The sequence below is a fragment of the Diuraphis noxia genome, unplaced genomic scaffold (assembly GCF_037042655.1).
Source record: "Diuraphis noxia isolate RWA-SAM2 unplaced genomic scaffold, SU_Dnox_SAM2 contig0004, whole genome shotgun sequence".
Taxonomy (NCBI): domain Eukaryota; kingdom Metazoa; phylum Arthropoda; class Insecta; order Hemiptera; family Aphididae; genus Diuraphis; species Diuraphis noxia.
In genome coordinates this window covers 9,369,154-9,505,629 of record NW_028301714.1, presented here as the reverse complement: position 1 = coordinate 9,505,629, position 136,476 = coordinate 9,369,154, and the positions used below count along the sequence as shown (strand labels likewise).

The following is a 136,476-nucleotide window of genomic DNA, read 5'->3' as shown; positions in this document are numbered from 1 at the left end:
CATTTATTTTATATTCTGAGCGGAACGATGAATGTATTGATTTTACAAAGATGTGTGTGTCTGTGTACACAATAAGTTGTCAAAATAATGATTTGATTTTCATCTTCTGTAGCTTTTCCAGTTGGAAAGTCAATCTAGTTGGTGCATTAGAGAACTAAAATTTTTAAATTACCGTAAACACATGAATATATTTTATATCTGACTTGCACTTGCACATGTATATTATACTTATAGTACCTATATACTTCTATAGGTACGTTTTTGTTTATTTACTTGCTTAAAAGCAGTAGCCAGTAAGTACTATGTTATAATAACAAATTAATAATATAAAGTAAAGTAAAAAAGGTAATTATTACTTATATAAACGATTTAAAAAAATTAAAAGTAAATTTTCTAATTATATGGTATAAATGGCAAGCTCAAAAGCTACCTCTGCAGTTTCTTCAATGACTCCTGATGATTTAGACTTGAGATCGTCATAAATTTCACATATTTTGGGTCCTCTTTTACACCAAGATGGATAGTGCCCTACCGATGTACGCAACCTACTTAGTCGGTAGGCTCATACACCTCGTAACTCATAAGCTGTATTTTGATACCTACTCAATGATTTGTGGTTTATCCATTAAAATATTAATAAAGTTTTTTACAGAGAAAATCTCGGTATTTAATTGCTGGATCGCTGAAGTCTCGGCGTGCGATTCGTTGATACTTGAATACTTCCCAGATATTCATAAGTATCCCATGTAGGTAATCGAACAATTAATATTTCTTATTAAAAGTTTAGTATATCAAAAGCTTGATATTTCCCAGAAGATCATAAATTTCCTAAATAATCTTTGATATTTTCAATAAATTCATAACATTATTTAATAGAAAGGCATAAATGTACTTGTAAAATAATTGACATTGCCCATAAAAGACTAGCTTACAATGTTGACTGTGCCTACCGGCTACCTGGGACACTACAATAAAAAAAAAAACGCACCACGTGTAATACCTCATGCTCAGTGGCGTAATTACGGGGATGCACGACGGTGCACTTGCACCCCCCTGGTATTATGTAGCAGGTGAAAAGATATGCTTTTGCACCTGCAGATGCTGAACTTTATACCTATTGAAATACAATACCAACTAAATTTCATTGATTTTTTTATATTTTTAAACTTATTTAAAAATGTTATCACTTTGTTTAATTTCATATAAATATTATATTTTTATGTGTATAATGTATCATATAGTAGAGACACAGCGCATATATAGTATTTAAAATATAGGTACATACAGATTTTTGATATTTGTTTGTGTTATATTTTTATTAAATATAAAAAGATACCTATAGTACACGCGAGCAATGCAATTAGCTTTAAATATGAATAATATGACTTAATTTATCATTACGATTATTGGACCGGTAAAATTTTGCACCTGCTGAAATTTAATGGAATTACGCCAATGCTCATGCTTTTTAACAACATGAACAATTTAATATTATTGTCGTTGAGCTAAGGTGGTGAGGCAACTTACACAACATTGTCAACATGTATCGCGTGCTTTCACGTTAGCAAAAGTTGTAATAAATAATTATAGAGATTTATTACATATAAAAGTGACCTTAGTGTAAAATAATTTGGATTTCGAGATAATATGAGATTCCGGGTAGCAATAATTTAACTTGATATATGAAGCGTTAGGGAAAGAAAAAAAAAATGCTGCGGGATGATATTTCTAGACATAGCTAAATCATTTAATTCAATAAAACATTACCTAAAAAAATAAAATAAAATCAATAATAGGTGATAATACATTTTGGCAATGTTTAAAAAATAGGTTACTAATACAAAATATTTGGAATTAATGGTACGGTTCAGTTCGGTTCCGAATGTCGTAACTCGTAATGTGCGCACGTCTGTTCATTAGCAGTACCTACCTATGCTCGCAGCTGCTCTCTTATTTAATCGTAACCTTCCTTCACTGCTTTGTCTATAATAATAATCAAGTTATTATGTCACTTCAACCTAGCGTGGTTTCTTCCAAAAATACAAACAAAATAAATCTCTCTGCTGCTTCCCTCTCGCCAAAGGCAGAAGAAAAGAAAACCCAATTATTCACAAGTTCAAATCGGTTCTCCGTTCTATCTTAGTGCGACGACGTCGACGCGAACACATCTACAATCAACGTCCAAATCCGCAACAGCGATGACAAAATAAAGGTACCGCCTTTTTACATTAAAAATGTGTGTAACATATCCGCTTTCATCTCTAGTCTTTTGACCAAACTTGGCGCTACGGATTTTATCTGTAAATCCACGCTTTCCTATCTTATCGCCCGCACTCATTTTGTTGAACATTACAATCAGTTATTAACGCATTTATAGAGGAGAATGATTATATTATAGTTATCATTCATATCAGCCAGATTCTATACGCCCGTTACGCGTAGTTATACGAAATCTCCACACTGCACACAAAGACATCATCGCCGGCCTTTCAGATTTGGGCCACCACGTCACCAACATACACAACATATTAAGCGATTTTCGGACAAAACGCCCTTGCCACTTTTCTTTGTTGATATCCAAAAGCTACAAACAACTCGGATGTATCCAAGATTGAGTTACTTCTACAAAATAAAATCTTCTCTACTCAAAAATTATTGTTGAAAAACCACACCCACCAAAAAGCCCTCCACAGTGCTATACATGCCAGTCTTACTGTCATACTCGAAAATATTGTTATCAATTTATCACGATCCACGCTGTGTAAAATGCGGAGATGGAGAAAACCATATCTCAGGTTCCTGTATCAAGCCACGTGAATCTCCAGTCAGATGTGACCTATGCAATGGCAGCCTCACTGCAGCCAACTACAAAGATTACCCCGATTACAAAAAACTTAAACGTAATGCTCCTCCAATTAGGCGAGATCCTCCCATACCTAATACTCCTTTACCAAAAAACAATACTACCAAAACCTCTTTTGCTACCAATCATCATTCTTATGCTCAAGCCACGTCCTCTGGTCAAAACTATCCTAAGCTCCCTTTAAGTATTGAAACTTTATTATCCTCCTTCATATCCGAAATTTCTAATATCATAAAATCCATTCTCTCCCTCCTTATTTCACTTCTAAATAAGTCTCAATTATCAACAATTTAAATATATCAAATCGTGTTAGTCACGTTATACCTCTTTGCTTACTATCTGTTCATTACCTGTATTTTAAATATTAATTATCTTATACTCTGTGTCTGTACATTCATATCTTATATTTATATTTATATATAGACCTTAATGTCATTGTATGTTCAAACTATCAATTTATTGTATTTTCAACTATAATTTTATTTTATAGTCGTGACATTATTGCTATTGTTATATATTTGTTGAGCTTATTGTAATTGTCGAAACTAATAATGGTCTCACCAAGTTTCTTACTAAAAAAAAAAAAAAAAAAATGGTGCACAATAATCGTAGGAATAACTCACTATATATGTATCTTATAGTTAGCCATTAGGAAAAGAAAAGTAGGGTCGTAGGGACTAGGGAGTAAGCCTATATATTATGTAGAAGAGACTCAAATGGACTTTATTCAGACGTAAACTATTAAGAGCAGGTGGAAGTATCTACAATCTACATAAACGCCAGTAGACTCTTTAAATAATAATTTGGACTTATATCTTATTATTAAGATTGAACTTTGGTGCCACGGTATTTTAAATATAAAATCACTGAATTTAAATCAGTATTTTTTTTTTAATCAAAACTTAAAATTGTTTGTCATACATAAAATGTCAGTATAATTTATATCAATAAATGTATAAACATTTTAAAATATATTACCTTATTAGGTACTAGTGGTACTGCAATAATATAGGTTAGGATTATATAGGTCCTTAGCTGTATTTCGTTTCTTACAACAAAAATCAAAAAAAAAAAAATTAAGGCTGTAAAAATGTATATGGTTATTGTTTTGAAAAACTTGCATACTACGTTTGAATCACGTTGCTAGCTGTAAAAAAAAACCATCAGTACGATCGATCAGATGATGAATGTGGAAGAATAAGTTATACACATACTATTGGTGCCTATACAATTATAATATACCTACCTATATATAATACCTATAAATGACTAAGAAATAATAACAGTAATTGTGATTATAATATAATTTACAATTTACATCATGTTATGATTATGAACTGTTAGAAATTTTAATAAAATTTTAAATAAATTTAACTACAATTTAAAATTGTTTAGGTATATGTATATCTAACGCCTAAAGTATAGTATAATATATACTATATATATATATATTATACCGGATATATGTACAATGCTGTGTATGATGGAAATTGAGGGGACCTACGCTAAATTTAATGTTCATAACTCGCTTAAACTTTCCTTTAATTTACGCGAGCAAGAATACATTATTATTATTTAATCATTTATAAATTATAAGATAAAAAAATACATAATTTATATATTTGTATGTTATAGATTAGTGTTTAATCATGTAAGATTTTTTTTTCATAGATTTCTTATAGATTATATTTATGTTTAGAGATTAAAGTTTAAAATCGAATTAAATATGATACGTAAAAATTAAAATTCTATACATAACACATTTTTTTCAAAACTAAATCAACATCTGTCAATATGAAATCCACAGATTTATTTTATTATAAAAACATTAAAGAGAAGAGTACCCATGTCAAAAAATAAAAGACTGATTTTTCAGACACTAAATATTTTAGGTCATCGTCCATAAATATTTGGACAATTTTCAGAAGTGTGATTATTTCCATCATCTTTTCGTTGACTTTCGATACTGAATGTTGTATAATATATGTCATCTCTCCGCACCCACCCACCCATAATATTCTGTGTAACTATTGTTATTTTCTGATATTTACATTTTACTATAACAATAATTGTCTTTATTAATTGTATAATAGAAATACTGGATAAAACTACATAATATTTTATTTCTTGACAATTGAAGGGCTATTATTGCTGCAACATTGCAACACTCAAATATAAGAACACTTTTCAAAAAATTATATTATTCTAATCAAATTACACTGTAGAAAATACCAGTCAGGACAATAACTAATAAATAAAACACCTGGCCGTCGAGTATAGGTATTATATAATATGGTTCATAAGCATAATTAATAAGTTAATATATACATATAAAGTGTATACATGATGCGTATATTATGAATTTATTTAGTTTCGTATTTAGGTGTACCTATAGGCTATAGGTACTCGTCCGTTTTAAAATATAATATCATTAATATCGGATTTTCATAGTTAGTAAACAAAAAAACGATACTGAATTCAGGATACTAACTTATATACACGACGTTTCGTTGAGTGTTACAACTTACTGTTAGGTACTCTATATATAATATTTTATAGACTCATCATCTGACATCTTAAATCCTTATATTCATACGTATACAGCAAAACGGTCTACGAGTCAATAAAGAGGGTTAGGGTATGATATATTTAATACCTAAGAGGATTGGCACTTTGAACTTTATATACATAATATCAAGTAAGAAACGATGTCGGTAAACACGCGGCGTCAACTGCATCACTGCCATCATCCGTTTCAAAGTTTCAACTCGTCGCGCGCGTGATGAAATCTTTAAAGCTGTTCGACGGCATAATAATATTTCTGTATCGCAATCGTGTCCGCAAGAGTAATAAAAGACGCCTCCTAAGTGACACATTTTTCAGATTTGCCACGCTATCAGAATCGACAAGACGACAAGTCATCGAAGATAAGACGGCGATAAAAATAACGCATTGTATTTCAGTTTAAAAAAAAAGACCGTCATCACGAGGACCATATTATTGTCTTTGTAATAATAATATGTCGTATCGCACTTGTTTATATACCTATTAACATTGTAAAATATATACATGTTATATTGTAGGAATACTGACCAACGATATGCGTTTTAAAATTATGTAGTGTTTTATTTCGTAATTATTTATACTGCATTATAAGTATACCTCGAAGAAGAGTTATAATAATAAAAATACATTATAATATTGTACGGATATCGATTTAAAACGTATGAAGCACGGATTTTATATTTTTATATATTACGTGTGACTACCTAATAGCTACTGTATATACGGTCATCTATTTCTATATAATATGCTTATATTGTATTATTGTATAACTATGTGTACCTACCTTGTTTTCAATCGTATTACGGTGTGCGCGTGCGTGTAATTTTCAACTCCTTTCGCACGCGTGCACACACTCAACACTTTTGGAGCTGTGTAGGTTGTATATATTCTCAATGTGTGTGTATGTGTGTCTGTGTGTATTTGTGTAAGGCGACTTGACAAGCTGTGATTTATAGTACAAACTCTCTGGAGAGCTCTCTCTCACTCCGTTCTTATATTATATACATGTGTGTGTGTGTGTGTGTGTGTGTGTGTGTGTGTGTGAGTGTACGTAGGTATTCGAAAACCTTTGTGGAGTGGTGATAATGGGGAGGGGGGAGGAAATAAATAAAAAATTACCACTATGTGTAGGTATTCTCGCACTAATGGCTATCCACGGTAACGTATATATGTTCAAATATGATATTCTAATAACCGTCCGACCGCTCAAGAGCAAACATGATATTTTCCGAGAGTAAAATGCACACTATCAATGCTCTGCAATATAATACCTATATTCAAAACTAATTGGATCGTTACCTTAAATTACACATGTTTAATATATACTTAAACTATATATAGTACAATTACGTATTATTATGTTGTACACACATTATATTATATGATAATATTATATTTAATAAAGTCGTGTGTATTAATATCTTATTTGGTGCGTTCAATGATTCAGCGTATATAATATGTTGGTGATATGCACGTAATAAGCAGTATTTAAATAATTTGGAAGACAAACAAAACTAATTATACATGATATATGAATAATACATAATAAATTATACGTATTATAATATTGCGTTATATATAAGTCTAGATGCATATTTATCATTGTATTATAAACAACGCGCGTGGTATTTTTATTTTAAAAATTGATTAAATTTGTTACATACATGATAATATTATAATGCTGGTGAATTTAAGTTAATTGCAACATTAAAAGGATTTGATTCCGACTGTTTTTCCCACTAAAATAAATTTATTTCATACAAATTTTGTAAGTAGTATACTAATCTTCTATGTTATACATTTTATGGGGGGGGGGAATAATTTTCTATAATGTGATTAATTTAGCAATAAATATTAAGAATATGATAAAAATACCCAAAGGTTTATTTTTTAATAACTATATCTATAATTGTTATGACATTATTCATTATTTCATTTTTAATGAAAAAATTATGATAACACGGCGTCTTGAATAGGCAATTTAGCTACATAATTATGGAATGCTCGTTTTTTACGTCACAATACATTGTTACCCTCAATTACATTATGTTTCGAGAGTGGACAATTTTAATCCAAATAAGTAATAATAACTTATATTATTTCCATACATCTGAATTGAAGTATGCCTAAATTAAAGAACAATGAAGCTACCTAGTATATATTATACGTCATTTTTTTAAATTAATATTTATTAAACTTAAATGTGTCAACATAAAATTATGACATGCATGTTACTACAAGTTTAATTATTTAATGAATACATATTACATGAAACAATTGGAAACTATAGCACATTCAGAATTTTTTCAAAGGGAGGGGAGTCTATATTCAGTGGTGGACTATGAAAAACAATTTAGCTCGATAATATTTTAGGGTATCAATGAATGTTTACTTTGAAGTTTTATGGAACATGTTGCTTTCAAATAAGCGAGTAATCACCACTCAATACAAATAAAATACAATATATAAAATTGACACGAACAATTTTATCTACTAAACCACATTTATTTCTAATGTTGTTAATAATATTACCTTCAATATAAATATTATTCAATATATTTTCCTCTATACCCATAAACAAGAACGCCTCTAATAATAATTATTGTAAATGAACAGGTTTGTGTCCATTACCAGCTGTCGGTTGTGGCCCAACGGAAAAAGTCTCTGCTATCCCGCCGGCATACGAGTAGTCCGTCACTGTATAGACTTTGTTTAATGTGCTGACCGTTGCTAAATGTAAATTTTCTATTTAAGAATTAGGTATAGTTGCGTTATAACTGTTGTTACAATATTATGATAAAATTGCGATTAGTTGATATTTTAGTAAATTAAAAATTTAAATTTAAAATATAATTTCGCAATTTTAAGTACATTTAATGTACTTGATAAATTGTTTTATTAGATGGATGGGGAGTCCAGATAAATTAAAATTAAAATATATTTCTCTTTGTGTTGTTAATGTGACTATTTTAGATTTACATATTAATATTTAAAATTTTAAAAGATTTAATAATAACTCACTAGGAATAATAATAATAGTTAATAAGTTAAAAAACTTGAAAAGTTGAATTACTTAAAATTATTATACGCTAAACGGCTAAACTATAGTTATTGGTTTTTGTGTGACTAAAAGAACGTCTACACTTTATAGTAATTCCATAGATATTAATGCATATAATAGTAATTAACTAACTTTTATTTTAATTTTGTTATCGTATTATTAGGCTATTCTGTGTACGATGTGAAAGTACTTTTTACTTTTAATATTTAGTTATATTCTTAATCAGTTAACAAATTATTGAAGTTTAACAATGAAACTTTATGAAATAATATTCTTCATCGTAAATTTATACATAGTTTAAATTTTAAATCAAATAAAAGTTTAAAATAAACAAATTGGATTAACTCGATTCAATATTTTTATACACTTATTTTATCGCAGGATACTAAGAACAACAAGAATGTTATATTATATCAATACATATTTGTGTGTTGTATATTATTATAACATTCAGAAATTATGGCTATATACCTATTTACATTAAAACAATTAATAAATTATTAAAAATTCAAAAACATACTATAATATTTATATCAAGTTTTTAAAGATACTGCTGAATACAGTAAATTATAGTTTACTATCTAGTATATCGATTTATGTTTTTACTATAATTATATCAATATAATTTATATATTTTTTTTCAATCGTCACTATACTTTTTATTAGGTACTGATGAATGTATTTTTTGTAGAGCAAATACATATCTATTATTATTTAATCTAGTAGTGGACTAGTGTATAACAGCGTTTCCCAAACCAAGGGTCGCGACTCACGGTTACGATTACAGTTATTTTAGTCGTAAATTGATAAATAGTATAAATAACTAGTAATGTAGAATAAATGACGTAAATTTATTACAATTATGGAATTTTTTTTATCTTATCGGTAAATGTGCTAATGACTAGTGACTAGTCGATGCGATCGGTCTCGGTCGTTTGTCCATAATCCATAATATGCAGTTGAGCAACGAGCGGTACAAAACGCGGTAAGTATTTTGTAAAAAAACTCAATGGATTATAGTAAAAATCTTATTTAATTACGGCATGCTTTTTTTAGGGGGGGGGGGGGGGGTTGCGTACGTAATAAAGATTAAATTTATGGGTCGCCATTGCAAAAAGGTTGGGAAACGCTGGTGTATACTGTATATAGAAGGCTTGATGAAGTTGAACTACACTTTTATTTCCAAACGGTAGATAGCGTACCATGTACTTCAGAAACAAATAATTTAATCCCATTTTCTACATTCTATAATCTATATTATAAAGCCTACCTATACCGTATTTAGAGTGTGACATTTTTAGAACCAAAATTTTCTTTATTGCAATATAACATTCATTTAAGTAAAAAAACACATTTTTATAAATTTTTAAATAGATAAAATATGCTTAAAATCGTATATGACTCGAATAGACGTTTCTATTTGTCTAATCAAGACTATAATAATTATTATATTTATGCATTGAAATTTTAAATCAATACTAATTGTTAGTTTATTTCACGACTATTATAGATACAATATAATAATAAGAATAATAACTCAAGCTCAGGAAGATTTGATTCCAATCTTGAATCGGTATATGATAGACATTCAGTCATAATGTGTTTAACTGATAGGTACGTGCAAGTTGTGCATATCGGGAGATCTTTTTTACTCATTAAATAACTATGAGTGATCTGGGTGTGGCCGATCCGTAGTCATCTTGTTAGTATAACTTCAAATTTTCTTGGAAGGTGTGTGGGATGAGGCCATGAGAAAACATCTTGTTTAATTTCGTGTAGTTTAGTGCGCACGGATTTCCAAATTTTACCTACTACTTTTATTGATAATGTAATTTTTTATTAATGTTTTGGAAACTTAATCTATTTAATATTTTTTTTTGTAATAGCCTGTTATACTCATTTTCTCTACTAATACTTATTGTTAAAGGATATTCTGTCCATTGAATTTATACTAAATAAATAAATAATTATACGATGACGCTATATTAATAGCCGCCTGCTCTTGCATTTTTGTATTTTAGCATTTTCGCACGCATTAGTTAGTCATTTTACTTATCATCAACGTGTTTTCTTTAATATAAATATTTTATTTTAATATATAATATTATAGTAGTTAATATAGGTGAACAAACGTAAAAATTGTTTTAAATGAATATTTTCTATTCATATCGATACTTGGTGGAGAATAAACACACAATTTAATTTGATCTTTAAAATATTATATAGGTAGTTAATTACTAAATACTAATTATTAGTCATTACTTTATTGATTATACATACTGAAATACTTGTATTCAATTACTTAAGGGGTTTGGCTTCAAGTTCTTAAAAGTAATTGTGGCTTAAAAAATATATAATCCAGAATTAAAGCTAGTACTTAAAGAAAATCACATTCTTTCACTATTTTTACTATTTGTAACATGTTTTTCTGTAGATATACACAACAATATTATAATAGGTATTTCATATATTAACACGTTGACCGCCATGAGCTCTTGTATGAGATCTCACCAGTTTACTCCCTGCCGCCAAGGGGGTTTTACTTGGCAACAGTTTTGACGATTTAAACAAATATTGATAAAAAAAAAACTAAAAATGATATCTGCAAGCTTATTACACCATCTGAAAGTGGCAACACTGTACTTTTCAAATCCGACAAAAAAGTACCGAATATTGAGACTCTGTATGAGATCTCACCAAAAATCGATTTTGGTGAGATCTCATATGGAGTCTCGATATTCAGTACTAGTAATTGTTTTGAGATCTCAAATAAAATCTCATGGCGGTTATGAGTTACAAGAAAAAAAAAACCATGGCGGTCAACGTGTTAAGTAAAACCAATATAACGCAATACATTTGATATAGCTTTAATTTTGTAGTTATTTATAATATATGATAATATAAATTATATTATATTATCATTAAAACATATTGTACCACTACATGTAATAACTATCTTGTATTTTTAATTTACCAATTTCTTAAATGGTTTCCGAGAAACCGTAATGAAAGAACAATATGAATGTTCATGTTTCAAAATTTAAAAAAAAAAATAAGTATTTTATGTCCAAGTATAGTTTTAAATGGTACATACCTAATTATCTAAATAAATAAATTCATTTTACAATTTTATGCATAATTGATCGTGTTTATGTCCATCTCGTACGTTTTATTAATAAATATTATTTGCAGAATAATAAAGTATAATATGATATAAGACAACTTATATATTAACAAGATGCGTAGTGTTCTATTAATTACAGTATTTCAATTAAGAAACTTGCACATATATGATTAAGTTCTAATCCTTAGAGACATTGTCGTGCCTATTAACATACGACTATGAAAGTTGGCGGACTTTAAAATAATTTCATAATGTTATACGAAAGCATTATTCGCATCAAAAATGATAAATTTGAATTTCTCTATGAAAACTGCAGAACACAGTGTAAACATTGTATTATATTATATACAATTTATTATCAAATATTATTATATTTTGTAGCTGGTAGCAGGCTATAATATTTGTAAAGTGTTATTCCTTTTTTTTTGTTAATGTTTGTATACTTATCAAAAACTAAAACAAATAATGTTCATATTTATTTTTACTATATATATATATATATATATAAATATCATATTATTAATTATATATTATATTATTAATATACTATATTATATTATTATTAGGTATATATTATAATATTATCACTAAAGTACCATTGATAACAAGCTATATTAAAAGCCAAAGACTAATGTGGTTTGAACACGCGATGCGAAAAGCTGAAAACATAAAGGTAAGAGCAGCAATTGAATGGAAACCGAGCGGGAAAAGACCCAGAGGGAGACCGAGAAAGAGATGGATAGACCGAATGAAGAAGGATTTAGAAATACTAGATGTGACGGATTGGGAAGATAGAATCCAGAATCGGGAAGATTGGAGATCAGTGACGCTGGTGGCAAAAATTCTTAAATAATTGTAAAGCACTAAAGCCAAAGAAGAAGTAGAAGAATATATATATAAAAAAAAGCTTTAGACACTAAAAAAGGTGAGAAGGAGTTTGAAGTTGTATTTATCTATCTTGAAATAATAATCATGATTTAAGTTATTTATTTCATAATAAAAATAATGTTTCTTACTATGTATATTATATTAAAATTATTAACTAAAATTTTATTTGTATAAAAAAAAAAAAATATTACATCGTATATAATTCAGAATATTTCAACTATGTAATTCGAAGAAAAAAAGTGAAACATGAAAGAAAAGTTTCTACTAAATACAAAAGTTTTTATTAGTGTTTAGGTACATATTTAAACGAGGCATTTTAATTATGTACTTCTTTTAATTTTTACAATATATTAACTAGATTTTCTGGAAAATATTTAGATAATTTTTTTTTTTTATTATTAATTTATTATCCCGCGGCAACTTAGGCCATTGGGAAGGGGGGTGGTACTGTAGGTTTATGGAACGGTATAGGTGTGTTACACATGGGTGAGTTTTGGCAGAATTTTTATTGAGGCACCCGTAGGTTTCTGCCATGCCCCGATTTAGATAATGTTAGTATTGAAGAATGTGGTGATCAATAGGCTAAGAATTATAAGATAATTTAAAAAGATTTACATTAAGTATGTAATGGAAATATTATAATATATTTTATTTATTTTGTCGATGAGAACGTTGACAACATTAATATTATTTTAAAACATTTTCATGATATTTATCCAAAATAATATAAACATCTATAATTAACTTTGAATTTATTTACCATTGATTGTATTCAGACCAATTCACCGTAGTTATAGAGAATTGGCCAAATTCAAAACCGTATTTATGGTTAAAAAATATAATCGATTTTTGACGAAAAACAATATCAAAATTGGTTCTTCTAGGTGTGAGAATTTTTCCTACAAAAAAATGTTTTTGAACATAAAAATAAGTCACGTGCAAAAGATATGCCTAATTTAGCACTCATATAATATTTATTTTTAATATTCGCATACAATATAATTTACTTACGTACACATATGAAAAGTTTGATATTTTATATTTTATCAGACATATTATGAGTTCTGAATAGAAGTCAACCTGACGGATAATTATTAGTTATTACAATGCAGTACATCAATTTCATACTTTAAATTAAAAACAAATTAGAGTGCGTTTATCGTAAAAAACCGACTACAGCGTGTTCCTAGTTCATGTAGTTTTACATCAGTGTCAATATTTCGACGAACTCTTCGTAACATATATCAAACTATCTGAAATAGTTAAAATAGAAAGATTTACATATATAACTACCATAATCTATAATATTACAAAAATACAAAATACCATGTAGGTATATCTTATGACTCTTAAGTAATATTCAATTTTAGAAAATATTATATCATGTTATAAAGGCTGTAACATATTATATTGTGTGTAATAAATATATGTTTTTCCAAAGTCGGTAGACAAGTAAATATGAAGAATGTTGTTGCAAATATTATTTTAAACAACATTTTTATGTTTCAATCAAAATGAAGATACACCGTGCAGAATATATAAAACGACAAAAGTGTAAAGAATAAATCATAAATCATTCCACAGTAAGTTAAAACTTATAAGACCGTGTTTTAACCCACGCTTTAAAAATATAAACTTGAAATGTATATAAAAAATAAACGTGAGGCAACACAATTTTGAGTTTCAATGAAGCCTGGTTAAAAAAGCGCTAGAGGTCAAAAAGGTTGAAATCCGCAGATATATTTTATGTAAACATTTACTGTTAAGGCTACAAAAAATCTACTCACTTTTAGTAGAGAAAATAATACATTCTATAATTTACTCTACCTCATCTATTGACTATTTCACATCACTGCAGCACATGACACATAATAATATAATATAAATTGTTATTACCACTTATTGAATGGTAAGAATGTACATTATTTCGAGTTTTATTTGTCCCTCGTTCAAATATTTCGTGATTGTGACATACCTCAATGCAATCGTGATTGGTATAATACTATAAATGTGAAAAAAAAAACAATATTTATGTGATATTCTATTGACATCGTCGAAATGAAAGTATTGAAAAATATTACATTGAGTACGTGAATAAGTTAAGTTATTTTATATATATATATACTATATAGCCATTAATATGGTTTAAAATAATAAAAAGTAAATGCGTATGCAAAGTACGAGTATATCATCAATAATAATTTGATTATACCGTGTGTCCTAAAAAAACAGAGGCCACTTTACCACTCATTACCATGAAAATATTTTTCAATTCTGTTTGCAGGACATTAAACTAGACTAATGGATCATAAATTTCTATGACTTACAATTTTTTTAACTCATGTATCTTGCGCATGCGCAATAAAACTTACATTTTTTTTAATGGCAACCTGTAATTTGAATATCATATTCGGGTTTATCGATTTTTTTCAAGCCATTTTGATGTATCAACTTGTGTCCTAAACCCAAAATTGACTAAACTAGAGCTATGGAGAATTAAAAAAATTAAAAAATTAAATTTATAATAAGTTCCACATTTTAATAGGTATAGGTAGGTAAATAACAAAAATAGAAATACCAATGCTCATTATTATTTTAATAGATACTTAATTATAGGTAATTCTGATGGAACAAAAATACACTTCTTCTTCTTTTTTGGTCTCAGCCAATTAAGACCGTATGCAATTTCATAATGTGTAATAATAAAATAAGATAATAATTCATAAATAGTAAATAGTTAATTAATTTAATAATAATAATTTTGATTGTTTGTTGCATGGTGTTTAAAAAAAAAAAATAAGTACGTACTACAGTTACAAAAAAAAAATTAAATACATTTAATTTTTTAATTTTTTTAATTCTCCATAGCTCTAGTTTAGTCAATTTTCGGTTTAGGACACAAGTTGATACATCAAAATGGCTTGAAAAAAACCGATAAACCCGAATATGATATTCAAATTACAGGTTGCCATTAAAAAAAATGTAAGTTTTATTGCGCATGCGCAAGATACATGAGTTAAAAAAATTGTAAGTCGTAGAAATTTATGATCCATTAGTCTAGTTTAATGTCCCGCAAACAGAATTGAAAAATATTTATTACTATTAATTTTTTTTAAATTCATGTTTAAGCATAAACAACTATGGTTATTAGCTTGCATAGATAAAATATTAGTTAAATGACAATAAATACACTAGATTGAGTTATACATGTCAATATGTCTGAGAAATGAGATAATTTTATGGCTGATGTCCTCAATAGACAATAGGGTACATGGCTTCGAAGAGGCTGTCTGGGATTCCAAAGCTACTTCTGGTTTCCACGTAGTTTCTACAGTGTACAATGAGGTGTATAATAATTGTAAGCGGTTCTTCATAGGTTTGGCATAGTGTAAGTTTTTCTCTTCGCATGAGATGTACATGAGATATCTTAGCGTGATCTATCCGTAGTCTGTTTAAAATTACATCATCTTTACGATTGAATAAATTGGGTTTAGGACAGTATGTGGTAGTATTTTTTATTTCTCTTGGTTTATTATTATTTAATGTCTACCACCATTGGGATTTCCACAAATTGGTACAGTAGGTATTAACATTCCTTTGGATGTCAATACATGAGGAATAGGCACGTATTTCCATTCTAGAGTTATTTACTGATTCACGGGCTTCTTTGTCAGCTTTCTCATTGTCATATTATATTCCACAATGGACTGGTGTCCATATAAATCGTATGCTCTTGTTAGCTTTTGCAATGGAGTTACTTATTTTGATAGCTAGGGTGGTCAAGTGTGAGTTGAACTTAAAATTGTTTAGGACGCTGAGTGAACCTGAACAAATGTTGAAAGTAGGGTCAGGCAGTTGAACGGCTAGGTGGAATTCTTCAAAAAATGCAATATATTCCGTTGTATAGATACTATTTTGGTCTGATAGTTTGTATAATATGGATAAGTTGTCGTATATGATGGCAATTGCCACACCTGGATTGGTTTTAGAAGCGTCTGTATGGATTAGAGATTATATTTATTATTTGATTATTTTTTTTAATTAACTTCACTTGGATTTGATTTAATGTAAACTGTTATATTTATTAAAATTATATCAATAAAAATCAATTAAGTTAAAATTAATTTTACTTTGACTTTTTAATTTGTTTATGTCCTGCAGGCTTGGGATTTAGTATAAAATATAAAATTAAGTACTATACTTATAAGTACTATATTCACCAATGACCGTCTTGGTTAAAATTATTTGGAATAATAGGTAAGTACTGTAATCAACGACTGATAGGTATGTCAAAATAGGTGTCAAACGCTTTAAAAAAAAAAAAAAAACATGACCGCAGACTCAACCCCTACTTCATAATACACGCAGTCGTCCACCTTTGATGTTACCGTGTATACCAAAAACCGGCAAATAGAAAAATCTATTTATTCTCTTTCTTCATACCCACCACCACCTCACCTATCATATACACCGATGGCGAATTATCAAACTTTCCACTTATCTTCACCCCCTAGTCATGGGTTCGACAAACAATCGATATCCATTCAACCAGCCCGAGCCCGCCTCTCCTACCACTCGCCACCCATGGTAGTCTTCCGCCACCACACCGGAAACATAATCCACGTGCTTCATTGCTCCTTTGATGGGCCCACCCTTCCGTCCGCCGTTCATCCACCCACAGCACTAACCCCATCGACCCTCACCGAGTAACTAGACTCCACGGACACAATAATTTATATCATTTCGCTCGGTACGACTTCTACCCTAACTGCAGTATGCAAACACCGACCTGCCCGGAATAATGTCACGTACGGGTCGTAGGATATAAATAAGGATGAAAATTGTATGTTTATTTTTTTGTATACTTCTTAGTCTAACCGAACGTTTTTTTTCGGTTTATAAGAGAGGGTTGACTATAAATATTCGGTAGCGTGTGTACTCTGTTATATATACGCTTCGCCACCCTCCGTTATGATATAATAATGTGCATAGCGTGAGAAGTTTTAATAAATATAATTGAATCGGTAAACAATCGAACTTTCCAAAACAATATCATCAAAACTCCAGTGTTTTCGATTTAATTTTGAAGTATTATATCTATCCATTATAACGATATAATTTAGACTGACTATAAAACTGTCCGCAGGCTGACGTAATTTTTTTCATACATCGAATGCTATAATATTTAAATTATTATTTATTCATGTTTATAATCATGATAATATGTAGGTACCTATACCTTGTGCAGAGTCGCGTGCCTACATTTTAGAGAGATATTTCCTATACGACTTACTGTTCAATTCGATTATGAAAAATAAATAAAGTACCCATTTATATGTTATATCTAATATCTACCTATATGTAGTCTAAATGGATAGAACGGTTTAAATATGTGAAGATACATTAATACGCCGATTATAGTTTTTAGTCAAATCCATGTTAAATTCAATCTAGTGAACTTAACTACAAAAATCAAACATAGATAGGTAATATTGTATTATAATTCCAACCGGTAATCTAATTACACGGCGTAAATATGCATGTGTGGTAGGATTATTCGGTAGTATTGTTTACTATATAATTTGTATTGTTTACCGACCCCGTACGTCTATATATGTACCATATATTTTGTAAACTGACTGTATATTTGTACATATAGTTTACCAATAATATAATTTAAAATCGATGATGTGGACTATAAGAAATAAAAAAAAACAATGAGCATTCAATTATTACGCTTGCACACGCATGCGTTCAGGTATCAACTGCAGCTGACTTAATTGGATCATCGATGATCATGCAGATATGAATCGACGGTGAATTTTTAAAACACTATACTTCTATACATAAACCATTTTTGGGAAGCGATTAAAAATGTAAGAAAAAATCAATTTTTAATTTGCAATTATTGTTTTCATTGCGTTTTAAATTTGAGAGTTGAGACATTTGGAAATTTTAAGTCATTTATTTCATTGGAAATCAAAAGATGTAATCGAATCCCCTTAATATTCAGTTTTAAAAAATATTACGGTTGCATAGGATTAACCAATTGTTATTAACGTTGGTATTTAAGCATTATCGTTAATAATTGTTGGTTGTTTTATTTCTAAAAAAAATTTTAAACAACCTGAAATCTCTATTGTCTATGTATTTGATTGGCCTATAACATTTTTAAAACCTGAACATTTTTTCACAGTTTATACATCATACATTTTTATTTTATCCCATTTATTACTGAAAACTTTGTTGTTAAAAACTCAGATTTTTTCGAATTTTGACAGTATATAATATTATAATAAAAACACTGTTGATATGTACGAATTAATATAGTGCCTGTAAATACCTGTTTACCACTTACCACTTGTGTATATTATACAGACATATTATAGGAACGTATACAGATTAAATATTTTATCCTCCATACGACCACGGATTAAACGTAATTAAATATTCAACCTACGCCCAACGGTATGACCATTGGCCACAGCCAACCGCGGTTTAGAATTATTTTGGTTGCACCTTGTCGTGTTCGCTAAGACTTGCGTATAATGTAGGTGGTATACCGATTTTCTTAGGTCAGCGGTCGGATATAATATTATTACATTAGAATTATGATTATCGTATTATATTAATTTATAATACATATATTGTATGTGATGAGCAATGACTGCAGATGATTGAAATTTGAAGTCAAATCAAACTTGGCGAAGTTTCAAACGAACAGTTTCATTTATATACATTACGCGAAATTGCTTCGTTTTTTCTCGGAAGCATACATTGTATAGAATTGCATTATGGCACTAACAAATTAAAATGTGGTAATAACAGTTACTATTAAGTATAATTATGGTTTTTATCAAAAGGTTTTCACGTTTTAAATAACGCGAATACAACGCATTGTGGATATTATAATGAATATTATAATTATAAAGAATATAAAGAATGCTCAGAGAATTAGGAAAGGTAATAATTTTATTGCACCTTAATATTATGTACCTATGATGTATATTTAATAAGATTCATCTAAAGAAACAAAATAAATGAGTATCGAGATCGAGATGTATGTAGTTTCCGTGTACCTATAAATTTCGATATTTTACAAGACATATAGATAGATACCTACATATTAGTATAGGCTGATTATCTAAGACGCTATATTTTATTATTATTTTAAAAGCCACTATAGTATACAATTAAGATTAACACAACTACAGTAAATTAATGTAACGAATTTAAAATATAATAAATAACAGTATATTATATAAATAATAATGCAAGCTTTCAATATAAAAGTGATTACAATTGAAATATAGCTGCAAATACATATTTAGTATTTAAAATGAAGTGCAGATTGAAAGAAATATTAAGAGTTTTAAGAGAGTAATTATAATTAGTCGTTTATTCTGTAAAGCAAGACAATTTAACAGAATATGGAGATCACAGGTACAATAATTTTAATGAAGTTTTATATATATGAGTAGGTACATGCCATAATCGAAGCATATTATTAAATAATTATTCGGGGTAAAATTTAAAATTATTGTAAAGGCTTCAATGACGGCAAATCACTTGGCTGGAAGAAGAAGAAGGGGGTTTTTAGTAATAGAAACATATAGCTCTAGAATATATTATAATAAATATCCAACAGATAAGAGAGATCTATCTGCATAAATAACAACGAATTTAGTAAATGGCTTTAAATGTGGAGTTAGACATTACTTTAAGATCATTAGAAAACAGATCTGAAAGTTAATATCCAGATGAACACGAAGAGAATAAAGAAGTGAATCATAATATGATAGGTCGAAAAATGTGAGTTTAACTAAATAACTGGTGATTGGTAGAATACTATCTAAAATCTATGTTCATAAAATATGATGAGGATAACTGCAGTTATCTGCTGTCTTCGAGTATATTATGAGATATTTATATAAATGTGTACCATATTATGATATATATTATTATTAACTATAGTAATTGTAGTAAACTGCTATTATGACTTATAATTAATTAATAATTAATAAATAGTACTACATCATACATTTTAAAAATAATTATTTTGATTTTAAAATTGCTTTTATGCATAAACAAAACGTATTTTGATTCTCATCAGTTTTAAAAATTATTTAAAGATTAACAAGATAAAAAAAACTAGGATTTTATATTTAACGCAAGTCCCCACATCAGTACGTTATACCAGTTACCACATATCTCTTTCTGTACAATCATCGTTTATTTCGGTTTTATGAGAATGGAGACAACAATAACCTTCAGAGCTAATACGTTACACATGAGTAGAGGGATCAATTTCAAACTCGGAGAGCATAAAAATTGGCTTTAAAGCTTGGCAACAGAAATAAATAAATAAAAAAGGACACATTTATAGTCGAACTACCAATGTAGGTCAAAATGAACATGGCATGCCAATGTATATAGAAAACGTTATTTTTATGTTCCCATAAAATACTGGAACAATTAGGTTTACTCGTATTGGCATTAAAAAATCCATGTTGTTATTAGCAATATAATTTAATGAATATAGATGAGTGACTTAGGTACAGACATTTTTTAGATTCTTACGACTTATTCTATTGTTTGCACGATTGTGTGTTTTTAGTAGAAGAAAATAATTTTTGGGTTATAAAAGTTTCGTCTACAAGACTTTCGTTAAAATTAAAATCTGGTGTGTATATATGCACTGCAGATTCTATTGAAAAGTTAATTTTTTTTATTCCATTATTAATATCTAATATCATAACAACTAAGAATACCTATAAGAAAAAATCTATCCGAAAATCGTTAATATATTTCTAAGATATACACATTACACATATAATATCACGTATGTTGCAGCTCACATTCGTTTTTCTAATACGATACAAATTGCTTAAGAATACATTTATATCATATTATGTATATATTTCAAATCACAACGCGTCTTCACAATAAAACGAGTGGTCTAACCAGCCTGACCCGCTTTTTTAGTATCATATCAATGGTTTACGGTCATCTAACGTGTTACCAAACGGTACCTATATAAAAACACATTGAATTTATTTTGCCATTAATGTACAACATACCCGTGTATAAGGATCATTTCATCACTGCAGGGATACGTGTCCAATCACTCGGATTTCCGGTTAACTGCCTGCTTTGTCCTGGAAAACATTTTCACCAATCACGTTGAAGGATGCTCTTATATACGTAGGTCTCCCGAAAATACTACACAAATATTAAGGTACAAATCCTAAAATAATAAAAAATAAATAAATACAATATAAGAACAAATAAATAATGTAGAAAACAAAATACCTCATTACCCAAAAAAATTATTGGAAAATTATTCCATCCCATGATGTATCTTTATAATAAAAATGTTATTTGTAACACCACCTAAAAATATGATATTATAAATACGAGTATTGAATGACCTCACTACGACTATTAAGGAGCTAAATTTAAGCAATTTTTAATCAGGCTTTAGCCGTCCGGGATCCATGCATTAGTTGTAAATTATTATTAGTGTGAGTGAAATTCAATGCATTTAACACTCATAATATGCGCACACATAATATGTGATATGTCAATAATCGATAACAATGTAAAATTTACTGAACGAATTTTTTGACAACTTTCTTAATGTTTTGACAAAAATAGTTAGCTAACATTAACCGATTTCGACTCTGAAAAAAATTTTAATCCAGTAGAAAAATTCAAAAATTTCAGTAGATGGCATGAAACATTTCCGTTTTCATTATAATTATTACGGTATGAACAGATTCATAATATTGTTAATGTTCCATATGTTCTACGGAAAATTTTCTGTCGAGTTCAAATTTTTGTTCAAAATAAAAATCAGACAACATAAACTGACTTTAAATTTGTCTAACTAAAGGTTTTTTGAGCTAAAATTGACGGTAGTAGCGGGTCCCACTAATGAGCTATACAAATATTACGGTTTATGACAGATTGAATAGTCATTTAGGAGTTGTGCACATAAGGTTTTTGGACAAAATTTCAAAAATTGCGATTTTGTATGAATAATTTTATGCATTTTAACTCGTATTTTAAGCAGATAATACCTTATTTATTGTAACTGATAAGTGTGCGATTTTATGAAATTGATATATTTCTTTTTCGAGAGTAGAAAATATTAGATTTAATTGACGGCAAAATAAAACAATCACTCAATAATTGCAATTTTAATTTATTTTTAAAATATACAATTCGAATCAAAATCAACGAGTTTACGTATTTAAAATGATTCATTAATTTTACGTTATCAAACATTAATTGACAATTTACAAGGGTCATATAAAAAAAAAATACAGTAATATAATATAAGAAATATTTTTGAATTTAAAATTGTATATGATTACTGATTACTTCATACTTATAAAAATGTCGTCTGTCGATGTCAAAATATCCTAAGAAACCTATTTAAAGGTCTGTTATAATAATTATTAATCGTTAATAGTTTAACATAAAATTCTTTATCGTTTAAATAATCCGTGAGGAAAATATTGATATTTACCTTGTAATTTAAAGTAAACTTTTAAAATACGTGGAAAAGGCTGCTGTTCCTATTACCATAACGTCATGGATAGTCGCGCAAAAATACGCGATATTCTCTGTTTTTTTTTTTACAGTCATGGTTAATCAGTAAATTTTCGCATTTTGAATCCGATTTGATGGCCTTAATTTTAAAGCCCTTTCATTTTAAACAACATAATAAGAACGAACTAAAAATAAAATACACTGCAAAAATGTCCGATAATTATCGTGAATTTTTCATGGTGTACACAGAGACAAAGGAGTTTAATGATTTTTATAGGAACTGCGCATAGCTTGCCGGTTCGTCATTATAATATAATATAATACGAAAAGGTATTCCGCGTATTCGGTTTAAATTATAATAAAATTAGGTAGTAGTTAGTTAGTTGAAACCAAATTTGATGATGAATTATATTGGACATATTTTGCAATGTTAGGTTAATTATTATTAACATCTATATATTTTACTATAATATGACGTTATAATACCGAGTGCTTGTAGTCTCAAATGCCACTTGCTCTGTTTGAAACTATGCACTACCCTTAGACTTTAAATTGTCAACTATCAAAAACTGTATAAAGGAACTATCAGCAATCTTCTTCAACCAATTACAAAAAGCAAGTGACCCACAACATTTTAATCTGTATGATCGTCCGGCCGTCCAAATAGTTGCAGATTTCAATTTGGTCGTCTCCGCGACGTCTTAAATTACTAATTAACTTTCTATCATGTAGATAATATTTATTTTGTATAATATTGTTAAATGTTTTGTGATGTAAAAGATTGTTAATCTATTGTACATTTTAAATCCTGTTTCTTATTTAATTATCATAATATTGTGATCTTATGTACAAAAATGTCAACAAGTTTAAATGATAAACACCAGTAAAACTTTAAAAAACAAAAAATAAAATACCGAGTGCATGCAATATAAAAATATAGGTAATAATGTTTTGCTTTTTTTATCATCGTTTTTGTTAACATCGACGACAATGGCGTTTTGCTTTTTATTGCCGTCAATACTGATGGTGCGAATAATATAAGGTGACTGTTATTAAAATAATTATTATTTTATCAAAGTCTCGAGGTGTGCAGTACTGCAGTCGTACTACCTGTATTTTTATATATTTACGCAGCTATATAGCTACTTACTGCAGATAGCAGGTCCCGAGACTCGACAATGGTTATTTCCAACAGCTGATCAAGTAAAACCTTCTGGACGCGATACAGTCGTATACACTCACATGCGTACATATATATAACACAATATAGTTTACCGTTTATCGCCCGAGTCACGTAATCGTTTCCGCCGTCGACTGCAATTATTATTTCCGCCGCACGTTTTACCTGTATAGTTTATACCCCTCGTACAGCTTATACCAAAATTATACGTACAGCGACGAAGTGCCATAATACAATATTACACGATACAATAAAATAATATATACAATTATAATAATAAAATAATAATGTCCGCCAAGTTAGAGGGTATCCACACTGGTGGACCTCCCTCCTCACGCCATTCATATTATACCTACCTTTTCTTTGTTATCATATTTACTTATTGTATGTATATAAATTACAGATTGTAAATATTCTACTTTATCTAATAAAAAAAAAAAATAATAATAATAATGTGACTATGATGGGTGGACGGTGGTTGGAAAAAAAACGACAACAACAATAAATTCGCTAAACTAGTTTTGGCATGACACGGGGATGATGTACAAGTGTATGACATAATACACTACATTAATTTATATACCTATATGTGAGTGTACGTGGGAACGAAGAAAAATAAATGAAAGAATAAAAACCGCCTTGCGCTCAGACGACAGACACATGCGGCTGCGACGTGTGTAAATTATATTATTAATATGCATTTTATGATAATATGGACGTTTTATATAATATACAGGGTGATTTCACGTTCACCCCTTTGACCTATATTAATAATGCATGTCTTATTAGAATTCTAAGATACTCAAAGATAATATTATTATGATATCAGGTTAATGTGATTGTTATACCGTTTGTAAGAGCAAGGTGTCTTGTGTGTATATCGATATCATCAAAACCACGCTTACAATCTAAAAACACATTTAAAAAAAGCGAGTAAGTCGTGGATTACAAGTGGGTTACATGTAATGGATGGAATTAAATTTGAATCCAATGATATTATATCATTGTATACAAAAAACGATTATGAGCAGAGACGGTTTATCTGTCTAGGGACTAGGATATTATATTATAGATGATTAAAAAATTTTCAAATCTTAGATTGGAAAAAAATTTTTTTTTATAAATTTCTAGCTTAAAATAATTTGCGAATTGTTGTGATTTTTACGTATCTTGTCAAAATTCAAACTTTGAATGCTTATAAAAAATTGTGACAGTGAACTTCTTTTATTTTTCAACTGCTATTGTAGCAATATGTCAGGAGTCTTATATTAAATTTTCACGCTTTTCTACCCAACAAATAAATTTTTATCGATATTAATTTTAAAAAAAACTAATAATGATCAAAAATTGCTTATGCCTATAAATAGTTCAATTTAAGTCGAATTTTTTTGAAAATTGCATGTATCTATGGTCATTTGTTTTAAAGTGACATCAAAAACCAAAATTGATTTTGTCGAAAACTGATTGTGCGTAAAAATTCCCATTTTTTCCTTAATTTTTAGTTTGTGTATTCCGATTATTTAGATATTGAGAATTTTTTACTTTTGACCCCCCAAAGTACTAATTAGATTCACTTTCTGATCTAACAAGGTGGTACTGAAGTCGAAAATCGAATCATTTTTACTGCTCCAAAACGTGATATACAGACACAAAGAATAAATAAAAATAAAACACACATCATGGTAAAATCAATACATTCCTCGCTCCGCTCAGAATCTAAAACACAGTTTCTATTCACTCCCATTCCTTAAAACAAAGGCTGTACATTTCAATATGATATATACTTAGATAATTTATTTTGTATTTCGTTTTCGTATACCTATACGCGTTGGCCACGTATTATACAATCGAAGTATTTTCAAATGACAAATATAATAATTATATACAAAATAGTAAATCAGAACACAAAAGAACGGAGCAGAATAGCTTTTTGAAACCAGTTCACGGGTAATACAGCACAGTTATTTATAATTCCATAACTAATCTCCTTTTCTGCAATAGTTCACTAAGAATGGATTTAAACTTGCGGAGAGAGGTATAAATTTTATTAAGGTTATAAATCACAACAATTTTATGAATTTTCAACTTCATAATCCCATGCAAATTTTCGTGATTTTGACGAATTTCGTAAACATTTGAACTTAAAATGCTTATAAACAAAAATTGTGACTAACGATTTTTTTTTTTTTTACTACGATAAGTACACCTTAAAATAAAAATTTTACTCCAAAACATGATGACAGGCACAAAAATAAAAATAATCATACATCATTGTAAAATCAATACATTCCTCTGCACTGCGTTCAGAATCTAAAATAACGAATATTATACGAAACTCATCAGAAAATAATATAACTAAATTCTTTATAACATCAGATATTGTCTAAAAGCAAAAAAAACAACGTAAAACTGTAAATGCCATAAGAGTGAAAATTAACGACATTATAAATATACATATATGTATAGCCATATAAATAGGAATACGTGAAACCATAAATATTTATTAATTAACCGTTAAATATTTTAGAAGGTCAATATACCTACTGCAATCTACCCTTCATAGTAGTTTATACTTAAATGCTGTAGTGTTAAACCACATTAAACCACGTTAAATATTTGTATTTTAATATTATCTATGATATTTATTATGCACATACACAATGATCAAAACAAGCACGCTCACTCCCATTTATAATTTAATAATACATTTATCGCAATTCTGATTTTTGGAATTTTTAATTCCACTCAATGAATAGGTAATGACTATATTTCCAGATGATTAGGTACTTAAATTGTGTATTCTATTTGATCAGTGTCCCATGGCGATGCAAATTTTTTTTAAATAAAAATACCACCCTTTTTTAAATTGTCAAGCACATGATTTTTTTTTAACGTATTTACGTATTGACGCATCTAAATCGAAATTTTAACAAGTAGTTTCTGAGTTATTAAACTTTACGTGTCTGCTGATGATAATAATCTTTGATAATAGTCAAATACACAAAATAGATGTAATATTTAGAGATAATTTTCACAAACATAAAATGCAAATAAATTAATAATTAATGATTGAAAAAAAAGTTATTCAATAAAAAAATTTATGTGAAACGCAAATGTTCTTGTTCTAAAATTGATTACCCTAGAACAAGGCCTTTAGATATTATATTAATTTCATATTTCCAACTAATTTTTTTCAAGTATCAGGTTAAACTTCACTGGATAAAGTGCGTCCCTTTATACTATAGTCTAATGGTTTCTCCTCCGAGTGTTATGTTGAGCTTTATATATTTTATATGCTAGCTTAAACGAAGTTTATTAATTTCGTATATTAGTTATGATTTTATAATTATATTTTTTTAGGCAAGTGCCCTACTTGTTTAAAGTTTATACAGTTAAATATTTTTTGGGTAAGTTTTATTGGGTTTTTTTAAAATTAACTTTATAAATCAATTTTTTAGTAGGTATATATTATCATCTTCGTATATATATATATATATACACGAATAGATATATATATAAGTAAAATAATAATGTTTTCGGTGAAATGTATGTACGCCAATTGTCTTTATTATGTACTCGTGAGAAATACGGGCTGGGAAATTACCAAGAATAATCTTCAAAGAGCTATATAAACGGATGTTAAATAGAACTTCGAAAACTTTCTGGAAAAATTTTCTGCAGGACTTATACGACGTATTTTACAACTCAAAATGTTTTTTACATTAATTTTCTTATTTGACGTGACTTGTTGTTCAAACACAGATAACTTTGATTTTCTATTCGGCGCAGCTTTGAAACTATTCATTCTTATTTAATTACCACTTAGAATCTATATTTTTTTTTCTAGTTAATTATAATAATATATTATAGTTTTATTGTTTAATGAATCTAAAAAATAAAAATTATATGCTGCCTAAAAATCGGATAATTGTTTGTTTTCCGAAGTCTATTTAAATTCATCAATATTTTAATAATATAGTTGATATTAGTTTTGATTATTTAAATAATAACTTATAGTATCTGTTATACATGGAAGTATTTGAATTAATAATAATGATAAGTCATATGTACAGGAATTTAGAAACGAAAAGTGTATGATAATTTAAATACGAATCTGTTTGAAGAGTCTATTGTATTTAAATCCGTCGTATTGGGTAAGAAATTATAGTTAAGTACGCTATTCAAATGGTATAGATTATAATATATACCTACAATATTGATCCAGTGTCATTTGTATTCGAGTTGAACAATTTAATAATAATAAAAAAAAACTTTCAAGAAAATAAATGTTTCATTAAAACCGCATGTTGTTATGCGCTACGTACCTATACTATATAATTGAACAGTTTATACGAATACATATTTTAAACAGTAATTATACTATCAATTGTAGGTACTACGATTCGGGCGATTATTATAACGATTATACTTCCGCTCTCTATTTTCATAATTTAGTCGAAACAGAGAAATGCTCAAAGATATAAAATATAATTCAATCACGAGCGACATATTTTATACAATCATATCGTTTCCAGCGTAAAGCGTGAGAGTCAAATCGAAAATCGTAAAATAATAATAATAATAATTTAATAATTTTTCGATTATTGGAAAACCCGTTTCGAGGGGCTTTTCGTAGTCCGCGTAGTTAAGTTTCGTTTGTCAGACACACACGCATAGTGCATATACATATATATATATATATATATATATATTATAGTGTCAGCGTCATGGTCTATAGTCGATAAGTGTATGGCTGGGCGATGATCGTCGTTGCCGTCGTCGGAGGGGTGATGTCCTGTTGTAGCACTCGCACATATTCGCGGCATGACCCTCGGGCTGACGACTACGATGACGACTCCGATAACACACCACGCGTGCATGTATATATATATATATATATATTATAGTTTCGTTGTTCCGACGACAAAATCCCTTATTTTTACCGTTTGTCCTTTTTTCTTCTCCCTCATCGTCCCCTTTTAGCACATTATATTATACACGATATAATATAATATAATAATATGGTGTGTGTGTGTGTGTGTATATTATAGACTATAGTTGTAGAGGGGGTATAGAGTTGTGCACGGAGAGCAGTGTTGCACGCGCGTGGTCTTTCTTGTGATGTTCCGACCGGCTTAAATGGGCTTTTTCTCTTTCTCGCACACTATGCGGAAGCCTTTCGCCGCCGAACAACAATGGGTTTAACATATATATATATATATAATGCTACAAAGAGACCGCGGGGAGTGGTTCCTTGTTAAAACTCATATTATGTACGTGCGCATGCAAACGCCAAACGTGTATATATACGCATATACATACAAATGTTCTTCATTAACTTTTCCCTATATAAGCCTTCTTTTGTGTGATATGTATGTGTGTGTGTATGTGTATGTGTATGTATATGTGTATGTGTATGTGTATGTGTATGTGTATGTGTATGTGTATGTGTATGTGTATGTGTATGTGTATGTGTATGTGTATGTGTATGTGTATGTGTATGTGTATGTGTATGTGTATGTGTATGTGTATGTGTATGTGTATGTGTATGTGTATGTATATGTGTATGTGTGCCCACACCAAACTATTATTGCTGCATAATTATTATTGTGTGCAGTGCTCTCCTCGCCATCACTGACGAAAGGGTTATTACTTGTATAATAATAATAATAATAATAGTACGATGGCCATCACGGAAAAAGTGTTATACGCGGCGACGGTGGCTTTGAGACTAAAAGGGACTATACGGATACGTGACCGAGGGAGGGATGAATTAATGAAAACGATTTTATTCGTGCTTGACCCGATGTGCTTGCGGTAGATGTGTGTCATTGTATTATAATAGTCATCAAGGCCACCGCTTCAGAGGATTTCGTACACAATTAATATATGATTCTCTCATTCAAAACGAAAAAGTTAAAACTGATCTTTTTTAAGTCTCTAAACTATGATTAGGTATTTATGAAACTAATATTGTTTAATTGATTTTGTGGACGGTTACTATACTATTACAGATTAAACGAAATTTAAGGATTTTAAGGATAAATTAAACATACCCAGGAAGGGGAGGTTAAGGCCCATTTACTATCATTAACCATCTTATTTGTTTTTTTGATACTATACCTCCACTATACCTCCACTATTAATTCAATGTATTATTAATTATAACATCCACCTCACCTATTGGAATTTACTGGGCGGAATTCCACTGTTACAGACAAATGTTAAAAAGGTTTATCTCACATTATTATGTTATTCGTATATATTCATATTATAAAATGTAGGATGAATCGTTGATACTTGTAGAATTGAAACCAATTTGCAAATATATTTTTCACTTTTTAATCGTTTCCAAGACGAGATCTGTATTTACTATGAAACGAGATATAATATAATATAAGGAATTTAAATAATTTAATAATAATGTATTTAGTATTATTTCAACTCAATTGCAGCATTGTTTATTATTAATACTAAAATATAAAAAAAAAATTGTATTTAGATCGAAGTAAAGACGAATTATTGAGAAAAAAGAAAATAACTGTAAAATATTAAAATGAACTAAATGCAATGAAAGTCAAAACATTTTTTTTTCTCAGAATTGCATTAATATTTTAGTTTGGAGGGAGGACCTTTGAAGGAAAATAAAATATATCAACTCGTGAATTCACATTGTGTATTAATTTGTTTATAAAATTCATGAATTTGATTTTGTTATACATATACGCAAGAGATAAAATATTTGGGGAACAATAAACTGCAACTTGAACATTTTGAAAAATTTTTTATCTTTGATATAGGAGATACCTTATATAATATACCTCATACATAACGTAATATATGTATTATTATTGATCTGAAAGTGGATCTTTTTCGCAACCCTATTATGATTTTATGTTTGTACAACGAGGATCAAAATATTGACAAATATATCGTTTTTATGTAATCCTGTGAAGATATTTAATATGACTGTAAGGTTTTAAATATTTAATTAATCTATTTCAAAAAGTAACACTTTTATCATATTATTGATTTTTTAATCCATATATATGTAAAAGAACAGGCTTTTTTTATGTTCCCATTTTGTGACAACGCTATTTAACTTTTTTACAATTTATTTTCATAGAGTTTTCCAAGTACGTTCCCGAGTGTCACCACATCGCCCAATTTTTCATTTTTTGTCTAAGTAGAGGGAGATAGGAATTGTATTTGTATTAGTTGCGCCATCTTTCGACCAAAAATATACTAAACCTACACTATTATTATAAAGAGGTCAAGTTTGTGAGGTTGTAAAAGGTAATCTCTGAATCTACTCAACCGATTTTTAAAATTATTTTATTAACAGAAAGTCACATTATTTGTGAGTGTTACAGTGGTTAAAAGGGATAAAAGGGTTAAAAGGGGTGAATATGAAAAAACCGCCTAGCTGGAACCACTGAAGTTATGAGTCAGAAATTTGGTCAGTAAGTTTAATTTATAATGCTGAAAACTCCTAAGAAAATATCTTATATATATATATACAAATATAGTATATTTAACTGTTATTTATCTATATATATATATATATATATATATAAAAATATACTGCTAGCATAACCATAGGTAACCAATTCAACACACAGTTTGACTAGTTTGAGACATAATATAAGGGGTAGGATTTTTAACGGGCTATGAAGTACACGGGTTCAACTTTCAACTAGTAGCAATGTATAATAATATCCTAGGTATAAGCTATAAATACATATAACTATCCTACTAACGAAACGGAGTTATTATCTCATATTTCTATTTTGAAGCTATAACAAACATTGACAATATATATAACCATATAAATTGTACAGCATATATAATACGAGTTGTAAACAAGTTGTATATTATTATTACACACATTTATAATAAATGCGACTAAACTAATATTTATATGTACACAATGTACAACAGATAAGTATTCAACATTGTTATTTATTAGAAGTAATAATAATATATGGGGTGATATTGATTACTAATTCTACACTTTATCATCTTTTTTTTTTACGGAGTAGAGTTTATTGATTATTTACAATCTATACATTACATACAATAATAGCTAGTGTATCTGATGAAAGAATATTATAATACATTCTGTGAATGACTTGAAGGAAAACTTGTAGTCGAGTCTACTTTTACGGCTTTTAGAATGAATTTATAATATAGTGTATATAACTATATACAGGGTGATTTTTTTATCGAAGAACACTCATTATTTAAAAAAGTATGAGTGTATGAGTATGAGTGTTCTTCGATAAAAAAATCACCCTGTATAATGTATATTGATGTCTTATAAGCTAAGTATATCTCTGCACCTTTTTCGTTTTAAACGTTCTTAGGGTTGTCGAGAAGTGTCTTCTAGGCCCTTTACTATCTTATAAAAATATATATAATTTAACATAAAATTATATCAAATTCAAAAAACAAACAAAATAAAACTAATACCAATATATTAAATAGATATGATACGGTATTAGTATTTTAAGTAGTTCAGAAATAAATGAAGTGTTTTGATTGTAAATGGGTACATGAACTGTCTTTGAAATTTTTATATGAGAGTATAAGTGAAATAACATAATACCGAACAACTTAACAAAAAAAAAAAAACTTCCAATTGGTGACATTCCCTATTTATTTATTATTTCTTAGTTTTGATTGATATTAGCTTAATAATGTTTTTTTTTTCGTTAGTATCGAGAACCGGAGGAGGAACCATGATGCCAGTACTTCTCCTTCGGCCCCCATCGTTTATTGATAATAATTAATTAAATAATAACCAATTACACATTTACGTAGCGACGGGCCAACCTCCCGATAGCTATATAACAATAGGTAGTTACGTACAATAATACCCGAGAGTTTGCCTTCGGCTACATTTTTAAGAATCTTAACTACCCAATCATTAGTTCGATGAATCCGGAGGTCTTTCTGCGGCCTGACGACGTCGTTCTCATCCTCCTTTGCATTACCTTAATAATGTATAAAAATTAAAACAGCAATATTTTGGTACCTATCTTATCTGCAGACTCAGCTTTTTATAATTGAATGACGACCAAATATTCTATATATAACTTGAATAATTAAAACTTAACTGTGGTTAATAAAATATATTACTGTGTTGATAATTACACAAAGGAACTAAAATACAGTACCTAAAGTTTATTTCAATAAAACTAACCTATGATAAATGTAAACATACAATGATTTATGCAAATTATTATTGGCCCCAAAGATTATATTTAAATAAACGAATTTTAATTGTTTAAACATTTTATAAATGCAATTCTATTATTTTTAAATGGTGTGATTAAAATATAATGTTCGTATTCTAATCATTTAACCGTCTTAATTTCTTAGATTTCAATAATGTCTGCTCTAACTTAGATAGTTTTAGAGTATTTAAGTACTCACTTATTTGATTTGCTTTGTGATTTATAAACCTATAGTTAAACTTCAGGGGTTTAACTCTTAGTAAAAAATAATAAATTTATGTATGACAAGTATCAAAGTAACTATATATTCCAAGTTTTTCAATACTAAATCAATGAATTAGTCAAACATAATATTATAAGTAAGTAGTATAGGTACACTTGACACGCATTATAGTTAAAAATGTATAATTAACGATTGTCGATTAAGTACCTATATATATTTTTAATGCATAATTTAAACTCAAATGATTTATTTGCCTATTTATGTTTTAAATACATTTAAGTTCAACGACCTCAAACTATTACTTATATTAGGTATATTAGACTGTTAACTATTTACGTTTTACATATGTCTTTATTTATTATAGAGTTATACTACCTATTCAAAACAATACATTTTATGTTTATTAATCTCTTATAATTCAAATAATCATTTGAAATAAAAGCAATTTAATATTAACTATTATTAACAAGTATTGCGTACAATTTACATAGTGGCCGATTTTATAGCTTTTTGGTTTTCGTATATAAGGCGACTAATTATGATGATGCGTTGACACGTTTTCATAACTTGCTCTGGCGTAAAAAAAAAAATTAAATCAAGTAGACACACAGACAACAATAAAATTAACATAGTACTATAAGTTCCGTTGACTGCTGCAGTCGTGCTTAATTGGTCAGTTTTACTCTTAGCTTATATCTACTCGATCGCGGTATTATCTGCAGCAAGTACCAAAGTCTATCATCGTGTAAAAAACAGAATGCCCAATCAGCTGATCTATATGCGATGGTTTCGGTCTAGATAAATATATTATATTTTTCGATTTTCTAAGATTCCGGTCAACTGTTTTTTTATTTTCGTTTCTCTCCAATAATATCTGCGCGTGTGTTGCAAATTATAAGGTATTTTTTCCCCACGGCCGTAAACTACTACGTGTATGGAATGCGAATCGTCCGTGAAGTTTTCAACGATCGTCTCGCTTTTCAAGAATTCGGTCAAAGATAAGCGCTTATTATTTTTACGTTATCCGCATTTATATGCAGGTACAATCAATATTGTATTAGATTGTTCTTAAACATAGCGGGCGACGAATGATGGTTCATCAGCAGTGGTTACGTGCGAAAGTGTTGGTGATTCTTTTGTTGCGTGTGATGATGCGTACGGTTGTTGTATAGAACCCGTTAGTCTCAATAACCTATATACATAGAACGCATATTATTAAATTGTATTATTTTCAAAGCTTGTCCGGACGACGAACATAATATATATTGTAATAATATCATAGGTATCGAAGTATACACTATCAGCTGTATGTCAGTATAGGTAGCGTGTATTCAAATAAACCAAAACTATAAATACTTGGAGTTTTCACCAAATGTTTATGTCAGTTTTTTATGCATGCATAAGATAAAAATAATAAAAATGTTTACAAACTTTTTGAGCTGCCTATTTATAGGCATTAAATTTGACATTTTCGATTATTTTGGTTTTATTTTCTTTGAATGTAGATAAGATATTGAATGACAAATGAGATCTTCATACTAATTTAAAAAAAAAAAATAATATTAACCTTTAAAATTTTACCTGCACAACTCATATTATAATATACAGTCACGACTCACGATTTTCACAATCCGCGTAAATTGATTCCCCACTAGCCTGTGGAAGTTTAGGGGGTTTCACCGCCAACCTATAATAATATCAAATAAAAACCAAAGGTAATATTCCAAAATTTTAATTTATTTACATCATGATAGTAAGAATTGTAGTGTATAACGATCTTAATATAGGTAATTTAGGTATAACTATTTTTTCAACAATCGTTCAAATGACTGCATTCGTCCCGAATTGGTATTTGATTGAGCAGAGTCTATTTTTTGATTGATACCTATAACAAGCACAACAAAATGATAAACGTCAGACGTATTGCTTCGTCCGTTCCCAAATTAAATGGCACTAATATTGGGTTTAACCATGGTGATTGGCGGTTATCTGGGGGGGAGGGGACTGTCCGTCATATTGCACCGATGGATTACGGGCTCCTGTAGCTAACTCGCGTGCATCACTGTCTGCACGTGAGGTTTAGTTCAGATGTTTCTATCGAAACTCACGTCGAGTACGCGTACTCGATATCGGCCGGATGTAAACTGCACTGCGACCTTCCGTATCGAACTAAAACGACAGATCTGGACATGCAGCGGTGATGAGACGGGTGGCGTCTCGATCTTACTTCGGTGATGGCAACGGGTGTCATTATTGCCGGATGTTAACCAACGGAATTTTGGACTGGCATTTCGTTCTGGCTATATATTTTGATGGCTAGACCGAAACCGTTAGCACCTATTCTCAGTCAGACGGTGAATCGATCAATGTCGTGGTCCTGTGTCGAAGTGGAAGATGGAAACCCCATTTTGGATGCATCATCCGCAAAAGCCCGTCTGCACCGCGAGATTTGGCATTGAACTGTATCACTTGAAATCACCGCGGCGACTGATCAATAAAATTTCGTGGTTGGATCCATTTTTAAGCTCGTTGAAATAATATTTTACTGTAACAAATTAACGATTGATAGGTAGGTATATGTAATAACTCTAACACAATATTATATCTGCTCATAGAAATAAGATTTAAAAAAAACTTTTGTCTCGGAAATGAATATAATATTATAGTAAATTAATTAACAATAATAATAATTCAATTTTAAATTTAAAACAAAAATGTGCAAAGGAATCAAACAAGTTTACGGTAACGTAGTATTTTAATTTTTAATACAACCAATGAACTTTTAATTCCAATTATATATTATTTACATTACAAAAAGAGTTTTGAACCATCATATTTTTCTGCCTATTTGTTTAGTATTGGTTAGTATGAATATTAATCGGATGGTCTGTAAGTGGATCCGATAAGACGTATCAACTATCAACTGTGGAAAACACTGGAATAATGAATTGTTGTTAAAGCTTTAGAAAATAATTTTTTGAATCAAAATTTACCGAATACTTCAATATAAATTTAAATAAAATTTTTTTGAGAGGATAAGTATAATATTGGAGTGGCTAAGCCTCCTCTCAGATTCGGCCTATTGTAAGTATTATAATAGTATTTAGCTCTTGAAGATCGTAAAGTTAGAGATTCGTATTTAGTATCATAATTTATAATTCACAAATATTAAATAATTTTAAGGTATGTAGTTCATATTTTTATCCTTATTAAACATCTTTGTATATAGCATAAAATATAAAACATAATATAATTTTATATTTAATATATATATATATATATATATATATATATATATATAATATTCACAAAATGTGTAAAAAAAATGATAACCATTCTACAATAGTATTATATTTTATTAAAAATTATTCGTGTTATTTAAATTATTTTGTGGAGAAATATAATATATATTGATAATATTTACATATAGCAAATAGATACACGACCACAAACAGTGAATTAAGTAAGTTTCATTTGGCAATACGACTAATAATTGTCGGAATTTTATCACATCCATAAAACACGAGTAATAGATAATATTTTCAGAAAAAGGAGACACATTGAAAAGTAAAGACAAAATAATATTTTTCATTATAGGTATGTCAATTTAATTTGTGTATACTGTATACACGATGCCGATAAAAATTATTATGAAGTTGTTGGGTCATATTCTTCTAACCTAAATTTTCATATTAAACCAATAAAACCTGATATAGAACCAATTAAGTTCCTGGTTGTTTCAACTTTTAATTACTTTTAAACAATATTAGTTGAGTTCAAAATAAATTATTATACTTACTTACCTACTTATCGAGTCCATGATTTTACACTAACTGAGTCCTGTAAAACTTTGAAAATAAAACATTCTTCTTCTTACTTATATAATATACAGACTTATAAGAAATAATTCTATTGCAATTAATGATAAAATGTGTTTTGTTTTTATGTTTAATTTGAACGATTTGATAATTATTATTGATAAATGGCCATAGTATGAATAATTGGTGTATTATAATTAATAAAGTGAATGTAATGTACACATATCGCATTGTCATTATTGTTGCATGGCATGAATAATAAAAAAAATATTTAAATTCAATTAATGCACGTTAATTTTACTCTCACATTTTAAAAGTGGTATTAAATTATGTTTTATTCATGCGATTAGCGTTTATGACATTGATGTATTTAAAATAAAATAAAAATTAACCAATAACTTTTTCAGTACAAACAATAATATTATTGTACGTACACATAACACAATATATTTATAATTGTAGTTAATACCATTCCCTATTAACATAAGTTGCTTTAACGATCAATAAAATATTATTGTTAGGTATCAGACATTGTTCCTCATTATTTGACAAATTAAATTTATTTATTAAAATATTTCTCTTATTTTATAAACCTAATAATAAAATTATTATAATCATAATTATTATTTAAGCTTGATAAATTAATTATATTGTGTTTTACATTTTCACCTTGGAGTAAAAAGCGTAGAATAAATAAGTAAATAAGTAAAGCTTGCGATAGGGCGAGGGTGGAGGGAAACCAAATATGTGAAAAAGCTGCACACAATGGACCCTTTTCCTTGGTATTTTACTCTGCTACGGAGATCCGGTATTGTGTCAGGAAGTTAAATTTTGGGATTTCAAAACACACTTATTCTACATGTTTAAGCTTTATATAACCCTATATAAGTTTCAATCCTTTGTTCGAGTTAATTTTCCAGAAATTTCACTGAAACAATTTACAAACCAAAGTAATTAAATAGGATAAGGGATCAATCAATGACTACTGTAAAATTATATATCAAAAGTTCACAATAAACAATAAAAAAATACCATCAAACAATGTTTCGTGTAAATTTATACTTACTTTAAATTATTATGTTATGACTTATTAGGTTTTCTGTTTTATAAAAAACGGAAAAACAGAAAAACTCGTAAACGTCAATATAGATATAATGCAACTCATTCGAAAATATACAGTTGTTTAAAAAAAAAATCTTTTATGCATTTAATGTTTATTAGATACGACAATTATGATAAAAACATTATTCTATACTGACGATAGTGAATACTTAAAATAATTTCCTCGTCAACTGTCACCTGTTTCATCACTATCTTCAGTTAAAAATATCACGTACCTACATCAACCAGATCAAAGAATTTAATACGTTTGTCCAAATTTTTTACCACTCATAAGTGTTTTAAAAAACACCATTCGTATTTCACATGATATCAATAAAGCAGGAAATCAAAAATATCACTTACCATTGAATGTCAAAATTCAACATACCTAATATGAATAGTTCAACAAAAAAAAGTATCCAAAAATCGTAGAAAATATTATAATTTAGGTATAATAATATACCTTCAACTCTTACTAACTCAGCAGCTAGTATTACCTACCTGTAACTACATTTTTACACGTACATATAGTCTGCTGTAGATAATATTTTAATATAGTTCGTGCCTTCGTGGATAGAAACTCGTATAAAGAGAGGCCTTCACACGCGATTATGGCCGGTGATGGGTAATCCGGGTGAGCTCGTTTGTCGGGTGAGCAGACAGAGAATATCATCAGATTATATTTTACTCAATTACAATGAATTGTTATTTATTATTCAGTAAGTCAGCAAGTTGATATTACGGAGTAGCGCGTGGTAGTCGTATCATGGTGCCCTGGTGCCGATTGATTGTTCGTCGCGTCAAAACCGCATCGAAATTAATTCAATACCATTTTTCGATTGTTTTCACGTGGCATATTATCGAATGCATATACGAAGAATATTGCCAACAAAAGTCAAATTTAAAATATTTTTCTATAAGTATAAATGTGATATGAAAAGATGAAAAACATATCGTTCGCAACGTTTTCCGTCATAATACATTAATACGAATTCTATATGTCTACCATATTATTAAGTAAATTCATATTACAAAACGATATTAAACATGATAAATTGATAATACTCGACTCTGGACAAATTTACATCGCTATTATCATTATAATTATAAAAATATATCACGCCGACGACGACGTCAGTGTACGAAAATCTCCGCCATTCTCATTCATTGTTATTTTTTCATCGGATTTTCGGCTTCTCATTCGAATCATTATCCGGCTTAGCCGTCACCGTGCATAAAGCAATATGCGGTCCTGGTACCGGACTATCGACAAGTATTGCATTTGACCTCCGCGCGATAACTACTGCGACAATCGATTGATCGATACACATTAACGATGACGTCACGTTCTACAATCGCGCGATGTTGGTGTTTTTTTATTGTGTTTTCCACTCGCAAGTTTACCTCCCCCCCTTACAATAAAAGTATACAATCGTGTATTCGTGTGACTTGAGAATGAAAAGGGTCTGTTTTCCGATTTTCCATGACTTTTACTGTTACTGTCGTAACCCCGCTACAAATATGAAAGCGTATGATGGTTAGTATGGTTCTACGTGTTACTTTCTGTTATACGCATAATGACAATAATTTAAGCTTCTATATTTCAATGAATATAATATTGTTATGATACTTAAGCCAACTTATGAAAACCTAAACGATAATAATATGAAAATATTATTGTTATATTGTATAGTGAATAGTGATGATGATAAATTCTTCATTTGTATATTAAATGGTATTCTAACGTAAATACCTGATTATTATTATTTTTTTTTTATATAAACTATGAATACAGTTGAAAAATGCAGTGTTATTTGTTAACTTTAAAAAGGTTTTATATCAAATCATTCAATTTAAAAACTTTTGAACCTTTAAAGTTTCATCTCACTTTAAAAGTATTCTATATGTTTTTAATAAATTATTCTATAAACTAAAAAAATAAACAATTGTTGAAAATTGGCTTGTAAATAATTATTGATTTCTTGCATCAAAACATAATAATAATTTATTACTTGTTTTAATTTAATTATTTTATTTTACCATAAATCAAAGAAGTAGCGATACATTATGTAAAAAATTAAGAATTTTTCAAATTTAAATGCGTTTCCTGAATAATTTAAAAACCGATATATACGAGAATATATCGTAGAAACTCATTATTCTCAGGTCAACTAAAATGTTTAAATGTCACAAGTATCCACGCTCTCTCTCTCATAGCACACAAAATGGTGAGACAATTTGATCGATTTTTATTTAATATAAAACGCTCACGACCATTATAAAGCAAATCTAAAGAAAAGTGCAATGTCAATTGTTGTCAAATAATTTTATCTATCCGATCCATGGGGTATGACCTATGTAGTCAAAGGTTGTCAAATTACTGAAAAATATTAAGTTAATTAGTTATTAGTTAATGAGCAATTACGATATATTTGATTTAAAACGTTAAATTTCAATATTGAAAAATATTAATTTAACTTACATAAATAATTAATTAAAAGTAATTTAACAATTTTTTTTTTTTTAATACCGACAAGTCACAGAATTGCTGTGCAAGTGTGCAGTTTTAAATTTTTTTTAAATAATAACTAATAATATTTTGTAATAAAGCATCTTAGTATGCATTTTAATTGCACTCAAGTTCTAGTGGTAAGGGCTATTTCACGTTATTGGTGTGAATTAGATTATTTAACTAAGAAATATTTATTTATTGATCTGTATAAATATTATATATTTGTAAATAATTTTTTTTTTTTTTTTTTTATTGAACTAAAAAAACATCAACAACAAAGGTTATTAGTTTTTGTTAAGATACAATGTTAAGGGTATTACAATATTTATATGATGCTAACTACATATGATTACTATTTAAGTTAATGTTACATTTTTTTATTTTTTTTTTTTATCAATACGTTTAAATTTTGTTGTATAAATCCGATCCTTTGAGAAAGGCTATCATGTTCGATGTGGTCTCGTTGCTCGGTCCCAGAGCTCCATACAAGTTGGGTGGAATGTTGTATTTCTCCATAACTTCTAAATATTGATAACACTCTGTTATTATATGTTTCACAGTCAGTGTAACCCCGCAGGCTGCACATTGAGGGGGTTCTTCTTTGGCCATGAGGTGTTTATGTGTCATCCTTGTGTGGCCTATTCGGAGACGATTTATAATAATTTTTTCTCTTCTACTGAGATATTGATTTTTCCAACTTAGGATTGTGTTTTTTATTTCATTGAGTTTGGTCCGTTGTTTTGACCAGTGCGTTTGCCATTTTATTAGTGTATTGTTTTTAATTTGGGTTTTGATGTCGTCATTTGTAAATAATTGTATACAATGTAGTAAACAAAAAATAATAGTTTATTTGTTATAAAAAACAATTATAGATATTATAAACTAGATTTTAATTTATGTATTATTTGTTAAATTAACTGGAAAAAGCTAATTTATTACAAAGGATAATTTATTATTATATAACTGATTATAAGTGTTATAAGTTGCTTAGGAAATAACTATGCACTTAAAACTGGTCAAGTTAAAATTTAAAAAAAATTAACTGTTTAACTAATAGCTTTAATTGTTTAACTATTTAAGTCCACGTTTGCCTATAGTGTATACCTACCTACTTACCTAGTACCTATAATAGAAAATATGTTACACAGTTTATATAGGTGCCGTTACCGATTGATTTTGTCTAGTTAGTAGTTACATTAGCACGTTTCAAACATATATTATTATTCAATATTAATATTCTTTTTCCGGTTATCATACGTTTCCGGTTCATATCGTTTTAGTGGTCAGTATATTAACCACACGCAACCATTAAAACTCACCAACAGAAAAATATTATATTAACAAATTTTATAAGAGCAACTAATTATAATAAAACAGAACACTGTGAGAAACGCATATAATACGGTTAACCTTTTAAAATGTTTTTCAATTCTATTCAAACAATGTAATCGACCGTCATTATATCAAACTGCAGCCATTGTACTGAGATATATGACTAGCTATTATTGATAATAAATATTTATAGTCAATGAATTACGAAAGTAAGTGGTATTAAAATTTTTTTTTTTACAGTCCAATTTAGTCGGACCTGTCCGTTTATCGAACTCGTTGAATAAGCTAACACTCCATTTACGTCCGATTATTGTTTAATCCATTTGCCAAAGTTTAATTATTTCGTTAATCCCAACGTAATTATTTATTTCAGCATTTCCCGCAAGAACACTATATGTTCCATTATATAGAAATATCTAGTTTTAACTTTTAAAGTTAATTAAGTTAGGCTTGTGCATTATTTATACTTTAATAATAATATATTATCAAACTAATGTTGATGATTTTATTATTTGTGAATATAAATTAATAAAATAGCATTAGAATATATTAAAATATTATATAATTAAATATATTATCAACGATCATAAAAAATAATAAATTAGTGTTATTTATTAAATAAATGTAATGTTAATTGTTATAAACGATTGAATAAACATTAAGCTCCAAATACTAGGATAATGTAGGATTTGGTGAACCGACCTATATACAATTATGTGTATTGATTAAAATATTTTGGCGTTTATATAAGCTGGTGAAAGCTAACATCTTAGTGTTACTTGTAACTTTATAAATTATAACATGTATGTAGTGTAGAGTTATCAGTCTGCATAATGTAGTGTAATAAATAATGTTTGTAATTTGGATGTTTTGTATTGTATTTTAATTTTTTTTTTTTAGCTTAAGTACTATTTTATTTTGGCAAATGACTCGTCGTAGGTCGTAAACCAATATCTCGCATAAGCCAAAACCTCAAAAACGTGGGGTGAATACAGCAGTTCGATCATGATTGATTGCTGAATACTCATTCTGAAATTTCCTCATAGCATCCGGTCAACTAGCCTTCCATCCAAGGACTATCGATCTGCACTGGTCCGAAAATACTAGTAATAATATTGTTTTCTCAAACCAAACGACTATCAAAAAACTATTTTTTATGTACATAAAACGTGAGAGAGAAAACCGTATGTAATATCTTCTACCCATTTTGGATCATAATATAATACATGTATGATGGTTATACCTAATATATATATATATACTCGTATATAATAAATAATGTTTGTAAAACTATAACTGTAAAAAAAGAACTTAAAAGACACATTTGATTCTGAATTGAAACGCAATATTTTTAAAACGATTTTTTTGTAACTAGAAGAAAGTTATAGTTTTCAACATAATCACGATAGACATATATGAAGTTATAATATTATTAAGTAGTAACTGGTAGGCAAATGGTATTAAACCCAGAATCACAGTAAATAATTATAATGTATTTATAATATATATATTATGTATACAATTATTTGTGTACAATGTACTGCATATTAAAATATGTAAAATTGAACTCAAACGTAATATTTGTTTGAAAAAACAATTATGACATTTTTTGTTGCAATGAAATGTTTCAAATATCAACGATTTCCATGCGCGCATAAACATTAAAATCGATATACCAACTTTGTAGTCGGTCTTTAACAAATCGTGATATTTTATATTATCTTTTTTTTTTTTGTGATATGAGTTTGCGTATACTAGAAACCAGGAAGTTTTTAGATTTTTTAAAATACAAATAGGTAGATCTGTTCAAATTATAAGACAATATTCGTCAGTCGTTGTCGATCATCGTGTTCAATGATATTATATCATAAGCATACACATTTATGTGTCTTTATCAAAAGAAAATTATGTTCTGCAAAGATTTTTCGATTATGATAGTGATGATATGAGGTTTTAAAGTTACGCTCAGCGTTTGCTATCGAGGTTATACACAATACAATACAAGTAACACTTTATAATAGTACGACCAACGCCTAGCGTTTCACCCAAATGGTCGCTTACTTATACTTTTATTTCTATACAATGTAAAAAGTTTACGAATATCCTTCCGCACGCTAATTTCAAATTTATCCATTAAACATATTAACCCATGGGGTGCGTCGCTCGTTTATACAAATGTACATGTTATACTATATATATAATAATTCTCCGTAACTTTTGTGTACTTCAAAGTATAATTTAATGTTATGCATACACGAGGTAACGTTAAATTTATGATGGGCATCCAAAAACTATGGTAGAGACAAGTACAGCAGTGTGCATATAGTATGCATGTTCAAATTAAAAACGATTTTTTTTCAAAAAAAAAAACTTTTATGTGATTTATCATCAAACGAGGCTTATTATAATATTGATTACGAATCCTCTTTGTGCAAATATAATTAAACACCTTGTTTTTAAATAAAAACACTGTTTATTAAAAAAAAAAAAAATATTTCAGAATCGAGAATCTACTACTCTAAGATATAATTGCCATTATAACTAATACGATAGAAAATATTTAGGTTTGTACCTAATCAATTATATATGTTAAATACATTTCGATTCTTTTTCTTATTTTTTTTTTTTTTAATTATAAGACTTTATTTTACATTATTATATACCAGAAACTTGTTTATGGAGGTCTAGGTCTTCACAAACTAATCAATATACCTAATGTCTTATGTAATATAATATATTTTAATTTACACTATAGCCTATTAAACTATATAACTATTAATATCACTTACATTTTCAGTTCTTCAAGTTAATCTAATATTTTTTATTCTACATAATATTTTATGCAATAGCAATATTGTATTTGGACTTCAAAAATCAAAATCGGAGTTTAATAATCGAACGATATTAAATACTTGATATTAATCGTTCCTAGTCTAATCGTTTATGTTTTGTTATTTTGAACATTTGTTTTAATTATTTTTTTTCTTACTTGAACACAGCAGTATAAATTTAAATAAAGAGGACTGCTCGAGATTTCAAGTTCTCGTTACCTTCATAAATTTAGTCATAATATAATGCCAAAAGATAAAATAATGGACTCAACCGGAGCAATGATAAATGTCTAAATACTTAAAGGGGAATGCTGTATAACTATTTACATATTCTTTAAAACAAAAATAAAAACATTTTTTTTTTTTTTGTAATTATATAAATTTAAAAACAACCTAAAATGTTTATTTTAACAAAATAATAAAATTGTATATCGCCAATACCGCGTAAGTTTATTAGTAATTTCATAAGTAATATCAAAACTCATTATATCGGAGAAACATAATATAGAATTATTAGGATTATATTAATAATATCATAATGAACGGATATATTATTATGATATATTATGAAGTTTATAAAATATGATATTTTTAAAGAAAAAATTTTATGAGAGTGATGCACGCACGAGTAAAATAAATAATAATAACATGTAACTATTTAAATTTATATGTGCCGTTAAACGAATGCACTCATAAACTTTGTTGCTTATATTATTTATTTACAGTCTGTTTTGCTTTTTCCGAAATTTCCCGGAAACTAGTAGGTAGTTTGGTAAAGAAACTTCTACTAAGTAAAATTTGTATTCAATTTTCAATCTGCAGTGGTGTTGCGGAAAACTTATTAAACTTTTTTGGCAAAACGTATTTTTTCTGTCACTTATATGTTATATTATTATTTACGTTTTACATTTTTATAACGATCTGATATATTGGCTACATTACATTTTTCTTTTAAAACATGAAAATCAATTTTTAAAAATTAAGTTTTTAAAACTGTTTAGAAATATAAGAGAACATTTATTTGACTTACAGTTTTGTTTTCTTTTAATATCCAGTAGATCTTTGAGTGGCAGAACATTGAATCATGCATATACCTACTTATTATATTAATTGTTATTTATTTTTATACGCCAATCAACAATCTTAGACTTACTGTTTATGTTTAAGTTTACAAGTACCCATAATAGTTATTTATAATACACTGTAAGTGGCTTGGTGAAGCGCGGTCGTACGCTCCATCTGCGGAAACGCATTGAGCGTACGTACCGGCCGCAGTGGCAAGCTCCAGGATGGGTGACCACCCGGGATTTTTAGCAACATATCCTTGCCACACATACACAAACACGTGTTACAACCCTACTCGCTTAAAAACCTACAAACATATATACAAAAATAATCCCTACCTTACCACCCCACACCCAATGGCCTATGTTGCCGCGGGTTCCTCTAAAAAAAATACACTGTAACATAGAAGATATAGAACAAAAAGCAATGACAATTCATTTTAAATACAAAATAAATAGTAATATATAGATACGTATTATATAATATATATTATATAATATTATATAATACGTACTACACTATATTCTACATAAAACCTAAAACCACCAAATGTATTTACATATTCAAATCAGGATTAAAATTATTAAATTTCGAAGCATTCTATGTAAGAGGGGTGATTATATGCATAAGATTTATAATGGGTTGGTTCTTAGAAGAGAAAATGATTTCTGGAGAAGAAAAGGCGCGAGAGCATGGTGCCTTCTAGAAGTTAGTGAGAAAGTGCTCGTCAGCATCTTATCGACGAAATGTTATAGCAGTGGTATTTCTAATATAAAACTGAAATAATCGTGCATTTGTGCACTATATTGATAATATGAGCTACGTAAAAAAAATAACCTATTTTGGACACGTTCGGGACAATCTTTAGTCAAGTAAATATGCCAAAACTACCACTCTATAACATTATAATATTACGTGTATATGTCCTAATTCGAAATATAATATCCGGAGGCAATGATGGCAAGAGAAACTGTACATTTAATTAATCATTACAATATTGTTACTGAAATAAATTCGAATAAGTTTTTTATCGGTTGTATAATAAAACTATAATAATGATAACAAATAACAATAATATATGACGTGTAACCACAGGCCAAAATCCACGTACACACACAAAAGTCGGGACCATAACGGCAGCTGTTCAGCATCGGTCACGATTACGACGCGTAATAATGACGTAGATACCTCCTATATAGTTACTAAACCGTGACCGTGTGTGATGCCGTTACATCGAGCTTTAGGGTGAAACAAATATTATTAGCTGTAGGTATATTAAACAAACGACAATAATCAAGTAACTATACCAACAGGTAGAATAATAATAATAATAAAATATTAATATCATGACACATGACGAGTATGAATATGTTTTATATAAACCATCATAACCATAAACTACAATTAATAGATATATGTCATAATAAAGACTTTTATACTAAGAGGAGATATAAAATCGATAAATTTAGCCATTTATGTGTAATATAGCTGTCATATAAATTATTGCGTTTTAATTTTAATTTTTAAATGTAACATTTTATTGAAATCAAACAGTCGTGTTTCGTCATTACAGTGTTATACAATGATTTAAACAAAATATTAATCATAATACTTAGTTAATTTTCCAATTAGGGAGTACTTATGTATATTAAATTAAATAGGTAGGCGTTGAAAAAAAATGTAGTTTGTCTAATAAAGTTTTTTTTTGAAAAATATTTTGGATAGATTATGCATGATATTAATACGTTATTTTAATTTAAGTTTATATGGTTTTTTTTCATGTGTTCCTCTATATCCTTATCGATTGAATAAACCAGAACACTGTTAATATAAGTTCACTGAAGGTTAATAGGGACTAATTTTATACTTACAAACGTTATAAGATCGGCATATACCTTATTAATTTTGATGTAAATTTATGGGTGAAATTATTACAAAGGTATATAATTAATAAAAATATAGTATGTATTTAATTTTACATTTTTTAATTATTATATGTATTTTGAAAATATACGTACTAAAATGAAAATAATATTGGTCGATAACTTATACTTAACGACTAATAAATATTGTTCTGGTCACGCACCTTGTCTATAGCAATTATATATTATATATAATAATACTTACAATCTACATATTTAATTCTTAACGTGATCTTATTAAAAGTATTGTTATATTTTTCATTTTTTATTCTCCGATTTCATTGTTAGTGAACATTAACAGACAGAAGTATCGGAGACCAGACTATCAAACATATTTTCAACACGAAAAATATTATGAACTCTGTTAAATTTGAACAAAACATTATTAATATAATATGTATGTTATAAAGAACTATCAAAATTTAATATTTAAAAATAATCGTAAAATGTTTTAGCTTAAATTCGTTTTGTTCCCCAGATAAAGCTCTTCGTTAACTTTGAATACATTAAAATAAATATGATAATCTTAATTATATCAAATCGGCGAAAAAAAAATGGAGCTTTATTAACCACAGTATAGTCATAAGGAAATAATTAATATTATCGTTTAATACTTAAGTAATATCTTAAGTTTATTACTTATTAGAAATATATAGTAGCGTTTTTATCATAAAATATTTTAGCAACTTTTGAAGCCGCTTAATCTATTTATAACAAATGTTATAATCAGATATTAAATTTACATTTTATATGATTCAATAATTTTTAAATTTTTATTTAAATATTTATATAATTATAACTACCCAATGCTTTGAGATATAATGTATTGATTTATGTAGGTACTAACTACTTGCTAGGTATCTATCGTTTAAAATAGTTAATAAGCTAAACAATTATATTATTAGCAATGCAGTAAATGCATACGTAACTAATAAGTTCTTACAGAGGGCCATTGATTTTGAAATCGTCTAAAATCGATCAGTCGACCGCTATCGACCGTTTGGCTGGTCCTACTGTATATATATAGGCTGTCTAGATGTATGTAATATAATATACAGTACTCGTTCGAACTAAGTTTTTTTTTTCTAGTCGTAAGCTCGTTTAAAATAATATTTCTCATCGGTTCGATAATGATCTGCTCACGCGGGATCGTCCGAATAAACGGCAGACGCACGTGGTGTTTATTTATTTTCAACACACCCGTATTGTTGTTATTATTATTATTATTATTATTACGAAATGTGGGGTGGCTTGCCGTAATCCCTCGGCGAGAGAGGGTCGTTGCGCGGACGCCCGTCAAAAGGGAATTCGATGTGTTCAAACAGAAGTTTATCGATGTTCATTTTGGCCGTGTATGATAAAAATACATATTGGTGACTCGAATGATGTAATATTGAACGTGTGTGTTCAAATCGTATAGAATATTTTAAACACCGTTTTCATGTGAACGGTGTCAGTGGCACCGCGAGCTTCGATAAATCATGATTTTAAACGCGATAAATTTTTTTTTACTCCGCCCATAATCTATAAACTATAAAAACTAATTACTAATCTTCTGCACAAAAGTTATATTTAATTATTATTGGTATCTAATTTATCGGTTTGGCTACTGTATTAATATTGTTGTTAAGCAAAAGCAAACCATTATAATAATACCTATTATTCTTGGGTGCAACCCTATTATTTTTTATAATACTAATCAAGACTAATCAAAATGTGTGTATACGTCTAATATGTATTTAACGTATTCATTTTTATTTACGAGTGTTTTATGCCGTTTTTTATATTATAGACAATAGACATCTTAAAAAATATTACCAAAATTATGTAATACGAATGTAATAAACGAAATATTTACTTTTTTTACTATACCACAATTTTATATTTATATTTATCGATGGGTTTCATTATCATCCCATTGACTAAAATTTGTCGCAAGTGGTCTACATAATGGTTAGTTTGATTTTATGTTTTTTTTTGTATTAGAACGGTATTGATAAAACACAATAAGCTATATCAGTTTAAGTACTTAAATAATGTTTAATAATAAATTATATTAAAGTGTTTCAGATGAAATTAAATCTTCATAATAAAACTACGACAGTTAGATTAACACTATATTAGTATAATAAGTACAATAGTGGCAATGCGGCATACAGTAACAGAATATATAATTTATAGCTAATATAGCTGTATGTATTATTCATATTATATTTTATAACAGTATAAAATACGTTATATATAGTTAGAAACTTTACATGCGTATTTAATATTCATACGTACCTATATGTACAACTTGGAGTGTGTAAGTCTAATAATGTATTTCTGGGTAATATATAATTAATGTACATTATTTTATTATTAGATGTCTATAATACCTACATCGTTTATGCATTCTTTAGACATTATAGACTCAATGAATATTGGTTTTAATGTTTATGTGTAGGTATATATTATATATAGGTTAAAAGTACATAAATATTTTATTATAATTATATAATTTTATTTTAATCATTATTACACTTTAAATATACTTTAACACAATATTTATTTATTTATTAAAATAGTTCAGATGAAAAATGTATTAATATGTAAAATTGCAATGAAAAAAAAAAACAAAATACAAAAATATTATTAAGTGGCCTATCTATATAAGTTACAAGCAACTCAACTAATGATTAAACTAATGATTATACTTATAATTATGTGAAAAATATGATTTTTTTATAACAAAGCAAAAATGTTAAATGTTCAAACCACTTGACCTTCATCTAGTAACAAAGCATCACTACTACTATTCTAGGTTCAAACATAGAAATATCTACGAATTTATCATATTACTTAGTTTCATTATGATATTGTGTCATCTAGTCCTAAAAGTGCATGTTAATTGCATTTTATCTTATTCATCATCGTGGATATCAAGACAATGATGTAAGTCCAGTCTACCACAATATTTTATTATATTGTGTAGCAAAAGAAGTGCACAATAAATTATTTTTACCATTTATCTACATTAAATAGGTAACAAACTTTGCTGAGCGCATTATAATAGAATATCCTGTTTTCTAGTTCGGTATTATATCTAGGTAGGTACCTACTAGGTACTAGAAATTTCACGGTTATTAGGAACCAAATAAGTCATCTAGGTAAGCTTGAAAAAACGACTGTGTGGGTTCCTTATGCTTTCGAAACTAACACCTATTTATAACAATATTCAATATTGATCAGTGTGATGAAGTTGCTTCCTTTCTAGGTCTTGAACCATTGAAACCAATATAATACGTCTAGTTTTTGACTTTTAGTTGGTGATTTTTTTATTTTAACTTTTCGAGAATTTGGTAGATTTAAACTAAAATTAAATAAAAAAGTGTAATTTTTATAATCCCCTTCTCATGTCATACTGCATCCCTCTAGTAAATAACTAGATAACTGATGATACCTATGCTATCTGAGTAGCTCGCGGGCAATCCTCTTATGTCCGGGGAATAATATTCAAGGGATTTTGATTATAATATTTGAGATACAACTTAAATGAACAAGTTATGGTATTTTTTTTTTTTAATGTTTGTATTTAATTTGGAATCTATTTTGTATATATGTTAATTCTATATACTTACTCTTACCCTTTAGAGTATAACTTCATTAGAAAAAAAAGTAAAACAAAAATAAAACGTTATTATAATACACTATATACGCAGACGAAATGAAATACTATAATAGCATTATAATATAATATACCTAAGCATATAGCTACAGCAGTGTGTCTGCTGCGCCAAACCACACATTATTAATTTGATAATAATATGCACTCGCGTTCGTTTGTTGTGTATGTATTTCTATATACGTGTTCAATATAATTTGTTATATTAAAATAATATAGCCGACACGAGCGTGTAAATGGGCTTGTGCATTGCACCGAGGATGCACCCAGAGCGCCGCCGCGGTCTTTGCTCTCTGTAGGCACATCCGGTTCGGCCGGAACGTCAACGGCGGCGTGGACGCAGTGGCGTCGGCCGGATGAACGGAGGGCGAGAGTCACAGCCGTATAAAATCGGTCGATTGCGGTCGTGGGCGGGCGGGATATATTTGCATCCGCCGTTATTTGATGTCGTATAACATTTTTCCCCGCTTCTTTGATACGCCCGTTTCCTCCCCTGCCTGCACAGCCACCAAAAAATAAACATATGTATACGCGTGAGGTGGCGGTTGTGGTTATATATACGCGATACGCCTTTTATATACTTTGTATAATATATATATATATATACGAGTATTATCCTGAGTTTTTTTCAAACTCTTTTTCACTCCCTCTTTCTCTCTTCATTTTTTCCACATATTTCTATTCCAACACTTAAAAGTAAAGTAAACAAAGGACGGAGGGGAATATTGTGATGTGTATGTGTGAGAGAGAAAAATACAGCCAGAGCGAGAGAGTTAAATAGTGAGATACAGCGTTTGTGTGTGTGTGTGTGTGCGTGCATGCAAGAGATAGGTAGAGAGAAAGAAATACGCAGAGCGTCAGGGATAGAGGAGTACAGAGAAAATGTGACTCTTTGTGTATCTTTTCACGAACCTTACGACCACTCGAATGCAAAACGAGTTTTTCTCTTATATTCGTTACAGGCTTGAACGCTGTTGCAGCCTGGTCCACCGCTGAGAAGTAAGATTTGTTTAAGTTTTTTTTTATGTTTGTTTATTTGTCGGGATGGATTATTTAATGAAAGCAACAACAACAAAAAGAAATAATAAAAAAAAAATACACGCTTAAGTGACTGCATTACAAAATTACTATCGTTATTAAGCAAACATTATTTTTTTAACCGGATATGTATAAATATAAATTATATTTATACAATCTTTAGAGATGCTTTTTTGTTAATATCACGTCAAAACTTCAATCATTCGTAATAGTACTAATAGTTCTACAAGTTAATCTATACGTGTAATATTACGAGTATGTAATAGAAAAATACAGGTAAAATAGTATTTTAATTTAAACATTTTTGGAGAGAAAATAGATAACCTACATTAAAAAAATAAAATATTAATAGGTAAAATATGCATAAAATATTTATTTGGGTTCTATATTACGATAATTAGGTTTAAGGACTACAGTACTATAATAATATAATTTACTGATTTTTTCAAATAAATCAATTAATATTAAATAAAAAGTTCATGATAAAATAAAATATTTTATTAGTATTATTATTATTCTAAACGATCGGACAAAAGCTAAAATACTATGTTAATCTAGTGTATACAATCTGTAAACAATACAAAAATGGAAATACAAAAATTAATTTAGATTAAAGGCATATGAGTGTTGGTGTGTGATGCTTGAGTGATCGATGAGTATATAGGTATACTGTATATCAAATAAATTTCTATAGGCACTTATTTTTATCAAAAAATATTCAAAAAAAGTTTTGAATATAAAACATCTACATATCATATTAATAACATGTTAACATAGTAGTCATGCATAAAAAAAAATTGTAACTCAATGACCTATCTCACGGAGGATAAATTTGTGTTAATAATATTAAGAAAAAAAAGTAAAATCTGGCTTATATATTATGTAATGTGTAATATATGTGCGTATAAAATAAATTTATATATTTTTAATTTTTAAAAATATTCAAATATTATGTTACAACTACTGTTAACTGCTTAAATACAAATATTAAACAGTAAAAATAATATTATGCAAGTCACGAAAGTAATTAGTAAACCTATACGTCAACTATAATCAATATTATGAAATGCGTAATAAATTTAAACCCATACTTTGGTACTAAATAGGACATTATATTATTATTATTATTTAGTAAAACCGTTATTAGTATCAATAGCACATGAAGACAAAAAGGACTTTTTAATATTTTATTAATGAACTTGAGCCGTAACTATTATTTATTATTGTAGTAATTAGTTAATACATATTTACATTATTATATTACCTTATTTTTTAATTTTTTTATTACATTTACTGATTCATTTGACGATAACGATTAATAACAATAAATAACTCCATTACTGGCGATGAATAATATTTTTGTTCACTTATATTGCTCATATTTTGTTTTCTTTGAAAGAGTTGAAAAGTTTTTCCATATTAAACCACCCAACGAGTTGATTTTGTCACAAAACTATTTTTTTCCTTTTGTATAATATTTAAAAATCGAAACACAACACTCTGCTACAATTATTATTATCCTTGTTTGGGGTTACACGGATATACATAATATTAAATATTAATATAACATTATTATACTTATTTTGCTTATAACAATAATAAAGATAATGATAAAGATATTATACGTATACCTTTCTTAGATTGTGTCCGATACACATTTATGTTACTCGTTACTCTGTACGGCGATGCTTCGTAACTACGTTTTTTTTCTTTGTAATATATATATGTATATAAATAATAAAACATGTGGATTTTGTCGGATGAATGAACAATGAAAACTGTGGACGAGTCGTCGTAAAGATAGGTTCGTTGCCCTCTCCACCCGTTGTCCCGGTATTGTATTCACCGCACAGTGTAGTGTTTTTAATACACAACACTCTTTCACATCTTTCTCTCTCTCGCGAACACACACACACACACACACACACACATACATCACTCTTTCTGTGTTCACTCTGATCATCGATATGTGGGTGATTCGATTCAGAAGTGTAAAAACTAAGAACAACGGATAGTCAATAATCTGACTTTTAAATAGTTTATTTCATTATCTTCATCACGTCAACGCCGTGACCGTAGTGTTACTCTAAAATCTACCGTTTGCTAATATTGTTTTTAGGATGATGATTACGATAATAACAATAATAATAATTGTTAATGTTATGTTTGAAATTGTCTCTATAAACATAGGCATACTCGTTGTCCGGATCAATTTTAATATTATTATTATTATTATTATTATTTAACCGATTTGAGTTTATTAAACAAAAAAAAACTTGTTGAACGCTTGTACGTTTATTGAGATCGTATCTTCGTGGTAGGAAGTACCGTGAAATATTGTATATTAAGATTTCGATATCGTTTAACAGTAATATAATTAACACGTAATAAATCATCGAATGTTGATCATACTACGGCGTTTTACGGCGATTGTAAAAAACGCGTCTCGATGAAGTGAAATGTGATCATATACAATGTACTATTACAACTGCAATGGCGTAATAGTAAACGAACGAATATTGTGTAAAAGTATTGTGTATACACTCGTTCATATTTGTTTCAATGTACTGTAAGCTAATAAACACAAAATGTTGAAGCCTTCATCTTATACTGAATAGAATAATATATATATTGTAATAATTATTAATAATTGTCTATAATCATTGACATTGTAATAGATTTTATTGAATTATTATTATTATAATTTTTTGTAATTTAATTCTTTTGTGTTTTCTTGCAAGGTATTATACGACATATAAATATATAATGTTAAACAATATTGTTGTTTTATTGTTCTTCGAAAAAAATATTGATTGGAGTTTTATGTAATATTTAATTAATCTATAGAACCGTAACAAAATAAGAGAGGAAAAAACACTTGCTCGTTTCAATTAAAATGTTATATAACAAAAAAATAAATATTATTTTTAATGTGGCGTTATAAAATCGTGAATTTCATACTTCTAATATTATTATTATGTTATATACTTCTGCAGCAATCGGTAAACAGTATAAGTAGGTACTTACCGTTACCATTATACCGTTTCCAAATGTTGAGGTACACAACTATATAAAAAAGAGTCGTAAACGTATGTAAGCTTATTATAATATTATTTTATTAAATACGCAAATTATTATGTACAATATGTTTTATCGTACATAGAACCTACCCGTACTCTGTATACAAAACCGACGATTCTTACAGCCACAAATATCTACGCAAAACACCGTCATTCCCGTTTCGCGTTGAACTCATTCATAACAACGACGATGACGACGAAAGACGGCTCTTCAACCTATTGTATTTTGTTCAAAAACTCATACTTTTACTAAACAGCTGCTGTTGTTGTGTTCACGTTTACAGTTACATATTATTGTTATTATTACTAAACTGCTGCAAGTGACATCATAAGATTTAAATTTTTTCAGAAAAATATACATTCAACACGCGTACATAATATAGAAATAGTCGTACACTCGTACAGTACATAATATCATAAAATAACATAAATCGTACATTGTATTATGTTAAAATTAAAAATAATAATTTTTTTATAAAAGCCCCGTGTCTTAACGATTTTAATAAAGACTATTACATTATTAAAACAAATTGATATGTATAATCCAATTTAAGACCTATTGTATAACCATATTGGCATATTTTACGATATACTAAATACTAATTTTGTTACAAGCTAATAACCTTAGCAGTTGAAGCTGTACCATGAATAAAAATATAATAATAATAAAGACTAGACGGGACGACGAATATTATTGTATATAATATAATACGCAACAACGATCGAAACTATGCGTCTGAAGACAATACGGACGCAATCAATGTATTCTTCCATAGTATAAAAATAAGTCATAAATTATATGTAAATACTTGTAATAATATTATAATGTTCACTTATTTATATTAATTTAATGCAGGCTATAAATTTATAAAAAGAAAAAAAAATGAATTAGGGCAATTTTATTATTTTCAACATTAATGTGTAATAATATTACATAATGTTAATCCTTAAAAAATGAAAAATTCAACTCCAGTATGTTTAAAGAAGTGTATGAATATTTGGTTATAGATAAAATACTTATTTACTCTAGTCATCGATGAATCGTAAAATTGGTCCGCCCAAAACTAATGCAATAGTCAATTGATACCTGTTATAGTGTTATACCTATAAAATGAATAAATACAATTTTAATAGGACACTACTCACCGTTATGTTGCACATTTACATATGAATATCTACACAGCTACACTTGCACACTCGTACTTCATTATACTTAACTACATAAAATAATTATACTATATTATATTTTTGGATAGTGTAAAACACATTTTTATTAGCCATTAATCAATTAATTGTGCATTTTTGTCGAATTCGACATTTATAATTTATGTTTATAGTTGCATAAAAAAAAATCATGTAGATATATTATAAAATGAAATTTAATTATAGTGTCCCTAATAAAAACAATTGCTCGTAATCCCAATAATATTGATGTATACACATTTAGATTTGTTATGATAATTGAATTAAAATCGTTACTTTTTTTCTATCAAACTTTGTCCATACAATGTTGCCATCCAACGTTTTCTGTATACGTATACCTACTGCAGCAGTGGCACAAAAACCTATACCCAGGTGGCCAAGCTTTACATCATAATTAAGGCGGGTGCAGTGTGGGTAGATTATTGTGAATAAATTAACTAGCTGCAGTTGATATTCAAGTATAGAATAATAATTTATGTATATTTATGTAACAGCGTACAACATAATATTATTAATGAGCAACACATTATTGGGCAGGTATTACTAATTACCTATTGCTTAAAAGTTTTGGAATGACGTTTATGTTATTAGGATGAGATTAATTGAATAGTATGTAAAAATTAATAATCTAATGAAAAATGTATTATGCACATTAATATGACGAACCGGCGTGCAGTGTGATCCGTGATTTATATATACTTACAAACTAGAACTTGTCAACCTGCAATATTATTAAAAAGTAATCAAAATTTAATAGAACATTTAGTGTTATGTGAAACATTTTAATGCACTGTGAGTAGGAAAAAAATATTAACAATATTGTTATAAAAATTATGATTTTATATTATTGGTAGGTACTTACATATACCTATCAGAAGGATTATTAAAAACGCAACATCTTACCTATATCTCAATAGAAAATATATTATTATTCCCAACTAGCCTACTTGTAGCAAGTCATATGTGCAAATACGGAGAGGGTATAGAGGCTAAACTACTCAATAAACGATCAGATAAAAGCAACACCATACTTCTTAGTTTTTGTCAAAATAACAGACCACTTCTCACCCCTACCCCTCCCCCCCAAAAAAAAAATAAATATATTTTTACATAGTATGTCAGTGCCGATTCGCGCATCAAGCAGGATACGCGTGGTGTGGTTTGTATCGCATTTGCCGTAGGTCAGGTAATCGCATCATTGAAGATATGCGTAAATACACATCGTATATACAGATTGTGTGCGTACAATGTTGATATACAACTACCCGCAGCGTGTACAAAAACATTGTACTTACGGCATAATATTATTGTTATTGTTTTTTTCCCCTCCACCACATAGAGGGGTAGGGGTGCGGTATGCGACGTGTTAAAACAATACAAACACGTCGTCCTATATATATAATTCGTATATAATGCGGACAGAACGGTATCGGATGTACATATAAATATATAATAATATACATTGTATAGTCTGTCGTCGTATGCCGGTGGAAATTGGTTTTTTTTCTTTCAGCCTATTCCTCTGCTGCAAGTGGTGCGCACCACAGCCCGTCCTTTAGCGCGTTATTGTATCGATCCTCTCTGCCGCGTGTGCCGCTAGCGGAGACTAAATGTATACGTAGGTGTGTATATATATATATATATATATAATATGTATACAGGAGGAATCTCTTCGCGTCTCCGTATAGTCTCTTTCCACGCTTTTCTCCACCCTTGACACCGCCCCTCATCTAACCAAGTATAGTCGGCCCTCTCTCACTAACTCGCTTTTTCCTGCCACTACTACGTATATTATATTAATATATCTCTCTCCATCCATTCCTCGTCCCACCTCTTTCAATTTGTCGTGTGTGTGTGTGTGTGTGTGTGTGTGTACACTGTGTACCTTCAGCCCGATTTGAGATCGAGACGTGTTCCTGTTCGGTAAAAAATTAATAATATTATATGCATATAAATCTTTCGGACGATAAGAAAAAGTCACATTAACCGAGACTAAACCGGATAACCATAATATTATTATTATTATTAGGTAGGTAATATACCTGGATAATGTTATTAAGTACACCTTTAGCGCCGCCGCTGCTGTGTGCATTATCGTGACGAGCGTTTATTAAATGGTAAAAATCCAAGTGGCTGATTCTTTCAACATTAATATTTATTGTTATGTTGAATATTATATAGATTTTATATTCAATAATCACCTTGAAACGCATAATATTAAATTTAAATTTAAAAAAACATAAATTTTTTTTGTTATTTTAATAATTTTGTGCATTTTATATTTCAAATATACTCTTTTAAACTATAACAATAACATTGTGCACTTATAATTTCTAGGTGTATCATATTAGCACCACAACTTACGCTATTTTCTTCGAAATTCGTTCTATACTTTAGTAATCATTCATTACCGATGTGAAAATTTAAAAAATAAATCCTTCAAAAAACTAGATATTGAAACAAATTATAAGATCTTATCTTTATCTATAATAATTTTTACCACATAAATAAATAAATAGTATTGGTATCAATATCAATAGCTAAGGACTTAAAAGATTAATACTTGTAAAATGTTAATATTTTACGCATAGAATTTTTTTCCTCTTTCGTTAATTTAAAATTTAAATATTTAAAAAAAATGGATTTATCTTTTAAGCTTTTTAATTATTTTTAATAAGTATTTTAAAGTTCAATTTGTTTATTGAATATAACATTAAAAAATAATTTATTAGTTAAACAATATATTTTGTATTTATTATTTTATATTAATATTTTTTATTTTTTTATGTGAATTAAAAACAAATATGAATAAAAAATAAAATAGGTATTCCTCTTATTTTAATACTTAACAACATTTCTTAAAATATTTTTGCCATGTGTTCAGTAAACAAATTGAAATTAACAAATAAAGCTAAAAAAAATAATAAAAAAAATTTGTTATAATATGTTCGTATTAAAATAAATTCTCATAATACTTTTGATCAAGGATATTATGCTTGTTTAGAAAAAAAATATATTCAAATAGTAGGTATACCTAATAAGGATTACGATGATCTACTTAAGATTATTTTAATGTGCGGCGGGTACCAGTATAACATTACGCCAGCACCCACTTGGTGAAAACGGTTTTGCTGGTACTTGGTTTCGGTTACGAATGGTTACTAAAATCGGTTACTAAATTATGGAACTAATTTCGAAGAAAACAGCTTAGGTTTATGGTGCTAGTGTAATGAATAATTTCTTATTCTGCACGATAATATAATATCTTGACAGATACATAATAATTTTGATTTATGTAAGCTTATTACAATATTATTTATATGCATGCAGCAAATTAGTGATAATAATATGCTTTTAAATAGTTTCGATGAGCGGAGTGGAGTTTACCGCTGCAGCAGTATGTGGTATAGGTACCTAGGTATATGCGTGCGTTTAACGACTTTGTATATTTTTGTTTAGCTCGTTGGATAAAAATTATGCCTTTTAACCGTTTCCAAAGCTGTTGCTGCAACATAAACGAAATGCTCAAAAACCAACAACCCTCGCTCGTTGTGGGTTTATGCGCGTTAAAATGTGTGTTATATATAGTGGGTATAACGACTTATAGGATACGTTTAAACAAACACTGCTGAAAGTGCGTGTTATAATACCATATTATATTATATACCTACTATATTATATTTTAGTGGCTAGTACTATTATTATACTTTATTTATTATATATATTATTATAATAGTTCAAATAATAGGGTTTGTTTGCACATGAATTTTGGTAATAATGTTACATCCGCATGTGCATTTCTGGAGAAATGTCCTGAATTCATGACATAGTCAGTTCGACTGCTGTATAATAAAATATGAAATGATAATCGTCATCACCCGTTTTATCAAAGATAAAATCGGTGTATTTTACAGTTGTTGTATTATGCCTCCCAATAATATTATATGAGACAACTACGGCTTAGACATATACTCATTTGTTTCTCGTACCTTTTAATAATTCAATAATTTAAAATTTAATAATTCATCTATTATACCAATAATTTATAAATAATTACATTTATTTAACACACTTACCGAGTTAACAATTCCTACAATCACTATTATAGTATATGTACTATATAATACTCACCACCACGCAATTTTTTTAAATCCATTTTCTTATAATAAAAATTTATATAATATATCACGTATATGACAAGACGTGCCTATAGGTTTACGATCATTGTATTACAAGTCGTAGGTATGTTATCATATTATGTCAGTAATACATTATTTTTTATTACATTTTATAACACAATAAAATAATTAATTATAAAATTATTATGACTATTAAGTTCGTATCTTACAAAATATGCATCGCACCATTAGTTAAAATAATATTTAATCATATTTCAATAATTCTAATCTGGTTTTGTCAACAGAATACTGCTGCTTGGTATTTGTTGATTATGAAAAACATGTAATTTTATATAACAATAATAAACTTTCATTTTGTTCCTATTATTCCATTACTATAATTAAACACTGTTAGTAAGTTATTAAACGAGTAAGAGAAATATACTGTGTTGTTTGACAATTAGTTAATTTAGTTTGGCCAAATTTGTTTTACATTCCATTTGACAAATACGAAATGGATACTTAACACGCGTTTTGATTAAGAATCCCGTTGGTTGGAAGTTTTATTTAGAGGGAAATAAAATACTAAAACGTGCCGCTTGACTGTATACCATACCCTCGCGAAAACCCGCTCTGAATCCCTTAACGACCCTATAATAAAAATTCAATAGGAATGATTACATTCTATGCATATTACCGTTCTTTTTTTTATTCCTCCAATGAACTCGACATTGGTCTGAATATAAATATAAATACAAAGTACACTGCGGCACCAATTTTAAAATATATAGAGAAGACAAATGTCTACCCGAAAATGTTTGATCAGTTTCCTAAAATTATAGTTGGAGAGTTATTTTAAACACAGACACGCACTCAATTTTGGCATTTGTCTAATGTTTTTATTAATCACCTATATATTTCACCTCATAAAAGCGTATAAGTAGTTTATCAACACGAACCTTGATAATAAATAATCAAACATAAATCGTAGTATGATATTATTTACAGCGGTTTTCGATTGACGCACTACGTGCCCTAAGAAATCAATATATTATTCTGAAATCTAATGAAAATATGTTTTACATTTAGATTCTTATCAATTTATCTGATTTTTCCGATATTTTACAGGTTAGCCTAACGTAACGTAACCTACTGATTGAAAATATTGACGTCATGATCTACCTATATATAATAATAATTAAATGTTCTCAGTTATAATAATGGCACATTGTGCTTACGCGGATCCCTTACCTTCCTGTCAACGCATCCGCAAAATTGATCCTCAAAATATTATTATAATATACAGTATGATTCATCAACTATTTACGTTTGATTATTCCAATTTTTCCATTAATAGTTAATACTTACTGAATTCATTCAAATTATATAGTTAGAGTTTTGGAGTTTTTATGTACACTTAAGTTTTAAAGAACATACTCATTCCTTGTCATTAAGACCATTGTACTTTGAACCATATTTTTAAATACTTGGATATTCAAGAAAGAGATTTTTTAAAGAGTGTAGGACAATAACAATACAAGCTTTAATTTTTTTTTATATCGAGATTATATTTCATAAGATATATTTATATTTTAGTTAAGGATATGGTTTTTTTAAATGTTGATCTGAATGAAAATCCAAATGAATAGTTTCTGAGTTATTAATATGCATATCCTGGAGCTAATACCTAGTTATTAAGGGGTCTGCTCGTGTGTTTTTTTTATTAAGGAGCAATATTTAGACAATATATAATTTCTTAGTCACTAACCGTGGCATTTGTATTAGTCCTCAATAATGATAAGTGCAGGGACCCAGCGTATTTACGCACGCGCTGCATGTGTTTACATTTAAATGGCACCACTGACCAAAAATTAAAGGCATACATTTTTACTCAAAACACGCTTTACAAGAAAAATTATTACACATTATTGATTAGTCGAATTTAACAAATTTATTTTCATTTTTTTTGTCGAAAAGAGAATAATTTTCTACAGAGGCATTGCACTTCGATCTTTATTTCGTAGCTCAAAACAGACATAATAAAAACATGTAAAAGTTTGCCAAGTTCAAAATCATATTAAATGGCTTAGAAATATAATTTAAGAAAAAATCAAACTAAAATCTAAGTAAAAAAGTAGTTGGTGCAGGATAATCTTAAAAAGGTATAAAAAATCATAATATTTTATGAATATCGAGTGATTTAATGTTGTTAGTATACGTCTTTACGATTTTCAGTCTTAAATTGTTGTTATTTAAATACCTTATTAATTCAGTTAAAAGAAATGATTGATTTTAGAATATGATCCTTAAGAATTATTTAAAAATTTCAAAACCCTAATTCTAATTAATTCTTTATTAAATATAGGGAGATGGGATTGAGTAAGTATAATATGCTAGATTTACAGAATGATTCATCTTGTATTATTGTTAAATTTGTAGAGAAGTTTGTTTGATTAAAAACAGGTATATCATAAATTATTATACACTTTTAAAAAACAATCCCTCTGCTTAGAATATTCTTATATGTATACTGTAATCATATAACTTACTGACCATAATATCATATTATTTCATGTCTTGATAAATATTAAATTTATTTATTTCCTTTCAAGTACTTAGTTTGAAACTTTTAGAAGTGGCTGGTTGTAATCCATGTCATTAAACAAACACTAACGTGTGTAACATTTCGCCTGAAAGTACTTGACAAAATCAATTTTTTTCAATAAGATTAGTGTTCGTGAATTACTTATCTGATATTTTACATTATTTAATTTAGTTTATATGAGAAGCTTTTAAGAAATGTATAAATATTTGCTCATTAATTTATGCTAATATATTTTACTGTTAAGTACGACACTGTTTTAAAAGTAATTTCAAGAAATATAAACGAGTCATTTTATTATAATTCATAATGCAGGGCAATTAATAGAACTTATGTGATTAAGATGTCACGAATTTTTTTAAATCCATTAATAACTAAGAACATGTTATTTTTTATAAGTTTAAAAGTTCAAAATTTTTCTAATAACCAATACGTATACTACCCGCTTACCTACTAAACACCCAATTAATAATATGTTTGACCACTTTTACGTTAAATTCAAAATATCGTCAATAGTATATTGACCCGTATTTTGAAATATAATATTGTAGTGATAATAAGTATAATATAGAAAAAAAAGCCCTTCATACAATTATCTATAAAAATGGATTTTAATCATTTCTATTCGTTTTATTATAACACACAGTTTACAGGACGTTATTTTAATAATAATCGACGACGACGTGCGTTTTCACGGATGACAATATAGATAAACAAAACCAGATAGTACATAGTTTAGGTATATTATATTATAATAATAATTGCATAATACAATTTTTTTTGTGAACTCATCACTTTTTATAGTATCTATACGACTATACTTAATTAATAGTCATAGCATCAGCCATAGGTTAATTTAGAATCTTTTGTGTTAGGTTTCAAACCTGGGTGCGAAAACACAATATTATATCAACCGCGGTGTAACACGTAGATTCACTGACCTAGAAAAGGTATAGTTGCTGATGCTGTTTAATAATACACTCGTAGAGCTCGAATGATGATGTAAGTGTACAACATTTTTATGCGACGCACGTCGAAGTTTTTGTTTCGGTTGTTTTACATAAACTTGGAAAGTAAGCACGTCTGTCGAAAAAAAAAACACTCCCCTTAAATTAAACGTAAAGGATTTAAAACTAGAATACGTGATTTGGAGTCATTGTAGAATCATACCATACGCGCGATACCTACTCGCGTATATTTTATTATTATAATATTGTATGAACGCAAGTTCCTATAATAGTACTTGATTCGTGAAAAAAAAAACTGTTTTAATATACCTAGGTAATTGAATATAACTTAGATATTTGTATTCAATTATTATTTCTGATGAATAAAACTGTTATTGCGTTAGTGTTTTCGCACGGGAAACCGAGTTAATTACTCGATTATTCATCATGGCAATCGAACAATGTGAGTTCGATGTTCGATTCGTATTTCAATTTTAAAACACATCTGCGACTGTATTATATAGATTTATATACATATACCTAACTATATAAAATACAAACACTGGCGCATTGACTATGAAATCGTCATAAATTATTTACAATTTACAATTTATTATCAATTCAATATAAAAAAGAATTATTTCATCTCAAAGGTTTCATTTCATTTTCAAAATTCGATTTTGGTATAAATGATAGAATATGTTTAGAATAATTATAATTACATAATTGAAAAAAATGTTAATAGAGCATACAGGTATCTAAGTATATTTTTACCAAGTTATCCATATATTTTAACGTGGCAATCAAAAACTATTATTGAAAATGTTGTTTTTTATTATTATAATATTTAAGTCTTAAGTTGTTTAGTTGTTTAAAAAACAACATTCTTCTAAAATATTGTTTTTTTGATTATTTTTATCTTTAACACTTTTCAAATTATTTTCTGATTATATGGGTTTTTAATTCCTTATTCTAATTAGAACTTTTTGGAGTAATTTCATTCATAACATTCGAATTTCGAATGAATAGTTCATAACTTGTGTATATTTTAGTTTTAGCCTGATAAGCAGAGTTGAGTGGTATCAAACCATATTATGTTAAACTACTTCACTCATCTCAACTTCAATTAATACCTATACTTAGTTACAACTTATAAACTGTTTGTTTGAGATTTGATTTGTTTAAATCAAAAAACTGAAAAAAAATATGAATAATATTCTATTTAAGATTTAAGAATATAAATAGAAAATGTATGTTGTTATTCAAATGAGTAAAAAACTTTTTGAATAAAAGATAAGAATAAAAAATTGTAAAAATATCAGTTTTTCTTTTTATTGCACTTATAATTATGCAAAAGGAAATATTAAAAAATCTTAGTGTTTTCAGAAATAATAAGTGTCTATCGTTAAATGGATCACTCTGTATAATTATAAAGGTATAATTATACATCTCAGTCTTAACGGTACATACTACACTTCATCCCATTCAGCGCAGTCTCTATTAATTACCTGCGATTATATTATTACATTGAATTTTAATGTTGGGCTGATCGCATGAGTCAATAACAATAATTAATCACCCTTATTGGTATTCCATGCTTTCGTGACAATATTAACGACTTTTTTTTTTTATCGACGTAATTGCTGTTCTTTCATGAGACTCCAATTTTCTTCGTGTTTCTCATGACTTTCCATTGTATACAATTCAAAGAATAACTAAAACCTGTATATTTTTGAATTTAGATATACATTTAATATATTTAATCAATTAAAATAATAACATTATAATAATTGTAAATGGAAAAAATAAAAATAGCTGTGTCAGTGTTACTTTATAAATATTATGAATGTCACACCTTATTACATTCGATCTAATTAAGACAATATACCGACGGAAATAGCTAGAGCTAGATGGTATATAGATGAAATATGATTCTTCCCCATAAAGAATTTAAATAAGTCACTTTTTGATAGATATAATATCATATATGACATATTATATTTAAATACGGTATAATTTATTTTCGGTAAAAACGAATGCTCATACCACATTATAGCACACAATAAATAAGTGATCGCAGAATATGTGAGCCATGGATTGCATGAGCTTATATATACTACAACATATTTCGATTAGATTCAAAGAGTTAACTGAAATATTGCAGTAGATGATTCAAAAAACTTACTCATCATCACCTTTTATCCTTCAAAATTACACTATTCATTCTTAACACGGATTATTTTCTCAACTCATAAAAATGTTGTAAACTAATATTATACACATTACTTTACAATATTATTGTCAAACCATTGTGTCCTCGCCTTCCCCCCCCCCTCCCACATATATTAAGTATATTTATCATCTAAATCATTATTACAGACTACTAACATATTTTGAAAAAATCAGAAATTTTATGAATTCATTACAAAAAGAAAGACGGGGAACCATTCAGTACCTAGGTAAACGTATACGTATATAGCATATTACACGACATGCGTCTAAAGTAACAGTACGATTTTTAGTTTTAATTTCTTACAATTTTTGGGTATTAAATTATTTTTAAATTTAAAAACACATTTCAAACGCTAATTCGTTGTATGCGTACTTTTACAGTATATGCTTATTATTATGCGCATGACAGGTTTAACTACACAATTCGAAGCGTATAGTTTTGCGCGTCGACGACCTCTATATACATATATATATATATATACATACCAACCTGCAACGGTATATTGTTTACCTATTATTTACATATAATAATAACACGTTACATTTGTAATACAGTCAATACAGCGTACTATGTGATGATAGTGTTTTCAAAATAATATGGCGCTGAAAATTAATTTTTGAATTTTTTAAAAATGCAACTGTTACGAAAAAAACAAACTAGTATCATTATCTTTATGATGACGCTATTTACTTATTTATTGCCCACCATTTGAACGTACAAAAGTTGCGGTAGTACACTCTGCTCTAGCCAGTCAAATGAATTATATCAACTCCCGACTTTTTTGTTTTACATATGCCTTTAATAATAATAGTATTATTATCGTATTATGGTAGATCGTACGGTGATCCTGCAGACATCGCGAGCGTACGCTATATATACAATATAAGATGGGACAGATTAAAAAGTACCTTCAAAATTACACTGTCTATAGAATTTTTCATACGTTTGAAACGTTTAGCCTTAACTATCAAAGTATTATACTATTAACATAGTAACATACTATTAAATAATTTAGTATTTTTTCCAGTACTTTATTTAACGCAACAATCTCATTAAATGTGGTCCGTAAACAAATGGGATCAGTCAAATAAATTTATTTTTCTTGAAATAATTATCAATTTTTTGATAAAATTTTTACAGTCGAAAATTACTCGATCGGTAATGGAATATTTAATTCTATTTTGAGAAAAGCATAATATATCGAAAAAGTTAGACAAGCGGAGTAGTGGACAAACATTTTGCGGGGTAACCCCGTACCACTCCACTCTGCCAATCTAAACTTTAAATACTTATAACTTACTCATAAACTACTCGTCCTAAATTCGATTTTTATGAATCAAAACACTTTAAAAAAATATTCTGCTTTGGAATATGAAATTAAAACTCTATGTTGTCATTCAAAAAAGTAAAAACTTAAAAAATATTAAAAAATATAATTTTTTAATAAAAATGTTGGTTTTTTAATAACTTGAAACTATGTAAAAAAATATTTTGAAAAAGTCAATACTTTTTTAAATAATGAGAGTTGTTTGATAAATCAATCACCCTGTATATTGAATCAACTATTTTGAAAGAAAGTTAACAATTCAGTAAATATCTTTGACGTCTATTCGTGATTGCTTTGAAAATAGGCCAACAAGGTGATTCTTTAAAAAAGTACCTATACACTCATTTCCTTGAAAAGTTTTTAGAAATATTATTTTTTAGATAATTTAAGATCGTTCAAAACAAGATTTTTAAAGAAAAACATAATGATTATTTCTTATGATTATTATTTTTAAATTATATGGAAAACGTTTTTAACTTCAAATTCTATAAATATATAAAACAACACATTTCTTTGAAAATTGCTGTGCATTCAAAATATTCAAATCAATTCTGAAATTAGTAGTGTATTAATTATAAGTACTTAAGATTTAATTTAAGCTTCTTCGCTATAATACTAATAGTTAATAGTGCTATAGTTAAAACTATAATCGATTGCTCGTTTGAAATTCGATATTTTTGCATTGAAACTCAGAAAAATATTCTACTTAGGAATATGAAATTGAAATTTCACGATTTTATTCATTTAAAAAGATTAACACTTTAAAAAATCGTTGTATTACTACAATGAATTTAAGCTGTGTAAAAAAATAATATTTTCAAAATCATTAAAACTCCGATAAAAGAATAAAACAGTGTGTTTACGATTAAAAGAATCCTCCAGTGTAGATACATAATTATATATATATATATATATATATATATATTATATATAGCTATGGGCTGCGAGAGTTAATATTATTATTATTTACAATGAAACGCGTTTGAGTCTGAAACCGTGAAGTCTCTATTTTACCATATACGCGCGTTTTGTTTAAATTTATGTATATTATATTTTTTTCTCAAAATCCTTCGTACACGACGAAACAACGAAGACAAACGACAGTAACAATAATGGTAAAAAAAATATTGGCGTGTCAATATTATAATATTATGGTAACTAAAGTCTATTGTGTGTGCCACCTATCCGTATATTATTATAATAACATGACGCGACCTCTGGTAAATACACTCGTGTATGGGCGTGTGTGTGTGTATGTGCGTGAATTAATATGATATTATGAAGTCCCACAAGAAAGACCGGAAGTGTAACCGAGTTGCGTTATAACCGGTAGTGGTTGTGCAGTTCGCGTGTAGGTATATAATATTATTTATTAAATATAGGTAGGTACCGGACAGCGTATTATTTGTGATGATAAAAATAATAATAATAATATTATGTGTATAAAAAAAAGTACAGCGACGCTCAACAGTAAAAAAAAAAAAAATATCACACCGAGATAATATTTGTCAGATGATGTTATTATTATATTATTGTAATCTCGTGGGTACTTATATTGGGTTTTCGGACGATTTAATGAGTTCCATACGTGACTGGCTGCTTCTGCGTATCTTTATACCGTGTAACGCTGGTGTAGGTGGTATAACTGATTATGTCACTCGATTACCAACTACGTGTACGCATCATTTATACCTATAAGATGTTTTCGCAATCGAATGACGATCGGAAATGTTTTTCTGCAGGTCTCAGTGGGGCTTATAACAATATTACTATGACGGTTATGTACAAAATAATAATTAAATTATGCGCGTGGTCGATTTCACTGCGGTACACCGTTCGTTATCGTTGGAAAATTTCTCTGTCGAGTGCGCTTGTGGATCCTGCAGGAAACTTACACCAGTTTTGGTATTGCGATAGGTGGGAATGGACATTGATTGATTTTTAATTTGTCGCTCTATCGAATTTAGTCATAATTTTCATTTATTACACGAGTATTATAGTTCTATACCTAATCAAAGAAACTTGTGCAGTTGTACGTAATACAGCATACAAGATGCCATAGGCTCAAATAGGAATGAATTCAGGGGCTAAGCTCCCTAAACATAATATTCTAAATTTTCAATATTATTATTTAGTAGAGCTTTAGCTTCTCCTCACAAATCTAAACCGCTTTTTCTGCGTAGATAAATGTATCGAACTATTAATAATATTTAAAATCGTCCCAATGGATTCTTGAAAACTATATGATTGAAGAACATTCGGAAATAAATATTATATTTTATAATTAACTGTTAATAAAGATTTCACCATTTCAATTTTGCTAAAATTCAAGATGGCGGAGAATCAATTATTATCACGTAAATTCTCAGACACACTTCAACAATCTTAGTACAAAAATGTTTAAATGTTTAATAAAATTACTAAAAATCATTTCAAACCAATGATAACAAACACCTAAATATTGAAACTGAAAATTTTAAATTATATATTATTTAATGAAATTATAATTCATGTATAGTTCCCCTGCATAATTATGAAAGTTCGAATTTTATGACAGCTTTATTATTGTATTAATTTATTGACAGCGTCCTTCTATCGTTATTTTGAGGAAAAAATTGTCCATAAAACTCCCATTTCGACATGTCGTACGGTTTTTGAGATTTCTTGACACATGGTATATATCGTGTATTACTTCTTATATTTCGATTTTAATGAGTTATGTGGGCCGTGACGCTTGATGATCACTCGACACTTTATTTAAATACGTCACAGTATTATATTTATAGTAAACAAAAAAACGTATTTGTTCTAAAAAAAAGTCAAAATAGAATTGTAAGCTGCTTATAAGCGACGCCGAGGTATAGTCTTATAACAGCGTGTTTGTTATTTTCAACATATCATAGACATCATTCAAGCTCACTTAATTCAGCTGTTCGACGGCACCATAGAATATATGTACATATCCGTTCTAAATCATGCACACATATTATTTCGTAAAACGTGTACGAAAGTATTATATCGTAAGGATGACGTACAGTTCAATTCTTTATAACTCTCCCCGCGAGTACGTCGTGTTATTATGTATAATACAGTTTCGGAATGTCTGTCCCTATATATAATGTATATTATATACGTATATATTATATATGTATCATGTATATATGCGACGTACAACCACACTGAGTTCGAAGGGCATTAGAGAAACTTTGAGTGTCACTGTTAAATTGAAAAATCGTAAACAGTCAATAATATGATCTTGTGATTCGCTGACGCGATAAACAACGCTCTCGTATCCGATTTTATATGATATTAAATTTTCGCAGTAGTATTATTATTTATTAAAACAGAGAAGAATAAAATAGAGAGAAAAAGTTAATAAAATAATAATTCTATATAACCTACATGCAGATAGATGATGTACTAGGTAGGTACAAATTGTATGTATTACTTAACTTACACTTGCATAATATAACGATAGTGTTTAGAAAAAGTGACGTTTAATGTACAATGGGCGGTTTTAAATGACAAAAAAAAATAATCATTATACTATTGTTGTTTTTGTACTTTTTATCGGGTGAAAGCGGACTGTTTGAGAGCGCGCAGACAATATTATACAAACATTTTCGTCGAGCGAGCGGCGAATAAAGGGCATACGGCATATGTATTCATTACGCACAGTATATTATACTGCATAATATAATATCGTTATTATAACATAATATATACTTTTATTATAATATAGAAACGTAGTGGATACACATCAAAAAAAAATAAAACACCGACACGCGAGGTATAATACATTATCACGACACGATGAGATATTTTTTAGTGTTATGAAGTTTTTTTAATCGAAGAACTGTACATTATGTTTTTCTTTTATTGTCTACTGTTACAGTTGTATTATACACATTGACATTAGTTGAAATTGGAGGATGAAAATAATTCTTATTATTGAAAAGAATTAGCGTACCTTTCATTGAAATGATCAAAATCAACCTAAATTTTTGGGAGTGAAGCAAAGCCTCCCACTCACGCACAACAATTATAATAATATACGAGTGTACTAGTATGGACTACATTATTATACATAGGTGTGATAAAATTAAATTTTTTTTAAGCTACAGTCGCTTCATAGTATATTCACATAAAAGCAATCCCCCCACTCAAAATCCAAGCATTGGCGGTTGTTATACGCTTGTACCAGCGACAACAACAAGAAGTTATAGTTAAACGGTGGACAATGGACAATTAATATAATAATATGGTTGTGGTTCGTTTCCGAATGATTTAAAAACGTCAATGCGTTATTCGTCGGTAATATCCGCCGCGGCGTCGTCGACTTTACCGGAAGGATCAGTGACCTTTCGACAATTTACCACCCTATATGTTCGCGAGGGGAATTCCGCCATTCATGTATGCACACGTGTACATTATCATAATTGTATACGTTACACACACAACTGTATATAGGTTCATAATCATAATATTATATACCCTTTCGAATGGCTATCACGGTTGACGGACGACGCGTTGTACGAGCCACATACTGCAGTTGCAGGTGAACGGCATCAGTCTATAACGACAATGCATACAAATGTATTATATTATATCTGTATACATACAAAACGTATAAAACATTTTTATACATCATAAAATATCATAGATACAAGCAAAGTGTATAAAAATGTATACATGCCGTCGAGCCCAATTCACTAAACGTGTTTTGGTGATTCATCTGAAAGCATTCTCTGCGATCCCGCATTTTTTTCCTTGAATAAAATCTTGCTCTCTCGTCGTCCTTCGGTCATATTTTTGTTGGATGACATGTGGACACACACTCCAGCACTAGAACCACCAACAGATGCTTCATATTATCCACAAGTGGGAGTGTCAGCAACAGTTTCGGAGGAAGAGCTCTATATCGAGCTTACGACTGTGGAGATTAGTTAATTTTGTGTTTGAATTTATGTGAATAAAATATTCTATTTTATTTTTAAGTAAAGCGTTTAACTTGCTTCATACCTATCTCTATCAAAACAATCTCAAGAATGCGACGAATATGGTACATCGTTTAATTAACAATTGTGGTACCGATTGTGATGTTCTTCACAGCGGCCACAACACAACTGCAAGTAAATTGAGCATTTACATCCGTTTCGTTCCTTCGTCATGCGTTCGAGTATAAGCCAGATATTGAATATTTCGCTCATCCAAAATTGATGAAATATTCCTATTGTCATGCGTTCAAATTCAACCATGAGTCAGCTGACATGTGTTGTGGATCAGGAAAAGTGCAACTATACTAGGGATTGAGATACCACCAGAACTACTGAAAGGCTTGCTTATCAGTACGGATCCATGTTCAAACTTGTTCCTGAAGTAGTCCATCCTTTATGCTTTCAAATGACATTGTTCAGAAATATAGATACAATTCTGTAATACTGCAGCAAATGGTCAACAATTCAATTTAACGTCCAAAATCAAAGGCCAAGTGTTCTACAAAGTGGGCTCACTGCTATCAATTCCACACGAACCAAGCATATGATTAAGTTATATGGTTGAACAACGTTAGCCGGGTCAGGTACAATTGAATATAAATATAGTTAATTGTTATAAATTTGAAAAAAAAAATCATAAAAATCTAATGCTATAATAACGTGTTTATGATAACACACGGTCGACTACAACCGCTGCATATTTACAGTTCAACGCATTCACCCGGAATACCAGATTTATGCATTTTGTAAATCGAATAACTGTCATGACGATCATCAGTTGATCAGTTGAGCTAGTATAGATTAAAATCAATTGGATCAACACTAGTTAAAATGGAGACTGTTTAAAAAAAACTGCATTCTTATATATTGATTTTCGAACACGTGGAGATACGCACGACACTTAATCTAAAACTGATTTAAACAATATTTCCACACTGCACATATTATTATAATATTATATTTTACGTAGACTACACTGTTTGGTTTATTTGTTTTTTTAATTTTTTTATTAGTATTCGTATATCTACAACAGCCGGCAAAACGCGTTAATCTCTCGACAGAGTGTCGACAGTGAAATATTTTATTCAATATACATAATATGTATAGTCATATAACATATTACTAAATATGTGTAGCCCTACATGTAACACGTATGGAAGACAAATTATTGGTCTACATAATCTATTATTATTATTAAAACTTGTTTTTTAGTCGACGTCCATTCTCCTTTGATCCTTTGGCTGGCAGGTCAAGTTATTTAGAAACCGTGTAATAGTTGTTCTTCAGATCATGATAAATGTTCTTTATTACGTCTTATATAGTTATATGACATTTTATTATATTTTAATCTACATATTAATAACTAATGGGTATATCAGATAACAGCTTTACACCGCATAGATGTAATATAATCGGGACTGCAATACTATAACACTTTTTGCTGCACAGTCGTCAGGTCCTAAACATTTTTCACATTTTTCCAGTATTAAGTGATACGGTGCAAGTAATCGTTCAGCTGGTCTATAGATAAAATTATTCACTTAGATATTCATTTAAATAGGTAGGTAAAATATATTATATGTTTCTGGATGTATTTTTAATAATAAGTAATTATAGTATATATTGAAGTACTGGCGATCGCGCCGTCTCGGTAAACAAATCAAAAAAATTTTTTAAGATTCTTGCAGTTTATTTCCTTTTTTTCTTTGTCAGAAACTGCAGTGTAAAGTTTCAAGTGCGTAGCGATCGGATTTGTTGATGTCGATTATTTCTGACCTTTTGGTTATTTGAAAGCTTTCTGACATCATTTTTTTTTTTTTATAGTTAAAATTGAATGAAACTAATACATGCGTACACCTAAGCTGGGTACGAGAAAATATACGAACAATGAAAATGTTATTTCAACGATTTGTCACACAAATTAAAATAGAGAGTACCTATATAAGTAATTTTACCAGTATAAACAGGAAACATTTATAAATGCCATTAACACAATTCCAGACCTTCATTCGATGTCCATTATTAAATGTTTTTATGGTTTTCTGAATTGTGCATAGTTGAGTAGTTGACCTACATCCCGGACAGGTCATCAATAGTATAATATTAAAGGATAATACAAGTTACAAGTAACAGCTACTATATAATATTATTAAATATAACAATTATTGATGAATGATGATGCACACGGAATCAAAAAAAATCGAGGAATGTTTAAAATCTAAGCTTTAGATTAAGTCTAATTAATAAAAATTAGATTAAACTAGTTATTTTAGAGTGGTTAATCTATTATTAATAATATTAAAATCATAAACACATAATATTGGTTTATTGCTGCATGTAATTGGTTATATACGAGAAACAAAAGTTATCTGTAAAAAATTACAATAAAAACAATAATATGACTATCTTATGCCTATATCTTATGTGTTATACATATTTTTTGATTATAGTAAGATTCATGATACAGTTATTTATTAATAGGTTTAAGAGTAATAGTTAGTTATTTTTATCATATTAAGTTGGGTATAAAGTTTTGTGGCGTAATAATGTGAATATCATTATACAATACATAACGAAAGTTGTAGCAAGCGAAATAAAAATAAAATTGGTTATTCGCTCATCTAGAGCTTCTTAACTTGTACACATTATATCCACCATGTATATCACATATACTATTCACCACTCGTTCAAAATAAAATCGGCCATCGATTATTACACATTATTTTATCCACGTATATTTCGTTCTTATAACGTACTTTATGATATTGTGTGTTAGTTAACAACTAACTAGGTCGTTAAGATCTCTCAAATGATTGATTGTTCACGACGGACGGTTGATGATTCCTCACCATGGTGTGTTTTCAAACTATAGCTGACGGTAAAATAATAATACAACCTATAATAGGTATTGTTCTAAAACGCACATACAGCGTGAGTCTCCGGGGGAGATTTTTCATTTTCCAATAAGGTATATAATACAGAAAAACGATAAAACAGTTTTGTCCTCCCTGTATAGTGTATATGCGTAAATTGTGTACACGCAGATGGGTGTATATATAATATAGGCAAGAGTAAAAGTTTTGATCAGCCGATCTAATTACTGCAAAACCAATTAAAAGCATTGTTGAACAAGACGAACATTTTAACTTTCATTTCATACCTATCTAATAACATAATAATATTATAATTAATGGTATTTAAAAGTTAACCAGATGGAATCTCACAATTAACAATAATGTTGTCGGGATGGATAATAATGAAGAGAAAAACGGGCGCTGTTGGCTGTTGCTGATGATAATAATATATTGTGTTTGTTGAAAACCGGTTATAATTATACATTGGTACTTAATAACATGTGTAGGTATAAATCTCCGATGCAATGTGCAGTGTGCACTGACTGTTAGTTGCACTAATGGTTGTGTAAACAACGATGTGCTGCAGTATACCACACCTATACACCAATGAATGCATAAGTATCTTAAGTTAATTAATTAACAATATTATACCGTCAACAAGTATTCAAATATTCCCTTGAAACCCAACCCATTTTTTTTTCATTTTATAGCAGAAAAATCAATTTAATATTTAAAGATGCACACCATAATAATTCTAATCCTAAAATATAATGCTGAAAAAATGATGTATTTTGATTGTTTTTCACCTCATCTTTTGGTACTTTCTGTTTATTACTTGTTTTAAACATAATGTAAATTAATTGTTTTTTATTTGAGTTCCGTGAAGCACCACGACAGCTATTAATCGCTCTGTGCAGTTAATAGCCATACAAAAGGACTAAGAACGTTAAATGAATAATGAATTTAATGACTCATGATTATCGGTACAGAAAAAATATCTATCTAAAGCCTATCAAAATTTTACGAAAGTAAAATGTCTTGAAAATAATTTATAAATACTCATTTCTCACTGAAAACTTGTAAAATATATAAATGAAATAATTAATGTCTAAATAACATCCACTTGAAATTAAAGAAAACATTTTAAAAGGCAAAATAAAAATTTTACCTTTGAAGTATGTTTTATGTAAAACGTACTCGAAATGCATTGTTTTATAGCGCTCCCTCATCAGCCTCAAAATGCACTTTACGTTGAAATCAATGTCTTATTAATAAACACCAAACACGGTAATATGGTATTTATATCATTCTGGTAAGTGGAAACGTTGTGAGTTCAAAACAATAAATTGACGAGATAAAACTTACAAGCTGTGACTGAGTCAGATATCGAGATATCTAACTATATAATATAAAAGACAAAAGTACATTAAACTGACAAAATTATCATTACTGGTGTTTTGAACTTTACGTTTAAATATATGTACGGTTATATAATATTGTATGTTTTTGTTCCATTCGTCAAATATAACGAAATATAAATTGTAATATTCTACTCTGATGTTTAATATCTGAGAACGATTTTAATTTACTTGCAAGATACTAAAACATTGATATGTAAATGTAATATGCAAAACGTATACCTAAATATATGAATGACTGCTTAGCGTTCACACGAAAGATGCAAACGTACTTCAGCTGCGATGCACATACTACAAAGTCGATATTTGGAATGGCATTTCAAATATGTTGTGACTTGTGAAAACTTACGGCGAGAATATTTATCAATGTGCAAGTAAACTCTACCATACATACTCACAATTTTTCTTAAAAAAAAATTAATTAATTTTGGATACAGCCTATTCATTACAAATCAAAACAAGGTAAATTTTTCAAACAGCCCATTTGTGCTAAATTTACCTGCGTAAACATTTTACAATAACAAATTTTTATAATGAATGTTATCATTAAAGCCATTAAATTTGCAACATACAAGTTGAAGTCATTAAGATTTTAATCTAAATTAACACCCATTCCACTATTGTTGATAACCAGAATCAACGGAAACCATACACACTGCAAGAAAAATACATAACGTCCATTTTAGAGCCCTCAATATTATTTTGTAAACACATATCATATATATGTGAATACCGGGCCAATGCATCATTGAAGACAAATGAACAGGCTAACAGAGCCACGAAACTTTCCCACTTATCCAACAACTTTCTTACTCTCCAAACCGTCTTTTAACAGAATTTTAAAACAATTATTACCAATGAAAATCGTGATATGTGGAAGACCAATGTCTAAAAATTGAGAATGAAATCGCACGAGGTCAAAAAAATCAACTACCTTTATCATTTCCCAAAAAATATCCCCCGAAAACAGGATATCGACTTAGGATAGGTCACATAAACATAACTTACGAAGAGAAAAAAAATACCAATTTGCACGGAAAGTCAATGATTTTAAAAGAAAATTAAAGAATATTATCTTTCAGAAATCTTAAATTCCATACGTTATAAACACTGAAATTTTCACTCAACTCAAAACTGCTCAACGAAATCTAAAAAGTTTTTAATGCTATATTTAATTCTAATTAATAATATATTTTATACCAATTATTTATGAATAATGTACAACTCATGTAAATAATATTCTTTGTGATTACTAAAACTTAAAGTATGTTTAATTGATGTCACGGTCATTTTTTTAATAAATAAATTTAAAAAAAAAAATAATTTTTTGTACTATACCTAATGTTATAATGATGATACTTGTATATTCATATCTGATTCTGAAATAAAATCAATTACTTATCCCGATTTTTTAATACATTATTTTTATGTGATCTCAGTTTTGATTATATCAATTTGGCTAGAAAAATGAATGATTTTTAATAATTGGTTACGACTCACGGGTGTCAAAATAAATAAACATATAAACATTAGGTGATAATTCAAATTCCCCACCATGGCTTATGCAAATTATATTAAAATCGACCATCGAAGTTTCTAGATTAAATTGCTTCTTTTCTTTTTTAATTTTTTTCACTTCCGATATTTTTAGTATTATACATATTTATGTGTGAAAAACATTTAATGAGAAGTAGAGCTCATTGAAAAATGTATTATGTAATAATTTTAGATTATAGTTTTTCAGTCAGTTAAAAAAAAATAAAAAATAAATATTGAGAATTCTGTTCTTGTGTATTGACAAAATAACATCCGTGTCCAATTTCCGATCGATCGAATATCCCACGCGGAACGTTTGAAGTACTTTCACAGATAAAAAAAAAAAAAAAAAAAAAAAAAAAAAAAAGAGGAAGAAAAACTCATCATTTTAAAACCAATATAGTTTCTTCTGTTCACACAGAACCTAAATATGTGAAAGAGTCAACGCGAAAAAGTTTTATCTAACTACGTGTGGATTTGAGTGAATCCACGACGGATGATCGAAAGAATGTCCTTTTCAATTTTTTTTTCATCCAAATTATATGAGATTCAATTTTTGACGGGAAAATATATATTTTTCGAATTTTCCGTGTGCTCCAACCACACACATATTACATACATTAAACGAATTTAATATCTTCGGCGCTGTTTTCAATAACATCGTATCTGTTTGTACGAACTTAGTTTATCAGGTATAGTATATTTGTATACAATAAAAACGCATGAATTGGTTGCTTGACGCGTACTTTGTCATTTTAATCATATAATATAAGAAACTGCGTGATGTGTTTCTACCATTCCAATGCGATATGATCGAAATGTAATAAAAAAACGACTCTTACAAAATTTCCCATGGAATCCCGTACGCAACAAATGCTCATAATCACCACACCTATCCTATAACGTACTTATATCACGTATTAGATGTGGTTGATGGGTAATTTATCTCTATAAACAATTGTTATCGATCAGATAAAGATTGCGCATATCACTGATACTGTTATAGCTGGCAGATGTTACGCAATAATATTGCATGTTGGTAAACATGATCGACGTCACATATTGTATCTAATAATCTTAAGTACGCATGTTAATTCTAAACAGTATATTTAAATACATTTACTCAAATGTAATACAATACTGCATGTAGCCATATAGGTATGAAATAAATACTAATAATACATGCAAAAAAGAGTACTCGGTAACGATGATAGCTTAAAAATTTACATTTAATTAACATTTTATAAATTTTCGAAAGTGTTTGCGAAGGGTTTACAGCAGTCACCAAACGAATTGGTGATGGTATTTAAATTTAAGATATCATCCCCGTCTGATAAAACTGTAAGCCGTAAGGATTTGGTACGACAGATTTTAAATTAAAAATTGAATTTTGATTCACTGGCAAGCTTACGATACTAATATTATGTTTTAATCAGATTAAGTGGTTTTTATAATATTATTTTTTTTCAACCGATTGATCAAATTATTGATGATTGAAAAATGTTATTTCTACAATTCATTTGTTGATTAAATATAATAATATGATATTACGGTATTTAATGATATATAATTTAAGTTAACAATTTTAGGAACATTATTTGCTTCGATTAAAACATAGTAAACTTGTTTTCTAAATTGAAATCTATCCAATCTAAGTTCAATTCAAACAAACACAGCAAGTCAGGTGACATTGTCTTTTATATTGTTTTAACATGGCTTGAAAACAGCAATCAGAATATTAGGTAATAGGATGGGCCTGCGCGCACGGAAGTTCACCAATTAAAAACAAACCACGAAAAAACATTCGTACAGACAATACAATTTTTAAATTACTCACAATAATATACTAATCTCAATTCAGTCGTCACACACTAGTAAGTACCTAGTTATCACAATACCAATTATTGTCGACCTACATATTTTTCTCCATAAAACACGGATGACGAATGTTATCTTAATCATAATTAATAAAATAAAATGTCAAATTAGATTATTATAGTATCCTGCTGATAACATATTTTATTTGATAAGAAAATTTCATCTCTGATGATATGATTTATATGATTATATTAGTATTTTAGTAGGCAAGAGATTGGTCTTACGATAGTTTTATAAATACCACTTTTAACCCTCACCATTATTGAATATAGAGTGATTATTTTAATGGTAAATATATTTTCTCAAAGTCTTAAAGTTATTAAAAATATTATTATTTATATATTAGATTAAGTGGTTACCAATCAATACATTTTAAAAATAAAAAGACTTAATTTTTTATCATCATTGTTTTTTATTGTTTTGAAGAACGGCATTGATATCATATATTTTATTCACTTCATATGCCAAAGAAAAATATTTTTGTTTTAATTATATACAAATTTAAATTTTAAACGATTAGGGAGTTAATCAGTTATAATTTAAGTCTTAGCTAAATGGAATAAAATAAGAGTAATTGGAAGGTAACGCTTATGTTGTTTACCCCATATCAACAATACAGCCAAAGAATACCTCTTCTAATGTTACTCCACTAAAATACCTCATCCAAGCTTTAAATACTTATAAGTTATAAGTTGTAATTAATTTATTATTTGTTTAAAATTCTCAGAAAAATAGTCGGCTTCAAAATATAAAATTTAGAAACACTAGAAATATCTTTTGTTTCAAAACAAAAACATAATTATTGGTTATGCGGAAAAATGTTTCTAAAAATGTTATAACTTTCAAGAAAATGAGTGTTTACTATTATAGTCTCGTATATAAAATGCATTAACGTTAGTTGGAATAGTAAGCATTTTTTAAAATAATTTTCGATACCTATAAACGTATTATCAAACTTTATGGCATAATTTATTGCGATACCTATTTATAATAAATAATATAATAGATATAATTTTTTTAATATTTCAACTGTTTTTTACTATTATATTGGAAATAAAAATATTATTCTACCCAAATTCAGCACATACCTATAGATCAAGTTATACACAATGTACAACATGCTATCATCAGTATCATCTTTAATTTTAGGTGATTTATTTTTGTTTTAACAATAGCTCAATTTATGAAGTAAACGGAGACGACAATAATGCCAATAAATAATACAATAATACATAATATTCTGTGTGGTATCTTATTAATATAATAATAACAATAATCAGTGATAAATGATAATTATAAGCTAATGAGGACTAATGACTTTAAATTGCCTATACGAGGCGCCGTGTTACATTTTTTATCAATTGATTCGGACTCAACTCTCAAGCATTTACTTTGAGCGTCAAATATAATTATTACACAACGCATATACAATAGTAAAATTGTTTAACACCTGTAATATATATTAAATACTCATAAGAAATTATATAAGCATGATTGGAGATTTAAAATGATGCCAATTCTGGAAACATAAGTGCGGAGCGAAATAAAAATATTGAATACGAGTGGGTCGGTATATAGCAACACATAGATAGCTAAGTCTTATATATATTTGTATTAAACCAAAATTTAAATTTGTTAATTTTTCATTAAACACAATTATTTCGTTTCACTTAAACATTTCCGGGTGCATTTTGCAATACCATAGACGACGGCCTGACGTTTGGCTAATGCATCGCATAATTTTGTATTGTTTGGAGACAATCACCTTCCGGCATCTTCCCATGGCCTGTAATGAAAACCATTGATCACCTTTTAACACTTGTTAGTCTTAAGTTATAATGGTTTATACCAGACTATCCTCCAACGTCGTGCCGGTGGAATTCTTCCGAGCGCCACTTCCGTCTGCCTGGTCGACGACGATTCGTTAGAAATATACGCAAATACAATAATAATAATAATACTCATATAATATTAATATACTCTACCTCAAATCACGTTGCATCCGTGATATAATATTTGGCCAAATGTGATTTGTCCAAAGATAATAATACAATATTGTTATACCATTTGATTTTAAGAAAAAAATAATTATGCGAATAATATGATAATTTTATAATATTATATCTGCGGTATTTCTAATTTTATTCGGTTTTTGCTCACGTGCCTCACAAACTATAATATTTTACTTAAGTAGAATAGATTAACGTTTGCAACTGCTTTTGGTATCTGAAATATAAATATACCACGACATTTGAAGAGAAAAAAACAACATAAATTATTAATAATGTATATTTAATTTTGTATACTAACTTACTTTTTTAATATTTACGTGAAACATCTTGCTTTTTATTTATGGCCCCGTCGAGACTTCAAAGAAGAGAGCGAGGAGCGCAACAGCAATATACCTTTAGTTCTGCAGGTCACTATAAACATATATATTATATAACACTATACGCACAGACGCAGATGTCGGACCACTGTATCATCCCTCTCAATAGAAAATAATATTTCCACAGAGTCTCGCTGTAACATTTAATTTTTTTTATATATTTTTATAACTATTATCAATAAAGTGATTGTTTGACGTTGACGATGAATAGGCAATGGCACACAATATTATAGAACATTGGATAACCAAAAATAATAAATATAATTTATATATGTAATTCCCTTTATTATTAAAATTGATAGCTGATGGAGTGGCAATTTATTTACGGCGATAGAACTGTTTCAAAAATCAATTTATTGTTTATTTATTGAGCAGTAAATTGGTATAAGTTACCTGCAAGGGTGGGTGTTTTAATAGTTATTACATTGATTACAAACATTGAGCCATGTCTAGCAAATCAGTATAACCTGGATCAAAATTTCACAGACAGTCTATGCACACTTGAGGTTCTCGAATTTTATTCGAAAACTAATTGTAAATTTTCCAAATGAAACCACTTATTATCTTGAAATACCATATCACATCATTTAAAAGTAATAACAGGATTTATCGTATGAATAGTATTTAAAATTACATTATAGCTACATAAATGCGACACCTATTGCAATTTATTTTTCATGCATCAAATTTGGACGATAAAATGACTGTATAGTATGTACCTATATAATAGTACATATACTGGTGTGTAATAGAATACAAAATTATTGAACGTCTAAGCGCTTATTGTTCACAAAGAGTGCAGCTGCGTAGGGTTGTTCTGTCTATAAATTTTTAGTAATTATAAAATAGAATGTGTTAACATGATATTATTATGCAACATACATAGTATAGGTATAGTGTATAAATTTCATTAACGCCCACCGTCGTATAACGCGTGATACTACTGATACCATTATTACACACGCGTTCTGTAGATATTACCGTGCAGTCCCTAGGTTCATTTTAATAAATTTAATAACAATATTTAATAGGCGATCCCGCTTATATAACACGTTCTTATACCGCGTGAAATTCGTGTTTTGTTTAACAATATATAATAATATATTATAATAACAATACTTGCAAAAACATAGCAGATCTTAACAGAAAAGAAGAGGTATTATTAACACGTCTAAGAATAGGACATACTCGCTTCACACACGGTTACCTAATGAGCAAAGAAGAACAACCCAGGTGCACAACATGCGGAGTTCACTTGACTATAAAACATATAATCGTCGAATGCAGACAAACAGAAGATGCAAGAACCAAACACAAAATCCCAGAATTTCTATACCAAGCATTAGGTCCAAACGTATCAGCCATCAAACAGACACTAAACTTCATAAAAAAAACTGAAATTGAAAATTTATTGTAAACAAATAGTATAAAATAATATGTAAAAAGTAAACTACCTATATAAAAAATTATATAAAATCAATGTCAGCCAATGACCACCGCTGCCGAGGCTTATTCTAATAAAAAAAACAAAACAATACTTACAATATGCAGGCACCTGAGAGGAGGAAGCTTTTTTAATTTTTTTTTTTTAATGAAATATATAGTATATTATGATAAATTGAAAATGGGTATGCAAATAGAACGGTCGTCACAAGTGGAATGTCACAGTGATATTATATAATAATGTATCACTATTCAAGTTGTTGGACCTAAAATACCAATATCAAAACACTGCTATAAAAGCCAATATAATATATCACACTATAATGGCTATTATAAAGAGCCGTTAGCATAACATAAAATCCAGTACAAACAAGAGCGTTGCTTTAAAATATTTTATATTATAATTAATTAATTAATTGACTGATGATTGAAAGAACGATAAGTTCTCAATCGAACTATTAACCAACGTTAAGTTGCCTTTAATATAAGCACTCTTTATAATAACGTTTACCGTACTACTATATTTTCACTAAGAAAGCAACTAAGTTACTATATATCATTTTATTACTACCTAATAAATCAATTGTTATTATGTGTGTATGTGTTTTACCAGTTAGATGACTCTTGATAGATCGTTGACCCACAAGATGGATGATGGTAGCTAAAAATACATAGCACATTTCATTCATAAAAAACTCACGACCCTTAAAATAATAACCGTAATAATGTATTTCTGTTTGTTTATTCATCCTCTATGGTCTACACTAAAAAGTCTGTTGACTAAGACTACTGAACCGTTTTCAATGAATGTTATACACTTATATCAATAGATTCCTTAGAACACGAGAAGGGTTTGTAACTTTGTTTTTCAGCCCATATGTATAGGTTGCTATAAGGTGGCTAATTTTTTATTTTAGATTTATAGATTTTAATTTATAAGTCGTATGAACTATTGATTATATATATGAAATATAACATTTCCAAAAGATGGAAGGAGAGCTAAAATCCCTAACAGCATCTGAATCTATGCTTGACAAAGTGGCAACAGAAATTTAGTTTTAGCTCACGAATATCGAATAATGTTAAAAGTTCATATAATATAGATTTTCCATTGATACAAAAATAAAATTTAACATAATAAAATTGAATGTATTAGTTGGTATGAAATTTTTATTTTTATTGTTTTGAATAAAATAAAATAATGATAAATTAATTGATTGTCATTCAAATGTACAGCAAAACGTGTCTGTTTATATCATATACTATTCAACCGATTTTAACAAATATTTCTTTCGTAATCTATAAAGAGTAGTTTGAATTACGTACGAATATGTATCAAGTGCAAAATTCAATACACCACACTACTGAGGCGTCAGTCGAATTAGTTCACAAAATAAGGTACACTGATGACAATTTTCTTGAGAACTTGAGCGAATTATACTCTTCAAACAAGATATACGCAAATATAAGTAGAACTGAATTGTATGTTTGTTCATATCTTCCCTAGAAAGGTCGGTTTATAACGGTCCACATAGCTAAGGTTTGTCAAATTATAAGATAAAATACATAGCTAGCTTTATAAAACTATAATACAGGTAGGTATTGTGTTCTCGAACCGAGGTTGAAATTAAGGTCAAGTTCTCACTTTGTAACAGTATATTCACGTAGATATACTTACCCACTATGTATACATTTATAGTGTATATACAAGGTGTAACAGAAAGAACTGACTTTTGGAATAACTTTTGTTCTAATTAATATTTTTAACTTTTTTTTTATTCATCATTAAAAGACTCTAGGGCTATATGTAAAATGTATTTATTTTTATGTTAATTTTTTAGTATTGAAAAATTTGATTTAAATTTTTTTAGATAAATTCAAAATAGCTAGTTTGTGAATCTGATTATAAAAATAATTTTGATGGTAAAACGATTTATCTAAGTCAAGTAGTTTATTTTTTAGAATTTTTTAGAATATCAATATTTTTTTAATAAAATTAATTTGGTACCTAATTACTTTTTAAAAAATATGATTTTTTGGAATTTGTTGAAATGAGAATATTTCTTAAATTATTTAATCATTATATAATATTAACAATTTTTGTCATAGGTTTAATTAGTATATTTTTTATTTTATTTTTAGTCAGTTCTTTCTGTTACACCCTGTATATATATATATATATATTTATGTATGTATGTATATATGTATGTATGTATGTATGCATGTATGTATGTATGTATGTATGTATGTATGTAAGTATGTATGTATGTTATTTATTACCGAGCCCAATCTCGCTAACGACTCCACTGCTTTTGTTGTCACTGAACTCCAAGCACCACAAACTAGGTACTCTTGTAGGAGTAGATCTGTGACCGTCTTAATTATTGATGACCGATATTTTTATTTCGTTAGACATTTTTTCGTCAGAATCGTCGCCAATCACTTTCTTTAAACTAAAATATAAACAAACAAAGTTCGTATATTTATATACCGACTAAGTAACTTTGTGTAATAATTCGTAATCTTTTTTTTTTATATATATTAACATACCTAGCTTCAACGTTATAACAATATAGGAATATCGATAATAATTACTATAATCAGATAATACATTTCTTAATAATACATTCATTCATCGTTAAACATAAAAAAAAAATTTGGGGTTATTAAACATACCAATTAATATTATTACGTTATTATTGACGTTTAATTATCTTAATTAAGAAATATGTAGGTTGGATAGTAATATTGACTTACAACTATTTGTCTTGGACCTTCTGTTCCATATAGAATAACATGTTTCTGATTAAATCGCTGTCAGAGGTTTGAGAAACGCTGTAGCACTTAAACGCACATATATACTATAAAATATAATATTAAACGCGGTGATCGATTTAACGCAGGCACTCATAAAACATGACACTGAAATAAAGAGTGTCTTACGTTTAAATAATAGATGATTAACCTCGTAATGCAATTATATCGGGTGAAAACTGTATCGTAATAATTTATAGAATTAAAATGTACATAATACAATATTGTTATACTATGTAAGCGATTCATAGTATATACACACACACATACATTATAATAGTATGTAACTACCTATAATATTATACAATAATTATTTTAAAAAAAAAAAATAAGAAGAAGAAAAACGAAAAGTCATTGGTTGTTATTCCGTACGGTAAATATTTGATCTCAACTAACCGCGTAACAGAAATATAATAATATTGTGTGGAACGACGACTACGACGGCAGGAAACGCTATTGATTTGTGTGCCATAATGTACTTAGGTATATATAATATATACACTTATATATATATAATATAAGTGCACAAATCAATGACGTATTCGTTATATATATTTACTAGGAAACACTCGTATGTATGCAAATTGCATATATTAAACACACACACACACACTAATATATATATAGAGCATGTTCACGCCCTACAATTTTCCATTTAACAATGAAATTAATCAGATTAAAATTTTTGAAATTTTTAAATATACTTACAGACCATATTATTATGATATTTTGTGTACTTCATAATATATAGTGTCTTGTGTCAATAAACTTCTGTTTTCAAACTATAACTCCTCCCCTTCCATCACTCACCAATTTTTTTTTGTAAATTATGTAGGGGATGATTATTTTTAACATTTTAATGACATATAGGTATAATTCGAATGTATGGTTTCTTTGTAATAATTAAAATGTTGTAATAAAAAAAAATTCCTTAAAATTAATGGTCTTAGGAAAAATAAAAAAAATAAATGTAGATTATAATGCCAAAGTAAATCACCACCATTGCGAGCCATCTTCACGCTTTTATTTCATCATTTATTATTATTTTATCGTTTAAGCTTATGTTCAAATTTGTATCAGCGATAATCGAACAAAGAATTTCGTTAAAAAATAAATATGGAATAAATTGGATCTAAATTTAAAAGTAAAGTAAGTATAGTAGTACTTACTATACTTTTTACAAATTATAAATGTTGTAGGTTTAATATGACTTACTAAAATTTTCAAATCACCATAGCCCCCGTTTCTGTTATATAAATATAATATAAATTTCCCTGAATTGTTTGTCCTCTGAATAAATTATCATATCTTTATGTCAAACTGTTATGGTTTTATTATTGTATGCTCTTGTAATTGTGCTTCTAAAATCTAAATAATAAAAAAAAAAAAGGAATAATAAACATATGATATTATTTATTGTAATATATTCATATGTAAATTTGAAATTACTCAATTTTTATTATCTTATGCCTAATTTTTTAGATTGGGTTTTTGTCTAATGTGTACGGTAATATTTTGGTATGTTTCTCCTTTTGGTATCTGTGATTAGGGTTACAGATCATAAGTCGTTTAACAGATGCCTAAACAGATTTTATATTTCTTTAGGAATTAATATTTTAAGACCGAATTAATAAGCTTCATAAAAAAAGTTTTAATAAAACAGCTCAGTATTATATGCGTGGGCATATACAATGGAACAACCACAATTATATTATTATTATTATTAGTATTGTTTATTCAAACAAAATATTGGTGTTGTATGCATAGTAAATCTTTAAAGTGCTTAAATTAAATAATTGTAATTAATTAAGTGTCTATTGCCCACTGATTTCATTTCACTCTAAGGAGTCTAATGCGATTGAAACGTTCATTTGATTTTTTTTTATTGTTTACGATTTGTATTCATAATGTTTAATAACTTGCAGCTACAATAATGGTAAAGCGGGTGCCTAATATAATATAGATGAAGAAGTTTTTTTTTACCATAACCCAAGATTAACGTACCTACTATATTTTTACATTATAAAAAACTATAAATACACGGTATTTTTTTAGATGAGTCATCGGTACCACAAGATGTTATGACATATATTCTTCATTGGTATTACTGTATGCTTATTTTTCACATATTTCTATAAAATCTCATTTTAATTTTAAAACAATTTCACGCACGATTTTAAGTTAAATATGTCGCCGCCGCCACACGGTATTAACGGTGATAACGATCAACAATATAATAAAAAAATGTATAATACTACTAATTATATTCGGTCGTACATATTATATAGATACAAAATAACATATTTTGAAAGCAGTAATATTCTTTTTAATAGGTCTTTGCAGATAATTTTTTTCGTTCGAGACAACAGAAATATCTCGACGGTAAATATGTTTTAGATTCGGATAACATTTCTCGGTATCGCGAACGGGATAGTATTTTTTTTATCATGGCACATATATAATATTTATAACGTACTGAGGTAAAAACAAAATCCCATAATATAATATACATATTATATGAATATGGAATATATTAAGTGTAGGTAATAAAATAGTTAACTATAAACAACTGGCGTAGCGCCCTAAATCGTTTTTGAACCGGGCGGTCAATAATTGATTAAAGGTTCGGTCTTCAACCGTTTTTGAATAATATATTGTACGTACAATATAAAGGTTGGATATTTGTGTTGAGGTTTTAAATACTGTAACGTCTGTAACCATTATTGCGGAACCATTATTCACTGTGGTTTTTTTTTTGAATTATCATCCAATTAGGAATCTCAAAATCTCATGCGTTTTAAATGGCAAACAAATACAATCTTGCACTGTCGTACTGCTTTACATAATACTTGAAATACATCCCAAATATACTGCTTATATTAATTTATAATGGATATTGATAAGTATATAAAACGTTTCACTAAAACTTTGCAATGGATTTGCGACGATTTAAAACTTCGATTGAAATTTTATTACACTATTATAGTGGTGACGTTTTTTTTTTTTTTTTTTGTTTTGTTACCTTATTTTGATAGCGTTATTCTCTTATTCTGTTGATTGACATAACTGACTTAGTATAAAAATTGTGTATGAAATTGTAATGTATTAACTGGTCAAAAATATTATTATCCTACTATAATTGTAGTGTTTTTCATTTATTCATTTTTACACTCATCGACGTTTCAGGAAACAATAACAGAATATAGTCATAGTCCCTATCCATTTTAATATTGAAAAAAAAAATATAAAAAAAATTATACAGCTGACGTATTTTTCTATTGGGTGTAGGTAGGTGCTATATTACAAACAATTTTGATAAGTTTGCAAAACGCGTTTAAATAATCTGCACATTTCTTTATACCCGTACTGCACGTTAGCATTTTTTTTTAGTGGTAAAACACAAAAAAAGGGGCTGTTAAGTCAAACCGTATTATAATTTATAATTAAGCTCGACTTTCAGTCTCCGTTTACGAGGGTTCGTAAAACACAGAACGACGATTTATATACTATATTTCATTCTTGTGCACTCGAAACAATATAAAATCTCATACAATCGATCGCAAGGGTTCTTCGAATATAAAAATTTTTAAAATCGAAATCGATATTGTATTATGCGAGTACGAAGCTTTCAAGTTTTTTGGTATCAGAGAAAACAGACTGTAATCGTCGTACCCGGTATAGTATATTATCATAATACTATATATTGTGCCTTCACATTTGAAATATTAATGCAAACGCCGTGCGTTGGCAAATAAATAATAATACTATCATCCGTGCAAATATGATAAATCGTAATTGACATTTTAATTAAATATTCATTATAAAAATACTTTTAATTCTATGGAAAAAATATTCATATCTTTGAAGTGACGGCCACTAAACTATTATTATTTTTTTGCGTTCATTATATTATAATAATAACATAATAAATAAGTGTTTTGTTCCGCGCAAACTCATCTTAATAGTTTTTATGAGTCGTAAACAAATATATTTTATATTATTCTAAAAGAGATTAACAGTTACCGAACACGTAATATTAATGCTATTGTGCATATTATAATATTATATCAGACGCTTAGTTCTGGTAGAGGACAGCATATTTTGGGTGCTAAATTTCCCCACTCGGATGTCAGCTATATACTAAAAATAAGGCGAATATTCAAAAGTTAAACTTATTTTATCATTTATTATAGCCGTTCTAGTTCAAAATAATCCTGCCTACGCGCCTGATATAATATTATATTATATACACGATAACTGCTCGAAAATACATCGATGTTTATTGTTTACACAAGGTTTGTCTATATATATATCATTCAATCGTCGAGTCGGATAAAACCGTAAATATTGACGGTGTACCTACATAATATCATACGCGTTATACGTATATAATATGATTGAAAAATGCTGTCTTATCGAGATTCCTGATGATTTACGGATTTTCGCTTGTAAATATTAATACGATACGTTTAAATTTTAATTTTACACAAACAAAACTTTGCCAACAGCTTGGATGAGGTAAATATAAGCTGTGTGGTATACTCGCTTTCGCAAGGATAGTGTGGCCTCGATGGGTGCCAGGATAGCAGGATACTATAATATTGTAATGGATGATTGTGTTTCATATGCGCATGATAATTTTGTAAAATATGGAGAGAAACAGAATAATATATAAACAGTACTAAACACAGACACGGGAAATCTAACGCGTGAAAAATTATCGCAATAGACATAATATTCTCCTCACTTGTATTCAATAAATATTAATTATCTAAAGGAATGGCTGTTTAATTATTCAATTCCCCCTAAATATTTATATCCGTGCTTTCTATAAATAATATATCTCTTAAAATATTTTTAATATTTGTAAGTTTTACTTATAGATTCTAGTTGATTTCCAGTTGAAAAATAAAAAAAATTCATTGTCACAATTTTTTGTAAGCATTCAAAGTTTGAATTTTAACAAAATACTTAAAAATAACAAAAATTCGCAAATTATTTAAAGCTAGAAATGTATAAAAAAATTATCTTTAAATCTAAGATTTGAAAATTTAATACAAGATTCCTTACAAGTTTTTCAATCTTCATCACTAAATAAATTTCCACGAGAAATTCAAATTAAATTTTTATGAGCGTTTGAAATATTTAATTCTTACAACATTAGATTTCCACTAGATTTCTTATTTTGGTGTAACTCTAAAACAAATGACCGCAGATATTTGAAATTTTCACTAAATGTTTGTATAGGCATTTTCTATAATATGTATTTGATAACATTTTCAATATATTTTGATTTGTTTTGAGCTATTTACTGACATTTTAATTTTTCAACTTGTTTAATTTTTTTTTTTTATAAATATTGATAAAATTTTAATGGTTGTGTAAAAAAGCTTCAAAATTTAATACAAGGCTTACAATATATTGTTTCAATAGCAGTTGAAAAATATTAAAAATACATTGTTACAATTTTTTTTTATAAGCATTCAAAGTTCAAATTTTGACTAAAGCAATGTTCAAATTATCTTAGATAGTAATTCATAAAATTTTTCTTTTTAAATCTAAGATTGGAAAATTTAATTCAAGATTCCTTATAATTTTGTCTACCTTTATCAAAAAAAAAAAAAATATCCACAAGAAAGTAAGTCAAATATTTTAATAAGTATTAATAATAAGTAATAATAATCTATAATATATCCTAGACAGATAAACCGTTTCCACTCAGAATCGTTTTCCGTATACAATGATATAATATCATTGGATTCAAATTTAATTCCATCCATTACAATCACCCACTTGTAACTAACTGTAGTTACAGTACAGCAGAGTGATATACACTTTCCCGCTTTTTTTTTTTATAGTTTTCTGTCAAATTTTATAATTTTATTTCTCGGTCAATAAACTAAACATTTTTATGAAAAGTTCCTCGTAAGTTTTTCTTACAGAAATTCAAAAATATCTAAGATTTATACAATATTTATTTATTTATTTGCGATTAGAAGTTAATTTGGGCCGAATTTTATATTTAAACGAATAATAATAATTTATTTCTCTAAAAATGTTCGAAATACTGTTGTACCTAATTCAGAAAATATTAATCGTAAGTTGATGAAAACAATTCTTCGAGTATTGTATTGACTCAAAAGTTTAAACTACTAAAGGTATACTTTTTTTTAAATAAGAGTTTCTTCTGCAGGCGTCATTTATAGGTGTGAGCTGAGTACTTCGCGCTTTTTGAATCGTCACATTATTATTCGATCAATCACCTATAGCTTGCTAATATTAAAGCAGAGAAGTAATTTTTTAGGTTCGGTAAATTTTTTAAACTAAATTTACGTCGGAAACTGATTTAATCAATGTATTGGTTTGAGCCAGAATATTATACACTATGATATTTTAAGCTTTTTAATTCATTTATCCATACCTTGTACCCGTTGAACCCGTTCTACGATACACGTTGGTAGGTAGAACTTGCTAATTAATTACAATAACGAACATAATATTAATAAATCAGTTCGGCGATAACGTTCACCATGAACACACGCTTTTATGTTCGCTTCGTTATCTGTATTTTAATTATGTAAATTACGTTTTCGTTTTGAACGAACCTATATCTTATTATGATTCGCTCCGGTAATAGTCCGCCTCGTACGCCTACGTCATCAAAAAGAATATTATCTAGTTCTTCTCCAAGTTCTCCTCTTCATGAGGGGAAAAAGACCAAAACTTTCGCCTCACCAAACCGTTTCGCTGTTCTCGCCTCAATTGACTCTAACGATGACTCTGTGTTTGATGCGGCGCCACCTTCCCGTGAAGTCACTGTTGTACCTTCATCTCTTCCTTCTGACCAGGCTGAGCCCCCGGTTCCACCTTTTTACGTCAGGAACATCCATAACTTTTCCGCATTCAAGGATGTATTAATAAAGACCGTCGGCCCCAAGGGGTCTACATGTAAGTCCACTCCTTTATACCTTATCGTCCATCCCAATGGTCGCGAAAATTTCAATGTATTGGCAAATCATTTGATGGGAACTAACGCCAGTTTCCATTCTTTTCGTCCTCGCTCTCGACGTCCTTTTAGGATCGTTATCAGAAACCTCCATCATTCTACCCTCAGTGCTGACATTTCGTCCGCATTGTCGGAAAATGGGCACATAGTGAGGCAAGTCCGCAATATTTCGAAAAATAAACGTCCTCTCCCTATCTTTTTTGTCGACATAGAACCCAATGTTAACAATAAACATATCTACAACATCACTTCATTACTTAACACGAAAGTAGTGATTGAAAACCCGAACAAAACGACACACGGTCCACCGCAATGTTTCAATTGTCAAGACTATGGTCACACGCAAAATTACTAACGCGTTGCGTTAAATGCGGCAAGGCTCATGAATCAGAAAGCTGCACCAAGGATCACTCCAGCCCAGCTAAATGCGTCCACTGTTCCGAAAATCATACGGCCAGCTTCAAGGGGTGCCAGTTCTATCAAACCATTCTAAATCGCTACAAATTAAAGTCTTCAAATTCCAAAAAAAATATCACATTTACAAAAAACATGTCCTCCAAGTCCCTTCCCATTGACCCCTCTCAATCCATCCCATCATATGCGGCAACTACTTCGGGTTCAAAACCGAACATTAATCCGCAAAACTCTAATTTAAAATTAGCTCTATCAAAATTCCTATCCGATTTAACCTCCATAATTAATTATTTTCATTCCGCTATAATAACTACCAATTAATTATGTTTATGATATTAAATATTTAATATTTAATATTATTTCTGTTACTATATACACTAATATTTCGTTTCTGTATACTCTTATCTGACATCATTATCTTATTTATCATTATATCATATGCTCATTATTATTAATTACCAATTATTATTTATTGTATATTGTATCACTGTATCTATCAATATTGTAATTGTTGAACTATAATAGTTCTTAATAAAAAAAAAATAAAAAAATATTAATAAATATTTACCACCTAATATATTACTATAATAAGTAATACTATTTTAGTATATAAAATCAATGTTTTGGGGGAAAAAAATTAGTTCATCCTACCATTATTATAATATACGATTAGGTATATAGTATAAATACAAATATACATTAAGATTTAAGATATTCCTTGAGAAGATGGCCTCAGAACCGTGTTTTTTACCTGAACATTCATCATTAAATTCACAAGTAATATCCATATTAGAATTAAAATCCTACCGTAGTTGTTCCGTGTGCCAATTTGCCCAAAAAGTGTATTTAATTATTTCCTATCAAATATAATGCTTTATTTAAACTTCTATAGAAGCTACAATTAGCCTTTTAAGGAGTATGTTATGGGATAATATAATTCATAAATTATATATATAAATATATAATATATATTACAACGTATCAATACATTATATAAGGATACAATCGAAAATAATTTAAACATTTTACATGTGTAAAATATTATTATATTTAATTTAAATACCTTATAAGTTCTCACTCTTCAAAAAATACATCTTAACAAGACTAATCTGAAAAAATACCTGTTATATGCTTGTAAATATATAATTATATAAGTGTTAATAGGAGCTAATTTAATTTAGGTAGTGGTTTTTTTAAGAATTTTTTAGTCATAATTATTAAGTAGGTAGTTTTATAAAACTTAATTACTATTTTTTTTAAGCAGGTGTAAATGAATATAAAATATTCAGCTATATAATATGTGTATTTACAAGATTTAGCGTAGCGGGTAGTATATATAAATTATAAGGTTTAATTAATTTTTAACGGCATGAAAAAAACTATGGTAAACCGTACGCGAAATGAGTACGGCGGGGAACGCTTTAGTTATAAAAAAACCATTCCCAATTTTTTCACATCTAATTTCATCATTAAAATATTGCATTTGCATTATGCGTATCAAGTTCGCAATACCTGCTATACATTTACAGTGTCCGTATATTTGACCAATTTTTTTCTGTGGAAATATTATTTTTAATGTACCTATACACATATTATTGCAAGAATCTATACATGCCTGTAAGACCATATTTTGTTAATTTTGTTAATTTTGTTTTGTTTCATTGATTAACTTATACTAAATTAATACGTTTTCTGTACATATTGTGTAGTTAAAAATTAATAATTACAATAATAATTTCAAAAATCCAATAAAATAAGTATTAAAATAATTATAATTTGACATCATAGTTGAGCGAATCTAGAAAGCCGCATATTTTGTTATAAATAATAATGTTAATAATAGATACAAAATTGAAGAATTTTACTGTGTGCGTAAGAACAGTCTATAATATGATATTATCATACCTTTTCACGTCTACAAAGTTTATCTTCAACGAGCTTACAATTTGATAAAACTATAACTGCATTTGAAATATATATATATATATATATATATATATTTTATATGTACACACATATAAGTACTATACTTTTCCCAATACCCACCTATAATATTAATCATTCTTTCCTACACGACTATATGAATAATTAATGGGAATTAATATTTCAGCTGATACAATTTTATTAAAAATAATAATAATAATAATAATAATAATGTATCACTTGGATAATGGATTAATATTTTTTTTTCAAATCAAGTCCTCATCAAGTTAACAAAATATAGCAGCCAATAATAATTATAAATACTGTATTTAAAATAATTTTTTCGTGAACTCAAGTTATATTAAGTTGTGTAACACGAATGATTGTTATTGTAGATGTTATTTACTCTATGATAAAGAGCATGGTTCACAGATTACAATGAATTATATAATAATAATTTTTGTATTTTCCATCGTAAATATGTTAAGTGTTGTTATACTCAAATAAAAATGTTCATATTTTATATTTATATTGAGTTAGGTAGGTATATGTCTAATAAAAAAATACCATAATAAAGTTAATGTTTTGATTTCCATAAATATGTTAAAAGGGGTTGGTATAGTCTTTAAGTTTCCTATAAAAAATATACTGAGCATATTATATTCTATTATTACACATTACACAGTTTTCGTATTGTTTTTTAATATATCATAATATATAGGCAACAATAAAGCAAATGATAAAAAGTGCCTGGGCCGCCACGTAAAGAGTTCTCACACACACACATATAATATATTAACGACCCAAAAATCGGCATGGTTAAAAATACACCCTCTGTTGGTCGTGAACACATTGACGAAATAGAAAGGCAGAGAGAGAGAGAAAGAGAAATCCTTCGTATCGTATCGGTTATTCACATCATGTTTTTTTGGAATGGAAAAAATGCATGCACGGAGGCCAACGGTATTTTATAACGTAGGGTAAAAAATATATGTAGTTTCTGTACTCGGGTTGCTGGCGGGGGTGGATCAGGGCGAGACGTATAATAGAGGCGTCGGGGATGGGTCTGTCGGTGAAGGAAGAGAAAAAAAAAATGTATAAAGAAGGGAAGAAGAAAAAAACGCCGCGAAATCTCCCTTTTTTTCTTTAGAAGTGCATAAAAGCCTGAGAAACCTTTTGTGCTATATAGACGGGCCATTTTGTCGGGAAAAACGACGGACGAGATGTGAAAAATACAAGCAAAATACGAAAACAAATCGGTCCGCGCATATTATTGAACGTTCACCGCAGATTACCACGCATATAAAAATAAGATAATACTGAAATGTTATTCCTTAAATCTATATATTATACTTATAAATCGTTATTATATTATTTTCTCCCGTTTTCGATTTATTCATCGAGTGATTCCGTTAACCGTTATTGTCATTATAACACCTGTACAGGCGTTAGTGTTTTTTCCTTAATAGTATATTATATTATTATATTATTATTTTATTGTTTTAAAAGTTTTTAAATCTGCAGTTAACTTAACTGCAATATTTATACAATACTACATTTTAAAAGTAAAAAGTACACCAAGTGTTGCCTTATATAAAAGTCTGTAATCGTTAGTTGTAAACATTCTATGAATGTGTAAATATTAAATATATCACAATTCTTTTTTTTTTTTTTTTTTTGAGTGTTTATTACGCTTACTTATCTTTGATGTCATTTAATTTTGCGCCTGCGCATAGAAACTTTTTTTTAATAGCAACACCGCTCTTTATTGGAGAATTATTTTTAGTCTTATTTTTTCAAGAATTTAAATAGTTAAACCAATTTCCTATGTTGAAAAATAGCCGAGATATTTATATTTAAAGATTTAAGATAAATGTAATTTGAATTAAATTAAAAAAACAATTTTTTTCTTTTTTTTTATCACATGAGAAGACAAATTATGAAAAAAAGTAAGTTTCGATTGGTGAGGAGGATTTTTACTTCCATAAAGGAATTACTATAAATAATACTAGAAGATATCATGCGGAGTGTAAAATGGAATAATATTTAAGTCATCGAATTGATGAATAATTCAAAAATGTTTAAGAAAAATAATAGCAAACATTTAATACACATAATTCGGTTATTTTTTTAACATAAGATGTTGTTTTGGTCATTCATTGAAAAAATCAGACTAAAAATAATTCACCAAAAAGAATGGTGTTGCCATTTTAATAAAAAAGTTGTTTTGAGCATGCGTGAAATTAAATGACATAAAATAGTTTAGTAAATTAGTGTAACAACTAATGAGTGTAAAACAAAGTTCGAACCAAAGAGTAGTAATGTCAATTTTGTTTCTATTTCTGTTTTTTTTCTTTTTCAAGAAACAGTTTAATTAAGCTAGTTGAAAATTATATTATTAGAATCATACCGGTCTGCTATACAATGAGTTCGTCGGTTTTTCGTTTGTGTTAAATTTCTTATCGTTCACGGTCGAATTGGAAATGATTTATTTCAGTATATGACGTGATGGTCATTCGTATGGCAGTCGGTACTATATAGCGTAACATAATTATTATAATATTATTCATGGCAAGCCGCAAGTTGGTGTGACTTTGACAACCAGTGTGTTTTCGCGAGTAGTTCTCTGCGCAAATGAAACTGTGACAGACCAGAATGGCAGGATTTCTGAATGAACATCAAAAAAAAAATTAAAAAAATGTTTATTAAAAAGAAAATTGGCATTCGTTTGAGCATGATCTATATAACGATAGAACACGGACACTAACCTATTGAACGGATTTATGTTTACACAATGATTTAATATTATACGTAGTTACAGTATACCTATACATATATAATATCAATTTATCGGTTAGATAGAATTAAACGGATTTATACACTATACCTATGTCTGTGCCCGCCTAAGACATACGAGTGAAATTTCTTTCCATTTAGTATAATAATATAGTTTGATCGGATGTGATCTATAAAAAGTGATTATTGATTAGGTACCGATGAAACAATAATATAGATAATGTAATTACCGTACTATTTCGGAAAAAATATCATATTATTGTCCCGAGTATTGTATAGGTACTACGTTTTACGAACGGTTCTGGCCGTTTAACCAATGTTGTGAACGTATGAGGGGAAGGAGGCAGGGGTGAAAATGTTTCGCAGGTACGCAACTTCAGATCATGACCACTTTGAATAAGACTTTCAGTGTGACAATACATGACTTCAGTTTCCATTCCGCGAAAACACAATAATATATTATGTTTGTTTTGGTTCCTATAGTACTTATATGAGAGTTCCTGTTCTAATGATTTCAAAGATTCCGGTTTCGGGATCGTTTCATTTTGGTACGGTTCCAGTCGCTCGTTCATACATATCGCTGTATTACACATCGTTTTTTTTTCTAATAAAAAACCCCACTCAACACTCGCTCAAGGTAAACGATTTAATATAGTTAGAATAGTGATGTTATATAAAACCGATGGCACACAACGCTTATATCAATTTGACGGACAACAACAAAGAATTTATCGATGTTTTGGTTTTCATATATTATAATATGGTTTACATTTATTTCAACATTAATTGTTTAATTTAGCGTATGGCAAAACCAATCAATATTTTCCAAATGTATTTTTAATTAATTTTTTACATTTGTGATTTGTCCTTTTTATATTATGAACCATAAAACACGAGGTGGTAGATATGTTAATTTTTTTAATATGAATAAATATTCCCCCTGTTTACCTCAATGACAAAATAATCCCTATGGACACTTCAGTCAAGTACCTCGGTCTCCATCTAGATAAAAGACTGACCTGGGCAACGCATATAAAATTAAAACGAAAATCCTTAAATCTCCATCTGCACAAGCTAAGGCAACTACTCCGCTCTAAAATTTCACTTGAAAACATAATGTTAATTTATAAACAATTGATACGCCCGGCAATGACGTATGGCATCCAATTATGGGGCTCTACAAAAATGTCTAACCTGAAAATATTCCAAGCTTTCCAATCCATAAACCTTCGTCTCCTCACAAACGCCCCATGGTATGTAAGTAACAAATCCCTACACCATGATCTCAACGTTCCAACGATATCTGCACTAGCTTTGTACAACTACAATAACTTCCACAAAAATGTCCTAAATCATCCTAATCCTCTAGTCGCCAAGCTAGCATCTAAAACCCTACCTGACAACCCTCCCCGTCGTCTAAAACGAAAATGGCCACGTGATCTTCTAACTAAATAAATCAAAATTATATTATAAATACACTTATTATGTACAATAAAAATTTAATTTAACCAAAGTTCACATTGGAAGTAGTGTCAATGGACTCTCCCTTTCCTCAAGCCGTCTAGACTGGTAAAAATGTTATCTAAATTACTTATTGTATTATGTTACGCAGATTGTATATTTTTTTCTACTTTAATAAAAAAAAAAAATATGAATAAATATATATTTTTTTCTACGAGTATGTTGTAGTACATAAATACAACAAAACATTAATTAGGAACTCTCTTTATACTCGTGTATCGATTTCAGTGTACCTACTTTTAATAGGTGGGATATAGCAACTCTTATAGATGATAAATCCTGATATGATTATTTTCTTTAAAATTTCCATAACTTTTTTGTATAATATCTACTTTAACCATTAATCGTTCAGTAATTTATTTGGCCTAAATGTGTGAACTATAGAAAATGTAGATTTGTTTGTAAAAATTTAAATGAATTTTAATATGCACATCATTGCATACTTCGTAAATTACAAAATGCATATTTCACTAAAATTACTTGGACACCATTTTATTGGTCCTAGTGAAGTTTAGACGAAAATTTGTTTCGATCTAAGATGCTGAAAGCCTAAAAGCATATTTTATATTAAATTACTTACACAAAATAATGGGAAATATATAGTGTAAGCTGTGTGTTTGTTCGCTGTTATTCCGATCTCTCGTCAAAATATAATAATTTTGAAAATCGTAACAGTAAACAATATTAGACTATAGTTAGAAAAATATTAACGAATAATGTTTGTGGAGAAGATGGGAAGATAATTTGACCGGAGGAGGGGCGGCTGACTTCGTGGAAATATACAGTTAAACGGGGTGGGAGTGGCGTATTTATAACTTGTATAACGAGGTACGATCGATACAACTACAGTACATTTCAAGCCGAAATTCCAAAACAACGGTGCCATGAAAATGGACCTATAAAACCAACTAAGTATTTATAAGGAATATAACTTTGTTAAAAAATAATTATGAGTTATAGTATTTACAACGATTTGTATGAAAAAAAAAAATTGTAATAAAACTGTTTTATTATGTTATAACTGCGTGATAATTGTTTTAGTGTAGCTAAACATAGTTTGATAATTGACATTAATTACTTCGTTTTCACTGTCAAAATATGTTTTATTTATTATCATAATATTAAAATATTATAACGATCGTGTAAATGCGTAACTAGCAGCTGTTTATCAGCTTTAGTTTAAGATAAAAATATAATACTTGGAAACTTATGATTAAAAAAAAAAAAAAAACTACATATACATCGCTCGCTAATTTGTTCAGAATCTTAAAAATTAAATAATTATAATTATTTTATACGAAAATAAGTTTCGTAAGTCTTGACGAAATCGAATATCACCACAACATTTTCATTTTTACTATAAAAATTTACTATTATAGTATTATGTACAGTAATATACGTATTTGCTGATGGTTTCAGATCTCTCCCCATTCGTTCAATTACACGTCCACCACCGGTAATGATAAATGGTCTGAGCGAAACGTTTGTTTTGGACGTTGCCGGTTCATTCTCATCCTGTATAGACTATGTATTATATATTATACAACAACAAATATATGCATCTTACTATCGACCAGACTGGCAGACATGAAAATGTCCCATACAAAACGTAATCCCCGCTAATGATACAACTAGGCGAACTCTATAATATTAATAATTACTGAGAGAAATAAACAAGTGGTTTGTCGTTAATTTGTATATACTTATTACCACAACGAGAATTATTAAAAACCTAAGCTATAATAATAATTATTATTTTGTACACACAGACGAAAGGTAAAGATTATTTAAAAATAATAATATTGTAAAAACCATGACTAAATTAAAATAGGTTTCCTTACCTACACTCAAACATTTAAAAAAAAAAATAATGAAAAATAGTAATATAGCTATAATAAACATATTATTTTAGATAATGTGTGATTAACTCAAAATAGATCTCATAAAAATTTTTAAAACCTATATATACTTGCACAGAAGACAGAGCGATGCATCTCATATGCTTTACACTGTAAATGTGTTTGTGGCATTTTTTATTTTTGGTACATTCCGTAAAATTTTAGATTCTGAGCAGAGCAATGAAAGTATTGATTTTACAATGCTGTGTGTCTGTATACACGATAAGTTGTCGAAATAACGCTTCGATTTTCAACTTCAATAGCTTTTCCGGTTAGAATACGAATCTATTAGGTTCATTGGGAAGTCAAATTTTGAAATTCCCTGTAGTATACAAAAGCACCGGGAAAAAACAAAAAAAAATTAAGGAAAAACGAGAATTCTTACACAAAATCAATTTTTGAGAAAATCGAATTTAGATATTGGTATAACTCTAAAACAAATTACCAAAAACACTTGCAATTTTCACAGGATGTTTATACTGACATTTTGTAAACTTGATTACATTTTCAAAATGTATCAACAATTTTAAAGTTATTTATAGACATTTTATAAATTTTCCATTTTTTTAAGTTTTTGTTCTCTAAATCTAGATAAAATTGAATTAAAATATAAAACAAACATAAAACTTGAAAATTTAATACAAGGTGCCCTATAAGTTTATATAATATCAGTTGAAAAATATTAAAAGTACATAGGTATGTATTTTTTTATAACCATTTAAAGACTAAACTTTGACAAAATAATTATAATATACAATAACAATTAATATAATTGAAAATTTACAAATTCTTTGGTTGTTAAAAATGTATAAAATATTAAACTTTTATAGATAATGATTAAAAATTAAAAACAAAGTTCCACGTAAGTAGTTAATTCTGTGGCGAAAAAATTTTAAAATCTATATAAACAGAGTCTTTTTTTATAGTTATTGTGAGTTAAAATTTGGATGAAATTAAATATTTAAATAATCAAGAACAACAATCTTAGTTATAATGTTGTAATTTAAAAATATTATTGTGAGTAAGTACTTTAAATTTCTAGAGTATACTTTATATTCATATTGTAATAGTTAATGTCGTTAATAACTTACATTAATACTTTTTAATAAATTGTTGATACACTATGAATGACTGAGTAAATCGGATACATAATTAATCTGATTTGATTAATTTGGAATTTAATAATACATTTATTATTAATAAAGTATACAACTATGAGATATTAGATATTATAGACTGACAAACTGTCTCCGCTCAGAATTGTTTTTCGTATACAATGATTACTTACATCATAAAATTCAAATTTAATGCCATCCATTACAGTAACCTACTTGTAAACTACTGTACAGTAGAGCGACAGCTACCTACCAGCTTTTTTATAATTAAATCTTTTAACCGTTTGAAAAACATATTATCATAACAGTTTTTATACAAGTAAAATGTGATTACAAAATAGTAAGTTATATTGAGTGAATGATATAAAAAAAAAATTGTACCATTTCAATGTATTTCGAGGACTATAATAATAATTTTACCATTTTTTCAGCGCAGCAGTAAATTCCGCTCGATACTCATAATAATGGTATTTCAACAGACTTGTCTGTTTTTCTCGGCTAGTCGGTTCTTTCTATTCCTATCTCAAGCTCATAGTCAGAAAAACAATGTTGTAGGGGTAAGTGGTTTACAACGTTAAAGTAAATTTATGGTTTTTTGACTAACTCATTTTAATTTGTAATTATATTTTAAGAAAATATTTCGGGGGATTGTCTAAACCCCAAAATTTATCTAATTAGGATTTTGTACTGTACCCAACATTATACTCTAACATTTATCCGACCTAATATCTACCCGATTGACAGACACTCAAATATCCCGTAAAATAAGCGTCCCTGATTTAAACTAACAATATATTATATCATAATAATAGTGATAACAGAGAGAAATTATAAGTTCAAACTAACAGTCTGTCGTTCATTTCACATTTGTAGGTATGCCATGATGAGAGTTGTTTGAAACCATAGCTATAATAATTATTATTATTATTATTATTATTAACACGCGTATTTACACTGCAAAATCCAATCAATATTTGTGAAGTCATTCGAAAGGTTATTGGGATAATGAAATATTATAAATATTCAAGTACCCGTAAAATGCATAATATATCTGATGAAATTAATTTATCGAAAGTGTATGTTATTATTTAATATTTATAGCTATGTACCTTCTACCTATACATGATAATATTAAAATAAAAAAATGAGAGGAAATGTTTAAGACCATTTTGTTTATGTTTTATATTTAAACAAACATTATTTTTTTTATAATAATATGTTCCAACGAGTAATATACTTTTTTTTGAAATATAACTAAAATGTGTTTTCTATTCAAAACACTCAGAATCTCATTTTACTATAAACTGCGTGCGGATCTTCCGTAGTTGTTGGTATATATTTTACATAAGAGGATTTAATGTTAAACCATATTTTTTTCTAAATGTGCAAAATGTGCTGGTATTTGTCAATCTGCTAACCTGTCATACTTTTTTATTCGACGAAGGTGAGAGAAGTATTTTATTTCTACCCTCCCAATAGCAGATTTGGTCTTTATACTGACTGAAGTTCAAGTCACGGCCTTTTTCCGACATAAAGGTCTTAAACTTTTCAATAACTTTAATATCGACACGTATTTTTTTGAGGCAGCTTAAAAAATTCTCTGAAGTATAATATCAGGTATTTACTGCCTGAAAAATAAATATACGTTCTTTCAACGTTTTAAATGATATAATATGATAGTATGTATACACAGTTTTACAAAAAAAAAAAAAAAATAGTAAATAAATAATTTTTATCAATCCTATTACATTACATTATATAAAAACTTTCGAACTAGTCAAATCTATTTTAGATTCTGAGCGGTTCGATGAATATATTGATTTTACAATGATTTGTTTTTTTTATTATTATTATTATTGTGTTTTTGTACACGATACGCAGTCAAAATAATGCTTTGATTTTCGAAAAGTGAATCGGCCGAAAAGGGAAGGGTACGTTTTTGGTCGAAAACGGCTATGCTCGATTTCCAACCTCAGTATCTTTTCGATGGGATGTGAATCTACTAAACTAGTTAGTGCATTCGGAAAGTCAAAATTCCGAGTTATTCTCAAAGGTGCTTGGAAACAAAAAAACAAAATAGAGGAAAACCGGGAAAACGGGAATCATTATGCAAAATCAGTTTCAGACAAAATCGATTTTAGTACATTGTGTTTTCTGTAACTCTAAACCAATATCTGTTTATGTACGCAATTTGTATTTAATATATTTATACCTATTAGCATTTTGTATACATCATAGAATTTTCAAAATATTTAGACTCTTGTTGAGCTATTTATAAGCATTATTATATAGAATTATCGGTTGTCGATAACACTATTTTCACTGAGTTTAAAAACTGAAAATGTAATACAAGAGGTTCTTCATAAGTGTGTTTAAATTTATCAAAAAAACAAAACAATTTTCTAGGAAGTGGATAGTCAAATTAAATTTTTATGAGAGTTTGAAGTTCTAATTATCATAACATTGTATATTCATTATTCACTCGATTTTTCTTGAAACTATGTCCTTAATTTATTGTAATTAAAAAACGACTAACCTAAGAAACTTGAAACTTAATTCGTTTTAAGCTATTTTCGGACATTTAAAATGTTTTTTCTATAAATGGTAATAACATTGTATGTGTTTGAACACGATTATTGTTTGGTCAAGAAACTTGAAAATATAATACGCGATTCCACTTGCACATCGTTACAATGTTTGTTTAAAAATACATTGGTACACAAGATTTCTTTTGTAAACATTTATAGTTCTAATTTTCACAACATTTATTAAATAGAAAATGTCTGGTTCTGGTTCTTTCTTTTTAATACAACAAAGACATGTTCAAGATATTTCTTCGTATAAATGGAAAAGCAACTCTACAGGATGTATATTATTTCTTCTCACATTATAATAATAATGTAAGTTTAAAACGCACACACACTGTCATAAAATCATATCATTAGGGATTATTGGTAAGTAATGTCTTGAGTATACGCCATATTTTTAAAATGTATCTCGAAAAACATTTTTTTCTACAGCTCAACAATTAGTCAATATTTATATCAGACATTTTTCTCGCTCCGTTCAAAAAAAAAGTACACATAAAATATAACATATTTACAACCTTACTCACTTAATCATCAGTATCAAAAACCCTAAAAAATGTTAAAGATTGTATTGTTAAAATACTACAATAAATTACAAAACATTCCAAATACTTTGAATTTCTATACTTAATTTAAATTTCTTGGAGCTTGTATCGTCTGTGGATCGATTGTACCACGGTCTTAAATTATACGAGTTCACGACCTGATAAGTGATATTCGATCTAAGATATTATTTTCGATTTTATACAAATTTAAAATCTTCAAAAAAAAAAAAAAAATGTATCAATAAAATAATATACTCATTACTATTCGCTACCATTCACCGTACAAACACCGCGTGTACCTACTCAATACATTTTATCCTGCCCTGTATTACGTATAATTAATATTTTTTCCGCGTATAGGTACACATTTCTTTAAAAATATTGTTATGAGAATGTACGCTCCACTACACCTCTGAAATTAATTACATCACAATATTAACGTAGACCGTTGATATTGGTTAGTATTATTACGACTACGACGTTATTGAGAATCCGAACAAAGAGGTATAATACATCAAGTGTTTGATGATAATAATTATAGCAACGAAATACGCGTCTTGGCGTGTATCGTACCATTCGTACCACAAACAGAAGTGTAGGCATTTTAACGTGGTTTGGCAAATGCGATTTAATTTACCTGTGCGCAGAGAAGTGCGGCGGACTTTCCCCTTTGTTTTCTAGCTTTAAACGATTGATTAATCATCTGACGCTCCGGCGGAAACGCGGGTCAGCGGCAGTGCGAGAGAGAGGGTTGCTGCATGTTGCGATTATTTGTTTTTCTCCGGTTTTTCATATATATATATAGGTACCTATATAATATGTACAGAGTGATTCATCAAGCATGCTCAACTCCATATTTTCTTTTAACAATGAAATCATTATCAAATTATGTTTTTCAGAAATTTTTTAATAAACCTACTTAAGGACTATTTTTTTCAAATTCTTTCATTTTTTATATTACACAAGTACGTATCTCGCGGTGATATAAATTTCTGTTTTTCAAGTGAGAACTAAGTAATGTACAGTTATATAAAGGACTAGAGGAGGACTACATGTAACTTTAAGCTAAAACTATTTTTTTTTTAAGCTTTGATGTGCCTTATTCAAAATTCAAACGAGAAGTTTCTCAATTATTATTAAAATATTTATACTAAGGATTACCAATAATATGAATGAAAATGGTTTTACACAAATATAAAACAGTTGTAATATTGGATTTAGCGTCTATTGATAGTTGGGCCATTTTTACAAATTAGTTTAAAATAAATCGCCACAATTTTCAAATCACTAAATAGCCTCCCTACCTTAAAATTTCATTATCATTATCATATGATGTTTATGCTTGAGAAATAACGCATGTACGAGTTTTGTTTTTGATACGTCAGTATTTTCAAAAAAATGTTCACTAAATAATATTTACGATAGAAAGAAGTGGGTATAGTAATTCTCATTTGAAAAATAGAAGTTTTTATCTTTATAGGATATTTTTAAGTAGCATAAAATAATCTTTTGAAGATTTTAAAATATGGTCTTTAAATATTCCAAAAATCAGATTTTGAATGATTGTATTATTGAAGAAAAAAGAGAGTGTTAATTCTTTTTGAATCATTCTGTATGGTGTATTTTAATTTTATTGTGTATAAATACTCTGTATAGATCATAATAATAGTATAGCGTATAAACCACCACATCGCGTGACCTGTATTTGACGTCTTTTTTTTTAAACACTGACCAAAAATAATATCATATAATATTATTGTACAGTTTCACAAAAATATGTAAATGTTGTTTTATGGACCCAGGCCGGATTTAAGTACATATTATATGTATGTTCCAAATTGCAGTTGCCAATTAAACTTTTCTAAGCGAACGCCAAATTTTATCGACCTAACATTGGTAGCATTATGCTACTAGCATACTAGGCATTTATTTTTATGAACAAAATATTACATGGTTTTTATTTGAATGATTACTTATGTAGAATTCCAACTAAAATATACAACTATTCTTTATGCATTGGTTGGAACATAGAAGGAATATATTAATTGTGTCAAATTCGTCATGATATTATTGATGAACAAATCATGAACATTTCTAGTTTTTATTAAATATAATAATGGAAATTCAGACTTTCAGTAAAATTTCCCTTTAACTAATATAGTATATAGTTTAAAATTAAGTTAATATTTTTACACGTAAAGCTTGCAGAGATATTGAAAAAAAAAAAACTAACAAAACATTCTTATTAGTATATACCTAATTGATAATGATAATATAGATTATAGTGTGATGTAAATAATTAGAGAAAAACGTATGGATGCCAATAATTATTATTTTTTGCAATGATATAAAAATTTATAACTAAATATGAATATTTTAATTTTTTTTAGAATGTGAACGTTACCGTGTTTGTTTGAAAAAATACAAACCGGAACGTAAACGAATTTTATTTATAGTGTTCTATAGATAATAGGTATAGTTATAATATCAAATACGGTGATTTTGTATGATATCTTTATTGTCCTTAGATACAGTTCAATTATTCATATAGATATATATTATTAAATTGTTATGTTTAAGTTGAACCTGAGCCCTGCAGACTGCAGATCGTTGCTGAATCGTTTCACGCATGAACGTTATAATTAAATTTATTTTTTAATCATATTTCCAAAATTTCAACAGTTTCGGCTTCAATCCCAGACGGCATACATGCCGGGTAGAAGAAGGCATCAGAAGATTAAATCAATATATTTAATTAAATAATTTCAACGATGCATGTGACGGTTATATTATTATATTTTTTTTTTTATATACATTTATTAAGGATTCGACATCAAAGGTCTTTAGCCTGCATTAAATTAATATATAAATAAGTGAACATTATAATTATTACAAGTATTTACATGTATTTACAATTTATGACTTACCTATGTTTATACTATGGAAGAATACATTGATTGCGTCCGTATTGTCTTCATTGAGTGCTTGATGGAGTGAGGTGGGATTTTTGAGGATCTTGCGGGCTTCCGTGTACTTGGTGCAATTTATGATGATATGTTCTAATGTTAGTGTCTCATTGCAAGTATCGGTTATATTATTATTTGTTCGTAAATATACAAATCAAACGAACGTAATAATAGGTATATTAATATGATGATACTAACGCATGCGTATTGCAATATGGTTAGCAATAAGGCACAGGTAATATTATATGCGTGTGACTGCGAGTTTCGTGATCTCGTATGTTGAAATTGTTTTAATTTTATTAACTGATTAATACCGTAGTAAAAGCGTATCCTCGATCATCAAACATTTATTGCTTTATTTGTTCAATTAATTTAATAAAAGTAAAGCTTACGTAAAAACAAGACCAAGAAAATAAAAACGTATCAATAACGTTTATTACGCTTGTGTGTCACATATTTTTTTTCCATAATATTATATTACCCTAAGGTAGTGAAATACCAAACTATTTAATATTATCATTATTATATCAATAAGCTGTTATTCAAATATCCGGTACACAATATTTCTCAAATAAAAAGTGAACTAAACATTATAAGCACATGACGTGATAGAGTTTAGATTTAAATATTGTGATAAACATTAACGGTTGGTTCTATATAATTCAGTTATCACATTGTAAGTCAAGCACTCTGTAAAGCTACTCTTATTCAAAATTATCCATGGCGATACAAAAAATAACTACTGATAGAGCTGCAAGTATAAAAATAAATATTTCAAACGATAAATCAGGCTTTGTTGACTTTTAATAATTATTGATGTAGCGATTTTTTAGCACAGTACCCAAACAAAGTAGGCACAACCACGATGGCGAGATTAACATCGCACTAAATGATGCTCTCACTTATAGCTAAAGAATGTACGTAGAAGAGAGACAGTACCAGTGCGAATTGCGCTTCACACAGTCTCTTAAAAAAAACTTTTATTTTTATTCATATTGAATAAAAGAGTATCACAATACATATTCGAACACATTAAAAAATATATAATTTGAATACATGATCGAATATTTTTTGGAGTATTCGAATACTGTTCGAATATTATATTTTTACCCCGCTAATATATGTCAGTTTTGGAGTGGTCGGAAATTAATATGGATCAATCATAATGCATTCAAAGAGAAAATTATTGGTTATAGTTTTAAAATGTACCAGATTTTAAATTAAAATTTATTAAAATTTTTAATAGAAAAATTGATTTTATCACAAATATACTCAATTTTTCAAGTTAAGAAAAAAACCTTTCAACGAATAAAAAATATTAAAATTAAAATTATTCAGAATCTAACCTATTTGAATCATTTTTCAAAAAGTTTTTTTTAACTATTCTTCGAATAATAAAAAAAGTATTCGAATATACTTTAAAAGACTGAGATCATAATTCATTAAATTATCATTTTCCAATGGCATAAAACTCAATCACACACGGGCGAGAAATCGTACTCGTGCGACGTGTGTGATAAGTTGTTATTGCTACCGCAAGTACAATCTAAAATGTGAAACCAGCGGCAGCACACTGGCGAAAAATAATAAATAAATATTGTACTCGTGTGACTTGTAGGATGAATCGTTCGCTAACAGCTGCACAATGAGACACATATGGACCGAATTAATAGAGATTATTATATTACGATATTTTATAATGACAGTATTGTTGTTCATTTGTCTGTTTGTTGTTAATGTTTTAATTTTCAAACTAAAAAATTGCGTTTGGTTTTTAAATATCCATGAAAAAAACTATGTGTCGTTGATATTTTAACAAGCAATCGTTCATTTAAAGTGTAAGTATACTGAAGAATTGTAGGTGTAACTACATTCTGTGTATAATAATTAACCTAACCTAACCTAACCTAACCTAAAAATATTGTCAAGTTAACAATATTTGGAAGCTCATCGGTGGATAATGATATTATTATTTTGCATACGAGATAATTATACGAACCCCATTCTTTCTAAAATGATCATTTTAGGAATAAATATTTTGGCGTTTATGGCACCAATTAATGCAATATGTTTTGGTACTGGAGGGGGACAGATATTTTAACCAACACATATTATTTTGTAAATTGTCAATCATATCGACCACAAGTCACAACTATTTGTTATGTATAGGGCTCGGATTTTTATGCAAATGCATATTCTTCTACATTTAACTTATAATAATTCTGATTAAATATCTTGACGTTACTTACTTGACATAACTTATGTGATAAGACTTTTGAAAACTTATTTTAATTCGTTGTTATGACGTGTAGGTACTTACTTAAAATTGATCAGTATAATATAGTAAATTCTCCTGTTTTGTTCTCCAATCATTATAAACTTGATTCACATATTTTATAATGTAGGAAATTTCATTGCCGATTATCAACATTTTAGAAATTATAAATCTCAAAATTTGTACGGATCGATCTCAAGAATACATTGTAACGAATTCAGATTTGTTTTTGAGAAGTGTTATCACATTACTGTTATGTCGATCGGTGGTATATTGACTATAAAAGTACACGTTTTAAAACGTTCACGAACGTGACACTGTGGTGGAGATATGTACGTGCGAGTGTGTATGACAATATGTGGAATGGGGACACGCATAGACCAACAATAATTTACTAAACACAAAGTCGCAAGTCACGCACGCACGCACGCACGCACTTAAATATTGCCTATACTGAACTGCATAATATACACCATTTCTTAATATAACATATTCTTTTACACTCGGTGGAAAAGTACTTAATTTGTATTCGACTCGAGTCGATTTCTAACCTTTTGGTAATCCTTTAGATTTTAACTGAAACACAAATAGGTGATTTAATTTCAGCTAAATTAAAAAAAAAAAAAAAAAAAAATGTTTATACCAGGGAGGACAATTACATAATATACTAATATGAGCATAATACTAATATAACGTTATTTTCAAGTTCACTTCTAAACAATAGATTAGTTGAAAGATCTATTAATGTATATTTATTTCAGTGATTTATTATATATATACATATATGTGAATTACATGACACTGTTAACATAAAATAATACAAAATTGTTTTTCTTAAAATTTTGAAACTTAGAAAATTTCAGTATATCTTTAAAAACTCCCTTGTTTATAATGATCATAATTTAAAATTGTAGAAATCGTCTCGTATTTTAAGGTGACTCTAAGCGATGTGATTTTTCATGAATTTCAGCTGCTGAAAAATAAACATACGTCTAGTTGTCCAATTTTAAACACCTTATAGTCTGAGTTTGTTAGCTTCTTTTCCATGTTTTGTAGAAAGACATTTTAATTTTGCTATTTCGCCAACGTTTAAATTACCTACATAACATAAATAATAAATATGCAAAATAAAGATAGGTACATTTAAATAATAAATTAGGTACAATAAAATTGCAAGTGTTTGGCAAGATTTGTTAGCCATTTTTGTGTGTTAAAATCATACATTTTTAAGTAATAAATTCTATGATAAAGATTTTTATTTTCTAAGAACTACAATGCGTCCGCACGCGTTCTGATTTATTCGTAACGTTCAGGTTAGGTTAGGTTAGGTTATTATTATTCATTTATAATATTCAAAAGGCATAAGCCGTTTTACTCGACATAACAAAAAAAAAAAAAATATAGGTAAGCCATTGGCACATAGACACTAAAAATAATAATAATAACATGATAGTGATAAATTAAAAAAAATAATTTAACTAAGGATTATGCTTTAAAAATAACAATGTTTTTGCTTAAAAGGGTATGCTAAATAATATTAGAAAAAATCCAATTCAGCAGAGATTCTATTGGCATTTAAGAAAGCTCTTGAAAAAAAATGAATAAATGCCACACTTCATTTTAAATGTTGGTATGAAGAACAAAAAATCGCAATTGTATGAACCAAAAGGAAAGAATCTCTAGAGATAGTACAGTTGGTGACATGGGAGATTTTTTTGAAAATTTATATTGAATATCGTCAAGATCATTAAAATAAGTTGAATAATTACTAAAACAAATGAATGCGTTAAATTCCATTGCATAAACATCAGCGTATTCATCTGAAAATTATAAATACAAAGTTTATATATATTTTAGGTGAAATATAATTTAAAATATAATTATTGTCCCCAGTCTTCACAACACTTTTAATTATTATTCAATATATTTTATAAGGTAAAATATGTTCGCAATAAAATTGTTACAATATATTTTATATTATAATTAATGTTCAATGTGAAATGGTAATTTGGTGCTTTAGCAATTTCAACCTTCCAGTAAAATTGAATTACTCAAACGCCTATACGGGTAATAGGATTAACGACTACGAGTCTGAAATATACGTCTTCTAAGTTTGTGACACTCCATGTCATTGAGTTTAACTTTATATAAGTAGGTATCTAATATGAAATCAAAATCAATGATCGGATCGCCGTATGGCATACGATGTTTTTTTTTACAGTAGCTTTCGTCGGGTTCTTACATGTCTATACATGCCTATAAACCCACATAGTTTACCATTTTTCATATACATAGTACAATATTATATACTTTATACATTTCAATATCGTTTGAAATCGATACAAAGATATCATAAATAACTACACTCGCGGGACCAAAAATTATTTTCTGCAACCGTTTCGGGCACTGCACAGTTGCCGTTTTATTAAATAATATAATAATATAATAGGTACATTATTTTATCAAATTTTTTGACTTAACGATAATAATTTTTAGTTTTAAGATACTTTGATTACTCTATATTCACTTAATTTTTATTACTATAGCTACATATTATATTCGATGTTTATTGATTGTATCTATAAGGTACTCACAAAACTGTCAATTGGTGTTGATAATATGTATGAATAATGTGTGTTGCCGTACATAATCCAATATATTTCAATATAATTGGACAGCCCTGACTGACTGACTGGTCAACGTAGAGCCTACGTTACTTTTATTAACACCACCATGTAATAATTGGGCATAAAGAAATTATTTTTAAAAAATTCGCATTTTAAAGCCGTATTCACGCGGTCATTGAATGATTAAGAGATCTGAGATCTACGCGCGATGTCATTTTTTTACTTCGTTAATAAGACTATCAGTAGAGCTATTATAGTTGTACATTTCTATTTTCCGACAGACCCCACAGTATTACATGTACAACATGTTTTAATAATAGATTTTAAATACTGTAATTTTCAACGTGGACAATGTTTTGTTGCTAAATTTTCGTATAATGTATATAATATGATATTTAATAATAACTACTATCGTTTTCGCTCTATCACACGTTTAAATAATAATAATAATAATATAATACAAATACGCATTTTCTGAAATACATATAATTACATAAAAACACACACACATATTATATCCACACCACGGTATCCATTATCAAAGCTGGTTTTATACAGTTTAACCACTAATTCGAAAACTATTCCGAGGGGAGGTAGGTTTATATGTGTGTGTGTGCCGTTGCAGCAGCGGTTCGGCTGTTTTAAACGATTTCCCAGGGGTTTATTTAGGGACGATGAATGTTAAAACGTCCCTTCCAGGCCTAACCATTTTAATCAGACCAAAATATTTACTACAAAAGCAGCGTCCTCCGGTCGTGTTTTTGTCTTATATAACTTTCGATAATAAACAACGCGCATTATATGAGCTCCATGTCCCTGGCCCCCCCACCACGGAATTTCGAAAAAAAAATAACTCCATTCGTTTGTGCTTCGTTTGTGCTGGTTTGTGCTTTTAATCCCGTCGTTTGTGCTCAACCCCTTCCAAAGTTATTCAACTTTCAATGTGGGGGGGCTGGGGACATGCTCAGCCCCCCCACCTTGGAATTTTTAAACCAAAATTTACCATCCGTTTGTGCTTCGTTTGTGCTGGTTTGTGCTTTTAATCCCATCGTTTGTGCTCAACCCCTTCCAAAGTTATTCAACTTTCAATGTGGGGGGGCCGGGGACATGCTCAGCCCCCCACCACGGAATTTTTAAACCAAAATTTGCCATCCGTTTGTGCTTCGTTTGTGCTGGTTTGTGCTTTTAATCCCGTCGTTTGTGCTCAACCCCTTCCAAAGTTATTCAACTTTCAATGTGGGGGGCTAAAATGTACTCCCAGCTACTCCCTTTTGTAATAAAAAATATATCTGATGGTAACTGTCCCTATAATTATTTTTACCTTTATGGTTTATACTCTCTATAGTTGTAAAACATTATTTTGCCAGAAAAACCATACCCTTGTGGATTAGAAATTATTTTTATATTATTCACTTTGCGGGATTTTCGTAAATAAAAAAAAAATACTTACGATGCAATTGTTATAAAAGTGTTACTTTAAATCCATTGTATGTATTTTGGAAATCCAAACCCATGATTTTCGAACGTTAAAAAATTATTTTTGATGTCATCAATGGAAATTACGTGTAACCAAAATAATTGATATAAAGAATAAAGATATTTCTTAAACTAATTTTTGTAACTGATTTGTGTGAATAACAGTGGAGTCGTATATAAAATATATTTTATTTTTAAATATTATCTAAAAAAGTTTTTTCGGGTATGTAACGAGTGTTGCATATTTTTCAAAATTAAATTAAATTGTAATATTTTTTTATGGTAAGAATAGGGTGGAATTTTTTACTTAAATTTTTATTTACCTTCAAAAATAATACGTTGATAATTAAAAAAATTAAATATCAATAATATTACGTTTACATAATATTATGCTCTTATACTTTTTGTTGTAAAATTATGTATCGAATGTGTTTATTTTAATATAATCAAGTAATATAATCAATTAAAAATAAAAACGTATGATATTAGTTTATAAAAATTACATAACCAACATAAACGAAATCAATTTATTAAAACAGAAAATAGTCTACAACATAGGTGTGCTGAAACATTGAAAATTTGAATACAAATATAATATATTATTTTTAAAAAAATATTATAATAATTATATAAATATAACACTTATATTTTGTATACATTTTATTGTGTATTAGTAGTTAGTACCATCAAAAACAATACAATATATACATTAAAAACCAATTTTAGGTGTATAATATCATTGCTAACCTAACACCTCTTTATATAAGTAAATAACAGAACAAACTTTTATATTATAGTAATAAAAAATAATTAAATAGATTATTAAAAAGCAAAAAAATATTATGTATAATATAATAACAATACGCATTGTACACAATATGTAAGTACAATGCGTATTGTATTACATGAACGTATTTACGTACATCATTTTCATAAATATATCAGACAAAAACAATATATTTGTATTATAAAATATACTACATATAATACTTGATACTTATATAAAAAACAAATTATTAATGATATCGTAACAATTTAAAGTTTATTGAACACACACAAAATAATAATATTAATAAATAATAATATGATATTATAAAGAGTATACCTACAAAAATGTATTAATATTTTAAATTAATATTTATAATTTGTCATTGTTATATTATTAATGAGCACATATACATGTATCAGAATCAAAATCAAAGAATAACAGATTATTTATAAATAATTAAGTTTTTGAATATAAACTAGATATTATATAAAACGGAGCTTATTTTTACAAAGTGTACATTATAAATTGACAATTGATTTTAGTTGATGGTCTTACATGTCGAATACAATTTAATAGATCATCACATCTTTCCCAGCTATTGTTCGTTTCTCTCCAATTATATGATACGTAATGGCCTATTGCATCCTTACTAATACATTTAGGTGGTTGTATGAAATTGATAAGACCTCTAAGAGTGAACTGATTATCAAACATACTGATTTTAGTAGGAATATCATTTAAAACAACCGGTAAATCAAATTGTGTTTTGTTTTGTCCATATTGAACTTTACTAGTAACTGGTTCAATAAGCAAATGGCTACCAGAAGTATATTTTGGTTTTATAGAAGAAGCACACTGAATACACTTTCTGTTTTCTTCAAATGTACTTTTCAAAACATCTTGCATAAAATCAATACTTTCTGTCGGCAAATTTGCTGTAATGGTTATATACAATTTTTTTTGGTAATAACTACAAGTTGAACATTCTTTGACTTCTGTATATGATGGATATTTTTCAAATAATTGCTGGAACATGTAATTGGCTGTGCATGCAGAATTTAATATAATTAAGCCATCTGGTGTTTCATTGAGTTGTTTATATTCTGAAATAATAGGCTTTAAAATATATGCTCGTTTTTTATATGTTTGTGAAGTTATGCCATCTCTAATTGCATTAATAACCAATTTAAAAAGTATATCTGAACTATTGGTATTAAGCCATTCAGCATATACGTCACTATCAACATATGAGCTAAACAATATTTGGACTATGCTATCAAATGCGCAAGTATTTGTTACGCAATATAATTTGTCATCAACTTTAATACTTTTTAGATCTGAAATACTTCCATTTTTCAGTAGCCCAATTACTTTACATTTAGTACGGCTGGTGTCGTTATAGCATAATATAGTAGGATCCTTGTCTAGGTAAGTCCCTTTTCTTTTTTTCTTACCTACTTGATACCCCAATCCTTTCCAATTCTCGAGTGCGGTAGGATCATCATACGATTTGTCTATTAAGTTTTTTTTTTCTGTCGGTGAATAGTTTGATAATATTGCTTCTTTATTAAAGGCTTCATTTTGAACTTCAAATTCAAATATTGGCTGATATTCGTTTGTGTCATTAGAAATTTTAATTATTGACGATCTCTTGATACTGTTTGTTTCTTCATCACTTGATTCCTCTTTCTGTATTGTTGTTTGTTTGTCATATTTAGTAGTATCTGCTAACATATTCATTGAGCCAAGTGTACAATTTATGTGTATTTTTAAGAATTCGTCAATTCTAAGTGGTAATGCCTTGTGTTCAAATATAACAGTTTTTAAATCTTTAAACAAACTTTCCGACGTACAACTTGATTCCGTAAAATGTCCATACTTGAAAATTGGAACCATCAAAGCTGACCAACATGGTATCAACTTACAAAAATCTAATAAGCGTTTTGCGATTTTTGGAGAAAACTGTATGTTATCACGATCTCCTGTTTTGTTAGATTCATCATTTGAACTTTCAATACAGAGGTCATAAATGCAGTTAATTTCATTGAAAATAGTATTATCAATATCATTAATTGTAACAGGCTCTTCTTGTAAATTTGTATTGTCCTTCATGTTGTCAATGTCTGTAATTGTCTGGTCATAATAATCTGTATGGGTTGCAATTCGATGTTTCAAATAAATTTTTGCGATTTCACATTGTGTATGCTGACTATTAATATTATTTCCTTCAGTTTCATGTAGCGCAACGGTAAAGATCATTTTTAATAAGTGTTTGACATCAATAAAGTTAGTACTTACAATTATCAAACCAATAGATCTTAAATAAAAATTTTTTACTCTAAAAGTACTTGATTTAATTTCAGGCCAAGTACTTATTAAGTGCATAATATGGTTAAAATCATTTCTAACCATACATAATGGTACCTCAGTTCCAGGTTCATTCAATATCAGAGATGAGCACACGTTAATATATTTACCAAGACTAGAATATTGAGTGAATGTTCTTACTGCTGCTATCATCAAAGCTAATGATTGATCCAAAACAACAACTTTCGGAGTAGTTAATCCACTTCTTACCCATTCAGTAAGCCAATGCGAAATACTATTATTATCATGACGTTCAGAAACCATGTGTGCTACTGCAAACTGAGATTTTTTATTATAATCCATGACAGCAATTTGGTATAGAAATAAATTACCTGTTTGTCGACCAGACATTAAATTAATGCTTTTAACTATACCTCCCGTTGCATCAATACTGATTGTTGGTATTTTGTTATTTTTACAGTAATTTCTGTATGAGTTAACTTCTTGAGCAGCCCAATAATGTACGAAAAATCTATCATAGCCAATATCTCGAATAATATTATTATAAGGAGACATGCCTTTCATTAACAATATGGCTAATATTGGGTCTTCGTTTAAATGATTTTTTTTATTTTCTTTGTACTTCATGACACGTAACGCATTTAATGATGGTAAATGACTAGGTTCTGGATCGCCATATTCCATGGTTTCTCTTGCTTCTGATCTTTGAACATAAGCAGCTGACATATTTTGCTTTAACATCTTGTTCAAAAAATATTCTTTCTTTTCTCCAATTATTCGTCTTTTATTTCTTGTTGTGCATTGTATGTAAGGACCTTCCATTGTGCACCGAATAATAACCCTACGCCCCTCTTCAGGTTGATTTATTAGGTTTCCATTAAAAATGCTATTACAAAATTTACAAATTCCGTCAATTTTTAAAAAAAATTCGCCTCCAGGATATATATTTGCACGTTTGTATTTTATACAACACGCTAGTTTGGTTTGCTCAAAAAAGTGTTCATTTACAATAGGTGTCCATTTATATGGCACTAATGTATAATACATACGCGTACTATTTTTTGAATCTGAACGTTTCAAATTGTTTGAATTTTGATTATATATAGATTTCCACTCTTAGGGCAAAAGAGTAATATTGAAATTTAAAACTTCAAATATTTGTTCTAATGTTGCAGATGAGTTATTTTGACTTTCATCAGAAGATTCTTCAACTGTAATTTTTTTTTCGATATCATCAGATACTTTAGATGATAGATTTTGATTTTTAATTGTAGTTATTTTGTCCTTTATACCATATCTGTTTTGCAAAACAATTGTATAAATTTATTTTGCATCAATTACATGATTTAGATCTTTTTGTATTAGAGACCAACATTCTTGAGCAGGGCCCTTTAAATGGTTAGAATCTTCATGAAAAACATCATAGTTTTGTATAACATTGAATAATTCTACAGGGTTAATTTTTGATTTTCTAGGCATTTTAACAAGAATCTGACAACCTAAAAAATAATAAAATCTCACATCAGCCCATAGTTTTTTTGAGTTCAATTTAACTTTTTTTATGTTTTCTTTAGATTCGTTATTCAAAACAGTTTTTTTAATATTTAATATGGCTTTTTAAAAAATGTATTATTTCAATTTAGATTTTTATTATAGATTTATTAATTTAAAATGGGTTTTTGTATTCAACTTGGCTTATTTATTCGGATAAGATTTTTTTGATTTTTTATTTAATTGAATAAAAAAAAAATTAAGTTGATATGAAAATATGGTTTAATTAAAAAACATATTTTGAATTTTTAGTAAATTAATATTTTTAAATTCAATTTAGATATGTAATCAAGTTAAAATATACATTAAAGTAAAATCAATCAAATAAGCCAAGTCAATTAATATTTCAAATTAGATTTTTTTATTACAAAATAAAATAAATAAATAATAAATATAAAATAAAATAAAAAAAAAATAATAAAAATATTATAACGTATTATTATTATATTATTATATTATATTATCTATATATAAAAATGGAGAAAAAATATATGAAATTGTATCATTTGAGAACGGCTGAGCCGATGTGGCTCAATTTTTTTTTAAATGATAGAGAATGTCGGGGAGCGGGTTTATAGTATAAATTATGGACCTAACTCCTGTTAGTTAGAGATTTAGAGACAAAAACTGAGTTACACCAGTGGCGCCCTCTAGCAGATAAAAATATAAATATGAATATAATATAAATAATAATAATACAAATATCGATAATAGCAGGGCTTGAAAACGATTTCGAAATTGATTTTAAATATCTATACAAATCGAAAAAAAAAACAACAAAAAAATATAAAAATATATATAGTATATTATAGAGATAAATTACCGGTTTTAGCTCAACGCCTCAACGCCGGGACCAATTTGGCTCAAATTTTTTTTAACTGTTCGTAATTGCCAGAAGAAGGTTCTTATGAAAGAAAATGTTTAAAAAGTCAACCGAATAAGTAGAAAAGTGCAAAAACTATTTATTGATGTCTGGGATTTATGGATAGGATAGTACCTATGGATGAATAAGAAATTAGTATTATGTTATTAGGTAACAATTTTAAAAATTTTTTAACATTACAAAGATAAAATATGCGAGAAAATATTATGATTGAATATAATTTTAGTTTTATATTTTATATGACAGTGTTAAAAATCATTAATGGTGATTGAGATAGGGTAAATCCACGGGAATTTGTCATGGGAAGATTTGAACATTAATAGCCGGGTATTAAACATAAATTTTAAATCATGTAGAGTTGGTATTATTAACGGGCAACGAAGTGCACGGGGATCAGCTAGTTATATTATATAATAATAATAAAATTATTTATTATAATAAATGTAATAACATATTATGTTTTGGTTAATTAATATATTTTTTTTAACTTTATTTTTTATATCAGCCAATTTTTTTTTCAAAATATTATTTTTTGTTAAATTAGTTTTTTTTTTATATCATTTATGTCATTTTATTAAATTAATAATTAAATAATTACAACTTAGATTTTTTTAATTTAGTTTAGATTCTTTCATCCGTGCTGGTGAAATGGACCTTTTACCAATTTTTATTTTTGTTTATTCTTTAAGCACTAATTGAGCACTAAAAATTGTCAGTATAGCGGGAATTAGTGCTATTCACGATCCCGTTAACTGCACGCACCTTTTTATACCATCTATTACAGTAACCCACTTGAAAACTACTATACACAGAGTTGGGCAAAATTTTATCTAGAGAACTAAGTATTCAAATAAATATGTATTCGAATAAAAAATTATTCGAATGATTTTTTCACAATTATGCGAATAAAAATGTATTCGAATAAAAATTTAATTTCAAAACGTTATTATTAGAATAAAAATTATACTAGTACAAAATATGTATATGTATCATATAATGGTAATAAGATTATATAATTTATAAATCTTCTAGTTAATAATAGCATTAATTATACTGTTATATATTAAACTAAATTAAGTTTTTTAATATTTTACTAATCAAGCGTTTTATTGATTTTTTTAATATAATTTTAAATACTGCAGCTTGTTCTGACACTTCATGAATGCGAGGAGCATATTTGTAGGTATTGGTATAATTTTTATTCAAATATTAACGTTTTGAAATTTATTTTAAAATAATTTTTATTCGAATAATAACGTTGAAAATTATCCGAGTAATTTTTTATTCGAATAATAATATGTGAAAATTATTCGAATACATTTTTATTTGTATAATTGTGAAAAAATCATTCGAATAATTTTTTATTCGAATAAAATGTCATCTAAATAAAATTTCATTCGAATAACGCCCTACTGACTGTACAACAGAGCAACACATCCATTTACCCTTTTTAGTTTTTTTTTTCCAAAATATCAATAAAATTTAAATTATTGGACCAGAAAAGCATGAAAATTTAATACAAGATTCCTGAATTCTGATATATCACTACTAGAGTGCGGATTTATATGCTCTAAAAAACAACCAAATATGCGCTAAAAAGTCTTAAATATGCTTAAAGATATGCACTATAACGTTAAAATATACATGAAAAATAAAAATATGCAAGGCTGGGCATTAACGAGTTAATAAGTTGAAAGTTAAGTTAATTTTAACTTATTAATTTAACTTACTAGTTCGCTGTTTTAATTAACTTAACTTTAATTTAACTCATTTATATCTACGTTAACTTAAAATCAACTTCAATTTTTTTTAATATTACCAGTTAAGTTAATTTTGAATTTTTGTTTTATCTAGAATATATTTTAGTCTATAACGGTTGGCTGATTTCGAATTCGTAGAATATTAGAAAATATTGTTGGAAAAAATATTTTAAATATTAAATATTGTAAAAAAAAAAATAAATAAATATAAATGTGAATTAAATATTGTCGTAAATATTTTTATAAATAACAACTAATATGTTAAATTAATTAAGTATGTACTAATAAATAATAATTTGGAGATAACATGGTAACAATGTGACATTTAGTCACCCGTAGGCCGTATGACAATATTATATATTATAAATTTATAATATAAGATATATTACCTACTATACAAGTGATTTTCACTTATTTTAAAACGTTTTCAATGATTTTATTATTATTATTATTAACTTAACTTATTAATTGAAGTTAAGTTAACAAAAATGAATTAACTTAACTTTTAATTTAATTAAACAAAAAATGTTTAACTTAACTTAACTGAGTTAAAAAAAATCATTAACTTGCCCAGCCTTGAAAATATGCATACAAAATTAGCAAAAAATATATTTTTGAACATTTAACTAAAACAACATATTTAAAATTATGAAACCTTTCTAAAAATACTTTTCTTCATTTTTTCTGAAATAATGTTAATGGTGAATGATTTTTTTTTTAATGTTGGTATGCGTATTTATATTTATACAAGTTACCTATCAATTTATTTTGAAATTATAAAAATATAATATTATTTTTTTATATTACATTAGGTAGTACCTATATATTTCAAAAACAAAAAAAAAACATCGAAATATGCAAAAATATGCTCTTAAAAAGTTTCATTTTTAAATTGTTATGCTATGAAACAAATTATTATTGTATGCTCACTTAGCATATCATGCAATCAACCAAAATAAATATGCAAATGCATATAAATCCGCGCTTTAATCATTACAATAAAAGTTGAAAAATATTAAAAATACATTGCCACAATTTATAATTTGTTATAAAACTAATTTATTATTTTTATAAAATTTAGCGCATGTCTCTTAATTATACACACAATCCCCCATCAAGTATAGCAATCGAATGCCAATTTGACTTCAATATTCGTATTTATAGTTTTATGTATAAAATGAATCTTGCTTAAAATTTGTTGGTATAAATTCATCTAAAATAATTATTCATAATTTTTGAATAGGTATAGTAGGTTGCATACCACCTACTATGAAGTATATTACATTTTATAATACTTTGATTTACTCACCCGTTAGTGTAGATCCACTTCGAATAAAATGCCGTTGAAATACACTTAAAAACTAAAAACCATTCACGAATACACAGCTAGTACAGTTAAATTACACAAGTGTATGAAAATAAAAAACGAATTTATTATGTGTCGATGTGTCGAACCATCCACAACGAAGTCGCACACTGGAATGAAAATAATAATATAAATTTGCTTAATATATATTTAAATTACTGAAATTCATATTTCATATATCCTTTATATTAAAAACAATGTTTTTTTTTTTTACTTAGAATTGATTCTCTAATATTGTAGGTTTAACAATAATTGTCAAAGCCTAGCCACATATTATCATATCAAGACGATGCAGCAAACGAATACCGCCATCACTTTTTAACCTTTAGATGGTCCATAATTCTATATAATGCTCAAAATATATTAGGGTACAATCTTATTATGTTTTTTGCAGGTAAAAAGATAAAGAGTGTGGTATTGTATTGCTTTATAATTGTACCCGCACGGTCAAAGCCTTAATTAACTGTTATCGGTTTCCGATGACATGTAACAATCGTAACAAAACTATATTAAAAAATAATATCATTGAAATTGAAATGTAGATATAGTACCTATGGAATACTTACTGTAGATACTGTACAATAATTATACTGTATAGGTACCTACTGAGAATCATTTTGATTATTCAAAAATCATTCAACTATACATAAGACAATATAATACACTATACTTGTGGTAATTATACAAACGATATGCTTAAATTCTTAATAAACAAAATTAGTTTTAAATTGTCGGGTCTCTTGGAAGTGGTTGGCTCACGTATTTTGCAGGTGTTTCTTGGGTGTTATCTGTTAGGAGTTATTGTGTTTATAATAATAAAATATCTGGCAATATTACCTATGAATCTATTGATTAGACTTACTTATATGATCATAATTATAATATAGAACATATAAGTAAAACTTGTTGTCCTCGTCACTCCTTGAGGTAATTTAATGTAATATAATATAAGTCACGTAATTTCCATTGATGACGTCAAAAATAATTTTTTAACGTTCGAAAATCATGGGTTTGGATTTCCAAAATACATACAATGGATTTAAAGTAACACTTTTATAACAATTGCATCGTAAGTATTTTTTTTTTATTTACGAAAATCCCGCAAAGTGAATAATATAAAAATAATTTCTAATCCACAAGGGTATGGTTTTTCTGGCAAAATAATGTTTTACAACTATAGAGAGTATAAACCATAAAGGTAAAAATAATTATAGGGACAGTTACCATCAGATATATTTTTTATTACAAAAGGGAGTAGCTGGGAGTACATTTTAGCCCCCCACATTGAAAGTTGAATAACTTTGGAAGGGGTTGAGCACAAACGACGGGATTAAAAGCACAAACCAGCACAAACGAAGCACAAACGGATGGCAAATTTTGGTTTAAAAATTCCGTGGTGGGGGGCTGAGCATGTCCCCAGCCCCCCCACATTGAAAGTTGAATAACTTTGGAAGGGGTTGAGCACAAACGATGGGATTAAAAGCACAAACCAGCACAAACGAAGCACAAACGGATGGTAAATTTTGGTTTAAAAATTCCAAGGTGGGGGGGCTGAGCATGTCCCCAGCCCCCCCACATTGAAAGTTGAATAACTTTGGAAGGGGTTGAGCACAAACGACGGGATTAAAAGCACAAACCAGCACAAACGAAGCACAAACGAATGGAGTTATTTTTTTTTCGAAATTCCGTGGTGGGGGGGCCATGGACATGGAGCTCATTATATGTATATATATATACACGCACAAAATAAAGGTATATGAATGCAAATTCGCCATATTATATTTATAATTTATACATATATTTATATAGGCATAACTTGAAATCTGTGAACGCAACGGCTTATACATATTATTATAATAATAAACTCGCTATAATATAATGTAATATAACTATTATAGTAGATATAAGAGATATATAGTATGTGAGAGAGCCTTTTTTTGTTATACTTTCATTTTTATTTTTATTTTGTTTCCAACAAACAAAATCATTATGTTCGTTTTGTTTAGGTACGTGTGACATCGTTAACGCGTACGCATGTAACGATGATGCTTTATGTATTTAAGTCTTAATTGGAAACGTCTTTTCATGGATCGCGCTCGTACTATTTTATATTATTTCGATCGTGTTCTCGTCAATAATAATGACTGCAATAAATTCAAAACATCACAAAAGGTATATCAATAAATAAAAGCAGACACAGTATAATACCTATTTTTCAAACCTTAGTTGGACGTTTCTGCAAGTGTGTGTTTTATAAGTTTATAACAATATGATGCATATCACTTTGGTGATAATACTTGTCAACAACTGCGATGATGACGAACAACAAATCGCTACCCATTTAAGATTTTTTTGGGATTTCGAACAGCATTCGACAAGCGTAAAATAAATAGGTACCTACTTATGAATAATCGAAATATAGGTACTACATAATATATTATATTGTATTTCATATAACGGAATATACTCATTATTTCACAAGACACAAACGGTTTTAAAACCTAGTACAATATAATTTACATAGTCCTCAGTCGTTAAAAAACAAAATTTTTGGGAAAAAAATGATATTTAAAAATGTTTTTTCTAAGTTTATCACACTTTTAAACGACTACATACATTTTTTATTTCATATTTTTGAGCAGGAAAATGATTTGGAATATTTTAATTCATGAAAATCAAATTTCAAACGAGCAGTTTATTGGTAATAAAATAAACTAATAACTTATAACTAGGGCTAGGATTTATATGCATTTGCATGTTTTTTTTCCTTATAAGTCCAAATTGATTGGTTGTCAGATTTGTCGACGATTTGGCTTATTCGTTTAAAATTTTAAATAAAACTAATTTTTGTTACATATTTTGAACATAAAGATCATAAAGAATATAATTGTATATTCATAGATTTTTGATTTTTTAACTTAAAATATTATAAGTTATTGTTTATTTTAAATTGTGTTTATTTCACAAAATCGATAGATTTTAGTTTACACGTTGTTTAACGACATATAATAATTATAGTGAGAGAGCACAGAAATACTTCATTAGTAGGTAAGTCGTGTGTTGCGAAAATGTGCGGACACTTATACTTAATAATTTGACCGATTTTAACAACAGTATCAGTTTTATAATATGCCGAAAGTTCAAATTGAAAATTCCTAGTTATGTTAATTTGTTAAAGAATTTTCCAGTTAGGTTTTTAATACAGATGGTAAAATATTACATTGTATTATTTGTGATCAAGCTGTGCCCGTAAAAAACATTTTCAGGTAGTACAGCATTTAAATACAAGCAAGCATACCAAAAATATTAATTTAAAAGCCTGCAAATATATTCATTAAAAATACATTAGAAAACCAAAATAAACAAACAAATTTTCCTCTGATAGATTTATGTCAAGCAATGTTAGAATACTATATATCTTTATGGAAGTAAGATCCTTCATCATTAAAACAATTTTACAAAAATATAGAGGTAAATATGTTCCTGACCAATCTACAATTCGAAAAAATGATGTTTCTACAAATTATAACAATACTATTTCTCGTATTCGTTTGGAAATTGATGATGGCACAATTTGGGTTTCAATTGATGAGATTACCACAGACGTTGACGATCGATGTATTTTTAACGTCATGGTCAGAGAAAATTATTTAAAGCTGTAGCTATTAATGTGTGAAAAACTCGAAAAATGTAATTTACAAACTATTGGTAAAATATTTAATGATGCGATGCACCTATTATGGCCATCAATGATGAGTGAAGTACGATAGTTAATCCTTAATATAATTCATTTAACATGTTTGTCATATGAGATTGATAGAATTATTGAATGTTTATGAAATTAATATTCTGCTGTTGATAAATTAATAGCGACGGCTAAAAAAGTATTTTTAAAAGCTCCCAGCTGAATTATCAAATTACGTGAACTATTCCCGGATTTACCTTTACCGCCACAACCAATAAATCATCACTAAATGGGATACATGATTAAATGCAGTAGAATACTATTCAGATAATTTTGATCAATAAATTTGTGATATCAAATTTAAACAACGAAGAAGAATCAATAAAAAATCAAAAGCATTGCTTGAATACAAACATTTACGAAATGATTTAGCTTACTTAAAAAGTAATTTTTGTTTTCTCACCCAAGCTATTACCTAGAAAAATGAACAATATCTCTTAATGAAAGCTTAATAATTATTTTAAATGTGAATGATGAACTGCACTGTATAAATGTAACGGGAGAGTAGCAGAATTCGGAAAAATTAAAATGGATTTTATACTAAAGAAAAACAAAGGATTCGAAACACTTTTAAAAATTCGTAGCATTATAAACGGTGAATATGAAGAGGAAGAAGAAGATGTTAATATTAATTAAACTCCAGATCGTGCCATTTAAATATTCTCCAATAACCTCGTGTAACTTAGAAAGGAGTTTTAGTCAATATAAATTTATTCTACGATTAAATCGCCGGTCGTTCATATTTGAAAATTTGAAACATATCACAGTAGCATGTAATAATATAAACTAATATTTAAAGTAATAATAATTAATTACGAATCATAATAAATAATAATATTCTAGGAATAATAAAAATTTGTTTTTATAAGTTTAACTTCTGATTAGTAGGTACCTACTTAAGGGTTCTATAAGCAGAGTAGTGGATCAACAGTCTTTTTGATAGGTATGCCTGCTAAATTCTGAATACTTATCTCATAATCTACTCGTCCAAAATAAAATTTTTATTTATCGAAGTTAATTAAATAATTTAATTCCTGAGGAATAAGGAATTAAAAATGAACATTGTTACTAAAAAAGGTTAAAACATTAAAAAATGAAAGCGATAAAAATATTGTTTTTTAATGACATAATATAACGTTAACAATTTTTCAAGAACTGAGAAACCTTTTTGGTTTTTGAAATAGTGAGTTTTTTACGTTGAACGGATCAACCGGTATTTACTGCATATATAGAGACAGGATATAATATAATCATCATATCGGTTCTCTACCTAGATTTTCATCGATTCGAATAATTTCTGAAAAACTTGAGAAAAATTTATTGAATTCAAATTATTTTTCAAAATTACTTACAGTATATTTGATATTTTTTTTACGATATTTCAGCGTTGTGGAAGTATAAAAATATTTTCGAGTGCCTTCGATAACTATGTGAATGCACTGAAGCTGTTATATAGAAATTCCAATTTAGGGAATAGAAAATAGTCACTACGTTCGTTTTTATGGTTAGATTTTTGGTTTTAAATACCACTTCAACTTCCAAGTTTATTATTATTATTTATTTATTCTTTCAAGTGCGTAACATGGCAAATTTTATGCTCAGCAGTTCCAATTTAGCTCCGTTAGTTTACAACTTAGAGTAAATTGCCCTCTTATAAGAATTAAAGGTAACATTATTATCAAGGTTTTCACAGAGGCTTTTTATTATATTTCAATTTTGAAGCGAGTTATGAGTATTTTAAGATATATAAGCAATTCACAGTTTTAAAAATACTCATAAGTTGCGTTAAAATTGAAATATAATAAAAAGCCTATGTGAAAACCTAGATAATAATGTTATCTTTAATTCTTATAAGAGGTCAATTTACTCTAAGTTGTAAACTAACGGAGCTAAATTGGAACTGCTGAGCATAAAATTTGCCGTGTTACGCACTTGAAAGACGAAGACAACACAGCGGATGTGCCGTCCTCTTAATATCAAATAATTAATCATATTCCATTACCCAAAATCTACCTGCAACATTCCGTTCGCAATCCGCCACAGTTGTCGCTTTATATTATAGTGTGCCAATTTATATTTTGCCTCATAAAATAAAATATCCTTCTTTATTATTTATCATTTCATCAATAATACAAAAGTATAAAAAATGATTAATTTGGTCATAATGGAGTCAAAATACATAACACTATAATAGGCATAATATATTGTACATAATATGCATAATATGGAAGTGGCGCTGTTGTTCCTATTGTTAATCATTGTAAATTTTAAATTTACGATTCTTGCTTTTTATTTTGTAGATCGAATCTTTCCCTCTACAATCTACAGCTGCCTCGTCTCCGAGTCGTTCATCACACTCTGCGCGCGCGCAAATTTATCGATCGGTTAGGTTGTCGGATCGGTGAAGAGTGTTTAAAATACAAAAATTGATTGCAACGAGTGTTATGTAGATGTATTCACCTTTACAAAACCCATATAATTGACGTACGTAGGTATAAGACATTATTATTTTATGCAATCTAATTATTAGTTTTAGGACGTACTACACTCTTAAATAATTAAGTGCCTCACAACCATTTCGGCGGTTGGTTTAAATACTAAATAATATTATTTAATATGCGAAAATGCGAAAAGACGATTTAGTTTATACACAAACACTTGATACTTTTGAGCAAGTTTAGAGGGAGAAAAAGTGATTACAGAATAAAAAAGAAAAAGAAAAAGAAATAAACATCATTGTAATATTGTATAACCAATATATTCCTCGCTCCGCTCAGAATTCAAAGCATCATCCAAAACTTGTCAGTTCATCAGCTCTGCTGCATAGATTAAGTATTATTATATTATGATATAAAAAAATAACATCATATTTCTATACCATTTTATATTATAGTTCACAATGTTTATAAATTAAATTATATGGTGTAAAGTTCTCCGTTTCCGCCTATTATTCTATGCATCATGTTATGTAACAAATTATTTCAATTTTTGTTCGTAACGTATAAATGTATAAATAAATAAAAAAGCATTATAATATCGTTATAATTTTGGGTAGGTAACTAAAATACAACAAATCCAATTTGGCAACGACTTTAATTATTATCATCATTTTGTATCCGTTTAATAATTGTATACACGGGTCATTCAAAACTTCAATTATTACGATTGTGCAGGCGATGTTATATACCTATAGAAACTATACAAGCATTTTATTATAATTTCATTGTTGTATTCTGTTTGGTCTAGGTTCCAAATTGTAGTCTAACCTACACGATCTGCGCACGCATAGTCTATATGTACATGAATATAGGTACCTACGTAGAATACATAATATTATGTATTATTGTTATAATCTGTTTTTTATTACACTTGTTGCAGAGACTGTTTTCAAACACGCCTCTTTAAAATTTGGTTTTCGTCAACGTGCAATGAAACGAATAAAGCTTTTCCCGACTTTTTATACTCTTAATATAATATATATTATTATACAGAGATTTTTCGAAATTCGGGTGAATTGCGTATAAGTATAATTATTTATAATTGCATCATATTCCATCACAAGTGCTTCACGGTTTACTATGACCAGTATATGTATAATATATTATGCACTATCGTCTATCAGTATTTTTTTTTGTTTAATGAGAACAAAACTATAACCCTAAAAAAATATATTGGTACTACCTACTTACTTTTTTAAGACAGAAATAGAGAATGTCCCGTCTTTAATATTGGTTAATATTTATTACATTTTTTTTTTACTTACACCTAATTATGATTTTTTTAAACACGGCAATCATTGGCTTTATATAAAATAATTATTATTATAATAAGTGACCATAATTTTATCAAATTAACGTATATTATATACCTATTTAACATGAGTAGGTAATAATTACACAAAACGTGATATTTTACTAAATCCTATTAATGTACTCAAATTCTTACTTAACATGCGAAAACTAATTAAATCCCAACGGTAAGCTCGGTGACTGGATTATTGAAGTGCTTTTAAAATTACCGTTACCACACTTCATTATCGCCCATCCCCCCATCAATGAAAAATCACTTTTTGGTTGAATGCAGTGAATAACAACAGTGACATATTGTTGTAATTAGTCTTGTTATTCATATATTAGGTATACCTATATATATATATATATAACAAAATATATTGGCTACCACAAAAATATAGTTTGGTTCAAACACTATCGAATATATAAAAGAACATAACACCAAAAATATATCTATTATTATGTTACATTACACATAATCATTATCATCATTATTATTATTTATTAGCAGTGGAATATCATTAGGAGGAGAGGAGGGGTGTCCGCAATGCGGTGAGCAAATACGATAAGAATAAGACTATTTTTCATAATTTTTAAGAAATTAAATGTTGTATATAGGTAGATAAATTATAAGTAATATGTTTAATTATTTAACTAATGTGTGACCGTAAATATAATTTGTGTATTGTGTGTGTGTCTGAAGTATAGGAATATAATACATTTGTACATGTTTTTTGCTTTATTTGGAATAAGCAATCTATACCTCAAGGGTAAAATAGGCTTATGTAGTTTAATACATGTAAATTAATTTTAATAATTGGTTACGATTAAAATAATTAAATATTAGTATATTACAGCATATTACAAGAAATGAGAAGTAATCCTGTAATGGTATTCACTAATTCACTGTTTCATATAATTATTTTACAATGATGTGTGTGTTGTTTTTTTTTGTGTCTGTCATCACGTTTTGGGGCAGTAAAAGTGCTTCGATTTTCGACTTCAGTACCTCGTGTGATCAGAAAGTGAATCTATTTGGTATTTTGGGGGGTCAAAAGTAAGAAATTCTCAATATTTTTCTAAATAATTGGGATAAACAAACTAAAAATTACTTAAGGAAAAAACAGGAAATTGTTTGCACATTCAGTTTTCGACAAAATCGATTTTGGTTTTAGATGTAACATTAAAAAAAATGATCATAGATACATGCAATTTTCACCGAATGTTTGTATAAGTATATTCTATCTACCATGCAATTTTCAAAAAATTTTGACTTAAGTTGAACTATTTATAGGCATATGCAATTTTCGATCATAATTAGTTTTTTTTAAATTAATATTGATAAAAATTTATTTGTTGGGTAGAAAAGCTTGAAAATGTAATACAAGGCTCCTAACATATTTTTACTAGCAGCAGTTGAAAAATAAAAAAAAATACATTTTTACATTTTTTTTATAAGCATTCAAAGTTTAAATTTTGACAAAATGCGTAAAAATCACGAAAATTCGAAAATTGTTTTAAGCTAGAAATTCATAAAAAATGTTCTTTTTAAATATAAGATTTGAAAAATTTTAATAATCTATAATATATCCTTAACAGATAAACCGTTTCCGCTCAGAATTGTTTTTCGTATACAATGATAGAATATCATTGGATTCAAATTTAATATCATCCATTGTAGTAACCAACTTGTAACCTATTGTATAGCAGAGCGACATCCACGACTTATCTGCTTTTTTATTTTTATTATTATTAACTGTACAAGTAGAAAAAATATTTTTCAAGTTCAATCTCTTATTGTTTCTTCTTCTTCTTCTTCTTCTTCTAACCGAAAGACAAAAATACTTCCATTTTGGATATATATTTACAAAGATTTGTAAATGGACATGAAACAACGATAATATTAAAATCCCATCTAAAAATTAGTTTTTTTTTTCATTTTAACGCTAGAGACAGTCAAGTTGTAGACACCATAACAATTCAAAAATAAATCAACCACTCATAAATATATTCATGGTTTCTAAAGAAGTTTTGATAGTATTCAACACTCAGAAGTTATCTATACCTTAAAGCAATTAAAAATTCTTTTCAGGATATTTCTGAGTACCTATAGAAGACAAATTAATGTTTTATTATGTTAAAATTATTATTTCTGCAATACCTGTATTGTAATAACAGGTACCTATTTTTGTTTCTTGTACAAAAAGAAATCGAAACACGCAATCGTAGAGATAAAAATGATGTATAGTACCTATCATATAGGTCAGGAACTTTTGCATCACTGGCTCCAAGTTAATTTTTACAGCATGAACCGGCCAATGATATAATTAATTATAATATAATATCTGAATATGTCATAAATTTCATGAATTTGAGATAATATTTATTATTTATCTTAAAAAATGTGAAATATACAAAATTGTATTACCTATTGTATAATATAAAATATCAACTATGGTGAATTGTTGTTTCATAAGGGCGATAATATTTATGATTTTATTAATAGGATACTATGTAAAAATCAAAAGTTTGGTTTATTTTTAAGGGTCGGCTCACGAGGAGTCGTGTCATCATCGACCTCTCATCAATTTTTTACATAATTATGTAAGATCATAATAGCATTGGATTCAAACCTAACGTGAACACACTTGTATGGTCTATGCGCGAGGGTTGATATTATAACTATATAACAAAGAAACAACAATAACTAATAATAATAACAATTAAACACGACAATTATATCATCATATAATTTCATACTGTAGTAGGTACCGTGTTGGTGTGTACTCAATAAATTATTCATAAACGATATGGAGGTAATGATGATAATAATAATAAACATACAAGCATAGGTACCTAACCGTATGCGTGCACGTGTGTGTACGGACAAATAACGTGTGTTTGGTTTGGAAGGTCGTCGTCGTCGTCGTCGTCGTGCCGTGCGTTTCAAGGTGTAACCGGAAGTGACAAACACCGGTCTGCTGCAACGAACAAAAGGATGTCGGATTTATAAGCTCTTCGTTATACATATAATAACATCATATTCAAATATATTGCGGTCACCGCCGCCGTTATGAGCTGTATCTGTACAGCACGTGTACTTACATAATATCCCCTCGGCGGAAATATAATGCATTATAATATAACGTATTATAATATGTTGACGTTCATATAGTGTCGTAGTTGCTATACATGTGTACATCACTAGTTGTTGATATTCTCGAGGTTTCGGTAAATTTTCTCCGAGGAAATCGATCACGATAATAATCGTAACGACTCGCGATGTGTGTCATCGCGTTGATATCATATA

The 136,476-nt window shown here is 28.2% G+C and overlaps 3 long non-coding RNA genes across 4 annotated transcripts; all 3 read right to left on the bottom strand.

Annotated features, from left to right (window-relative positions):
* Positions 1-21,598: 21,598 nt before the first annotated feature.
* On the bottom strand, positions 21,599-112,956 carry LOC149055678 (uncharacterized). The gene is made up of 3 exons (XR_016191339.1): positions 112,916-112,956; positions 21,822-21,894; positions 21,599-21,748 (listed from the first exon to the last, which is right to left on the bottom strand). It is a non-coding gene; the product is annotated as an uncharacterized LOC149055678 (long non-coding RNA).
* On the bottom strand, positions 35,447-37,616 carry LOC149055680 (uncharacterized). Of its 2 annotated transcripts, XR_016191574.1 has the most exons (3): positions 37,504-37,616; positions 35,809-36,245; positions 35,447-35,585 (listed from the first exon to the last, which is right to left on the bottom strand). It is a non-coding gene; the product is annotated as an uncharacterized LOC149055680 (long non-coding RNA). The 2 variants fall into 2 exon arrangements; XR_016191575.1 differs by lacking the exon at positions 37,504-37,616 and having other exon boundaries at positions 35,809-36,831.
* Positions 82,494-88,088, bottom strand: LOC149055679 (uncharacterized). The gene is made up of 6 exons (XR_016191662.1): positions 87,767-88,088; positions 87,290-87,462; positions 83,492-83,700; positions 83,163-83,403; positions 83,027-83,083; positions 82,494-82,963 (listed from the first exon to the last, which is right to left on the bottom strand). It is a non-coding gene; the product is annotated as an uncharacterized LOC149055679 (long non-coding RNA).
* Positions 112,957-136,476: the final 23,520 nt, after the last annotated feature.